The sequence below is a fragment of the Eumetopias jubatus genome, unplaced genomic scaffold, assembly GCF_037043125.1.
Source record: "Eumetopias jubatus isolate StellerSeaLion01/CBP00866 unplaced genomic scaffold, mEumJub1_p1.0 scaffold_16, whole genome shotgun sequence".
In the NCBI taxonomy this organism is placed as follows: domain Eukaryota; kingdom Metazoa; phylum Chordata; class Mammalia; order Carnivora; family Otariidae; genus Eumetopias; species Eumetopias jubatus.
Window position 1 is genome coordinate 93182988 of NW_028274822.1, and position 140931 is coordinate 93323918.

The window sequence follows — 140931 nt, forward strand, 5'->3', positions numbered from 1 at the left end:
ATTCTGGTTCCTGCTCTGTGGGGCTCACTTCCTAGCTTCCTGTTCCGCTGTCTTGAGCCTTCTTTTGTTTCTTCAGTTCTGAAATCTGTGGTTTTCACTTCACAAGTTCTGCCTTCTAATTTCTAAGCTCTTCTTTAAATGTGTAAAATAAATAAAATAAAGTTTAAAGTGTTGTCTTAAGTTCTTCTCAGGTGAAGCACTTTCTGGGATTTTCTTCTATTCTTAGGGTTATTTTATTCTGGAAGGCTTTTGGTCTGTCTTTGCATGAGTGTGCTGAGGATCGCCATGCTGTTTCTTCTTGTTTTGTGCAACGTGGACACGTGGCTTCTGCGGTGGGACAGGTGTGAGTGAAGGTTGTGTCTGTCCTCTGAGCGGCGTGGGGGCTCAGCAGGAGAGAAGGGAGGGGGTGGTCTCCACGGTGAGCCCCCCACTCGCCTAGCGGAGGACTCGCAGGGGCAAGCACACGGGACACCACGCACTGGACACCCCCGCGAAGGCGGGTTCTGAGGGTCCGAAGGGCAAGGCTTGGAGCCCAGGCGCCTTGTACTTTTGGGGAAAAAAGGGCCCAGGTTGAAAGTGATCACTTCAAAGCCCCACAGCGGGGCCAGGCTCCGCGGAGCAGCGATGAGTGATGTCGGCAGGGTGGCCGGCCTCTCCGCTATCAGTTAGTCACTGAAGAAAGATTGCCCTGTCGATTTGAATTAGCACCGATAAGCCACTCAATTTAATTTTAAAATGACTATCAGGCGCATAAAAGAGCAGAAGAAATCACGAACAAGACTTCCCATCCATTTTGTCCCCGAGCAGTCAGCTGTGTGACTTATCAAGGTCGTCAGCTTAATTAGCATTGGCCGTCAGCGGGGAAGCAGTTCGTCTCAATAGGAGGAGGCAGCAGGGGCGCACGGCTGAGTTCAGGCCCCGGCAGCTCTGGGAGGCCCGTGGCCGCCGGCTGCCCGCAGTGTGCAGCCCCTCGCCGCCTCTTCCCCCACCTCTGCCTCAGGCCCGAGCTCTGTGCAGCCCCAGGGCATACCCGGGCATCCGCGCCTGACCGGCGGAGCCACGCGAGAAGGGACGCCGTGGCTCTAAACTCCTGTGCAGTTTTGAGACCCCATTCCTTGGCGGTGGAAACTCAGCTCGCCATGTCAGGGGGCCTCCTGGTCACCCTCCCAGGCCCGAGTTCACGGCCTCGCAGGCGTGACGGACAAGACACCGGCCCACCGGCCCTGGCGGCACCGGACGGGACAGTCCCAGCACAGTGGTGCGTGACTACAGCCCGCAGGGCTGGCGACCCGGGCCGGGATCACACCTTGGCCTTCCCTGACCTCCAGTGAAGAGCGGCACTTCCTCCCGCTGTGAACACACGACACATGCAGTCCTTGCCGCCCCCGTGCTCTCGCAGTCCCCGTCGGCGCCAATCAGCGGACGCGGGGCCGTGGTTCCTGGGGACACGCGGATGAGCTGCCTGCGAGCCTCAGGTCACACTTCTGTTCACTGGTCAATAGATGGCTTTATTTGATGTGTTTCTGTTGGAAGACACCTTATTTAATCGATGCTGTCGACTCAGTACCACAACCCCCGCCAACAGCTGTCATTCTGCCCGAACAAAGCTCGCGTCGCATTTCCTCCGCCGGCACATTGCAGCCTTCGTGGCCTTAGCAGCACACGCTTCCGCTCCACGCTGGGGGCCCCCTTCAACAGTGAACTCACCAACACAAGCCACAGAAATGTGAAAACAGGCACTCCACCGCCCACGAGGACACGCTCACAGGCCCTGCTCAGGCTCAGCGGGCGCGCGGTCGCCACTCCCGGTCCCTCGGCCCTGTGTGCATGCAGGACGCCAGGAGCGCCGGCCACCGCCTGACAGCGACAAAGCAGGCGGGGCCGCAGACACAGAATGGCCAGCAGGGAGGACGGACGGGCAACAAGCCTCAGCTTCATCGGCAGCACGTGGACAGTGATTCTGTCGTCAGTGGAAACCACGGGGCGTTTCGTTCGCGGGAGGTCATGGGAGTCTGGGAGGGGAGAAGCGCCCGTGCATAGAGACCCAAGGTCAGCCCCGTGCAGGTTGAGTCCAACCAGCGCAGGCCGGGTGCTGAGCGCCTGGGCTTCAGGTCCCGCTGTGTCCCTGAGATGCTGTGGGTGCTGAATGCATCACCTCGTGCGTCTCTGAGACGGAGCGTGGCCGCGCCCGGGCTACCGTATAGAAGGACCACAGGCGGGTGGCTGAAGCGGCAAGGTGCTTATCCCGTCCGGAGCCCAGACGTCTGAGATCAGGTGTCAGCGGGCCGGGTCTGAGGCTCTGAGGGAGACTCCATTCCAGGTCCCTTCCAGCTCTGGGGCCTCTGATGTCCTGGGCGCCCCCGGGCCTGTGGATGCGTCCCTCCCGTCTCAGCCTCCATCTTTACTGGGCTTCCTCCCTCTGTGTGTGTCTGTGTCCTAACCTCCCCCTACAAGGACCCCAGTCATTGCGTCAGGACCCACCTGACCCGTGCGCAATCTCGTCTGAACCAATTACGCCTGCAAAGACCCTATTCCCAGCAAGGTCACCTTCTGAGGCTCCAGGTGGACAGGGTCTTGGGGGCACTATTGATCCCAGCACAGGGGGGACCCCCTCACGGGCCTGTCCACGTCCACGGAAGGCATTGCGGAGCGAGCTGTCGCAGTGGCTCACCAGCCTTCCGACCCTCACCCGGTTGCACCTCCACCTGCTGGGGCAGCGCCTGTTGCCCGCCGGCGTTGGGAGGACGTGCTATCCTAGTGGAATGCGCCGTGGCTCCGGGGCTGCCCTTCCCACTGCAGAGAGGAGCCGCTCTGATGGCCTTCCGGCCATTTTGGCAAGTGACCCCGGTCTTGTCCTCGGCTCACTGGACAGGCCATTCCCTGTGGGTTCTGGGGAGGGGTACAGGGCGGGCGCTCAGGAGTAGGGGGGAGGGCGGGGAGCTGCCGGGAGTCTGTGTCCGCCAGGATTCCTCGGGCTCGGGACCTTGTGGGGAGAGGGTCAAGCCAGTGTGGGTCAGGCGCGAGTCCTGCTTCCCAAGGACAGTTTCTGACTTTGGCGGTGAGCCCTGCTCAAGCCTGCGGGAGGCTCCCAGGAAGAAAGGGGAGCAGGCTCCAGAGCCGTCTCCACATTAATCGTTTTGAGAGCTGTCTTAGTGTGGCCCCTGCAAACTCGCTCCATGCCCCCAGGGCGCCCACCGTGGGAGCCGTCCCTCTGATTTGAGCTTGAGCTCTTCGTCACCTGCGGGGCACGTGGGGTAAATGCAGGGACTGCCAGGTTCCCCTGAGGCCGGTCAGGTTGGAGCTGACCGCGGGACCCCACTCCCTCCAGGGCTGTGCTCCGGGCCCTGGGGCTGCCCCAGCCGCTGTGTGAGAAGCTGCGTGAGAACCAGGCGCAGGTCCCGAGCAATCTTCAGGCTCATGTCACACATGAAGTTCTGTGTAACGTCCGATGGGCCAGCCATCTCAGGGGTCCTTCTCTGGGCTCCGGTGGGGGTGGGGATGGTGGGGGAGGCCCTACCAGCTGGGGGGCTCCATCTGCCTTTGGGACCCCTGCTGAGACGTGCTTCTGGAGCCGGTGAGCAGGGGAGGCCAGGCAAGGCCCCGCGGGGCGTGTGGGCAGGACCCACCCGCAGCTGGCAGGACTGCGGTCGAGCGTGTTTGACAATCGGGTGAGTAGGAACTCCAGCTGGGGTCCTTCTGGGGCAGGGGCTGCGGACACCAGGTCTCACCCGCTGAACACCGCCTGCACATCCTTCTGGGGTGTGGCCGGGGTGAGGGCTCAGCCCTGAAATCTGCCTGTGCCCGGAGCGCCCCAGAGGCCAGATCCACATGCCCCCGCCCCTCCCTGTGCCTGTGGCTGGGTCAGGGACCCCGGCACGGGGTGGGTGCCAGGGGGCCTGCAAGGAGGCTTCAGAGGCCAGCCCTGCTCCCCTACCCAGCTCCCCCTTCCCTCTCCCCAAGCCCCACCCCAACCCCACTCCCCGACCCGCTCCTTGCCCTACTCCCCCGTCCCCTTCCCCCTCCCCCACCTGCCCCGCGCCCTACCCAGCTCCCTCCAACCTGCCCCGCTCCCCTCTCCTTGGCCCCACAGGCCCCACTCCCCCCAACCTGCTCCGCTGCCGTGCTCCTCCTCCCCCAGCGCCCTCCCCTCCACTCCCTTGCCCTGCTCCACACTCCCCCCAACCTGCTCCCTGGCCCACTCCCCTGCCCTCCTCTTGGGGACCCCACCCCTGGGCCAGATCCCCGCTTCCCACAGGGTACACTCGCCCCACGGGTTTCAACCATAAATGAAGATTCATTGGAGCAATGAAATTTTTATTAGACAAAATTAAGTTCTGATGCACATTATCTCTGTCAAGAGCAGAGGAAACGAAAGACCTCTGTGCGCTCCCTGCCTCTCATCAGAAGCATCTGCATGTTTACAGCCCCGCCCAAAGCCCCGGCTGCTTATTAAGTTTGGTTACCAATGAACCGTTTTAAACAAACAACATGGATTTTTCTGAATTCGTGGCAGGGCCAATTTACAATTGAATTAGTGGAAGAAGAGGGCCTGCTATTAAGTTTTATTAAATTCTATTTGCTTGTATCTTTGCCATTTGAACATGACAGTTGTTTAGAAAGAAAGAAAACCATCCCTGGCAGCCAGGCAGGGTGGAGCCGATCTGAGTACGAGCCTCTGGACCTGCCCCAGGGAAAGTGCGTGCCTGCAGCCAAGTCACTTCCGTCCTGTGAGCTTCTGCTTCCCCACCTGTAAAATGGGCACAGAGGTTCTCAGCACTACCAGGCTTATCTCAAGGAGGACGTGGGATTGCAGTTTTAAACATATTTCTCCCCTCTTTCTCCTTCTTCCCAGAATGCTCACCAGCACTTACCCAGGCAGGTGGGGAGAGGAGTTTGCATGGCTGGAGACCTTCTTCGCTCTGAAAAGAACCACCTGTGTCACTGGGCCCGGAAGATACTGTGTGTGGGGGGGGGGGCTGGGACAACGTAAACAGAGGGGTGCCGGTGTCCAGCAGCAGCTCTCTGTAAAGCGCGCCCTGGCTTGTGGTGCCGACCACTCCCACTGACGAGCATTTCCACCGTGGACCATTGCCAGCCACCAGCCTGCCATCCGGCGCACACCCTCACTTCCTCCCTGGGACGGACCATGGCTAGAGCGCAGGCGGTAATGACGTGATAATAAATAGCAAGTGGTGAGTTTTGACTATTTGTTACCTTTGTTTTCAGTGTAATTTTTAATTGTAGGTTCATATAATTTACTTTTTAGTAATGCTGTATTTCACAACTGGTTCACAAAATTCCTGAAAACGTAAAAATTGACCCTTGCAAGTGGGTCGTCTGTGCGGGGAAGTCCGTCTGCTCTGAGACGGGCCCTGGCTGCTAGCTTGCAGTGGGCAGACCCTTTCCTGCCTCCCTTCCCTGGCTGAGCCGGGCTGGGAAGCTGGGGGTCTCCGATGGCAGGGACGCTCCCCCTGCTCCTTCTGTAGCTCCAGCCCCTCAAGTGGCCGTGGCTCCTGGGGTCCCTTCAGCTGCTGGAAGGTGAGTCCCTGGGATGCCCCAGTGCCCCCCTCAAAGCCTGGGCACTTCCATCACGCGATCCATCCCTTGCATTCAAGGCCCTGTTTGATGGATGGGACCCTTCCTGGCGCAGTGGGGTGGCCTCAACCACAGACCCATGTTTCAAAAGCAGACAAAGAAGAAGAGTTACTGTGCTTTAAGGCCAAGGAAGCAAGAACAGGAGGTCAGAGGGTTTCAGGGGCTGGGTTCACTTAAGGACAGCCCATGGATGGATGGCGGTGGGGGCCCAGGGGAGTGTGTGTCACCATGAGTTAGAACAGACAGGGATCTGCACCACTGGGGACACCAGCCCGCCACGGCCAGGGCCACGCCACGTGGTGACCGCAGAACTGCACAGGACCGTGTCCACAGCGCCTCCACCTGGCAGGAGCTGCAGCGGCGTGGGGCCGGGGCTCTCGGGATTGAGTTGTGCCCCGGGGTTCCTAGGCGGTTCTTCGGGGTAAGGGCTAGGAGAGCGACGTGACCCACCCCTCATGAAGAGGGCGGCTTTGTCCCTGCTTATGGCAGACAGAGGGCCTCCGCCTCGCACCGGGACCTGATAGACAGCAGGCTCTCGGAAGGTGTCGCCTTCCGCGAGGATGGGAGCTTGGTCCAGACGCCTCCGTTGTCCCTGAGGCTGTAGGGCTACAACCAGCGGCTTCCGTGGGACTGTCAGTTTGCCTAATGAACCATAGCACCGTGAATTTTATCATTTGAGTGGCGACGCGTCCCATTTTAAACCATGGGCAGCCCACTTTGCGTGTCGAACTCTGCGACGTGTCTCACCTTCACTTGGAAACTTCTGGAGGTGTGTGTACTCGGGCCTTTGGCGAGAGGTGGACTCTGGCCAGCCGTTTGTCTCCACTATGGTCTTAAAATTTGGGGAAGATCTGAAATAGAGAGGGCTTTGGGGGCCTTGGGTTGGAGCTGGTGGAATTCTCTGGGGAGAAGCTGGGGCCGGTCAGGGCTTCCACAGCAACAGGGACTGGGGCCCAGGACGGAGCAGGGGAGGAGGGGGTGGTGGGGTGGGTGCCCAGGGGGCAGGGCGCTGGGGGAGGACCACGTGCCCAGGGGCCTGGGATGGGGGACAGTGAGGTGCAGACTCACTGCGTCTCTCCGGGGCCAGAGAACAGTGACTGCACGACCCACGTGCCCCTCTGACCCCTCCGACCCCGAGGGTCGGTCAGAGCCCCCATCTTCCCCAGAGACTGACCCTAAGAGAGGGCAAACAGCTGCTGTCTCAGGGCTGAGACCCCCAGCACTCCCAGAACGGCCCTCCTCTTCAGAAGGAGACACGGTGGGGGCAAGGGCTGTGATGCTTTCCCTGGACCGGCCCTCCCTGGAAGGTGGGCTGCCCGGGCCCAGCACAAGGACAAGAGGTAAGTCCCACGTGCCCACGGCATGAAGCCCTGTTGTCCAGAAAGCCTGCCAGCCGGCGCCACACAACTCAACGAGAATGGGAAGTCACAGATGGGGCCACGGTTCCTGCCCCTGGGAGACCCCTGAAGGGCGTCGGGAACCCGCCCTGGGAGGACTGGGCGGTTGGGTTTGCAGGCGTTGGCATCCGTCTGGGTGAGCCAGGCCAGCCCCGGGGTCCTGTCACGAGAGCCCAGGCCTTCCACCCAGAGTTAGGGAGCAGCTGGGTGCATACAGGTGCAGCCAGAATGGGGGTGCTGGTCTATCAGGGAGGGGCCGGCGCTGGGGTGCACCTGGTGCTGGGTGTAGCCGGGCACTGAGTCTGATGGGGGATGGGAACAGGTGGGACTGGTTCCGGCTTCCCTCCCGGGGCCCTGCAATGTTCCCTGCAATCGTTGAGCACCGTCCTGCCCAGAGACGGCCTCTTGGAGCCCCTGGGACAGCCCCGTGGGGCACGTGCGGCCTCTCAGCGCCTGCCCTGGAGCAACAAGGCTGCGCCGGACAATATAGGAACAGATAGGTGTGGCCGTGTGCCAATAAAACTTTATTTATAAAAACAGGCGCAGGGCCGTGGGTCATCGTTGGTTGGCCCCTGCTTCAGAGCAATGAGAGAAGGCGCCTGGCCCCAGGCGAGATGCTAGAACAGGGGTCCCGACCCTGGACGACCCGGCAGCTGGGACTCCGGTGGATGAGCCGCACTCTGTCCCATTTGATCCGCCCTGTGCTGGATGCAAGCAGCACAGTCTTCTTGTCTCCCCTGCCTGGGGCGTCGTCGGGTCCACTATGGCCATGTCTCCTGTCTCCCCCTCTCCCCAGCCTCGGGGAGGGTGCTGCTCTGCGTTCTGGGTTTTGCCTTAGATGTGGCCAGAAGACGGAAGAGGCCCAGTTCTGCCTGGTGCGGACGGGAGCTCGGCCGCCCTCTGAGTTCATGGGGGTCATTCTGCGAGGAGGGGATGGACAGGGGGCTTCAGCACATGCAGACGTGGCCGTCCCGGCGGCCTGGACAGGAATACCGTAGAAAAGGCACGTGATTTGGAGGTGGAGCTGGCTTCAGGGTCTGTGCTCCTGGTGGGGTGGCCGGTCCCTGGCCTCTGCCTCCGGAGTGCACAGGGAGGCCCCTGCTATCTCAGGGACATGGCCTGTGAGCAGCCCAGACGAGGTCCTGGCTGGGGGTGGCGCAGGGCACGGCCAGGGCCCTTTGGGGTCCAGTGGCGCGGTAGGCAGGGAGGGGCCTGAGTCCTGGCACCCGGCCCAGCGGGTGAGCCCGACACCTTCCCCAGGTCCTCAGGGTCTGCGTCAGGGAAGGGGTGTGGGGTGGGCCTGGGGTCAGTGCCGCCCGTGCTTGATCCAGTTTCTGATGGTCCACTTCTGCCCCGAACACCTCTGCACCACCAGCCGCAGCCCGAAGTTGGCGTCTTTGGACATTTCCACCTCCAGGCACCTGCCGGTGTCCCGGCTCACGATGGGACCACTCTGTGGGGAGGGGGACCAGGTCAGCATGGACGCCCAGGGCTCCCGCCCTGACAGCAGCTCGCGGTGAGGCTGATGACAAGCCCCATGCAGGTCACTGCTCGGCCACCCGAGACTCAGGGACAGCCTGTCCCCTGCTGGCCTCCGGCCCCTCCTGTCCTCGGTCCTCAGGCATCTCCACCCTATCAGCCATGTCACCTGCCTGCCTTGCTCCTGGGGTCTGAGGAGTGACTGACACAATGGAGACAGTGCCCCTAAGATGAAGGGCTCCCCCGGGTGCCTCCCAACTCCTGTCATATCTGGTTTGCCCATCAGTCACCCCTGCAGGCCCCTGGTCCCCCAGACATCAAGGACCCTGGCCCAAGCCTGAGGACCCCAGGACTGTATACTGTATGTCCCCAATCTTCTCCAAACAGATCCTTCTTGCTGTCCCGCCCCCAACCCTGGCCTCCTGGGACCTCTGACCCTTACTGGCTGTGCCTGAAACCATGACCCCTCATTCCTGCAGCCTCTTCTGCAACGAGAAGCCCCCCCCGGCCCCAGTGCTGAGGGCAGGGTCACCTGACGGTGTTTACTTGTCACGGGTCTGCTCTTTGGGACCGAGGGCAGAGAACGTGTGGGGAGGAAGTTGGGGGCGGAGACAGGGATGTCTCCCGGAAGACGCCCGCTGCCCACGGCGGGGAGAGGGGGCGCTGGAAGCAGCTCCCCGGGCCTCAGGGTCCCAAGAGCCTTGCAACGGAGTACATGGGCAGAGAGTTCTGCAGAAGCAGGTCAGACCCACCGAGTCCTCGCCCCAGAACCCAGCAGTGCGACCTCAGGGTTTGTGCAGCCGTGACTGGACAGGATGAGGTCACACTGGAGCAGGTGACTCTCGGTCCATGTTGGCGTCCCCGCCAGGGGAGAGATTTGGAGACAGAGACGGGGACAGCAGGTGGCGGGAGGAGGAACAGGGCCTAGAGAGGCAGGAAGGACCCCCCAGAGCCCGCGGCAGGAGCACCGCCTGCAGACAGCTGGTTTCAGACTTCCCGCTCCACGAGGACAATGAGAGCCTGCATGTCTGTGGTCATTCGCTGCAGGAGCCCTGGGAGACCGCGGGGACTTAGGACACAGGTGGGTCTTAGGGAGAGGGCTTGGGGGCTGCTCAGGGCTGGAGGGAGATGGGGTTCCAGGCAAGGTCACGAGAGGACGTGTCCTTGGCTAACCTGGGTAGACCCACAGGAAGCCACACCATGGAGGATGAGCTGGTGGGGAGGCAACCTCCAGACGCCCAGAGAAGGGTGTGCGGTATGCGGATGGATGCGGTGCGGGGGAGCCGAGGGAGGACAGAGGGCAGGAGGGGCTGTGGAGAGGGCCACCCGGAGGAAGGCCAGCTGGACCCTGCTCACAGGCCCAGAACAAGCGGGGGCTGGGAGGCGCTGGAAGCCCCCTTCCCTGGGCGCTGGCTGCAGCCTGGGGATCCGCGTGCTGCCGTTCTCACCCAGGCTGCTCCCACCAGCACGGGGGCCGCCTGTGACTCCCCAGGCCGAAGGTCTGTTCTCGGGGCTGGAACTTCTAACCCAGCGTCCGAGCAGCCCCAGGGCCCGGGGCAGGGGCTGGTTTCGGCAGAGCTCGGCCAGCCGCCGCGGCGAGGCCGTCTGGGTGCTGGTCACCCCCGTCCCCTCCATCTACACCCCCTCCCCAGGAGGCCTGAGGACGCGGAGTGTGGGGGCAGTCACAGTGCTGTGACCAGACCAGCGGGTCCCCCCACGGGCTGGCCCGGGGACCCCGGGGGCCCAGCAGCCCCGCTGACCTGGGTGAAGTCCCACAGCCGCTGCGCGGGCCGGGCCACGTCTTCACACTTCTTCAGGGCGGGTGCGCGGGTCCTGCCCTCATCCACCAGACACTTGGAGTCGGGCAGGAAGGCGGTGGAGCCCAGGGGGCCCAGCTGCAGCAGCCCCTCTGTGCTGTACCTCACCAGCTGAGAGGGGGCCGTGGACGGGTGTCAGGGAACTGAGGGTGGGCACCGCCCGGCCCCGCCAGCCCACGCACCAGAGCTTCCTAGGGAGGGCCAGGCCTGGGGGGAGGGGGGCGCACAGAGAGCCCACCTGGGGATGCCCTCCAGACCGCCCCACGCCCGTGGCCCCGCTCCTTCCCCCAAGAACCCCAGCAGGACCGCCTTAGACTCCTTCCCACAACTCTGCCCCCACCCCAGCTCCTGGAGCCTGGCCTCTCGGCCCAGAGCAGCAGAATCTCACACGCCCCTAGGGTGCCCCATCTGCCCTCGAACAACCACAAGGTGAACAGCTATTTCCACATGGAGAGCAACCCCAAGTTCACGCATGCCTTGATCCTACTTCACGTTGTTGCTCATGACCAGCCCTATGGAGTTCCTGCCATTCCCAGCTGTGTGGCTTTGGGCAAGTCACGCTACCTCTCTGTGCCCAGGATGCTCATCTGTAAGCAGGTGGTCCTGAGAGCACCTCCCTGGCGGTGAGGATCCAGGGGACACGATACAGAAGTGCTTAAAAGTAGCACAGACTCCATAAAAAAGCAGGTGTCAGGTGTCACTGTACTCTCTCCTCTCTGTGCCCCGCCCTCCCTTCCCCTCCTGTCCGAGCGCGTGCACACACGCTGCCCGAGTGCACCGGCAGCTCCCAGTGGAAGGCTGGGTTTTCCCACACAACCCTCCCACCCTGCTCGCTCCGGGACAGTGACCTGCACCCCCTGTGAAGGGTGAGGGTCTACAATCGCCCCTGGATCTCCCTGGGGAGCGTGGGAGCATCACGGACACGCCGCTGACCTCTGGGGCTGGGCGTACACGCTCGTGGTCCCTCTGGTTCTCCTGGGATGCCTGCCCTCAGAACTGGGCAGCCTGGGGAGAGGCCCCGTGGGGAGGGGGAGAGGCCCTCCTGAGCTGGTGGCCAGCACAAGCCCAGACTGCACACGTGTGAGCCACATCTAGAGAGGTCTTTCAGGCCACGTGGTTTGTGGCGTCTCTTCTCATGCTGCAGGACTGGGGGAAACCTCAGTTGCCTGGTCCCTCCCGTGGCTGCTCGCTGGGTATGTTCAGAGAACCCAGCAGGACGCGGCCCCTCACAGGGGGTGCCAGCCAGAGAATTGTCCACGGAGTGTGACAAGCCCAGGAGACTGAATTTCCTCCTGGAGGCCACTAAGACTCTGTCTCTCAATGGGAGGCCCAGCAGGGGTCTGGAGACAAGGCTTGCGGGAGGTGTGGGGGGGGGCAGCCACATCCTCTGCTCCAGCGTCACAGGCTCGGCCCTCACGCCCGCCATGCACCGCCGGGCAGGCCGTGTGGACTCGGCAGCTTCTCAGTGCCCAGGGTTGGGACGGGTCCCTGCGGGTTTCCACTGGATGGGCCTCTGTGAGTGAGGTTCAGACCCAGAGAGTGCTTAGAGGGGAGCCGAGGGTAATTTGGGGAAAGCACTCTGTGGGGCTGAATTTAAATGACCCCAACACTCATTAAGAAGTGTTGCCTTTATCAGCAGGGGAGTCACTGGGACCAGAGTCCTACCCCGAGCTCTCTGAAAACACACCTGTCCCTGCACCATCTGGTTCCATGGGCCTGGGGTCTAGACATCGGTACAGACATTTTTAAAGCCCCCAACACTGAGGAGCAGCTCAACCAGTAGGAACCAGTGCTAACCCTTCTTCTAGGTAACACTTCTAGGTTCTGTCCACACGGTGGCAAATGCTTTCCCACATGATCCACTTTGGTCCACACGACAGCCCTGACAGGTACCATTATCGTGACATCTGATGGATGGGGACTGAGGCAAGCAACGTGACGTGAGCTGCCCAGGGCCTGTTTGGCACCAGAAGCCCTGCTCTTAGTCCACTGGGGGTGGGGGTCTCCCCGAGGGTCCCCACGCCAGCCCTGAGAGCCCGCTCACAGCCTGCGCACCGCTACCTGGGAGGACATGCCGTGGCAAGGATAGAGGATCGCGCGGTCATCGTCCTCTGCTCCCTGGTCCAGGCAGTAGCCGCTGGCTTTGCTGTTTCTCACCTACAACCAGAAACCGGAGGAGAAACCCCATTGTTGGGGGGTCCCTGAGGCCAGGGCAAGGCCAGCCCATCCCCACTCAGGGGCAGAGGGGCCTGCTGGGCAGCGGGCGCCTCGGGAAGGCGTCAGCTGCAGGAATGGCTAGGCCAGCCAGGACTCTCCACCCCGGGCACCCCTTCGAGCCTTGCGCTGAGCGCTAGCCCAGGGCCACGGGCACGCCTTCCTTCCACACGGGAACAGCTGGAGCGCCGAGGGGAGGGAGGCCGCCCCCGCCACCAGCACAGACCAGGGTGACAGTGGTCGTGCACGTGAGGGCTGGGCAGACATGCGAGTCTCCGTGCAGCTGATGTACCTGCCTGTGCGTGTTGTTTGCACTTACACGCATGCATGGCGGCTTCCGAACACGACTGCGTTTATGCGAGTGCGTTAGTGCGTCCGTCTCAGGGGTTGGGTGCACCTGCCCACCTGACAGTTGGTCCTGACGACGGTGTCTGTGCGTCTCCGTGTGCACAGGCAGGCACCTTTGGCTTGTGTGCATGAGTGAGGCTCTATCAGTCGCTCTCTGCGTGTACACGAGCAAAACTGTGCAAACGTATACTTTCAAGTCTGTGTGCGCTTGTCCTTATGTGTACAGACCCACGTACTCATATGGATCCTCGTGTGTGCGTGTGAATATATGTGCACGTTCGTGCGTGTATTTGTGCACACGTGTGTGCACGTGTCTCTGCATCTACTAGCGTGCGTTTCTGCATGCACGTAGGCGGGTGAGTCTGTGCTCCTCGTCTACTCGGCGCCAGGCACGTGCGAACGTGCCCGCGCACGCTGCCGGCTGAGCCCGTGAGCGCGCACGTGGGGACGGGTGAGGGTGCGGGCTGGGGGGGCCCTCCCGGCGGAGGCGGTACCTCTCCGTACGTGAGGGTGTCGTTGTAGGTCCTCATCTCCGGGTATACGTTCTCCAGGTACCACTTGAAGCTGCGGCATTTCAGCCGCTGGCGCAGGGCCAGCCGCTCGGACACGTCCCCGAAGTCCACCCCTGGGTTCTGCGAGCGGGGAAGCGAGGCCGGAAGGGAGCTGGCGTTGCTGAGTCCCCACGACCCAGGTCTCTGCCCAAGGTGGGGGAGCCTCAGGACCCGGGCGCAGCCCCACCCCCCAGGGCGTGGCTAGGGGCGGCCTCCTCGGCTTCCTGTCCCCCCAGACCCTTGGAGGCCTGGGTAGCTGTTCTGGATGGGAAGGGCCTGCTTCTCCAGCCAGCCTGCTCTGCCCCAGGCTGGACGGACGGCCCCTGACTGTGGGCTGGCTGTCCATACCCTGCACACTCCAAACAAAAGACCTGCCCTTGGCCCCCGCCCCTGGGAGGTGACCTCTAAGCCCTTGGAACATCCCGCCTGATTAGAGTGTTGTTTACCTGGGATCTGGGCTGGACAGTCTAGGCTGCAGGGTGATGTCTGGGGGGCTTGGGGCCGTGGTGGGGTATCTGCTCGACTTCTGCAGGGGCTAGAGACTAAGGTCAGCCCTGTGGGAGGCTGGCCATGTGTGCGTGGATGAGCCCCCAGGAGAAACTGAGGCTCGGGGGGGTGTGCCTGGTCAGCAGTGTCACATGGCATCACCGTGAGAGGTGATGATCACGCTGCTCATTGGGCACAGTGACTCTTTTTGGGGTGCTGTCTTTGGAACTAGGTAGTGTCAATGGTTGTACGGCTCTGCGGGTTTGCTCAGCCCCGGGGACGGCACACTTTAGAAAGGCCGAAGAGGTAGACTTTCTATCATGTGTATTGACCACAAAACCCAAGCAGACCCCACGCATGTCCTGTGGGCTGGCGGGCAGTGAGCTGGGGCTGTCTGTCTGACTCCTGGGAGTCTGTATCCCTCACTGCAAGAACCCGTAACCCTGAGCACAACAGCTTTGCTGAGTTCTGGGTCCTTCTAGCCCAACACTGAACCTGAGGGTGGCCTTGGGGCCCCTGATGCTGCAGCGGGCACCAAGCTCTGTGGGTGTGAGCGGGTTTGAGCAAGTGCCTTCCCCTGGCCAGGGGGCCTGTGGCTCCACCATCGGCCGCGGAAGGTATGCTGCCCTTGGGAGCCCCTCTCCCTCATCCGCGTGGTGGGCATGGCCACAGAGAAGCTCCTCCCAGCCTTCACACATGGGTGTGCAGGGCCCCTAGAGGTCCCTGAGAATGAGATGTGAGGGGGCATCTGCCAGGCTCTGGCTTGGACCTGGTGACCGCTCACAGACGCAGCCTGCAGGCCCATGAGGACAGTGCCCGGGTTCCCTTTCCAGTAGCAATGGGAACGTTTCTGGAATCCGTTCCCTTGGTGGACAATGAGGCTTTGTGAAAGACAGTGAGCCCTCCTTCTGTCTCTGATAAACGTGTGTGCGTGTGCTTCCGTGGCATTCCTCATCAGCTGGAAACTGCTGTGTGAGGAGCCCGTGGGGAAGGAGGGGGGCTTGAGCGGCCCCTGCTCCCTCCTCAGAGGGGTCCTGTGAGCCAGCGGCCCAGCCTGGCACTTGGGCAGCGTCACCCAAATGCTGGGCATGCCCTGCCAGGGTTTAGGAGGTGCAGAGAGAAATGCACGTAACAGACATGAGTGCTGTTTCTGTAACTTCTGTATGTGTTTGAAGCTCTCTATGTTGACAGGTGAGCACGTGGACGGGGCACACACATGTGCACAGGGTCTGACAGAATATCGAGCGCTTACTGTGAGCTGACGTAAAAATCATTTCCAGGATGGCTGCAGCCGGGGCCTGGAGCCTCGCACCCCCTGTGGCGGGGGAAGCAGCATGTGAGTGAGGGCTGGTTCTGGAGCAGGGGCTGGGAGGGGGGGAACCTGGCAGCCTCGACAGCGTCCCACGTAAGGGGCCGCCTCTCTCTGCCCTCATTATTGTTCTGGAGGCCGGGGAGCGAGTCTTCTAAGTTCCCAAGAAAAGCCAGAATATGGGCTATTTAGGGGAAATTAGTTGATCACAAAGTAAACAAAAAACACAAACAGCAACCCCTAACTAGGCTGTGGTTTGGTCAAAAATGCATGGACTAAAACCAAAGACTCAGGGAGCACCCAGGTGTCCGTGGCGGGTGGAGCGGTAAACCAACTGCGGCCATCCACACCCTGGAACGTGAGCTGGCCACGGAAAGGAAGAAGCATTGATACCCCACTACAACGTGGACGGACCTTGAGAACATGATGCTCAGCGAAGGAGCCAGACACAATGGGGGAAACACTGCAGGATTCCATTTATGGGAAGCGTCCAGAACAGGCTGGTGGTTGCTGAGGGCTGGGGGCAGGCGAACGGGAGTTAGCCGCTCATTGGGCACAGCGACTCTTTTTGGGGTGCTGTCTTTGGAACTAGGTAGTGTCAGTGGTTGTACGGCTCTGTGGGTTTGCTCAGCGCCGGGGACGGCACACTTTAGAAAGGCCGAAGAGGTAGACTTTCTATCATGTGTATCGACCACAAAACCCAAGCTGACCCCACGCATGTCCTGTGGGCTGGCAGGCAGTGAGCTGGGGCTGCCCCGCGCCCCAAACCGGCCGCGTGGTGGGCGCGCTGCTTTGCCAACACATTTCTGGGTGCGTTTCTAGGTGGGGGGGGTCGGCACAATGCGCAGCGAGTGGGGAAGAGCTGACCCTCACTTCATCGACAGCGCCTTTGGTGGATGGGAAAACACACCAACGGGGGGCACCTAATTGGCTGGGCCCGCTTTCGGGGAGCCCTGTCCCAGACTAGCCCCACTCGGGACAGGGGCAGGTGCAGGGGTGGCCCCAGGCTGCCCGGGGGTGCACCTGCGCCCTGGCCAGGCTGACCTGGCCCTCCCCGCCTCGGCCCCGACCCCGCCCCACCCCAGCCCCGCCCTCTCCCCCCCCCCCGTCCCGGCGCCCCGCCCCCCGTCCTCACCCCGCCCTCTCCCCCTCCCCTTTCTCGGCCCCACCAACCCCGGCACCGCCCCCCCCTCCCCGTCCTCATCCCGCCCCCTTCCGTCTCGGCCCCGCCCCGCCCCTGCTGGCCCCCACTTACGGTCATGGGGATGTTCCAGGCCATGTACACATGGGACTTGAAGCTGTCCATCCACACCTCAGCTGCCCGCAGGGCGTTGCGCTTGGCATAGTAGTCGATGTCGTTGTTGTAGGGCTTCTTGGTACGCTCGATGTGGGCCACGCGGGAGCAGGGGAGCACCTCCATGCTGCCGCCGCACTGCCACACCTGGGGGCACCGAGGCTGCTGGGTGGCCCGCGCCCCTGTCCACAGCTTCCAGAGGGCGCCGGCCTGGGGCTTGTTCCAGGGAAGAGGGCCCCACAGGAGCCGTGGCCTCGGGCTACGTGGTGCCGCCCCTTTGGGTTTCTTACCAAATTTCATCCCCCACCCCACCCCAGAGCCTGGCCCCGGGGACTTACACACCAGCAGCTGCCCCCAGCGGACACAGACCTGCGATCCAATTTGAAAAGAGCACGCCAGCCCCACCACACACCTTCGTCCAGCACTTGCCTTACCACACAAACCCTGCTTCGAGCACCCCAAACACACGCTCTTGGGCTAAAGAGGCGTCTTAGAGCTGCGTCCTCGAAAACCCCGAAGACCCTCGCCCACGATCCCCTCTGAGGCCTGCCCTGGTCTGTCTTGTCTCAGTGCACAGCCTGACCATCCTGACACCCTTCTGGGACTGCCATTCCTCACTACAGAGCCTCATCGTCCTTCGGAGATGACAGCAGATCTCTGCCTCCTCCCTCATCCGACTGCGCCTTCGGGAAGCAGAGGAGGGAGCGGGAATCTCACAGCCGAGGATCGGGGGCCCCTCCGGACACCACCCACAGCCGGAACAAGTCATGTCTGGGCAGGTCGGACGTCCCGCGTTGGGGGCGGGGGGAGAGGCTGTGGGTTCCTCGTGGTCTGGCCTCAATTCCCAGAACGCAGCGGCCACCGTCTCCCGCTGCCGGGCTCCCAGCCCGCCCTGGACCGCCCGTGTGCAGATGGTGCACAGAGCCCAGGGGCAGCTCCTTCACCATGATGGTGCAGACCCTGCCCCGGGATGAGGGGCGTGGGCTGAAGTTTGCTTCTCCGTGCTGAGCACTGAGTGGCCTGCCCTGGGTCCTGCTCCCAGAGCCTGGCGCCGGGATGACGCCGGCGGGGGCCTCTGTGCAGCTAGCCCGGGGCGGGGCGGGTGTGGGGGGGAGACTTCCACCACTTCTGTTCACAAGACTCCGGCCGGACTGCCAGGAGGCTGGGAACGCAGGTGCACACGTGGTGCGCCAGGAATCTTCCAGAAGGCAAACACAGAGCGCACCTCGAGTGGGGGGCCTGCAGCCGCCACCAGGGGGTCTCTGGAGGGGCCGCCACGCCTCAGCTGCTGTCCCTGCCCGCCGGCCCTGAGCCCCCAGGGCTCCCCGCTCTCACTGCCCCCTCTCCCTCTGCCCTCCCCACGGCCCCAGGGCCTGTGCACCTGCTCTTCCCTCTGGGGGAACACCCTGCCCTGATCTCTGCGCCAGGCAGCCCACAAGCCTTTGCTCACATGCCACCCCTTTGTGGAGCCCTCCTCACCCTCCCTTCTGAAGCTGCGGCCCCTGGGCCTCCTCGCTGTGCTGGTCCGTCCATGCCACCAACGCGTGAGCTCCAGGACCACCGCCTGGCCCGCCGCACTCAGAACACAGCCCGCACACGCCGGTGCCCAGGAAACAGTTGTTCGATGAATGAATGAACTCCCTCTTAGGAATTTGTTAGCAGCTGCTAGCCCCGCGCTGCCCCACAGGACTTCCCACAGGACCTGGGCGGCCAATATGGTGGCCACGTGCCCTTGAAATGTGGCTGGCGTGGCCTAGCAGCTGGCGTCTTTATTAGACGTTAATTAATTTGGAATTGATGTATGAAGCTGCGTGTGTCTAGTGTAGCCACAGGACAGGATGGCTAGAAAGGCCGGATCTGGCTCAGTGGCTTCAAGCTTTAGTCACGTGAGGACAGCCCGTGGCTTCGTGGGGGAGTTCAGGACCCCTTCAGATCCCTGCCCCTTTCTGGGTTAAACTGGCCGCGGAGGGAGGGAAGGGTGCCGTGTGGCAGGGCACCGCGTGGCCCCGAGCCAGGACAGAGTGCACAGGAAGTGAACAGCTGAGCCAGCCCGGGGGTTCTGGGCATCGCCGCACGGGTAACTTCTGTGTGGGGCAGGAATGAGGCACGTGGAGGTGATGGTGCCACGGCTCCAGAGCCTGGCTCAAGTCGCATCACAGACCCCATGTTCCCGCCCCCCCGCGGCTACAGGTGGCCGTGCCAGACCGTTCTGCCCAGTGAGATGAAAGCAGACGTCTCAGCGTGGGGCTTTCAGGAAAGCTACGATTACGGACACGAGGTCCGGCGGGGTGGCAGCCATCTTGTGGCCATGAGGCAACACAGGGTCTGTACCCTAAGGACCGCCGATGGAAAGTTAGGGCCTACCAGCCGTATGCTTTGTGAGAGGCCTGGATCCCCATCTGGTCCAGCCTCCCGTAGTGGGTTTTCCATAACGGAGTTCTGAACAGAGGAAGCTAGACTAGGAAGTGGTGCTGGGACCTGCAGTGGCGGTTAACTGCGTTCTTGTTACCAAGGCACCGAGCGGTCACGAGACGGGCCCAAGGTCACACCGCGGCTTCATGGGGGGAGGGGCAGGGAGCCAGAACTATTGTGGGACCCCCCAAAGCTGCCTCTTCACCCAGAGTTGGGGAGCAGAGTCACAGGGCCTGAATGTGGCTGTCACACCCAGAAGGTGCATCTCCACCACTAATCATCTCAATCAGCTTGGTTAATTGGCACCCAAACAGAAACAGCAAACATGAAGGCGAGGACCAGGTGTCAGTCTGCGGGCAGCTGCTGAGGGAGGAAGCTCGGGGGCAGGGGACGCCCTGGGCCCCCCCAGAGCAGAGCTCCTCAGACGTCGGAGCCAGGGTCTGAAGGTGGGTTCCAGAGCTGTCCTCTGCCCTTGCAGGCGAGACCTACTGCTTAAAAACCCGGGAACTGTGACGGGTCAGTCCAGGTGCCAGGGAGCAGCTTCTCCAGGTCCGACCGCGCTTGCGGCCTCCGCAGGGCAGTGTGAGCCCGCAGGGCTGGGACCGAGTGCCGCAGGGGCCTGGCTGGCGCATCGGGGCACACACCACACCCGAAGAGGGTGCCCTGCCTCTCGCTTGCTTCTCCGTTCTCTCTGCACCCCTGCACGACCAAAATGGCAGTTTGGTGGAGTGCCCGCTGTTCAAAGGCCAGCGCTTCCTGCGCCGGTGCAGGAGAGGGAGAATGGGCGCCACGGCGTGGCTCCGCCCTCGTAGGCAGGGCGCCTGGAGGATGTGCCCTCCATCATCCTTACAGAGCCGCTTTCTGGACTCTGACTTCATTTAATGTGTAGCTCGGCCGCCCCGCAGCCAGGAGCGGGGCACCCGCCCTGAGCTGACCCGAGAAGGGGCACCTCGGCCAAGTGCACAGAGCGGGGCCTCCGGAGAGCTGTCAGAGAGGCTGGGACAGGAGCCCCCAAACGTTGCTGGTCATCAGAATCTTTGGGAGGAATTTAGAATCCTGTGGTCCAGGCCTCACCCCCGATCGACTACATCACGCGCACCCACACTCACACACGCACACTCACCCCTCCCGCCCTGGAGAGTGGACACTCGGGAGCCCAGGGCCCAGCGCAGCGGCCTCCTGGAACAGAGGCAACCCCATGTATCAGCACGGGGAAGCCCGAGTTAGGAGGCCGGGGCCTCCTCAGAGACCCGTGACTCAAGGCCTTCCGAGTTGGCCCCGTGCAGCATCGCTGTGGTCTCAGCAGGGGATGGAGGGGTAGGGGTCCGGACGCCCACTCCCCTGACTCACAGTTGACCCCGTAGGCCTCACCACCTCTCTGGGAAGACCCAGTTGGAAACATTGGTTGCAGGCAACCAGCTCTGGCCAAACTGAGCTCCTGAGCGTTCTGCGGGAGGGGGGTCCACGGGAGGACTGGTCGGTGTCGAAGCTGGAGAGGGGCAGAGCGTGTGCTACAGGTCCTGGGTACTCAGAGCAGCCTGGGCCTGCGAGCAGTGCGGACGGTCAGGGCCCCGGCGCTCCTCCGTCAGATTCTGCATTGTGACCTTGCAGAGAGCGGTGGGGAGGGGACACTGCACGGGCCAAGCTCCCATTCACTTCCCAGCCCCCCTTGGCTTGGGCCACAAAACCAGGCCAGCCCAGCAGCCCTGGAAATGCAGGGACAAGCTGGGCTGTGGGTCCAGGCCGGGGACACCTGTCCTAAGGATTATTCAGGAGGGAAGGCTGCCCCAGCGGGGGTGGGGAGAAGAGGGGGTGGATTCTGGAGCGCTCGGCCGCACGCACATGGCCGTGACGCCACGACAGGCTTGTTCAGAGGGGCCGGTCCTGGGTTCCTGCGTTGCATGGACAGGGCAGGCGGGGTGGGGGGACCATGCTGTGTCTGTAGTTCCACTGTCTGCAGAGAGTCAGGGCTCAGGAGGGAAAATGGGAGCTGGGCCTGGACACTAACCACGTCTTTTAATGTCTGTATCTGATGCTTTGACATCTGGGGCCTCGCTGACCCTGGAGGGGCGGCCCCTCCCGGGGCTAGCAACCCACCCAAGGGGCTCCTTCTGTGTGCAAACCACCCAGCCCCCTCCACCCCTGCCTCCGACCCTGAGCAACCCTGCTGGCTTCCCAAATGTCCTGCATGGCCTGGTGTGCCCCTCCTCTGGGCCCCAGGGAACGAGCTTGGTGGTGGCCGAGCCCTGACCTGCGGGCCCACCACACCTGAATAACAGCAGGGCTGATAGCTGCCTGGGGACCCAACCCGACCTGCAGGGCCTTGGGCCCCGTTCCCTTGGTGGCCACTTCACAGAGGCGCCCCTACTATTACCCTATAGCTGTGGTGGAGGGAGCTCCTGGCCTGGGCAAAATCAGAGTGAGCTCTTTGAGGGTGAGGAAGTCGGCAACCAGGAGCTGTCCACTGGTGTGAACGAGCTCGTCTGCATCCTCCTTATGCGCTCTGGTCCAGCCCACAGAAATCGCACTTGGGAGGAAATGCTGCACAAAGGCCTGGGATTTGCAGGCCGAGGGGGCGTGGGCCTGGTGCCTTCCCAGCCACTGTGGCAGAACAGAAGAAGTTAGGGTTCACCCGCGGCCTGCCCAGAATCCTCCCCTCTTTCTCCCAGGATTTGCAGGTGACACAGCAGGGGCTTTCTGGGACAAAAATAATCCCTTGCTCGGGGACGCATCGTGGTGTGCGCAGATGCCTTCGGCGTCCAAATTCAGGCTGGGTGGAGTGCGTCTCCCTGTGCCCTGACGAGTTCAGGTAGGACAGATTTTCTGAGCATGGCCCTCAGCTCCTGGTGAAAGTTTCACCAGTAGCTGCCTTGACTGAGAGTGTGCCATAAGCCCTCCGAAGGACATGTCCTTCCCCACTTCCTTCCCCCATCCATTCGTTCACCCATCCATTTACCATCCTCCCATCGGCCCATCCATCCATCCATCCATCCATCCATCCACCTGTCCGTCCATCCACCCACCCATCCATCTGCATAGTCCAAACAACCAGCCTGACTATCCAGGCACGGTGCAGAGCTGTACTATGAAGATGAGGCTGTCAAGCGGACAGGTGAGTAAGCTCAGCCTCCTGGCCCAAGCCTCCAGACCAAAGCTGGCAGGGACCAGGCATCCAGCCCCACAGGCATCTCACCTGGTGCAAATCCATCAGGTGCCAAGCCACCATCTTCCTTTTAGCAGTGCGAAATTTCCCCCTCCAACAAACAACCACAGCTTCATAGTCACTCAGGAGAAAACTGTGTGTATGACTTTTACAGACTTTGCATCTGAACCTAATTTAAAAGATTTACAATCTGCTCGGTGCCCCTCCAGCCTGGGCCCGGAGCAGCCACGGGCTGATGTCTCCCCCTTGTCACCCGGACCCCTCGCTCTGCGGGAGCAATCCAGCTCCAGGGGCAGAATGGACTGGGTTTAGTTTTGGAAAGGCAATTCCCATCTCCCGGGGCCCAGCTGGGCTCAATTCATACATTTTTGACAAGAAAACGTCTCTCTGGGACGCTCTGTGTACACACACATATGCGTGCTCTGTTCCCGGTGCCAGACCCCAGAAACTTCCGAGCTGGGCTTTCATTCCAAGCTCCTGCCATTTGTTTCCCTTAACGTGTTGAACACCCTAAACAAACAGAAAGAAAGAAATGGTTTCCTTGCTTCTAAACGAGTGGATCTCAAAGTGTGATCCCTGGACCAGCAGCAGCCTCACCTGGAGCGCTCTGGTCGGCTGCTTTGAGACCTGCTGAATCAGAAACTCTGGGTGGGCTCGGACGGCGGTCTGTAGTTTGACAAGGCCTCCTGGGGATTCTGATGTTTGCGGAGTGTGGGGGCAGCTGTGCTATTGCCTCTCTCCCCTTCATCCACCCTCGGAGCACCGTGGGCGTTGGGCACGATCCTCTTCGGACACTACTTGAGGGTGGGGCTGCATGTTCTTGCATGGTCTGTCCTCAAGCAGGGGTGAGGCTGTGCCTCCTGGGTCATGCCCCCCCCACCCCGGTCCAAGCCCCCTGTTAGCTGGATGAAGTGACAAAGAAGGTATCCAGTCAATACCAGGGATGCGGAGATCTTCCCTGTCTCCCCCGAACACACAGAAACGGTAAGCACATTATTTAAAAGTTAAAAGCATGTGTGGTTCCCCGCCACTCGGAAGGAGCGGGGATGCGCTGGTGTGCGTGGGGATGGAGCTCCGGGGTGCAGGCACCTGAGCCTCACAGACGGCTGGGGGCTGAGTGCAGGGCCCCTGCATGAGGCCTGGGGCTGGGCTGGGCGCCCCGACCGCGAACAGGGTGCAGCCAGACACAGTGAGACAGGAGGAAGCAGAGATGCACGGCACCTGGAACCAGGCGACTCGTGTGACAGCCGGGGGGTCTCAGGGTGAAAGCTAAGCCACTCAGTTTCGAGCCAGGGTCTGGGGGGCCGGCACGTAGTAATCTAAGACTTCCAGCCAAGGACGGGTAAGCGTGAAGACAGGATGCCCGTACAGATGTACTGAAGACATGAGGAAAACCCAACCCCAGACGCGTCAGCCACCAACCCAAGACGGGGTTTGGGAAGGAGAGGGAAAGGCAGAGAGGGACGTGCGCAGACCGTGAGGCCGCCCAGCGAGGAGGGAAGGAGCGAGAACCGCTCACGAGAAAGGGGAGAGTGTGAATCAAAGCACGAAGGTCTAAGAGCAGCCACAGATGAAAAATACAAACAGAACATGCCGTAAATATGAAACATGCGCTCATTAGAACTAAGAACCAAAGCTAAAGAAGGCTCGGGCAGCCTCTGGACACGGCTGAGGAGAGCCCCCATTCACTGGGATGTGGGGCTGAGAAGATCAGCCAGAGCGCGGGGCTGAGCGGGGCCAGGACGGGGCGCGGGAGGCCTGGGCGCGGGGACGTCCCACCAGCTCTGCGGCCGGATGCCCAGGCCATGAGGCCACGTGCCAAGAACCCGGCGTTCTCTGCATTTGTGAAGACATCAGCCTCGGTCGACACCGTCTACCAGGATCCGAGGAGAAGACAGGAGGAAGGCACCGATGCGAGGGGTTGGGGGCCCAGACGGTCCCCCCCCGCGGCCACTGCTGGTGGCGTGCTGACCCCGGCAAGTGACATACAGACGGAGCAGGGGTTGCTTGAATGTTTCCAAAGTCCACGTGAAAAGGGGAAACACAAGACAGCAGCTAAGAAAACCCTACGGTCACAATAGGGAAGGACGCGCTCGCCGACACCACCCGTCCTATGACACGGGAGCGAGGGGACAGCTGTGTGCGCCCCCGCGGCACTCGGGTCGTGAGCAGGTGGCCCTTCCCATCAGCGGGGAAGGACGGGGTATTTGATGAGTGGAGTGAGAAGCCTGGGTCTGCTATTTTGAAACAACAGAAGGAAAGGTCACAACCTTCCTTGGATAAAACATCTGTCCCGCGCGGACTCAAGCCTTTACTGTGGAAAAGGAACTGCAGGTGTCAGAAGGAGCTACGGTCGAGCAGCTGCGCAGATGGGCCTCGCTGAGCGTGACGGCAAAGGCGCTGAGGACCGGGGACACGCGAGCGGACACGGGAAGCCTCTGTGACAGGCCAGCAGCTTAAGTGACAAACGGGACGGCACCTGCATCACACCCCACAGGGCCAGTGTCCCTAAAATCCACCGGAAAACAAGGAACGCCATCAGAAAAAACTGGCAAAGGAAGAAACATACAGTTAACACACGTATGAAAAACGTCCATGCTCATTAGCAGCTGAAAAAACGTAAACTAAGCCAACAAAGACGTTTCCTTTGTGTCTGCCACATTTGCAAAAAAAGTAAAAACATTTATTTAATTAGATCTGTGTGCTATTTAGGCTTGGAAGACTGTCTCCCTCATGTACCACTGGTGAGAATACACACACAGAGACAGACACACAGACACGCAGACACACACATGGACACACACTCACAGAGACAGACAGACACATGGACACACAGACGGACACACAGACACACAGACACACGGACATACGGACACACGGACACAGAAACAGACACACGCAGACAGACACACAGACACATGGACACACAGATGGATACACAGACACACAGACACACAGATGGACATATGGACACAGACACACACAGAGACAGACACACAGACACATGGACACACAGACGGACACACACACTCTCAGAGACGGACACACAGACACACACAGACACAGACACATGCAGACAGGCACACAGACACATGGACACACAGACGGACACACACACTCTCAGAGACAGACACACACACAGACACACAGACAGACACACGGACAGACACACTGGGCAGCGGGGGACCGGAGGGGGATTTGGCAAGAGCTCTCGAGCGCCATGAAAACGCGCATTCCATCTGGCAGCGATCCGGTCTCCAGACGTCCATCCTGGGGAAGCGGCTGAGCCGTGAAGCAGACACAGACACAGGGCCCTGACTTCTGTGCGGCAGGAAGTAGCAGAGCCTGTGGACGGTCTGGAGCGAGCGTGTGAAGCCCAGGCACCCAGGCGGTGTGAGCCCAGCGCTGTCCCCAGCCTGCAGCCACAATGACACCGGCAAGACACAGGACAAAGGCCATGCGCAGGGCCACAGCCCTCGGGGAACGTCTGCCTCCACGGCTCATGGCGAGGCACGCGGACACATCCTGCGGGTGCACGCGCATCCGTGGACAGCGCTCCCCCGTGTGCAAAACGTCTCTGAAAGGACGCGCATTTGGGCACCAACAGAGAATTACTGTGACTTTCATTCCATTCTGCTTTGCTTATCTGTTTTTCTAATAAAAGTCAGTTTTCTGAAGGAAAGAGAAACGGTATTCAGAAATGCCTGCGCAAACACTGCTGGGCACTTAGTGGGTGTCTGTCGTGTTTCAGGCACTGGGAGCTTCCACCTCACCAAATCCCCGCCAGCCCTGGCGTACAGTCCTACCATGTCTCCCCATGACTGTTGGAGAAACTGAGGCTCAGACAGAGACCCAGCTGGCCAGCCAGCAGAGGGGTCTTCTGAAGGGCTTTTCCACAAAGATGTTCAAGTGGAAGGAGGCGCTGCCCCGCCTGGAGGCCTGACCCCTTTCTCGGGGGACCTGGCGGGCAGGTGAGTGGACCATGCCCTGTGGGCTGCAGGGAGCGGGGATGCACCCTCACCGTGTCAGGCAGGCCCACCACTTGCAACTAGAACAAGCCCTTCCTGAAAGCAGCTAGAGCAGGACTTCACTGTCGGCTCCCCATGCTCCCCGGTGCCTGCTGCTCAGAGGAGGGTCTAGGACCGGCCCGAGGCACACCCTGCACCCCTCTGACGTCCAGCAGCAGTGTGGGGCACGGGGTGGCATGGAGTATGGAGCAGCGTGGGCACACCTCCCCTGTGCCCTCCAGGAGTGACCGCACCACTCCTCTGCTCTGGTGAGAGACAGGAGTGCATAGAACTCCCCTTTGGGGCGACGAGGAAAAACCTGCCACCCAGCCCCCAGATGTTTGACACCAATGCACCCCCTCAAAGGACTGGGTCTGAAGGCGCCATGACTGCCCCCAGCGCCATGAGGGTTTTCCTGTAACACCACGGAGAAGCAGTGAGGCTGAAAGTCTGTAACGCCACAGAGAAGCAAACGATGTCTGGCTTGCGTTCTGCAGATGGCTCTGCCAGCTGAGACACATGCCGCTTGGTTTTGTCTTGACCTTTATTAACCTAATGGAGGCGATGGATTCATTTCCCCCTAATGGCCCCTCGGACTCTCTCATTAGGGGAGGAACTGTTGGCATTTCCACAATCACAGAAGTGGAACATGGCCCCAGGACCACAGATTTACTCCTCTAAGGGGGCCGTGCTACGTGGCCACCTGTGCTAAGAACGGATCAGAAACAGCATGGCTGCAAGGCTTGTCTGTGTGGGAAGGCGGCAGAAAGACCACGGGACCGCTCATGGTCTCTGCCATGGGGGCCACACACCTGCCAGGCACACTCTGCCTCAGGGCCTTTGCACATGCCGCCCCTCGGCTGGGCATGCCTTTCCCTGCGGCCGCACGGCTTCACACCTGCTCCAATGTGGTGTTCCTGCCCTGACTCTCCCATCTAAAATGACAACCCCCCATCCCTTCCCTGCCCGTGGTGTTCTACAGGAGCCACAGACAGCGTGCCACACACCGGATGCATTTACCCGAGGTGAGCAGACACCCTGCTGAATCCCCAGCACCTAGGATGGCGTGGGAGACACCAGTAAGAAATTCAACAAACGGATAGCTCGCTCTCCCTGGACGTGTTCCCTGCCCCTCCCCCCAGGCTCGGGTGTCTAGCAGGTCACAGAGAGGCCCTCTCCCTATCAGATGGTTCCTGTATTCATTCTACAAATGCACGCAACACTGACTTACAGGGTTGCCCACGGCAGCCGATGAGGCGGTGCGGCCCGGGCCTTCACAGACTTAGTCCTACGCCAGCAGGGTGGGGAGGGGGAGGCGCCAGCGAGGGGCCATATGGACAGAGCTGCAGGTGGGAGGAACCCGCCGTGGGGCCGAGAGCAGGGGCTGGAAGCAGCAGGGCCGGAAGGGGTCCTGCCAGAGGCGGGCCAGCTGGGCCTGACCGCGGAAGGGGAGGCCGGGCGACTGCGCACGGAGGTGGGCGGGGCATTGGGCGGGGCTGCGGGTCCCGGGAAGGAGTTTGGGCTTCGTTCTCAGGGGCAGGGGAGCCCTGGGGCTCTCTGGGCTTCTGCACGGAGTGGGTAAGGGGGACAGGGCGAGGCCGGGTGGGAGGAGGGGCCGCCACAGACCGCCCCCAGCCATCAGCATCTCCACGGAACAGTGGCAGGTGTCTGCTCTGGGGACAGATGGAGCGCGCCTGGGCACCCTGCCCTCACCCCTCTGCGCCCGTCTCCGGCCCCCGGCGGGAGGGTTTGTGGGGAGACTTGCGGAGGGGGCTGTGGCCCCAGGCGGCTGATGGGCGTGGGTGAGCTGCCCCCAGCGTCCCTGCTGCAGAGGCACCAGGGCCGGCGTGACTCCGGCCCCCGCAGCGGGCCTGCCGGCACCGCATTGCAAGTGGCCGCGTCGCTGGTCCTCCCGGCTGGCTCACCAGGGTCCGTGTTAGCCCCGACCTCTCTTTCCCGTCCCCGCCCCGCATTTTCCCTTCTCCCTCTGTATATATAATCTGCGTCACCTTGTGGGGATGTTCCTGTTTCCTGGCGAGCTACCTTGAACCCAGCAGCAACAGAAGTAGAAAGGAATACATACGAACACACACGTCTACGTGGTTTATATGCGTAAAGAATACATAACACACGTGAAGCGATGCCGTGTGAGCGGGTCCACCGCAAGCGTCTACACTGGCGTCTGCTCACGCGTCTACACCATATTCACATCTGTATCCACATCACGTCGCCTCCCTCCACAAACCGGCCCCGAGCCCCCACCGCCCGCAGCGTCGGCCCCAGAGCCCTCCCCTCACCAGGCAGGACGCTGCGCAGCCCTGTGCCCAGACCCCACTGTGCAAAGTGGAGACAGAGGTGGGACGTTCAGGTCCCACCCATGGCCGCAGCGCCGGGGGGCTGAGCATAGCCAGGCACTGGGGTCTCCTTTTGCTGATGCCCCTCTTCAAACACCCCAGAGGGCTCCTGTCTATGCTAACGCCCACCTCCAATGCCTCGTCGGCCACCCAGCTGAGACCCGACCCCGTCCTTCCTCCACCATCTGAGCACCGAAACCATCAGTGGCTGCTGGCTGTCCATGGGGACGCCTCACCTGTGGGGCTGGGGGAGCTCTGCCACCTTCTGTCTGCCACCCCCCGTGACCTCGCGTTTACCAGGCATCAACCCCACTTCTGGACTCCACAGTGCAGGACGCCCCCTCCCTGTGGTCACTTGCCACATGTGGCCTCTGCTGAGTGCCCCCTTCCCAGCGGGGCATCCCCGTGCCACGGCCCCCCAACACACAGCGCTCCGCCTGTCCTCCAGGAGAGCCCCCCTCATGGGACTCTGCTCCTTTCCCTTTCTCTGACCTGCCAGATTCTCAGGGATGCTGCCTCCGCCCTCCTGCCAAGCTCTGCCCAGCTAGGTCGGGCTCCCAGGGGAGTCGCTGTCCATGCAGGACCTGGTTCCTGGCATCGAGGACCCCTGGTCTTGGGAGAACCACGTCGCACCACTGTGGGGGGCTCGGCCTGCTCCTCCTGCTTCCTCTGGGGATGGGGTTGTCCGCCTCCCCGGCCCCCGTGCGTCCTCACGCCTGATCCCTCTGCCCTGTTTCTCCCTCCCTGTCCTGTCCCCCAAGACAGCTTCTGCCCAACCCTGCGGGCCCCCCTGAAGCCACAGCACAGCCCCTGCCTGGCCTCCTCCCACCACAGGCTGACATTCCCTGCCTGTTCCACTGGGCTGGCCTGACCCCGCTCTGTCCGCCGGGGAGGACCCTGCAGGTGCCTCTGCTCTGAGCCCAGGGGGTCGTCAGGGCCACGCGCAGACCCTCCTGCCCTCGGCCCAGCCGGGCTTGCTTTGGAAGGAGACGGGAGCAGAGAGTTTTCAGGGCTTCCCACTGCCCCTGCATGGACGCCTTACTATGGATGCATCCTCCCCAGCGCTGTCCTCTGCTGTCCTCACCGGGCTCCCACTCCCCCCCCCCCCAGCCCAAGCGTCAGGGGATAGCAGCCCGGCTCCCCGGCCCCCGCGGAATCTGCAGCATGGGCTGACGGCTCCTAGGACCCCTGTGTGCGCACAGACCCGCAGCGGCCTCCCTGGGGGACAGAGGGGGCTCAGGCCCGGAGCACGGCACACACACAGCTCGCCCGTCACAGGAGGATCGGGAACCATTAGTGAAGGATTCGTATTTAATGATCAACACAGTCGAGAAAAGTCAGCATCCTCAAGAATCTGCCAGAATAACCTCCTGATTCCATTTTCAACACATATGACTGAAGGTTGACTCTAAATTTTCTATTTAAAATTAGACCGTGTCAGAGAATTAAATAGAATTGCCAGCAACTCTGAAATCCTTCAGAGAACCTGAGGTTTGGTAGAAGCTCAATGTATCGGATGCACTAGAACCTTCTAAGCACTTGGGGGGGTGGATTTCTGCTGTGATATCAGACATTCAAAGTGCGTAAGCAGGAGAGTAAACACATTATATTTGTAAGTGTCATTTTAAAAGGTTCAAGGGAATTTAATTAACTCAAGGCAGAAATGGAATTGATTGTTGTTTAATGGCATTTAATCTGTTCAACCCGAGTTAATCAAACATTAATCAGAGAAGAAGGGAAGGTGAATGTTCTTACTGGATTAGATTTATAACAATAATAATCGGAGCCCCTAGGTTTAACTTAAAAGCTTGAAGCAAATAGGTTTAGAAATGTGTAACTTCAACAAACTGTGTGGCAACTTTTCAAGACCAGCCTTAAATAATCTCTGTGAAGAAAGGCTCCAGAGCAAAAGCAAGCAAACTCCCCCAGAACCCCACCCCAACCAGAGTGCAGCTGGGCTGCACCACCGAGCCTACTGAGCCCCAGCCAGGCACCCCGGCTCCGCTCCTGGGCGTTTGTGGGGGTGCGCGGGGCTGGTTCCCAGAGTGGGCGGCCTGGGCCAGCAGCATCTGCAGCCTCTGAGAATGTGCTGGAAACGCAGATGCCTGGGCCCTGCCCCCCCCACCGAGCGTAAGTCTCTGGGGTGGAGGCCAGCGGTCTGCGTTTTAAGGAAACCCCTGCAGGACGGAGGTGCAGCCCAAGTCTAAGAACCCAGGCCTGGGCACCTGCCCCTGCCTGCTTATGGCCACCCCGCTGCCTGGAGTCACAGAGTTGCAGACCCGAGAGCGAGTGGGGTTTGCAATGGAACAGACACGCAGCACCGTGTCCCACGCGGCATCGTTTCTCGCACTGACTCCTGGTTCCCACTGGCCAGGAACCAGCAGCGCACGGGCCTGCCCGCCCCACCTCCGTTCTCCGGACAGGTCTGGTGGCCCTGTGCAACACCACTTACCCTCATGCCCAGCTCGATGTTCTCGCCGCCGTACACCTCCATGCCTGGGTCCAGCAGCCCAATGTCCCCAAAGTACTCCCGGTCCACCACGAATGAGCAGCCGATCATGGCGGGGGTCCTGGCGGGGAGCAGAGACAGTGCATGAGCGGATCACAGGTGCATAACCCCGAGCCCTGACCTGCTGTGGGTGCACAGCACAGACCAGGTGGTGGCTGGGAGAGCCCAGGACTCGGCACAGCTGCTTCTCACCTCCAGGACACAGGTGGGCTCCCCTTGGGGTTGTGCTTGTATCCTTCAGAACCTGGGAAAGCACCCAGCACAAGCCAAGTCCAAATGCTAACGGAAGAACATCAGCAGACGACAAAAACCAGCACTCAACTCAGGCGAATTAGTGTAGGGGATTTTAAAGACCTCAGTTTACTTAGAGAGTTGTTTGGTTGTCCTGACCATCATTTCCCAAGCTTGAGTCACTTGCCTTTCTCCTTCAGCATTTTGTCCTGTCTGTAGGCCAGGACTCAGGGCTGCACTGGGCCGTGGCATAGGTTGTGCACTGCTCAACTCTATGGACCTTCACTGACATCAAACTCTTTCTGAATGACACACCTTGAAGTTGTAGAGTGCGCAACCTGTGCAGCTATAGACCACAGACTGCCATCTGTTCTATTATTTCTATAATTATCTGCACCCACACATTTAAAAACCATCAGTAAATCTTGCCTCATCTGCAAAAATTGTATCTGTGAAATCAGGCGTCTGTGTGCTAGTTATATTTTTTCTAGTATGCATTACAGATCTACCAGTGTTGTGAGTCCCTGGGAAGCAGTCTCATGGAGCACCAAGAGTAAATCGGGGCACAATGAGACAGCATCACTGTGCATGGTATCATGCATTCATTCACTCATTCATTCAGTCATGAATTTAGGGAACAGTGAGCGTCTTCTAGGCGGTAAGGATAAGAAGTGAAAGTGTGTCTCTTGCAAGAAGGGGGCACAGTCCAGATGCCGTGAGGAAGCAGGACCTCTAAGCTTTGGTGAAAGATTTTGCCTCAAAACAAAGATGAAGCCCATCTGCTTGTAGGCTGAGGGGCTGGTGTCTTCCAAACCCTGAGAGGAGCCAGCAAAGGCCTCCCTGCGTCCGCAGAGGCCCCGGGGCCGCTCCAGCACCAAGGTGGGGGCCGGACCTGCTCCCTCCTCTGCCAGCTGCTGTTGCAGAGAATACATCCGTTTTCACTAAAACAACGGCAAAAACGGGTCTCCATCACAATTTAAGAGAAGCATTTCTGCTCAGTGAGTGGGAAGTCAGAAGTAAATGCCCTTCGGTCGTCCAAGAATAACAGAGGCATTAAAAAACAATTATCCTTTTATTTGTGCAAAGATTCAATTTGCTCTGTCATTAGATTTTGGCCACAAATGTAACAGTAACGAAATTTTAATGCTGCCTTTGACTTTTCATGGCAAGTGTTTGACGGGTTAAGTTATAACTCACCGACGTACTGCACACACTTCTCTCATTTTCTTCACAGCAACGAAAAGTCTCAGGGTGATCTCTGGTGAATCAAAGTGCCAAATTCCCTGCCAAGTCTATTATAGCTGGTAATGATTATTTTATTATTGCTCAGAGTTCCAAAATAAACTTAAACTCACAAGGTGATGGGGACAGAATCAGCGGCCGCTGAGTTTATTTGCCTGGGAAGTTCTTGCCGTGATTAGAGAACACAGCAAGGCTCGGGCTGCTTTGGCTGAGGGGTCCTCGGGGTCCGGGGAGACGTCGCTGTGGGGCACCTTACATCCAGGCTGTTGTGTGACATGTGCGGCCCACGGCCAGGGGCCCCCCCGAGACTCCTGCCTTGTAAGAGACATGCAGACCCTCACAGACTCACGGACGCACAGATACACGCTCCTGAGCCATGTAACTCTGGAGCCCCACACAGAGGGCGGCTCATAAAATGAAAACCCCAAATGCGCCCTTTGGCCTTCAGGAGTCCGACAAAGGTCAAAGGTGAGCCAGCCTGCTCTCGCATCGTGATGAACAGGTGCTCAGGGGCGCAGCCAGGCACACACTCGGGGACGGCCCCCAGAGGAACGTGCGGCGTGCTAGCACACGGGGTGCGGGGGGCCATTCTGCGCGTATTCCACGTGAGTGTGTGAAGAAACGGTGTGGACGGGACCGGCCCACTTGTAAGGCTCTGAAGCGACCGCCAGGCAGCCAGAAGTACCCCCTGTGCTCAGAGAGGTGGCGAGGGTGGCGAGGGCCTGTGGGCTCTGAGCCACGGGCCCGGTGGCCTTCCCTGTGCTCGGCTCCTCCACCTGCACCCCGAGGGCAAGACGCGGCCTCCCCCGCTCCCGCGGACTGCCGTGCAGGTGGACACAGCGAGTGTCTGCAGCCCGGGAGCCTTGGCCAGGACTGCGCTCCCGACCCTGCTGCGGGCGTTTGCCCCGGGGGCTAAGCTGGTGCATCCATAGGAAGCTGCAGCACAGAGGACGTCAGCTTGGAGGCCATCCGCGCGGAGGCCGGAGTGATTTCAGGGGACGTTGGGACCCAGCCACTGAGCCTGTGGCCGTGGGAACCACCTAGCACCGCGGGAAGCACCTCTCAGAAGACAAGCGAGAAAGTCAGAGTAAACGGTCACTGTTCCTCCACGGGGACCAGAGAAGCATCCTGCGTGCGTGCCTAGAAGTGCATCTGCGTCTGCACACGTACGCGTGTGGGTGCGCATCTGTGTTCATGCGTGCAGGTGTGTGCAGGTGGGAGTGGATCTCTGTGCTGGTCAGCGGGTGCACATGTGCGGCTGTGTGTGTGTGTGTGAGATTCGGGCCCTCCCCCCACGCACTCCTGACTGTGGGAGGGGCAGGGTGCTGGGAGGACCCCCCAGCCAGACCCGAAGGTCTCCCTTCCTGAAGGCTTGTCCTGGGGCCCCGTGCCCGCTGGAAGCCAGCTCACACCCACAGGGCCCTCGCCATCCCCTGGACACATGTGTGAGACTGTGCCGGTCCTGGGGACGGGAGCGCCAGCCCTGCCCGCGGGCTCATGGCCATGGGACGTGCAGCAGGGAGCCCGACACGCAGCTCCTGGGTGCACAAGGCGGCCACCGGGCTGACACACTTCCTCCCGGAAGTCCCAGCCCCATCATTCCCGTCCACTCTTCCCTCCTGCTTGAGCTTCAAGTATAATGAACAGCAAGAAAATTTCCTCAAGTAAATCCTCAAACACCATTCCCTCCCGGCCCGGCTGCCGATGTGCAGGCGAGTCCGTGGGGAGGGCAGCAGCTCTTCCCCCCAGCGATGTGGGTGGGGCAGGGAGAGCTTTAGGAGCGCTTTCCAGGAGAGAGCCCCCCCCCGCCCCGCCCCGCTGGGCTGGAAGCCATTTGTCCAGGCGGGGTGGGTCATACGACCTCCAAGAGCGCCTTCTGCCGGGAGCCGGGCGCAGCAAGGTCTGCCCTGCGGGCAGCGGTGGGAAGCCCTGTCCAGGTGGGGGGCCTGAGGGCGTCCTCCCAGTGAGGGCAAGGAGGAGGCGCAACGGCTTCAAGGGCCGAGGGCTCAGGACTCAGTGCGTGACTCCAGCCCCTCGAGAACCAGGGGAACAGCCCCAGGGACTCACGAGCCCCACCACCATGGCCCTGAGCAAAGCCCCCGTCCCCCACATCTGCCTGGAGGCCCCTGTGACACGGGGCCTCCAGGAGTTAGTGCCAGCTCAAAGCCAGCGTGCAGTACCCCGAAAACCAGTCATGTCTCCTACCTGCACCCTTGCTGGCCCAGCCCAACGGTCCTGAGTCTCACCCGTGTTGTTACATGGACGACAGTTTGTCCCTTTGGCTCCGCAAAGTGCACTGGAAGCCGGGCAGATAGATGCCCCTTGGCCTCCCTGTTCGCACCTGACGGTCGTCTGGGGCGTTTCCATGACTTAGAACTGTGTGGCCGCTGGGAGCCTCCATGTGAGTCTCTGCGTGGACCCAGGCTTCCATGGCTTCCCGGCCCACGGCTGTGGGGACAGCACGCCAGCGGGACGTGGTTGCCCCATTAGGAGAAACCGCCAAACGGTCTCCCAAAGCGGTTTGGCCAGTTCTGCCTCCGGGCTCGTGTGGGAGCTCTGACTGCCCGCGTTCTCCGCAGCGCCCACCCTCGGCCCTCCCAACGGGCCCGGGCGCCTGCTGGTGGTCGCGTGTGCGTTTCCCTCCTGGCAGAGGCCGGGTCTCCATGATGTGCCAGCCCTACCCATCTCCTTCGGTGTCGACTCTGTTTAAAGGCTTCACCTGTGTTTTCTTTGGAGTTTTGGCATCAGGGTTTTCAAAAGCTCTCAGGTGGTGCTAGTGACAAGCAAAGTTTGAGACAAGACACAGTCAGGCCAGAAAATCCTGCTTCCTGTGCAGCTCTGGGCATCCAGAGGTTGCCAAAAATTTCAGGTGCTTCCCCTTGGGGTCTCTGACTCTTAAAACGGGAACCAGTAGGCCCTTGTTTTGCTTTTGCTCCTAATCGAGTGCATCCTGAATGAAGGATTGGGGTTACCTTTCAAGCTGCTACTCTGAGTGAGCCGGGGACCTGCTGGTCTGCTCTGGACATGGGTGGCTCTGCGCCCCGTTTTGACGGCAAAGGCCCCAGAGCCCCAGCTCGTGCTCCCTGCAGCTCTCGGGAGTATCGGGGCCTGTCTCTGAAGACGTGGCCGCCGGGACAGTGCCAGCCCGAGGGGGTTGCTGCCCCGGCTTCTGGGGACTCCCGGTCTTGTTGCTCAGAGCAGCCCTCTGTGCTGACAGTGGTTCTCCTCAAAATCAGCGGGGTGCAGGGCTCGGGCCGAGCCATTGCTCCCCAGCGTCTGCTGCCTTCCGGCTGGATGTCCCCACTGCTCTTTGCCCGCAGGGCTGGTGCTTGGAAGCCCCCGCAAGGCCCTCTGGGGGGAGAGAGCCTTCAAAGGCACAGTGACACACAACCCCTGTGGCTCCCGGGCACAGTGAGCCATTGCAGCGGGATTTTGGCAGGGACACGCCAGTTTGAACAGAGTGGGGGGCAGGCGGCTCCCGGCCCCTGAAATCTCAAGCCCCTGTGGGGGGGCCCCCGGGGTCAGCCAGTCCCACAGGCCCCGTGACTGCACCCCCAGGACCTGGTTAGGAAGCGGATTCCCAGGGCTCCGCAGACGGGGCGGGGCTGCAGACTGGAGCTGATGCTGGACAGGGATCGGCAAGTGGCAGAGGATCTGGGGGCGACAGGGAGCGGTGGTGACTGCCGCCGCTGGAGGCCCACGCCTGTTTAGACGCGGCCCCTTCTCAGCTCGGGCCGATGGCCGCCTTGTCAGAGTGTGGGCCTTCCCACCTCCCAAAAGGTGCGGGATCTGTGTATTTTTAACATGTAAAAATCTGTTTTCATGTTTAGGAACCGATTTAAATAAATACGTGCGTTTGAGGACAGCTGTGGGGTCTTTGTGGGGCTCTCGGTCCCACTGCCCACGCCTGCGGCTCCCGCGGGCGGCCACTCCAGTCTGTGTCTCGCGGCCTGTCTGGCTCTGTCACGCTCCCGCTCTTCTCTCTCTGGTTTCCCGTCCTCCGTCCGTGTTTGCTTCTCTTTCGCTGGCTCCTCCTTGCTGCGCGTGCACCCCCTGCCGTCCCCGCTGCTGCCCGCCCCCCCCCCCCCCCGACTGGTCAGCGGTCCCGCCACACGCCGGCCCCGGCCCCGGCCCCAAGCCCCGCCCCCCACCGGGCGCGCCCCGCCCCCCACCGGGCGCGCCCCGCCCCCCACCGGGCGCGCCCCGCCCCCCACCGGGCCCCTGCGGCGGCCCCGGGCGCGCCCCGCCCCGCCGGCTGCTCACCGGATGGGCGCGGCCTCGTCCCCGCGGTCCAGCCAGTCCTGGGGCGGGATGATGTACATGCACCAGAGGCCCCAGTTGTAGCCGTGGGCCGCACTGGCGTACTGCTGCACCTCAAACGTGTCGTACTTGATGTTGTCGATGGCCGGCAGCACGATGCGCCGGCGGTCCTCCTGGATCCGCGACAGCGCGGGCTCAGCCCTGTGGGGAGGCACACGCCTGTGACGAAGGGCATGGGCGCGGGGACCACCAGCCTGAGCCCCCAGGAGGGGCCCACCGCCCACAGGCGGGGTGAGGTCGGGAGGCCAGCCTGCCGCGGGCAAGGGCATTGGCCCCGGGAGCCCAGGGCGTGTCTGGCCGCAGACCTGCGCCGCCTGGGGCCTCGCCCTCCCCCTCCGGCTCCGGATCCCACTCCCTGCCCCTCCTTCCCTGCTCCTGTGGAAGGTACACTCCCTTACAGGCACTCATTTGAGGACTGGTTATGTGCCACGCCCTGGTCTAACAAACGGGAATACTTCCGTAAACTTAAAAAGAAAATCCATGCCTCAGAGAGCTTATGGTCTGTTGGAAGGACGAGAGAGGCTACTGGGTACTGTTGTGCAGTGTGCAACCTACACAGCAGTATGCAGTGGCCCTGAGGGGGGGGGCAGCCATTAACATATAAGGGAAGGTATGTTAGAAGGTGAGAGGCATCCTGCAGGAAAGAGACCAAGGTAAGGCTGACTTGGGGTTGCAGTTTTAAACAGGGCATCGGTGTAGGTTGCCCTGGGCAACGAGCAGGAGGAGGTGGGGGGCCGGTGGGTGTCAGGGGGATGGGGAGGGTGCGGCCAGCGCTGAGGCCCTGGGATGTGAGCGTGGAGTGAAGTGGGGGCAGCGGACACGGTGGAGCCAGTGAGCGGAGGGACCCGAGGACGCAGGCTCTCGGGTGACCTCTCTGGACATCAGCGTTTGTTGCAGACTGTGCGGCTTCGCCCTTGGACGTGCCCCATTCCCTGCAAGGACGAGACACCACCAGAAGCCTGGCCTCTGAGCTGGAGTTCAGCTGTGGCCATGGGCCGCCTGCTGCCCCGGGGGGACCAGGAGCCTCAGGGGTCAGGAGCCGCGGGGGGGGGGGGAGTCGCGGGGGGGGGCAGAGGGCCGGGGCTTGGGCGGGTCCTCTGGCCCCACCCGGCGACACCTGCCACACGGCCCGTCTGCTTCCCCATCCCGCTGAATGACAGCCTGGTATTTATTTGCCTTTCAGCTTCGCGAGGAGCAGGATTAATTAATTACTGTTCGCAAAGTGCCCAGAGATGGAGAGCCCTCTGTAAATGCCACATCTGCTAATGAGGCAGCATCCCTGTGGGGGCCACTCTGGGAGGGGAGGGCTATTTGCAGATGGATAACTGTGTTTTCGGTTGTGAAAATGAAAGTTACACTCGTTTAAAATTGCATTTGGAGTGACAGACTCGCAGCTCTCCCAGACGGCTTCCAAATGCCCGAGGGAGGAACCGCTACCAAGTGTGGTTGTGCAGTGCGCAGCCCACACAGCCCGGTGGAGTGACCCTGGTGGGGGCAGGCGGTGAGCCGTAATGAAGGATACAAGGTGATACACATTGTGGGAGAAGAAGGGCTGTCTCAGGAGGGTGGCAGAGCGGACAGAAACACGGGCCAGGAGGGGAAGTCGAGCAGAAGAAACTCGCATCTCTGCCAAGCGTGCGGGGACAGAACCAACCCTCGTGAGAAGCGCGTGGTGCTGGGGCGGCTGAGACCCTTCAGGAGAGGGGAAGGAGAAGGCTCCACTAGGAGACGCTGAGCCCCTGCTGGAGCCAGTGGTAGCTGGGGGGAAACCACGACCTTGGAGACCCCGGGGCGCCAGACCCTCGCGGACCGGCTGGGGATGCAGGAACCATGCACAGGGACCGCGCAGACTCAGGAACGCTCCAGGCCACCAGTCCTCAGTTGGAGCCGCCACTCACGACCCCTCGTTTCCCATGGCTGGTATCCCAGGGAATGTCTTACGTTAGGCTTCGCAGCGTTTAAAAATATGCGTTGGGAGATTTGATACAAAAATCGTGAGTTTTAGTTTCTACTGAAATGGGGCAAGCCGCCACCGTGGGCCGACTTCTCTCTGCGGCTCCGCGGGCGGGCGCTGCGGGCTGCCCCTGCAGACCCACCCACTGCAGGTTTGACCTGGATTATGTGGGTGGCCCTAAGGCCAACGATGAAGGACCCCCCCCCCCCAGAAACAGAAGAGGAGAGTCACGGACACTCCGCGGAGAAGCCGGGGGAGGACAGAGGCTGCAGGGCTCCGGCCAAAGCCCAGGGATGCCGTGGACCCCGGAGGCTGGAGGAGACAAGGAAGGACCTCCCCGGGGGCCTCTCGGGGGTGTGGCCCAGCTGACACTGGTGTCCCCTCAGTGGACTTCGGGCCCCAGAAACGAGAGAGTAGTTTCTGTTGTTTAGAGCAGCCGGGTTGGGTGGTCAGAGCCCCGGGACGCTGATACACGGGGTCAACCCTCCCTCTGCCCACAGGCTGCTCCCAGGCACATGCATGTGTCCAAAGTGTCCCCGCAGCTCCCAGGCCACCGCAAACCAGGCTGTCCCCTGGGGGCCCGGTCTGCCATCCCGAGTACTGATCCAACCCCGAGGGCCTGGAGCCAGGCGCCAGTCTCTCACGCAGTCCTGGCAACAGCCCGCACCCCGTGCACACTTCCAGCATCCCACCTGAAGACGAGGAGACGGGCGCAGCTCGCCCTCCCCTGACCGCACCATGCTGGCAAGTGGGATGTCCCCCGCTGTGACCCGCTCCCTTACCTACAGCGTTCCCGCAGGATCGCTGCCCTGCCACGATATATCCCTTGCTCATCTGCACAGGGCACCCCCCATGTGCAGCCATCAGAGAAGTGAAGGGAACAGCTGGCGCTTTCCAGAAAATTCAGAAGCACGTCCTGCTATTCGGTCAAGGCGTCCTTGGACACGGGCTCTGAGGATATCAGCGCACCCTCTGCGTCTGGATGGCGGGGTCTGGACAGAGGCGCCAGGACCAGCCCTGGGTCCGACACTCCCCGGGGACCTGGCCTCCCCCTCGATGGGATAACGTGCTGGGCAACTGACACCATTCTTAAGGCTGGTTCAGAGCTGGAGGAGGCTTCCAGGTGGCCCAGGCTCTATCCTTGGCATGCGCCAGGACCCCGGGGCCCCACGCGGCAGACCCTAGGCCACGCAGACCTGCGCTTCCTGCAGCCCACAGGGGCTGCTGTGGCTGCTGGCCCAAGGCCACACGGAGCATCGGCCTGCAGGGCAAGCACGAGCTTAGGGCTGGAGCCCTAGCCTTCCTGCTGGGGTGCTGGGTGCGGGGTCACAATGCTAGGTCATCCTGCACACCTGCTCCTGAGTCACCGTGTATCCCCGCCACTCCCAGGCCACGTCCCCCTGCAGGCATCTCATTACAGGCTCACTTCGCCCCTGCATGGTGGACGAGAGGGCACCCCAGGACAAGAAACTGCTTCCAACTGGTGCTGGGGGCTTGGGCTGCAAGCAGCGGACCGGGACCCCGTGGCGGCACGTGCCCCACAGCTGTGTGTGTGCCATGGTTGGAGGCCACGCACACACGCTCGCTCTGTGCTGTGACCTGCTGGACACATAACACCCTGCAGTCTGCGCCTCCCGAGCGGCTTCCGGCCCAGGAGCGGGGCGTGAGAAGCCCCAGGCTGGACTCAGATGCCCCGGGCCCCAGGCTCATCTTCTGCTGGCTCCTGCAGGGAGTCCTGGAAGCCAGCCCCACCCCCAGCTCTGCCCCCCGCGCCCCACTCTCACCAGCCCATGCCGAACTCCACGTGGGCGTCGAAGAAGCCGACCACAGGGGCCGTGGCCACTTTCCAGCCCTGCAGCCGTGCCCGGATCAAGCCTTCCCTCCGGTTGTTGCGGACGATCTTCACCAGGCCCGGGTACCGCCTGTTGACGTACTGGTCCAGGCTGGCTTTGAGCTCCACTGCAGGGGACACAGAGACGCCTCAGCATGTCTGCTCCCCAGCAGGGCCCTGAGGTCGCCCCAGGTCGGTGTGGGCCCCGGGCCCATACTCCACAGCTGTTGAAGGGCACCTGCAGCCGGACGTGCTTCAAGGGGTGGGGAGACCATGGGGCGACAAGACCCCGCCCTGTGAGGCTGGCCCTCCAGTCCAGGGGACGACAGACAAAAACCAGCCAAACGGGACTGAGCGGACAGAGACACGTGTCACAAAAACAGAAGACCCCGGGACCGAGTGCCTCCCCTGTGAAGAAGGAAGTCCACACATGGATGCACAGCGAGCACACGTGGTCGGTCCACGCCGTGGGGTATTCAGCCGTCCACCCACTACAACTGAGGACAGATGCGGTGTGATCCCACTTCTCTGAGGCCTCGACAGATGCCACCTTCATAGAGACAGCAGGCGGGGTGAGGGCGCCAGGGGCTGGGGAGCGTCTAGTGGGGGCAGACCTCCAGGTTGGGGGGGTGCAAAGTTCTGGAGACAGACAGGGGGGACGACTGCACAACAGTGTGTGTGCTTCATGCCCCTGAACCGAGCACTGATGTTTTAAATGGCTAATTTTATGTTATGAGAAATTTCAGCTCCATAAATCACTAAAAACTCAGTGAAGGCACAGGTGAAAAACCAGGAGGGACTTGAGAACGCTCCACAGACCGAATGTGCACCCAAACAGGCGCATCTACAGCAGATCAGGGCTGGTGGAGAAGAGGCAGTGGGGTCTCTCCAGGTGGCTGGGCGGGGTGTCCCCCTGCAACCTGCCTACGGAAGCTACCTGTCCCCGGGACCCAGGGACGGCCACCGGTCCTTCCCGGGAACAGCCTCCAGCCCCATCCTGCCCTTTCCAGAGAAGGTGGCCACCCAACCCTCGTTCCTTTCATGGGGTCAGCTCGGGCCCTGCAGTGTAGACATCCAGACCGACCCTGGGTTGGACATGGCACATCCCGCCCTTGAAGGGCTCCAGAGGTGTCCCCCAAATTTCCTCCATTTCCCTCCCTCTTGAGGTGCAGAGGAGAGGCCAGGATGATGAGCCCACAGGACCTCAGTCTGGGGCCCCACCCACGGTGGGTTCAGGCTCCTGGCTCGGCTGGTGCCCAGGCTTTTCTGGGTGACATCTGTAGGAGATGAATTGAGCCCCCAAATTCAATTCCACCCACAGCCTCAGAATGGGACCTTATTTCAAAATAGGGTCTTTGTGGATGTAACCAGTTAAGGATCTTGAGATGAAATCCTCCTGGACTTAGGGTGGGCCTCGTCCAACAACAGGTGTCCGTATAAGAGGAGACATACAGGGGGGAGGCCATGTGAAGACGAGGAAGAGGGGGAGGGAGGCAACCCCAGCTGGAGCACAAAGGACAGCAACAGTCCCCAGAGCCGCGAGAGGCAGGGAGGGCTGTGGCCTGGAACCCCCGGGGTGTGCGGTCCAGCCCACCGACTCCAAGCCTCCAGCCCCCAGCTCCAGCACGCTTGCACTGTCGGGGTGCCCCACTGCCCCACTTACCACTGTCGCTGTTGTCGTCCACCAGGATGACCTCCTTGAGGAGCCGTGAGGGCGTGCGGTTGACCACACTGTGCACGGAGCGCAGGATGACGGAGAGGGCCTCATTGACAAAGATGAAGACCACGGAGATCTGGGGCAGGTCGGCGTCATGGGTCACCTGTCGGCACCTGCAGGAGACATGGTTCGCCGTCAGTGGTCAGTGTGGGGCGTGCCCGCTCAACTGGTTCTAAATCTTGCAACCAGCAGAAGAGCAACAACAAGGCCTTGGGGCGAACGCCCAGATTCAGAGATTGCATCCATCAGAAGCCACAGCCTCGCGTGCTCCGAGCCTCAGCCCGCTGCATCCTTGCTGAAAGTCAGGGAATGGCGGTCATGTCAGGCTGTGGCCTGGTGGTGGGTGGTGGGTGGGGCCCAGCCCTGAGCCCAGCGCCGTCAACACCTGGTTCCATCTGCAGTCGACATGCAGTGGGGGGCTGTGGGGCAGCATCTACAGTGAGCCCTGTACCCCAGGTGTTGCCCCCAAAGTGAAACCCGGGTAGTGGGTGATGGGCTGCAGAAAGGCCTGGACAACGTCAGCTGAAGGCTGTTGCTGGGGATCCGAAGTCTGCAGGGACGGCCTCATCATCAGGGCTGAAGATAACAGCCTCAGCCAAACCTAAGGACTGAGGGGCGCAAGGGGGGGTTGTGCGGTTCTCCCAGGGGTCTCGCTGCAGAGGATGGGCATGGGGGCTGGGCATGGGGGCTGGGTGAGGGGCGAGGGATGTCCGGTTCTTCAGTGTAATTAGATGATGCACGTTGGCTAAGGTGCCTGCAGAAGGCAACGGGCTGTTGGTGTAATAATGTGATTGAATAAATTCACCAGGGGGCAAAGGGAGATAAACAGGAACTTAGCAAATGGTCAAAAATAAGGTGACATAAAAAAGAGGAAAGAAGAGTAAAGGAAATACAAAGATACACGAGGAGGAATCCACGAACGTTTGCTGTCACAATAAACGTAAACACACCAAATCTCTTAAGATGGCAGAGGCCACTGGACTTGGCTAGACACACATGCTCTCACACCCACACGCTCACACCCACGCACTCTCACACACATGTTCACACTCACTCACACGCTCACACTCACACCCATGCTCTCACACCCACACACACCCACGTTCACACTCACTCTCACACACAAGCTCACACTCATTCACACGCTCACACTCATGGTCTCACACCCACGCACTCACACACATGTACACTCACACATGCTCACACTCGTGCTCTCACACCCACACACTCACACATGTTCACACTCACTCGCACGCTCACACTCTCACAATGCTCACACTCGTGCCCTCACACCCACGCACACATCCACGCTCACACCCGCGCACTCTCACACACATGTTCACACTCACTCACACGCTCACACTCACACCCATGCTCTCACACCCACACACACCCACGCACTCACACACGTTCACACTCACTCTCACACACAAGCTCACACTCACTCACACTCTCACACGCTCACACTCATGGTCTCACACCCACACACTCTCACACACATGCACACTCACTCACACATGCTCACACTCATGGTCTCACACCCACGCACTCACACACATGTACACTCACTCATGCTCTCACACCCACACACTCACACATGTTCACACTCACTCGCACGCTCACACTCTCACAATGCTCACACTCGTGCCCTCACACCCACGCACACATCCACGCTCACACCCGCGCACTCTCACACACATGTTCACACTCACTCACACGCTCACACTCACACCCATGCTCTCACACCCACACACACCCACGCACTCACACACGTTCACACTCACTCTCACACACAAGCTCACACTCACTCACACTCTCACACGCTCACACTCATGGTCTCACACCCACACACTCTCACACACATGCACACTCACTCACACATGCTCACACTCATGGTCTCACACCCACGCACTCACACACATGTACACTCACTCATGCTCTCACACCCACACACTCACACATGTTCACACTCACTCGCACGCTCACACTCTCACAATGCTCACACTCGTGCCCTCACACCCACGCACACATCCACGCTCACACCCGCGCACTCTCACACACATGTTCACACTCAGTTGCACGCTCACACTCTCACACATGCTCGCACCCATGCTTTCACACCCACGCGCACACACGTGTTCACACTCACTCACACACATGCTCACACTCGTGGTCTCACACTCACACACCCACACGCTCACACCCACGCACTCTCACACACATGCACACTCGCTCACACTCATACTCTCATACCCACACACTCACACGCTCACACACACGCACTCTCACACAGCCCTGCTCCAAAGGGCCAACTTCCCTCCCATGGAGTGAGTGCAGACGGGCTTTGAACCCGAGCCATCCGCCACGCCCAGGGCCAGGTGCTGCCCTAGCACAGGCAGGGCAGTGCCAGTGAGCCCCCCCATCCCACAGTGTGTTAGGGGCTGCGTGCTATTGTCTCTGGCCTCACGGTGGCGCCCAGGCAAGAACAGTGGACACGGCAGCATGATTTCAGAGGAAGGGATGGAGGCAGGGACAACACAGGGCCATGGGTGGGGACCCTGGGGCCATCTCTAGACCAGGCAGCCAGGGAGGAGCCGTGAGCAACCTGGCAGTGAGTTTAGCCCTGCCCTGCTCAGCTCGGCTGCAGAGCAAACACCACAGACGCGATGGGCTAAGCCACCCAAGTGCGCTCCTCAGTCTGGAGGTGGGGAGTCCAGATGCAGGGGCAGCAGGGCCGGCTCCCCCCAAGTCCTCCCCTTGGTGTGCAGACACTGTCTTCCCACCTTCCCACCGTGTCCTCGGTGGTCGTGCCCTGTGCATGTCTGCACCCTGCTCTGCTCTCTGCGGGGACTCCGTCATAGGGGCCAGGCCCACCCGAGGGACCCCACTCCACCTGTCACCTCTGTAAGGCCACACAGTCACATCCTGAGGTGTGGGGGTCAGGGCTCCCCTGTATGAACCTGGGGGGCGCAGCTCAGCCTGTAACAGACCCAAAGAACAGAGGAACGAGCCATGTGGAGGACGAGGGGACAAAAAGAGCCAGCAGGTGGGGTGCACTAGGCGTGATGAGAAAGGCTGTGCGGGCGAGGCAGGCTGTGGGGGGCAGCGTGCCCCTGCCTCAGTGGACACTCAGCCCCTTTCCACCCTCCACAATGCAGATACACGCGCGGCTGGCCTCCGCCCTACAGCTCTGGCCATGAGTCCCCGGGATTTATTATGGTGTGGAGGAGGCAGCAGCTGGACACGGGCGGCCCGTGCGAGGGGCCTGTTCTCATGACCTTCCACGTGATGTAGACGTTCCTGCCAGGAACCTGCGCTTCACCCTAGGGGTCATGGCAGCCACTCACCTTAGAGACATGCCGCCTTCACCGGATGGAAAATGCTCTTTGTGCAAGCTCAGGCCCCTGCTGGTTCCTGACACAGAGCCCCCAAGCTGCTGGCCACTCTGGGGAGAGCACAAGGCTCCCGGGAAAGCAGGGCAATAGAATTGTCCAGATACACTCTCCATTCTTTGCTCCGCAGGTCCATCAGGCAGGAACAATGTGAGTGGTGCAGGGGACTCACTGGCCGGCCTTGGTGAGAAGTCCAGGGGTGTGTGCCTTCGGGCCTGCTGGGCCGGGGGTTCGCCATGTCGGCAGGACCCAGGGCCTCTTCTGGCTCCACGCCTTCCTCGGGGTAGGCGATGCTCTGGGGAGGGCAGTCCAGTTCCCAGCATAGGTGGGAAAGCACCGTGCGTCTCTTTGGCTCTGATTGGACGGCGCGCCCTGACGTGGACCAATCACGGTGGCCCGAGGAGACGGGGCGCTCTGATTGGCTTACCCGTGGATTATGTCACTTCTTGAGTCTGGGAGTCGGGAGGGGGCTTCACGAGGACCTCGGCCGAGGACAGGCAGCTGGTTGCAGGGAAGGTGGGGGACCCTGACAGCCCGGCCCCGCAGTGGGGACTCTGTCCCCCGCCTTTCCTTCTGTTCTCCTGCAGATAAGAGTATCTGCTGGGCTAATGGTGTGTTCGAGGGTCTCCACGTTGGAGCGGCTTCCCTTGGCTGTGGGTAGAAAGGTGTCGCCCTCCCCCACAAGAGAGCCCGCGAAGGTGACCTTGGGAAACAGGGACTTTGCGGGTGTACCTATGTCCCGGATCTCAAGGTGAAAAACATGCTGGCCTTCGGGGCGGCCCCAAATCCAGCGACAGCTGCCCGTGAGGACAAAGGGCAGAGGGAGGTCAGAGTCAGGGCCGGGTCTGCCGTGGACCTGCGCGAGGCTGGAACCACCCCATCCGAGGGCGGCCCGCCTGCTCACGACTAGGGGTCTTCCGGCACCTGTCCCATCAGACAGATCCGAGAACGGCCGGCGCCGAGGAAATGCCACGTCCAGGGGTGTTTTGGGGCTGAGAGTCCATCCCATTCATCTCTGATGGGGACAACCAGGAACAAGGTGCACTGGGGGGTCGTGGGGGCTGTGCCCCAGTGAGTGTGAAGAGCAGGGGCAGAGGGCCCAGGTCAGATGTGGTCTCTGCTCAAACCCCGGGGGCGGGGACCAAGGAGTGAGCAGGGTGCCATCACAGAGACCTGCGCTGCCTGATGCCCCAGGAGCCACAGAAGGAAACCGTCCGCATGCCGTCCATATGGAACCCACGGGAGAGGCAGGACCCAAACGGGGAGTCCAGAGGGAGCCCGCGTTGGGGGCACCACTCCCTGCACCCAGACAACACGCCCCCGAGTTTCTAACTGACAAAGCAGGCTGGTCTTCCCAGCTCAGCTCTCCACAGCCTGGACACACGTCTTGCTGGGTTAGGTCAGGTCCCTGAATAATTTAAGCCCAATCTATTTCATGAATTTGGTTCTGAGAGCCTGGATTCCGTGCTTGACCCTCTGTGCTGTGGCACTCACCAGATAATCTCTCCATCTTTCCAGCTCTGCTGCAGAAACCACGGTCTAGAAGGGATTCTTCACACAAAGTGATGTTGCTTCTTGAGATTCTTCTCACTTAGTTCTTCCAGCAAGAATAAGTCCCACTTGGGGACTAGAAAATCGACAGGGTCACATCTATTATGGGATCTAGTGCTGTCCAGACGCTTTGTAAAAATAGTGCATCCACTGTGGTCACCACGATTGTAAAACACGGGATAGATGTCTACAGAGCTTGGCAAACACGGACATGTTTAACTCTGGATGTGACAGAGAGCAAGCTGGCTTCAACTCCGTGCCGGGCTGTCCCCTCCCTGAGCCCAGTAACACCCAAATGTGTCTGAGCGCGGCTGGGGGGGGAGGCCTGGGGGGAGCACAGCAGGGGGACAGCCTAGGGGGGTGGGGCATGGCTGTGGGGACAGCCCGGGGGGCACAGCTGTGGGGACACACTGGGGGACAGCCTAGGGGAGCACAGCTGTGGGGACAGCTGGGGGGACACAAACAAAGCGGATGCTGGTTTCTGTGTCTGGGCACTTTTGGAGATGTGGTTTGGGGTGGCTGGAGGCTGGGGTGTTAGTGGCCAGGCCCTTCTGCCTCGTCGCTGTGCCACGCGTGGGGTTGTCCCCAAGCCTGCCTGCGCCGGCAGCCCCAGTTCCATCGCAGGGAGCAGGGAAGGAGGGGAGGTCATGCCCTCCCCACCAGGCACACATTCCCCAGGTCCACGTATGTCCCACTGGCCATGGCTCGGCCCCTGCGAGGGATGCAGGACATGCAGCCTTAATACAGGCTTGAGCCCCGCTGGATTTGGGGTTCACTTAGGGAGGGAGAAAGGGAGAAAAGATGGGAGGGTCTGGGGCGGAAGGGATGGCGCCGCTGCCCAGGACCGCGTCCCCCGTGGGGACAGTGGGCTCCACGCAGGTGGAGGGTGAGCCTCTCCCCCACACAGCATGGGAAGACCAGGATGGCTCGGGGCCTCCTGCACATCTTCATACTGGGTGGCCGGGCATGCGGTGCTCCCTGTGTGAGCCCCACTCATGGTAGAGAGCCCTGGGGACGCCGGTGCCAGTGGGCACATCAACAAGACTCCGCCTGCCCTCGCCGGCCCCTCCCCATGCTTGTCCGCTCACCACGGCTCCCCCTCAAGGCAGCCCAGGCTGAGCCCCTGTCGCAGAGCAGAGACACCGGCCCCCCAAGGACCACCGGCAGCACCCCATGGGCCTGACCGCTGTCCAGGGGCTCGAGCAGGCAGCAGCGAGGGGGCGCGCAGACAGTCCCGGGCTTTGGGCGCCCAGGTCCACAGCCGTGTGGTTCCACAGGCCGACCCCTGCAGGCGTCATACAGACAGGTGTGCTGCTGTGGGAGGTTTAAGTTAGCGCTTCCCAGAGCACAGGGGCCTTTCCCAGACACCCCTTCTGGGCAGGGTGAGGCCATCTTTGTCCACAGCGCTCATCTGCACCTGGCAATCACCCCACCGGGAACGCGTGCAGCTTCTAAGTTGTTGGAATTAGAAACAGTGCAGTGTATAGGGTTCATTTAGGCCCAGCACAAATCTGCATTAAATAACCTCTTTTACTCATAATGCACTCCCCTTCCCCGTTAGACAAAGTGTGTGTTCAACCCAGGGCCGACGGAAAGGGATGTTATCAGGGAAGGCTCACTGCTAACCCGGCCCCACCCCAGGGTGGGGGCCTCGGGTGCTGGGGCGTGGCCGCACGTGGCCGCACGCCACCTGAGCAGGCGGCCCTCCCACCCAGCTCTTTCTGCCGCTGGGCTGTGGCCATTCTCGGGACTGCGCGGCTCGGGGACCCGGCCACCTGCGCTTCCACCCTCCCCGTGGTGGCCATCACGGCCCTCCAGCTCTCCGCGCCCCCTGCCCTGTCTCTCGTTCCAGCTTAAGCCAGTTTGAGATGGATCTTCTGCCACGTGTGACGAAGGGGTCCTGATGCAGCGCCGGCCTTGGAATGCACACTGCCCGAGCTCGCGGTGCGGTGGGAGGACTCTGCCTGCACACGCCGTGAGCTTCTCCCTCAGCAGACGGGTCAACCGCGGAGCCAGCGGGCTTGGCTCAGGCGCTCACGGCCACACGTCTGACCGCCACCCCGTCTCAAGAAGGCTCCGTCCGTGGGAGCTGGGGTTCCCTCAGCAACAGGGCTTCATCCTAACCCTGCCCGCCACCAGGACACAGACAATCCCAGCTCGGGGCCTCGGCTCCGGGGGCGGGGCAGAGAGAGGGCCACCCGCCAACCCGTCAGCTGAATTCTCAGCCAGCCCCCCAGGATCTGAGACGGGTGTCCCCACAATCCTGAGAGGCCAGAGACCAAGCAGACCAAACACCACAAGCTCCTGAGAGGAGCAGACAAGCATCCCTGCCTCTCACAGCTCACAGGGCAGATGGGCAGATGGCCCAGGGCACACGAGGAGGGGTCTGCAGGGCCTTCGGGAAAGCTTCCTCTGTTCTTGAGGACAGACAGGATGCAGGAACGTATTTGTTCAGCCTTTCGAGAATGTGTGAGGGTGTGATACTGGGAGCTGCCGCAGCCATGTTGTGATCATGAGGATGGATGAGGCAGAGCAGAGAACTGGGGAGAGCTGGGGCCCCTGATGCTGTCAGCAACTGCCAGTTGAACGACTCGGGACCCTGACTGCAGCCTGCTGGTTATGTGAGGTCAGGAGTCCCTTCACTGTGCTGTGCAGCCATGTCTAGCTGAGTTGTTGGGGTTTTCATCTGACATTGTTGTCACTGACAGAGAACATCCTCTCTCTTTAGGGGGACCCCACTCCTCCCTGGGGTGTCATCCAGCCCATGTACCTAAACACTGTGATGCACAGTTTCAAATAGGTGCAGTGGCCACCGTGCTTCCCAAAGAGGCTGCAGCAGCAGGCCGCACCCCTGCGCTCCTCGGCTGGGACCCTCCCACCACAGCCACCTCCACCCACAGAGCATGGCGAAGCAAGGCCACGTGCCTCTGAGCAGAGTCATGAAGAGCAGGAAGCCTTTGTTTTGGGGGCCCTGAGGTACCACGGAGGCAATCCGACTGCCACGCAGGGGGTGCTCTGGTGGACAGCTGGAGGTCAGCATCCACACGCGTGACATACCCCAGGCCTGCCACCGGGCTCCCAGCCATTGAGGGCCCCCGACACCACACCCCCAGCTGAGTCCAGAAGGTCCTGCTCAGAGAGGCCACCCCCACACACCCCATCTGAATTCCTGCCTCCGAGTCCATTAACACCGTTAACGATGTAGCGGGGGAATGTGCAGGGCACACAGTGGGTGCTTCCTGCAGACGTGCGGGGTGGACTGCTAGAGGGGGGCTGAGCTTTGTGCAAGAACAGTTCCCGCTCAGACTTCGCGTTCCCCACTGGGAGCCAGAGCAGCAGGAAATCCTCAACCGCAGGGACGTTTCTAAGAGGATTTATAAACCCACAGAGGAGCAGGGGTGGTTACGAGGCTCTTGAAAGCCTCTTCCAAGGTCTCGGTTAGGGCGCATGGCAGGCACGTCCCGGCTGGCCTCACAGGAAACAGGGCCATGGCAGCGACACTAATGGAAATTTATGGGGACGCCCTTTGTGCCGCTGGAGAAATAATCGCAGGATGGAGAGGCGGCACCCCTCCCAGGGCAGCGGCAAGCTCCGCGGCTGACGGCAGGACACACATCTATCTCCTGCCACAGGCGCCAGGTCTGGGGCTCAGCATGGACCCGGAGGCTGCGCCTTCCAAGGGCAGGACGGATGTTTCTGGAAACAGCCGCCCACAGGCTCTTGGAAGCACGTCACCCAGCGAGCATTTCTGCTTCTCTCTGGATGCCTTCCTGATGGTGGCACCTGCCCGCTGTGGGTGACACGCTCCACCCTCGCAGGAACGTCCACAATCACGGATCCTTGATGAGCAAGGCCACACCTCTGCTGGGCCTTCCTGCTGGCCGGACAGCAGAGGAGGCCGAGGCAGGACTCGGGGGCCCAGAGGCAGAGCGCCCCCTCCCCCAGAAAGCAGCACGGAGCTGACACGTGCAGCAAACCCCGAGTCCATCTGTCCATCCAGGCAGCTGGCTGCAAGGCCTCCCAGAAACATTCGCTTGCACATGCATGGGTGCCCACGCACAAACACGTACACGCAACTACATGCACACACACAGCATCTCACAGACCCAGGGACACACTGCAGAGCAGACAGCCAGCAAAGACATCCAGGGCTCGTACTTATTCGAGGTGCCTGCTTGTGGAGCTAAGGGCGCACGTACCCGGATGTGCACAGGCAAAACAGCTCCAGCTCACCTGTCCCCACCTGTCTTCACAGAGACAAGGCCACAGGCCGAGACGCAGCCCGCACCCCTGCTGTGGGGCACAGACTCACCTCGCCGCGTGTTCACGGACGTACAGGCAGGCACTCCTGTACTCAGGCACTCGGACCTCAGAGCCTGGCAGACGTGCCCACAGACCCCCACATGCCGGAACCAGGGCACGGATGTAGGAGACCCCTCCCACACCCCGCCTCACACAGACCAAGCGGGACCGTCTCAGGGGTTGCGACGTCACTGCCCCGAGTGCTGAAGGGCCTGGCCACCGTCTGGCAGCCCGGAGGCCTTCATGCACCCGGTGGAGTGAGCAGGCTGCAGGGGTGGCCCAGACCGCCACGAATCGCTGGGCCATCGGCAGCCTGGGCCTTCAGGGCCCAGGTGCACAATCTCCGGGGCCTGTGACCACCAGCTTCTCCAGACTCTCCCTCCAGCATCCCTGTGGTCACTGACCCACCATGGGCCAGGGTCCAGCTCAGCATGGGCTCTTCTGCTGGCTGTCAGCCCCTGCGGCCCCATGGGGCCTCTGAGGGTGGACACAGCCCTTCCCCCGGCAGGCTCCAGAGCTTGGGGTGAAGTGGCTCTGCCCGCATCCCAACAAATCCCCAGCTGCGAGGGAGCCAGGGGGCAGGCAGGTTCTGCCCTTCCTGTCTGGCTGCAGCAGGCTCGAGCGCCCCCTGCCCAACTTCCCTGGGGACCGCCCCCCCACAGACATCTCCCTCCTGGGGGCACAGACTGAAGGCTCCAGGGCGGGCCAAAGGGTAGGGTGTCGCCTGCTAGAACGCCCGGTCAGGACGCCACTGGGGCTGCAGTTCGGTGCTCCCGGTGAGTAAAGAAACCAGGGGCCTCTCCCTGCACACAAGACGCACCCACCCCGCATGCTTCCGTGATGACACCCCGGTTTCCCATCTCCTCGTCCGAGACACCTGCCTGCTCTGACAGACCCTAAACACAGGAGGCATCAGGAGCTGGGCCCCGGCACAAGGTAACGGACTCCAGTCCTCTCGCACGCCACCCCTTCAATCTGACTTACTGGAGCGGACAGCCAAGCTGTTCGCGGCGCAGACAGTTAATATGCACGAAGACGCTGCAAACATGTAGCCGGGGGGACATTACTGCACATGATGTAGGACAGGCTCGGGCTCAGCCGCTCGTTTTTATGATCCTGTTTAATTTGGATTTGCCAGTCTCCCTTTTATTATCCCGTGCGCCAGTCTTAATAATCAAGATCTATGTTATGTGCTTTGTGGCATAATTAAAGCTACTGCTTAATTAGAAAACCTACCTACCTCCAGACAAAGGGAAATCAATAATGTATCTAATGCGAGAAAGCAAGTGAGAACTTTGGTTTGAGAGTGGACAGAATTGTTGGTCGGGGCAGGCACACATGCACACACATGTGAACACGCATTAACACATACACGTGCACACATGCAGACACACTAACACATGCAGACACGCACACATGCACACGCACACCCACATCCCATGTGTGTTTCTAGTGGCTGCACCTGTCAGAATTCAACACAAGACCATTTCTCATTGGATGGATGGGCTCCATGGGGATTAAGGCCGTTTAGGGAATCAAAATCTGACAGCTTAAGATGGGCATAGACGGAACTTGCATTTATGTATTTATCCAGTTAGTCATCCACAGATATTTGCTGAGGGCCTACTAAGCACCAGGTGTGGCTCCTGAAGCGTGGCCGCACTAAGGCTCCCACAGACACCCGTTGGTGTCGCAAACCGAGAGGTCAGCATTCTGCAATGGCCCACCCCGGTCTTCCTCCTGCGGGCTCGTCACCAACAACTGTGGGACTACCTCCAGCCCAGCTCCTGGTCACAGCAACCCTGACCTGAATCCCCATCCCGGCTCCTGGAAGGCCTCCACTAGTGGTCCTGGGCCAGGGACTGTGCCTGGGCCATCAGGTGGGCTGGAATGGGGCCGCGGGGGTGCAGCAGCTGGCTCCGACTGGCATGTCTCTCCCCGCGTGCTCTCGGACCTGTCCCCCGGCACTCGGAATGGGCACGTTTGGGCTCCCTCCCAACATGGCGGCTGCAGGACAGGTAGACTGCTTCGGTGGCAGCTCACGGGCCAGGGCCACTGCTGGGCTGGGCAGGGTGGAGGCATTGGAAGCCCCACCGCATCACCTCTGCCCTCCTCTATTGGACGACCCGCCACAAAGCCCATCCAATCTAGGGGAGGGACGCAGAGTCCACCCCTTGCGGCAGGGGAGGGGGCAGATTCTAGAAGACAGTCTCCCTTCCATGTTTGGCTTATGTGGAGAAGGTGAGAATCTGGGGGGGAAATGCATCTGACACAGCAGGGCTCAGCAAACTACGGCTCATGGGCCCAAACTGGGTACTTGACCCTTCCTGCCTTGGCTTCCTCATCTGCAAAACGTGGGCACTGTCCATCCTCACAGCGCTGCTATGGGGTCAGTGCTGGTCCACGGGCAGTGCTCTGCAGCACACCGGTCCTAAATATGCCCTGGGGCAACCATTGGGCACCCCACTCGCTGAGCTGCACAGGGCCTGGGTCTCCCCCAGGATGGCTGGGGCCCATGTTCGAAGCCAAGGTCACATAACTAAGCCCCACAACGCCGTCCGCTGGGGGACGGCAGCAAGTCCAGAGAGGCCCAGGAGCCTGGCGGAACAGCAAGGGCTCGGAAGGGCTTCTCTCTGGTTTCTAGTTCGTCATCCTCACACGCACGGGGTGGGGGGCCTGTGCATGTCACACTCATCAAAGCCTCCCCATTTCTTTTTGGGAAAGAAATGGATATAAATAAATATGTAAGAAAATGGAACCCACATTCTCTGTTTCAAGGAGGCGGAGAGCTGTGCCCCTTCCAATCAGTGTCTGTAAATCAGATTTCTATCAATCAAGCCACCTATTGTAAACGGTGGCTCTTTCAAAGTTCGCCCTGACGTCTTCTTCCATAACGTGAGGCTGACAGGAAACTGATCACTCCTGTCGGGTTTTATTTGGGCAGACAGAGCCTTCCTAAAGAGGGAGCCTCTGCCACGCGAGGGAAGGAGGCTGGGTCTCAGTCTCAGAAAGCACTCTGAGGACTCAGGGGTGTGCAGGGATGTGCCAGAGCACGAGAGCCCATTAAGAAGCAAGAAATATAATCCAAATGCTTGAGCAAAAGATTTAAAAATATATGTGTGTGTGTGTGCTAATTTACTAGAGCCCAGAGGACTTTCCATTTATTTATAATTTATTGCAATGTTGGCTTCAGGAACAACTGGATCCAGGTGCTGCTACTATGGCACTGGAAGCTGATTCCTCCCTACCTCCCAGCTCTGCCACACCCTGACTGGGTTTTTCCTTGGGTTCCACGGGTGGGCTGTGGGAACTCTAAGCTTTCCCCTCATAATGGTAAGATGGTGCAGCTCCCAGGTTCCCATTATTGCAGTTTCACCTTGCCTGAAAAGCCTGATTTTTTTCCCCAGTGACCTCAGGTAATTCCAACATGCACTCTGATTGGACTGCACCCAGACCACATGACAGCCTTGAGCCAGGGGCTGTAGCTGGTGGACATAATGCTCTAATTGCCTTAATCCTGAGTCATGTGACCTGCCCTGCAGCTGGAACGGAAAGTTTCCACCGGTTCTCATGTGGGAGCGGGGCGCCCAAAGAAAGAGCACCAGATTTCAGGGAGGCAAACAACAGCATCGATGACACACACTCGCGTCTGTTCTATAAATGCAGCGCTCTGACGCTGGAAGATGCAGCAGGACCGCCAGGAGAGCCCTGCCCCCAGCCCAGGGCTGGCGATGGCTGGACATCGAGAGGCCCAGCGCTCTGAACCCCGTGAGCTTATGGGAGGTGGGTGCCACTCACTTGCCAAGTCAACTACTACCCTGTCCACAGGAAGGGGTTAACACAGCAGGCCTGGCTTGTCCAGAAACACCCTCCCTGCACAGGAAAGGTCTGGCCCTTGCCAGCTCCCAGGAGGTAACTTCTGAGTCCTTGGGACACCGTGCCTGACCACAGTGTCCTTGGTTCCGTGGGGCCTTGGGCCGCGTGGGATGGTCTATACTGCAGTGTGATCTATGCTGGAGCCTGAGCCACAGTGTCAGCCTGACCTCTGGGGGCTGGGGATGAAGGTCGGTTGGCCACCAAAACCCTGGACAGCAGGGCTGAAGTGGGCCCCCTGTTGCCATACTCCACCGGGGTGGTCACTCGCCGTGGCTGGGAGGGTCCCTCCCGCCTGCTCCCCCCGCCCTGCCCTCTGCACTCTTCATGATGTCATTCCATCCTTCAACAAACCCCAGCAGGAGTAAAACTGTGGTGCCCAGAAGCCCAGAGACAAGAACTCAACTCCAGCCACTGAGGGAACCTTATTGAGGTCACCCTCCAAAGGTCAGGGCACACTGGGGAGCGCTCAGAAACTGCCATGCACACCCACACACGTGCACACACGTGCGCACATGTGCACGCACACACCCTTAGAGCATGGAATGGCACGTCCCGAACCTGAGCCGCTCAAGCCCATGTCCATGACTTTGTCACATCTAGACGTCACCTGCATTATTCACTTAGCATGTTTCTTCAAATTGCCCTGTTTATACCCAACCACACTTTTTACTCAGGAAAGGAATCTTTATTCCATCTCACAAAAGGAAAGCCACTTTGATGGTACCCATGAAAATAAAGCAGCGTTCTTTCCTGTGGCTCGTGAGCTCGGGGTCTGCCGGGACAAAGGGGGATTCCTCTGGGATGAAGTCCCAAGTGGAACAGGAGAGGTGGACAGTGGCCTCTCACCGCAGCCCCGTGCTGTCCAGGGAACAAGCCGCACCTACTGTCCATTCCCAAGGCAGAGGGTGAAGGGAACTCCTGGGTAGGCCGCAGGGAGGCGCACTCTGGGCAGGCATGGCTCACTCGGGAGACCTGCCCCAGGGCACCTCACCCCTTGGTCTGGGGGGACAATGCCTGCAGAGCAGCGGGTCTGCAGTGAGTTCCCGCTGCCTGGCCTCCTGGGGCATCCCACCTGCAAGTGTACCCCACCTGTACCGCACCCATGGTGCACCTGCTCAGGCTTCCTCCTCCCGGGCCGGCCCTCCTGCTCCCCTCCCAGGACCGCTTCCCAAACACAGTCTCACACACACTCTAAAAATGCCCCCCTCACCCCCGCCACTGTCCCTGTGGTTTGCTCCAGGGCCGGCCCCGCCCCTCGCCCACGCAGCCACCCGCCCGCCCCCACTGCTGAGGGCCCCTCCAGCACCCAGGGTCCCCACTTCCCCCAGGCTTTCCGTAGGCAGAGCCAGAGAGAGGCGCCCGGCCAAGCTTGCCTTTCCTTTCCAGCCCACGTGCCCGCCTGGAGGGACTTATTCAAGTAATGATGCTGAATATGGCATCTTGTTCACATTTCACCCCCGCCAAGGTACCTAACGAGCTTTCAAACAGGATGCAATGCTTGCAGAGCCGGCTACGAGGCAAGGCCACAGCCGGCGGCAGACTGGGGGCGGGAGGGCCAGGGGTTCGCGATGGATGGCAGACAGCTTTAGGTGGGGGGCGCCATGCGAGCAAGTGAGCCCTGAGGTCCCAGCGCGCTTCACCGGTGTCCTTGTGTGGAGCGGCAGCAAGGCGCAGCCCAGCTCTCGGGCCTGCACACGTCTGCGCGGACAGGACGCCCACGACCCACCGACAGCAGAGACACCAGAGCGGTGCAGGGCGGACCCTCTGTGCCCGGGGTGCCTGCCTGCGCGTCCGTGCTCCTGGAGCCCGCAGCGCGGGGCTGGGCCTGGGGGCCCCTGCGAGGCGCACCGCGTACTCACTTTTTGGGCCTGTAGTCCGGGATGGTCCTGTCCAGGGAGATGCGGTCGCTGAGCTGAGCGTTGTACCCGTATTCCTCGTACTTGCTCTCCGTCTCCCGGCTGTCCTCCCGCAGCGTGGCCGCCATGCCGCCCTGGCCCAGGCCCCCGGGGCCCTCCACCAGGCCGATGGGCTTGGCGAGGCCTAGCGGGAAACGGGAAAGGGGGGCGGTCAGGCAGGCCCCCCCCCCGCCCTCCCCAGCCCAGCCCCAGCCTCCACCACCACCACTTTCTTCCAGACCCAACTCTGGGAACTCAAGGAAAGTCTATTAATTAACATTTGTTTTCAATAAAAATAAGTTCACTTTAAGAACGCGAATTAGTTGCCCACCTGCTCCCTGACCCTTGAGGCTGTTGGTCTTTCTGACGTCATTGCACAGCCACAGTGGGCTACCTGGAGCGTGTGCCCGCAGTCCCCCGGGAGCCCCAGAGCGCCCAACACAGAGGACACCGGTGCCGCAGGGCCCTGCCTCGGCGGGTGGAGAGGGATGGAGCGGACCTGTGAGACCAGGCAGGAGGCACCTGTGCACGCGAGCTCCTAGGGAAGGCCCGGCCTGGGGCCTGTTCTTCTGGAACGTCCCTCTAAGTGGTCACGTGTGCCAGAGAGGCGCGTGGGGACGGCACCCTGGCTCTCTCTGGGACGGGTGACTCTGGGGCATGCTGGTTCCCGGAGTGGGGCCGCAGGGCACCGCAGTCCAACCCTCGGAAAGGCGGGTTGCCCCCAAAGTGCAGACTCCCCGCACGCGGGCAGGGGGCTCTTCTCTGCGCCATCTGCCCCCTTAGGTTTGTTACGGGCATGAAACAAGGAGGCCGCGCACTGAGGGGCGCAAACCGAAATCCAAGCTGTACCGGCCTCACGCCCCGCAAACAAACCCCGCCGACAGCCAGCCCTGCCCCTGACGGCCCCGACCCAGGCCTCCTGGAGCCGATGTCCCGCCCCCGGAAACGCAGGCCCCTTCTCATTTGCCTGCGCTGCTGCCCAGCTTACAGTCCCAGCACAGGAGGGGAGCCCAGGGCGCCTGGACCTCAGAGTTTTCTGGAATATTCCATCTCGAACTGGCAAACCTGTGTTGGTATTTATGTAGGACCGAAGGACACACATTGAATGTAAAATTGAAAAATTGCATGACACATAAATCATTTCCGCTTCTTATTTTAATATTGCAAAAATACATATATAATCATGCTATTTTTAAAGTTTGTGCTGCATTTTCCACTTTGGAAAGTCTGTAAATAGCGGCCTCCCAAAGGCAGATGTGCCCCCAAACCTGAGGGGACAACAGTGGTGCTGATCACCGCTGGGCCCCCCAGGGAGCTCTGCTGCCCAGGGTGGGGGCTTGAGGGGGTGGAGCCCGGGGGTGGGGGTACCCGGAGTGGGGTGGGACCTGGGGTGGGGGCCAGGGTGTGGGGGTAGGAGGGGAGCCCTGGACGGTGGGGGCTGGGAGTGGGGCCTGGAGGTTGGTTGGGGGGCAGTTCCGGAGCAGGTGGGGCCTGAGGGTTGGGGGACCCCGAGGGGCGTGGGTTCGGGGTGGGGCGGACAGCGCTGGAGAAGAGGGAGGACCCAGCTCATGCGGGGTCAGGTCCTGAAAACTCACGGGGCTGCTTCACATCACTTTTTGGCTTGTCAAAGTGAGACACGCCCATGGGAGAACCTCCCGACGGTGCGGAAAGCTAGGGAAAGGCAGAGTTGGGGTGTCCTGGGCAAGCCCCAGTCTGCAGAGGACGGGCTTTTGCAGGCTGTGCCCGCACGCGCGGTAACTTCAGGGTCTGGCTCTGGCTTTGTCGGCCGGGACAGCCTCCGGGGACGTCTGCACGGAGCCTGAGGCTCAGTCCGTCCGCCGGCATCCCTCCACTCTTCCCCGCTGCGCCTTTATTCTCCGTTATTCCGGGTTACCTTTGTGACCTTAGGAGGAACACTTTCAGCTCTATTTCTGGAAGCGTCACTTTAGACAGCGTCTGTCCACTCCCTAGCCGGTTAAAGGAAAAGTTAACATTCTCCCAGGACTTCTGCTCAACGGGGTGTAAGTTTCATTTACATATATATTTTTTCAGTTATAGAGACGTATAAATTTACAGGGATAAGCTAGAGGTCCGCCGTACATCACTGTGCCTAGTTAGCAACACTTAAAATTTTGTCACGAAGGTAGATTGCATGGTGTTCTTACAACAATAAAGATTAAAAAAAATAAGATGTTGAATTACCCCCAGAAGGACAGAAATAGCTACACTGTAGTTTCTACATTGTCAAACGTTGTCAAAGTCACTTAGAACAGCTAATTTTGCTCTACAGCGGCGACCCAGCTCCCCACAGCAGGTCTGGAGGCTGGTTCTGAAATGAGGCGCGAGCCTACCTCCACCACCCACCCTGTTGCTGGCTGTGGGCTGAGCATCAGCGAGCCACGGAGGCCACGCGGCCCAGCCGGACCACGCTGCTCGCCCCTCCACGGAACGGCGAGGCAGCCTCCCTTGCTCTCCCAGACACTATTCATTCCCCAAAATCATGTGCATTTTGGTTGGCTTTAGGCTTGGATCTTGACTTTCTGTGCACTTTTCAGGGTGGAGAGGTAAGGATGATCAGTAACAGTTTTCACGTAGCACGGGCTTCAGACACAGGACCGTGGCCAGCAGCCACACGTCGCCACGCACGGCGACGTCTGGGGCCCCACACAAGAGCTCTGTGTCCAAGCAGGAGCCTCGTGTGGAGCCCGCCTCTGCCTCCAGGGAAGGGTTCTGGGCTGGTCACTTCTGGGCCTTGCCCTGTGCCCTCTGGCCCTGCCTGACCCCTGACCTCTGAGCAGCTGCAGCAGCTCTGAGAGGCTGTTCCTCCGCTGGGGGAGCGGTCGGAGCCCCAGCTCTGTTACAGCTCCGACCATTAAAAACCCATGGATCTGATTCCGCTTTTATGGAGTCGTGCCCATCAGCACCTCCCGGTGGGGCTCGTGGGACTGGCGTCTTCCCTCCTTTCTGGGATGCCCACCGTGGGCTCACGCCTCTTTCACAAAGAGTTCCTTCTAAAGAGGCAGGATTGCTTGGTCCCTGGGTGACAAGGGCAGATGGAACCAGAAGAAACTTGTAAAGACTGAAGGTGGCCTGGCCATTACGGGGCGGGGGGTGTCCACGGCCCGAAGGGCCACTGAACCGATGGCCACACAGCCGCCAAGGCCCCCAGGGTCGACACTGACACCTACAGAACCGGCTTTTGTCTTCATGTCCCCCGAAATCCTGGCTTCCCCAGCTGGGCCTGGTGCCAGGGTGGGGGTGGGGCACAATGTCCCCCAAGTCCTGCCGCCCTCAGGGCTCATCTCTCATTGGTCAGGCCACCAAGTGGGTGACAGGCAGGCTCTGCAGCCTTGTGGGCAGAACCGTGGCAAGCTCTGGTCCTGGGTCCGTGGGACCTGTGGGTGTGGCCTTATCTGGAAATGGGGTCTCTGCAGAGGTCATCCGCTAAGACGAAGTCATCCTGAATTGGGGTGGGGTCCATTTTGGACACAGATGCACATGCAAAGAGAAGTTGGTCACGTGACAACCCAGATAGAGACTGGAGGGACGTGGCCACCAGCCAGGGACCGTGTGGGGCCCCCAGGAGCTGGAGGAAGCCAGAAGCACCCCCCCCCCCCCCCCCCCCCGCCCTGCCGGACTTGGAGTCAGGCTCCAGACTGTAAAGGAATGAATGTCTGTTGTTTCAGCCGCCCGGAGCGCGGTGCTTTGTCCCCGCGGCCCCGAGAAACCAGCCGGCAGACCTGCAGCCAGCAGACTGTGACGACTGGACACACGGATGCCAACCATCCCTCACGTGGGACGGCACTCAGCCCCTCTGGAGGCGGCGCAGCGACGGGTCGGATCACAAAGGCACCGGGGCCTCCAGAACAAGAGGGAGAGCAGCTTTTCCTGTTTGAAACGTTCCACTCCCTCCTGCAGGGGAATCAGAGCCCCAGGCTCTTCCTTCCACCCTTGAATGAGAAGTGATTTTGAGAACAATGGGAAATTTGCATGCATTAGCTCAGCCTTTGAAACATCTGTCCAGCTGACTTCTCTGAAAATTAAACTGAAGCCACACCTCCTTACTTGTTACCCTGGGACTTGGGGGGTGTCACAGGCTGGTCATGACAGCTGGTGGTCATTACACCCCCGACCGCCCATGGCCAGTGGGTCCTGCCCCAGGTGCTTTTATCACCGCATTTTACAGAAGGATCCCTGAGGCTCACCGAGGCTGCACCCCTCCTACCCACGTGCTTTCAACTTCAAATCCCCTCAAGGAGGAATTTTAGAGGGAACCAGTAAAGGTCACCAATTTTCCATTTTGACATTAAGGACATTAATTACAGCTGCTTATTACTTTTAGCACCATTTCACAGTGCTGTGGCAAAGGCAGGAGGGACACGCCCTCGTGGCAGAGTGTTTTAATGGAGGCACCCGGTTTATGAGCACCTGGCTCCGTGTTCATCACGCACCTCCGTAGCAGGTCCCCATGCTCTTGGGGGAGCCCTGGGAGCATGCTGTAGATGACCACGAGAGGCTCTTGGACACTGGCTTGTGGGCCCATGCACCTTGTGGACACTGCCCCTCCAGGCAGGTCAAGGGCCGCCCCGTCCATGTGGCCACCCCTCCCCAGCCCTTGCCCCCCCAAACACCCACAGCCAGCGTGGCGTGAGGAGAGGCCAGCTGACCATGGAGAATGAGTCTGGCCACGTCGCGGTGACATGGAAACTAAGAAGAGAAATTATTACATTTCCTCACTACCTACAGCCCACTGACAAGTCCTTGAAACAGGCAGAGTGACCTTCCTCTAGGCAGTCAACTGCCTCGATGTGGACACTTTGCTAAAGGCCAAAGGTGATCTTAGCCTGACCCCCAGGATCCTGAGTCTACTTTAACATTTAGAAATAACTTCGGAAACTCCCTTTATCTCTGCCCCCCAAGATACATGTCGGCAATCACCCCCCAAGCATACGGCCCACCGATAGACATCTGAAGGGTCTCAGGTTTTATTAGATGGTAATAAACGACCTTTTCCCCACAACAGCTAGCCCCCTCAGGATCCTGGAACCCTTCCTTCCAAATTCCTTAGAGATTGACGCTATCCTTAAGCCCCTCCCAACTTGAAAGTATGTAACGGGCCACTCATGACCCTGGCGTGGCTCTTTCTGCCCACGGGTCCCGTCCCCGGGCTTTAATAAACCAACTTTCTGCACCAAAGTTGCCTCAAGAATTCTTTCTTGGCCGTCGGCTTTGAATCCATCTTTCCTACATCAACAGCACCCAGATTGAATATAAGCCCTGGCTGGGGACATCAGGGGAACCCCTTTTCACATCCAAGAGGGGCCTCATGCCTCTCAAAAAGTGAGCTTCCAGCAGGCATTCCGGAACCTTCTTCAGCTGGGCAGGAAGCCCATGATGCCCAAGCCCCCCGGGATCGTCCAGTGCTGTGTTGCCCTGGACATGGCGTTGCCCTGGGAGAGGGTCAGCAGGGGGTCAGGAGGATGCGCCCATACTCCGTCCTCCAGCTGGAGAAGTCTGCATTTGGCTTTTTGCTTCCACTTGAAATTATTGTCAAACATGTCTCTTCTGTCGTTACGTATCAGACTGAATTCTAATTAGTAATGATCTTCTAAACCACCACGTAATAGCCTGTGGATGGATGCATAAATATTTGCTTCCCACGTCCTGTGTCGTTGTACGTTTATTTGTTGGCTTGTCTGGCCAGCCCCGCCCTGCAGCGGTGTGGTTGTCACTCAAGGTTCCAGCAAACACTTCATCCTGAGGGACACAGTGACGGCCGACAATGGGCATGCGCCCAAGTGGGTTACGTCACCAGCAGAGAGCGCCCCTCCTCTGGTATCTTGAGCGCCCAGACAAGGGGAGTGAGGGCCAGCTTTGCACAAAAGGGTGCCTCGGGCTCAGGTGCGCTCCATCCTGGCGCAGGTGGGCTAAGGCAAAACAGCTCTTGGTGGAGGCTGGGCGGACGGTGGCTCGCCCAGGGGCCCAGTTGGCCCAGGGGTCACGGGGGAGGTGGCAGAGGTGGGCCCCCGGCTATGGAAAGTGAGTTGTCAAGGTCAGGGCACCCACTGCTTCTAGAACATTCTCTGCTCTGGGACTCTTGCTTAGTGAGGTGGGTTTGCTTTCAGAGGCAGGGACCTGACTTTCTGGAGGAGAAGCAGCTTCCTCTCAACACAGGGTCCTTCCCCGTTCATCCTCCTGTGGTGGTGGGAGGGGAGCGTGTACTTCTGCCAAAGTTCTCCTGAAGCCCACAGCCATTTGCTTCTGTGGATAATCATTCGAAGCTCCTTTCACGTGACCTGAGGGAGCATACTTTCTAATTCCGAGAAATAATTTGGAAGCCATCACAGTGAGGAGGTGGCTGTGTCTGAGATCCCGAGAGCTCCTACTCACACGTGGGAACCCGTGGGGCCCGGCCCAGGAGCGGGAGCAGCCTGTCAGGGATGGACTCAGGTGCTGGGCTGAGGGACTGGGGCCATTGCCCAGACACCGTCTCTTGATTTACAAGAACACGGCGCTGTTCCTCGGCACCTGCATCGTGGGGCTGGGGGTGGGTGCTCCCGTGCTCCAGACCTAACCCAGCCTAAGACACCAGATCTTCCAGACTTTCAAGGGAAGGCAGCAAGACAGATTCACCTCTGAATATCAGCAACTATAGCATGGGGTTAACAAAGGGTCTGCCTCTGTCAGCTCGGGTGTGGCAGGCTACAGAAGGCTACATAATGGGTCCCAAAAATGCCCCCGTAAATGGAGCTTTGCAGACGGGATCACCACAAGGACCCTGAGATTCGGAGAGTGTCCGGGGTCATCCAGGAGGGACCTACGCACCATCAGGTGCCCTTAAAGCAGAGGGGACCGTGAGATCTGAAGGCAGAGCCTGGACAGAAGGGACGCCTGGGCCCCCAGAAGCTGGAAGGGGCAGGAAGGATCCACCCTGGAGCCTCCAGAGAGCCAAGCTCTGCCCACACCTCGGTTTTAGTGCAGGGACACCCATTTTGTGCTTCTGACCTCCAGAACTGTAAGAGAATAAGTCCGGGTTGTTTTAAGCCCATCAGCATGCGATGATTTGTCCTGGCAGCCCCAGGACCGGGCAGAGGACCCAGGCAGAGAGCGCGCCGTCAGGGTGTGGAGAGCACAGCAGGGGTGCCAAGGCCTGGCGCAGCCTTTGGGGCTGTGTGTATAACCACTGCCCCACACCGCCTCAGCCCCAGGGCTCCCGACAGCGGTACCGTGGCCCTGTGGGCAGCCAGCAATCCCCCAACGGCTTCCCCAAACCCGGGTGCCAGGAGGGGGCAGGGAGGCAGCACACCCCTGTGTTCCCAGCAACGGAGGAACCCCGGGCAGGTGCAGGGGTGGCTCACAGTGGCCGCCTTCAGGGCTGGGAGGGTAGGTCTGGAGTCGTCCCTGGCCCCACGGAATGGTGGCCCACAACAGCTGTTTCTACGGACGGCCTGGACATTTCAGAGAAGAGCAGCCGACATGGAGGGACCGGGAGGGACTTGGGGCTTAAAGCAAGTCTCAAGGGCACTGCCCAATGAGACAGATTTCATGTGCAAGCCTGAGCTTCCAGCTCCTGTGGAAGGATCCAGCCGCCCGACAGCACGCATGTGCTCTGGCACAGGGCCCTACACAGGTGCAGGTGGTCAGCTCCCTGCCCCCAGCCCGTTTCGCATGGCTGCCTGGAGGCTGAGAGGTTGTGCCCCGGTTTCGATGGATGGGGAGGGAGGTGGGTTGACTAGAAGCCCCAAAAGCTGGAACCTATGAGTGTGGCCTTATTGGGAACAGGGTCTTTGCGGGTGTAACTAAGGTAAGGACTTTGAGATGAGAGCGCCTGGGATTAGGGTCGGTCCTGAATCTGATCACAAGGGTCCTGATAATTTAGAGGGGCTCAGAGAGACACACACAGAGAGGAGAAGCCACATGATGATGGAGTCAGGTGTCTACAAGCCAAGGAACGCCAAGGATTGCCAGGAGCCACGAGAAGCTGGAGAGATGCCCGGAACAGATTCTCCCTCGGAGCCTCCAGGAGGAATCAACCTGCCAATACTGATTTCAGGCTTCTGGCCTCCAGCCTGTGAAAGAATAAATTCCTGTTGTTTGGCCACCAAAAGGCCACCCCTTTTGTGGTCATTTGTTACAGCAGCCAACAGGACACTCCTACGGGGGGGGGGGGGAAGGAGGCGGAGGTTGGAGAGGAGGGGGAATGGGGAGGGGCAGAGGGGGAGGGTGTGGGTGGGCAGGGAGGGGGAATGAGGGAGGGGAGGGGCATGGAGGGAGCAGGGGCGAAGTTCTAGGGGCAGACGCTCTGGGTGTTTGGCCAGCATCTGTTGTCTCGTCCTTTTCATTAGCAGAACCACAGTTCGTTTGGGGTAGAAATGAGTTCAGCTAAAATGCTCCCCTCCCTGGGCTGAACTTGCGGCCAGGGGTGGCATGGGACCAAACTCTGATCAATAAGATGTAAGTGGAATTTGCTGGGTGGAATCTCTGGGAAATGTGTCTAAAAGGCACGGTCTCAGCTGGTGTATGTGGGTTTTTTGCCTTTTACCTGTGGTCCTTCCTCCTTTCTCCTGCCTGGAGCTAGGACTCAATGCCCAGGGCCGAGCAGCCACCCTGAGACCATGAGGCCAAATGCTGCACACTAGGAAGGGAGGGGCTAGAACCAAACGGGGTTGGGTCCTCGAGGCCCCACGGCTATCAGGCCGTGGGCGTCGGGCGGCCACGAGACCCTGAATTCCATCCCCCAGAGACACGAAGGAGTGAGCCCTGCAGCAGAGGGACCAGCTGCCAGGGCTGGCCGTCCCGGGGCCCCTTACAGCCCCCTCCCAGAAGAGTCACGTCACACCTGCAGCCCACGCCTTCCAGCCAGAGTACCGGGCACACATGGGCGGCTGCAAGAGTTTTCAGCGCGGGAGGAAGCGCGGGAGGAGGTGTGGCGTTCAAGCTCCCAGCTTCCTTGAGTCACAGATTCCATCTGTCACAGGGACTTCAGCCGGTGTTCCGGGAGGAGGCAGCCCCATGCAGACACTGGTCACAGGCACAGCTGCGGAGAAGGGGTGGAGCCGAGGGCCGCGGGAGGCGGGGGTGCCCTCAGCATCCAGCTCCCCACGCCTGGCGGGCCAGGCCAGCCGACGGACCACCGGCCACCCTGGCATCAGCCAGAATCTTAGATTTGAATCAACACCACCAATTGCTAAAAAGCAATAAATATCCGACAAGACGGGGAAAAAGTTTACAAGGACAGACGCGAAGAAAGACGGGAAGCTGAGATGAGTGCTTTCTCGGAGTGGGGGTGGGTGTTGTCCTGAATACCGCGAACTCCACACCTCAAGGGGGGTGAAGTCAGGGGCCGCAGCCTTGGACGGGGTGGGAGGGCCCGCTCACAGCCCCAGGAGCCCGGAAGGACAGACGCAAAACTCCTGTCCACGGTGGGTCCAACGAGGCCAAGGACTGACCTTCCCTGACAGCGCCCACAGCCGCCCCATACGCCGGGGCCCCACGCAGAGACAGAGAGGACCGGCTGCCCACGCTGCCCTCACCAGCGGTCTTCCGCTCCCCAGGTCGCCCAGCAGGCAGGACTCCGAGGCTCACGGTGGACAGACTGCCGGTCACCTGCCAGGGCTCCAGGCCATGCCCTCCCGCCACCGTCCCGGGGAGAGTGGGGTGGAAACAGCAGTGAGCAGAGCGCCTCACCAGCTCCCGGCTCCTCTCTTGCTTTGCTCTATAAAAATGTAGGCCAGTCTAACACGCCTGCTATTAATTTTGATGATTGCAAAGTGGAAGTAAAAGCAGGCCCCATGTGGCTTTGTGGGCGACGGCTCCGCCCCGGGTCCCGCGTACCCACTCTCCCCACGCGCCGCGGCCATTCCAACTCAGACAGGTCTGCTAAGGATCTCTGGGGACCCAAACTGGGGTCGTGTTAATAGCCAAAGAGGGACCGCCCTTCTGGAACCGTGAGTCATGAATATTTTGCAGGACATGGCAACACCTGTAAGATATATTCTCACTGAGACCAGTCGAGTGCTCAATACATCTCCATGCGTAATGTGAATATTTAGGAGGCCAAGGCATGCAAAACAAGGAGGGACTGGAAACATCTGGCAAAATGGATTTCCTGGCTCTCCCTCTCTCTCGGTAAGCGTGTCCTGTAGCCCGCTCCATCCAGCTGCAGCTTGGGTCTCCTGACTGCTGGGGAGTGGGCACAGGGACATTTGGGAGTCCAGTCCCTCAGCGGCCACCTGGCTCCGGGTGTGGCTGCACGGAAGGCGGGAGTGGTCAGCGGCCACCTGGCTCCGGGTGTGGCTGCACGGAAGGTGGGAGTGGTCAGGTCCCCGACCTCTGAAGATAGACGTGCTCTAGCTACGCTGGGCTGAGTTCTCCGCTCAGATCACGACTGCCAAATCTCCCGGGAAGTGCAGGGGGTCATGAACAGGAGGATACCGAGGGCCCGTGCTCTGGGGAAGATGTGGGGATGTAGGGCCGGACCCTGGTAGCTGAAAGTCTGGCTGGCTCTGGCTGGGAGCCCCTTTGGGTGGAGACAGAGGATCCAGCCCCTCCTTCAGCTGGCCTCCTGACCCCCAGGGCGGGGATGCCTGCCTTGCTGGCTGCCCCAGCCCCAGGACCTGCTCCATAGTGGTGCTTACCGAACAGGTGCACTGAGAATTCGTGCATGCATGAATGAATGACCGGAGGGTGCACAACTGTGGGCTCCCAACCTGAAGCACACAGAGCCAGAGCCATGGGTGCTGCCCCCAGAGCACCATCCAGGGGACAGTGACCTTCCAGACAAGGAATGGTGGACACACACAAAGTGTCCCTGTCTCAGCCCGTCCCGGCTGCCCTAGGAAACACACAGACTGGATGCTTACACGCCCTTATTTCTCACAGCCCTGGAGCCTGGGAGTCCACACCAAGGCACCAATGTGCCTCCCGGTCAGAGCCTGTCCCTGGTCTGTCTCCTGGCCTGCTGTTCTTGCTGTGTCCTCAACAGTCTGACCTCGGTGTGCGCGTTCAGAGCGAGAAACGGGATATCTGTCTCTCTTCCTCTTCCTGCGAGGCCACCAATCCCCCCGTGGGGCCCCCTTGAGGACCCCTCTGAGCCTGAGGGGGAGGGTTCCCTGCAGGGAATCTGCAGGGAGGGTTCCCACAGGGGAATCTGGGGCACACACGTTCTGTCGCGTGAGTCCACCTCTGCCCCTGGAACTCATGTCCTTCTCTCGTGCCAGGGGCACGCACTCCACACTCCCCGAGAAGTCAGTCATTCCAGCACCAACTCTGGAGTCTGAAGTCAAAGCCTGTCTCCACATCGGCATCCATACCTCCCCAGACCTGAGCCCACGGGGCAGCAGCATGCCCCTCACGCCTGCTGGGGCAGGCATTTGGGTTTGCTCTGCTTGGTGCCAGAGCCAAGCCCAGAATTCAAACCCCACCTTCACCCACGTCCTAACTGTGGGTAAAATACTTGAGCTTTGTGAGCCTCGGTTTCCCTATCTGAGTTAAGGTGACAGCGCCTCCCTCATGGGACCCACAATCGCCCAGGGACCCCTCTAGCCACAGGGCCTTCAGTGGTGGGCAATCCTGGGCCAGAGGAGCTGCCTGTCTGGGGGTGGGGACAGCTTGAAGAACACCTGATCTAAGCCGGCCCTCGCTGAGTGCCTTCTGACCCCGAAGGCCCCAGGTCAAGGATAGAGAGGCTGGAGCTGGGTGTCTGGCTTCCAGTGGCTGGCAGGACCCTCAGGAGAGAGGAGATGGGGAAGGTCTAGAATCTGGCCACATGTTTCTGCAGGACCCAAACACCTAGCTGTCTTTTCTCCTCATCTGAGTTTCTGCAGCCCCGGGAAGGAGAACATGCCCCACACCCCTGTTCTCAGGGGCAGCTAGGGCTTCTTGCAGCCCTGGGCAGTGCCTACGGTTCCATGTCTCTGCTCCCAGTGGGGACACCCTTCTGCCAGGGCCACACTGGACATGAGGCTCTAAGACCCACACTTGTGCCTGACAGGCTATTTGTCAGCATATGGGAGCATCTGGGCCCAACTTGCCTTCCTGGCCTTCTGTCCTCCAGCCATTCAAGATACTTGCTTCCCTTTCTCAATGTTTGGCCTTTCTCACTGTGCAGAATCTCCCACATCCATCCACCCACCCACTCATCCACCCATCCATCCACCCATCCAACCATCATCCATCCACCCATCCATCCACCCATCCAACCATCATCCATCCATCCATCCATCCACCCATCCATCCACCCATCCACCCATCCACCCATCCAACCATCATCCATCCATCCATCCATCCACCCATCCATCCATCCACCCACTCATCCAACCATCCAACCATCATCCATCCACCCATCCATCCACCCATCCAACCATCATCCATCCATCCATCCATCCAACCATCCAACCATCATCCATCCACCCATCCATCCACCCATCCAACCATCATCCATCCATCCATCCATCCACCCATCCAACCATCCATCCATCCACCCACTCATCCAACCATCCAACCATCATCCATCCACCCATCCATCCACCCATCCAACCATCATCCATCCATCCATCCATCCACCCATCCACCCATCCATCCATCCACCCATCCAACCATCATCCATCCATCCATCCATCCACCCATCCACCCATCCATCCATCCACCCACTCATCCAACCATCCAACCATCATCCATCCACCCATCCATCTGTCCATTCATCCATCCATCTACCCACCCACCCACTCATCCATCCATCCAACCATCCAACCATCATCCATCCAACCATTCATCCACGCATCTACCCACCCATCCATCCATGCACCCAACTACCCACTCACCCACCCATCCACTCATCCACTCATCTACCTACCTACCAACTCATCCATCCATTCCTCCAACCATCCATTCATCTACCCATCCATCCATCCATCTACCCACCCACCCATCCATCCATCCACTCAAACATCCTTCCACCCATCCAATGAACAAATATTTATTAAGAAACTGTTATGTGCCAGGCATCATGCTATCCATCTATCCAAATACCACCCAATTTCAACTATTTTTCTTCCTTCATCTTTGCTCACATTGCTGAGGACCAACTATGTGTCAGGCACGTTGCTAAACACTTTGTATGCATTATCTTTTCTTTTCTTTTTTTTTTAGATTTTATTTATTTGAGAGAGAGCGAGAGCACAAGCAGGGGGAGGAGTGAGGGGAGGGAGAAGCAGACTCCCCGCTGAGCAGGGAGCCTGACGTGGGACTCAGTCCTAGGACCCTGAGATCATGACCTGAGCTGAAAGCAGATGATTAACTGACTGAGCCACCCAGGGACCCCATTCATATGCAATATCTTATCTAATCTCCTCAAAAATCCTACTGTGGAAGGATAATCATTCTGCCCATTTCACTGACATGGAAACCAAGGCTCAGAGAGAAGTGACCTGCTCAAGGCCACCCAGTTGGGGTTTGGACCCAGAGCCCCCTAACTCCTTGCGCAGCTCAAACACCTCCCCTTCCGTGAAGTACCCCCTGACCGTCCCCATCAACACAGTCGTCCATCTTGTGCTCCTCTGAATTTGCATTACTGGTAACTCGCTGCCTTCCACCTGGCTGCAAACTCTCAGAGGAAGGCACCACGCTCTGAGCCAGCTTTCTGTGAAAGAAGTGTGAATTGGATTAAGCCACTCCCTGATGTCCCTCCCCAACTTGCCAAGGAAGCCTGGGTGCCATGCGTTTTTGGCAGGGTGGGCTGCATCAGGAGAGCATCTACAGGGTTGGTCCGGTGGAGTTGGCTGGGAAGATGGGTGCACTGGGGGTGAGCAGGCTGAGTCACGTCAGCCACTCATCCTACTAAGTGGAGACCACAAGCCGGGCAGTGCTCCAAGGGCTTACCCCTTGCTCACTTCTGGCCATAACACCAGGAGACGAATGTGGCGGTAACCCACCTTGCAGGTGAGGAAACTCGAACAAGGAAGAAACCCGATCAAGGCTACGAGAGGAGGCCTGGCTCCGCAACCCGTGTTCTAACCACAACAGTCTCCTCCTACCAATTAAGATAAGCTTGTTTGCTTCCGTGTCCACTGCTAAGTGCTCAAGCACGCAGACTATTAACAGGCATTTTCCACAATCTGCTCGAAATGGTGTGAAAATAGTCCCTGCAGAAGCCAGGCCGTTTCTCTGAAATAAAATCAAGGCTTGCTGGTTTCAGACCCGGGCTACACGCAGAGCCAATCTGACCGCACTATTCTGTTAAAAATAAAAATAGTCCTTTTTCTTGCTGTAAAAGGCAGGAGTTATAATACACGACACTGATCTACGCTGATGTCTCCACCCGTCTCTGGGGAGGTGCACAGGGCAGGGGCCCTGGAGCCAGACGTGTCTGGATTCAAATCCCACCTCCGCCAGCGCCTCACCTGCGCGGGCCCAGGTGATGGGGAGATCATCTCCTTCCCAGGTTGCTGTGGGGGCAGTGTAGTCAGGGCCCCGGGCACTTAGCCCGGCATCCCACTTGGCTGTTGTGAACACCAGGTGTGCAGGAAGGTGCCCAGGACAGAGGTCCAACCAACAGCCCGGTCCCGGGGTCTCCCTCAGAAACGTGGAGGCTGGGAGGGGCCAGGTGTGGGGAGGGGGCCAACCCTTCCCCTGAGAAGGTTCCTCAGCAGGCCCACCCCATCTGGGGAGCCTGCTGCGTCTTTCCCCAGCCTCCGCACCTGTCTCCCCAGCAAACACCTGGATGGAACCGCCCTGGGTGGGGGGTGGAGGCAGGAGACCAGGTCCTCCCCAGATGTGGGGGGGGGGGCAAGGCAGGCCCAGCAGCACCCGCTCCCTGTCTTACGCCCACCCCCAAGCCCCCTCCCCCACCGACCACCCATCTCCATCTTGCAGACCAGGCCGGCCTCCGGCCTCCCAGTGACCCCATCTCCCAGCAGGCACTTTGTAACGCCCCCTATTCTAAGACGAAGCTCGCTGATTGAATACAACCGAACACACACTTGCTCTTTAAACATCCGTTTAAGGCTGTAGCCGTAAAAAAAAAAAAAAAAAAAAAAGGCTGTAGCCGTGCCTTAGAAGGAGAAGGAGGGAGGGGTGGTGTGTGCCAGCACCCCCAGCTGATGACCTCGCTTCCTGCCTCCCTGAGGAAACAGAAGAATCGGAAGAGAACCCCAGAGTCCCTGTCCCATCTGCTGCCCCAGAACCGGCCTCTGACGCTGGGGTCTCACCCCTGTCCCATACTCAGGGGTGTGCTCCTTCCCCCGCACCTGTGCCCCTCCCGTCTCAGAAGTACCCCCCTGCGGCCTTGCTTCAGTCGGCCGTGCTGACCTGCGCCTCCCCCATTCTCAGCGAGCGGGTGCCCCCCCGGGGACACTGGACACTGTGGGGAGGGGGGTGCCACGGGCATCGCGGGTGGAGGCCAGGGGTGCCGTTGGCCACTCTGCACCACGCACACGGCGGCCCGAGCTGGGAGACGGCCCAGACGGGAAACCATCCAGCCGATGCCTCCCTCCCCGCAGAGCAGCTCACTTGCTGGGTCTAACTTCTCCCCGCCTGCCCCCCCGCTCTGCCGACCTCATCGGGCCACCTGCACCCTGCGAGCGGGCGGCAGGACTGTAGAGGACTGACCTCACAGAAGGAGAGACCAGGAGTGTGTGCACATGGAGGAAAGGCCGTCCCATAAGCTGGGAAGAGTGTTCCCACCAAAACCCAGCCCTGCCAGCACCTTGATCCTGGTCTTCCAGCCTCCAGAGCCGTGAGACAATGAACTTCTGCTGTGCACGCCACCTGGTCCGTGGCGGTCTGTGACAGCAGCCTGAGCGGACACCCACGGCTCCCCGATGGGTCTCCAGCACAGACTCCCCCAACCAGCTTTCTAGCCATGCTGCCAACACACTGGGCCCATGCTGCCCCAGGACCTTCGCACCTGCTAGGCCTGGAGCGTTTCCTGCCACCCCTGCATGTCCTGCCCTCACTTCCATCTTCACTTACAAGTCGGTCTCTCCCCAAGGCCTTGTCTGGGCACCGAGCACAGATGACGGTGCCTCCTGCTGACGCTGTCCTTCCCCGCCTTAGTTTGCTCCTTAGTGTTTGTCAGCATCGAGGAGTCCGTATAGTTCGCTTAATGGGGTCAGCGGACAAACAGGCTCCAGAGCCTGGGAACGTGCTCAGTCACACGGTGAAGAGAATCAGCTGACCTGGGGCTGGGGGGGGTGGCCCCGGATTATCTGGGGGGCCGATGTAGTCACAGGGGCCAGTCAGCGTGGAAGAGGGAGGCCGAGGAGGCCCAGGCTGCTGGCCCACAGATGGAGGAAGGGCCCTGGCCCAGGAAGCAGGTGCCTCGACGCTGGGAATCCTCCCCTGCCCCTGCCCAAGGAGCCAGCCCTGGGGACATCCCGATTTGGGCGCAGAGAGAACTGCGGTGGACACCAGAACTCAGGGAATTCGTGTGCGCTGTGTTGAGCCACTGAGTTTGTGCTAACTGGTTACAGCAAGAGGAGATGAAATCGGTTTATCTTTCTGCCTCCCGTCCCTCCTCACCGGACGTGGGAACCGCAAGGCTGGGGTTCTGCACGGCCCTTCAGTGCTGGGCGTTGGGGCCTCTGGCTCCGCCTGGAACACGCTGGAGGGGTCGGCACAGAGATCGCCCATGGGGGCCTCAGCAGGAGACGAAGTGAAGGCCTCCGCGAGTCTGGGGCCACAGGCGAGCCACCCTGAGGGTCACCGGCGCCTCTGCACTGCCCCAGGGGGCCTGGGGACATGCTCGTGACTGACCCTTCCCTCCATCTTGGGCAAAAACCTCATGATCTTCCCAGGAACGCTCTGAAGATGTATTCTTGGAAGTTTGAGTTTAACACCATGAAAGATACTATTTGCGTTTACACGACACACGGGGACCAGGCCTGCATTGGCGCTGTGGACACATGGCACCCCAGCCTGCTGACCTCCGAATGCCCTGTGGCCCGCTGTGTGAGACCAGCACCCCACGCGTCCAGAGCAGGCCGGGCCAACCTGTCCTCCCGTGTGTCACTCTCGGGCGGACACCAGGCTGGGGGGCGCAGGTCAATGTCTCCACTGTGACCCCCGGGGCCCTTGCGGGCAGTGGAGGACCCGGCCTGCTGGAGAGATGGTGTCTACCGGGACTGTCCGTGCCCCTGACTCCTGGACCGCCGTCCCGCAGAGACACTTCTGTGAATGTGAGCGGCGGACACGGCAAGGGCCACACACAAACATCTAAGGTGCACCGCGGTTTGGGGAAGCCGGCCTTCAGATTCCTTCCCTCTTTCCCTCTTTTAATAAACCCGGCAGCTCACAAACCCGGCATGACCACAGCCCCAGGCGACCGGTCCAGACAAGGCAGCCCACCCCCACACTCGACCCCGTGCTTGGCACCCCCCATGTCCCTGCCTCCCGCCACCAGTCAGGCCCTGCAGCCAGGCCCCACTTCTGCCCCATGGACCTCTGCTCCATGAGGACCCGCTGCTGGCCTGACACCTTGCACACCACACTGTCTCCCTGGCACAGGGCCAGGCCCTGGGCTGGCATTTTAAGGAATGAAGGTACTTAGCTTATTTACTGAAGAATAAAACGCCAACTGCTGAGGCCTCTGAGCCTTCTGGGGAGACCCCCGTGGCAGGTGCACATCAGACCCGACCTGACCCAGGGGCCAGGCAGGTGGGCCTGGGAGGCGGGGCTGCTGGGGGCCCCCTGGCCCCTTCTCTGCAGTCTTTTGGGTCCAGCCCCTGATACGGGGACCTCGGGCTCCCGGGACACACGTCTGACGTGGATTGATGTGAGAAAACCCTCCCGCATGTGGGCTGTGCAAGAACTCTCGCGACGACAGCCGCTTCGGCAGACGCCCGGGCACCACCTAGACCTCTGGGGCAGGTCCCGGCTCGACACGGTCGCCCGGCTCCCACAAGGCGACGTAGCCCACAGGCAGCCCAGGCGGTCGCAGGGCGGGCTGCCCGCTGCTGACATGTTGTCCAGCTGCCCACCTGCATAGACGCCACCCCCCACAGCTCCAATCACAATGGCATGAGGGCCCTTGGGGCAGGTGCGTCTCCAAGGGAGGGGTTCCCCGGCTCCCAGCAGTGGTCTGGGGACACCGAACCCGCCCAGCAGACCCGCGAGGCCACAGGGAGGAGGCATTTATCAAGTCTGGGCCCCAGCGTCTACCTCCTGGATTTCTTCTGGGAACTCATCTCTTCCCCATGCTCAGTGTCCTGCGGTTTAGACAGGATTGACCCAGTTCCAGGGATGAAACAAAGCTGATGCCCAGAGGAGGGGGAGACACAGAGGGCCAGGCTGCTTGTTCAAGCCTCACCTGAAGCCTGACAGCCACTGGATCCTGCAGGCCCAGGTGCTTCCCAGGCCACATTCACACTGGCAACGCCTTTACTATTACTAAAGTGCCCTCACACTAAAAACCTCCCCCCATGCGTTCCGGCCACCGGCCATGACTCCGGGGAGGCCACCCTCGTGGTCGGCTGCTCAGCACCCCGGATCTGGTCCTCCCCCTTCCCTGCCCTGGGATCCGCGTCCCTGCAGACTTCTCAGTCACCTCATTCAACAGTGTCCTTCACGTTGACACACATTTTAAATGAAATGCATTTGCTTCTTAAACAAGTGATTTATCACCACCCCAAATAGGAAGCCTGCATCGTTTGTCCAAAACATCAGTCAGTAGAGAAGAAACACAGCACAGGGCTATGGAAGCGCCACCTGCCGCGGGTCCTGAGCCGGGAAGGGCCCATGCGCATCTGAAAGGGGGACCGGCGAGGTTAGTCTTCTTGGTACCATCAGAAAGGGGACGGAGGACAGCCGGGCGACGGCTCCTCACGACGGCGCCCGGACAGCGTGGGATTAATCATCGTGCCTGAAACTGTCCCTCGCCAGCTGTGCTCCCCAGCGTGAGCCCCACGGGGCAGGCACCGGCACCCCAATCACTTACGTATCCTGACTTGGCATCAGGAGCATAGCAGGTGCTCACGAAACACATGGAGAAATGAGATCTTGCCTTCATTCGAGGAGGGGGAGACCCCCAGCTGGGAGAGGTTGGGTCTGTGAGAGCGAACGCCAGGGCAGGAAGGGCCTGTGGCCTCACACGTGGGCAGAGGGGAGTTTGCCTGCTGGAGAGACCACCCCTCCGCCTCCCCCCTTCTCTACACATGTCCCGAGGCCCCAGCATGTGCGGCACACGTCACGGATGGTCCAGGAGGGGTCTGCAGTGGCCTGTGGGTGTGAGAGCCACCTCCGGAAGACCAACTGCTGTCAGACACGTGATGTGGGGCCATGCGGAGATCATGCATGGCTGACCCCAGCCGGTCACCGTGCAGAGTGGTGGGGAGACTGTCTCGGTCCTGGCCATGCCGCACGGAGTTCCAGTAAGGGAAATACCAAGTCACGAGGTAGCTCCAAGTACCCTCTCACCTCTCGCTCAGCACCTGGCCGCCTTCCCTTCGGGCGGAAGCAGAACCGTGGTCCTAAGATGTGGATCCCACCCTGGAATGTCTCCGTGGGACACCGGATAGGGAAACATTTAGAGACTTGTTTTTGTCGAGTTCCTAGCCAACGAAGGATAAACTGTCCTTTCAGAAAGTAGGGCCTTTGAAATATGCAGATTGCGGAGCTGAATTGTAAATGCAATCACTTAGCCCCGCACCTCCCAAGCCCGGGATCACCGCCTGCATGAATTATTCCTAGAAGTGCGGCTGCGGATTTGCAGACGCGTGTCTCCGCATGGAGCCAGGCCTGGTGAGGTCCACTTGCCACCCTGAGAGCCAAGAGAGGTGTTCATCACGGGGTGGAGCATCCCTGCACCTCCTTCTCCCAAACACAAGGGGCCAGGTCCGCGGGAGCTAAGCCCTGTGCCCGGGAAGTGGCCTCGGCCGCCCTGACTCATCCGTGGTTGGACGGGGCCTGCAGGCCGAGAAGCAGAGGCAAAGAGGAGGGAGAAAAGCAAAACCAAATGCTCTCCACCCGCTCAGAGTGAGGGAGGCTGCGCCCAGTGCTGGGCACGTGGCAGCCGGAGGGGAATGGAAAGGGCAGTTCCCACCAAACGGCATGCAGCCCTGCCCTGGCGTCGGCGAGAGGCTGGGCTCCAGGAGGACGCGCTAGTTTCTCACTTGCGGTAGCAAATCAACACGGTGCAGGAGAGACGCAAGGGATGCGGACCCAGAGGCAAAAGGCCAGCCAAGTACCCGCCGCTGCCGTGGTGAAGACAGACCTGCCAGGACCCTCGAGGACTCGCAGACACACCATGCTGTCCTTCCAGCCGCGGCCCGCTGAGACCAGCGTGCAGGAGAGGGAGGCTCACAAAGCAGATTCGGGGGGATGAGGACCGGTGAGCTCAAGCTCGAGAGGCCCCCGGACCCAGCGGGAAGCCAGCGGTGGGACTAAAACCAGCGAACAGGAAAGCTCTCTGGTGGAACGCACACTCCCGAACACATGGAATATCTTGGAGCATTTCCCACATGGACCTGCTTCTGTGCACAGAAAAGCCCGGAACCTCTCTCCAGAAACCAGCACCTTCTCCACACGCGGGGCTCCAGGGGAAGGTGCGCTGGGCAGGCGCCCCCCGGGGGCGAGGAGTGTCTGGCGGCCCCAGGCATCCTTGGGCGCTCTCAGACCCCAGCCACCCTCTTCCACAGGCTCTCAGGGTCTGATATACCCCTCCTTTTATGATGCAAACAGTATGCACCGGGGGCGTGAGACCCCCTCGCTGTCCTCACGCGGCTTCTGCTCCCAGCCCGCCGTGCACCGTTCACAGCGTGCGGACCATATCTGGACAGCCTCCTGGATTCCGCTTCTCAGCCGTGATGCCTGCCAATCGGTAAAGCACACACCACAGTGGGAGACGGCAGGACATCAACACGCATTGTCTGCAGCAAATGTTGGGTCAGAATCCGGCATCTCTGCCTCACCTCTCTGCAGCTCAACCAGGGTTTCATTATGAAAACTCAGCACGCTCAGATTGTCGGTAGGATTTGGGCCTCCTGCTCAGAAATCGGGGACCCTGCTGCCGTGGACACACACCCCTTAGAGCCTGACCACCTCCTCCCCCGCCCCTCCAGGGACAAGTGGCCGCTCGGGACACAGTCTGCCACAGATCGGGCTTCCCGAGGAGGAGCCACAGTCTTGGAAGGGGCCACACGCCGGACAGGATTTTTGGCAAAAGAAGGACACAGGGTTGAATAACGCTGACTCCCACCATGAGAAGCGTTCCCTTTCATCTCGATCTCCTGATCTCTGCAAGGGGAGAGTCTGGGTTTCCTGCCAATATATCCCTACAGGTGCCTTTCCCTCGAGAGTCTCCCTTTGGACAAAGAGAGAGCGGCCTTGGGCTCAGAGCCCCGGGGCGACCGCAGCGCCCAGCTGGACTTGAACAGAACCCACATCTTGTCTTCACCACTCTGGTCACCTCCTGCTTGTGGGTGTGGGTGCTGATTTGCAGCTCTCTTTTTAAATAAATTCACTGTAAGCAAAAGCAATGAATTGTTCAGAGAAAGATCCACTCACTTGGTCATTCAGCCAATATTTACGGAGCGCTAATAATATGCACGGTACGGCCCAGGACCCTGGGTGTTAGGGCTGCGCACAAAGCAGACGAACCCCCACCCTCAGATGAATCACAGGGCGGGCGTTGAGCACAAATACGGGAAAGATGGCCCAGTCACACCCGGATTTCGGAAGCTCGAGAGGGAGCAGAGCTGGAATCACCTCTGTCCCAGGGGAGGGCGAGTGGCTGGCGGGGGCTGCCCGCACCCTGGGAGACCTAGGCCCCACTGGACCCTCTGTTATTTCAACTTGACCGTTGGACAACTGTAGAAATGCAGATCGTCTGTGAAGTAAATGCTGCCTTTAGCCACGGCCGCCCCTCACTCACTCCACAGCCTCCGGAAGCCATGCTGTCCCATGGGCTCTGGGCTTTGCTGTCCGTACACCGGACCCAGGCTTTGCCCTCCGACGGCACGGGTTTGGGCAGGGGTCGGTCGAGGTAGCGGGGTTAACGTGAGTGCGCTCTGAATTTTAGAAAGTACCTCCCTCTACAGCGGCCAGCCACCCACAACGGAAACCTCACCATCCACGGCCACGTGCCGTTCAGACCCGCGGCCCCTAAAGAACGGGTCTGCAAGGACGAAAGGAGCAGAGGTGGCCAGGTGGCGGCCAGGTTCTCCTCTGCAGGGAGGAGACCGCGTCCTGGCCGCGTGTGAGCCCAGTTAGCAGGTGACGCCGCACCCGTGTAACGCCCGCCAGCACAGGGGCAGAACCACGGAGCCACATGCCTTGCCTGGCCGTGGCTTAGCTCTGAAAGAGAGGCGAACGCAGAGTTCTCGGCCGCCCTCCCCCCAGGACTGGCTGCGTTCCTAAGGGCGGAGGGCTTGCAGACCAGGCCGCCCAATGGGGACGCTTCCCTCCCCGTTCTTCTCACAGAGCTAGCGGCTCTCAAATCTGCGTTCACGAGACGCCCTGCGCCAGCCACACACACACACACACACACACACAGACAGACAGACAGACGAGACCATGGAGGCTGTACTTTATGTGCGACTTAACATATTCAGAAGGATGATTTCTGGCTATAAACATTTTTTTCTTGCCTTGAGCACCGAATTTAGAAGCAAACTCTCATGTACATACAGGATGTGACTATATCGCATTTCCTTAAAGAGTATCTTCTCCCAGGTCCTGTGACTCTGGATCTACACACACCGTTCGCTAGGTCTTTGCTGAGGTCAGTCAGGCGTTGCAGAGAAAGGGCACTGGACTGGCCTAGGAGAGGGTGTGCGAAGAGCGTCCTGCTTCCGGACAGCCCTGCCTCCCCCCAGCTCCTGTAAGCCAGGAGAGACCCTTCCAGGAAGCGCTCAAGGCCGAGGAAATATCAGTGACGTTTCCCTTCATTTGGATGTCTTCCCTCCTTTCCGCACTTGGCGGAGACCCCGGGGATTTTTTCTCAGCCGGACAGGCGGTCATGGGACGCGCTCCTGCCCTTCAGCGCCCTGCCACACGGAAGCCTGCACTGGGCTGGAGGGCTCAGCACTGCTTTCAAACGGCTCCTTGTGAACGAATGTCCACTCACTCCTGTCCCGTCCCTCCTTAGGGACCAACCCGCGGTGCGGGAGAGACTGGCTCTCGCTGTTTCCAGGAGCAAACACGAATGACTCCTGGGTGGGACAGGGTGCTGGGTACACGGCCTAGAAGTGGGGAGCAGGACCCTCATCCGAGAGGAGCAGGGAGGAGGGAGGGAGGGAGAGACAGACAGAGGCCGAGACACAGAGAGAGACAGAGAGACAGGGACATACAGAGAGACAAAGGAGAGGAATGGGGCAGAGAGACAGGGACACACTTGGAAAAAAAGGTGGGTGAAGGAAGGGGAGAGGCCGGCTGGGCAAGGGGCTGACACTGTTTCTCCTGAAACCCTTCCCCACGCCCTGCTAGTGTCGGGACAGTGCGTCAGAGGTCCTGGCCTGCTCTGCCACCAAGGAGCCTGGCTCCCTCTCACCTGGAAGGGTGAGGTGAGTTGCAGCTCAAGGCGCTGAGCCGGCCATCAGGATGTTACACCATCCGGTGTGCTGCCGATGTTTTTGTATAACCCTCCGATTCTTCCCATAAAACAGACATAACACCCTGGCAAATACACTTCAATAAAGCTAGGTGCTATTACCGGGGCACACGGCTTCCAAGAGACGAATCACCCGGCCAAGTGACAGTTGGACTAAACTTTTCTCCCCTCGTGGCTTCGGCTGCACAGGACAGATCAGAAAAGCCACAGAGCTCACTCAGGAAAGGCGCGTCTGGAGGGGACAGGAGCTCGGTGGGGGCGAGGGGCGCCTGGGGAGTCAGACGGTGCTCTGCTCCCTCCCAGACAGGGAGTAAGGCTGTGGACAGTGCCCACATCCACGGTGTCACCACGCCTCTGGGTCTCAAGCTGCTGCTTCCTCCCACAGGAAGCCCCAAGGAGACCCCCATACTGGCAGGGAGCATGCAGACCCCCCACACACACAGTGCAGTCCAGCTCCCAGACACCTCCGCCCAGAGCCTGTTACCGATGCTTCCTTCCTGAGGAGCTTTGCTGGGGCTGCCAATGCAGAAACCAGAATAGCACAGAACAGAAGGAAAAAGCCCACTAATGAGGTAAACACACAAACTTTTCTCCTTCCTCCTTGTACCTCGGCACAGAGAGAGCCCAGGAAGCAGCAGGCAGTTTATTCCGTCTGCTGCATCCCAAAGTGGAAAAATACCCATTCCTCCCAGCTGCAGCCACCAGCCCTGACCCTTGCGAGGGACCCACACCTTCGGGGAAGAAACAAGGAGCCCATCCGCAGGAGCCGGGCTTGCTGTGGAAACTCCCGAGGAGCCCGTGGGCTCCCATGCACCATAGCCCAGGTCCCTCTGTGGGGTTAACACCTGCCAAGCCCGTGCTGGACCCCTGACTCAATCTGTCCAGGAGTCACCAGCTCCTGGCCTCGCACTCATCCCACAGCAACACTTTCTGGAGGGAGCCCTGAGCATCCCCAGGACGGGAGGCTGAACAGGCCGAGGGGCCCCAGAGAGGCACCTTTCCCCACCAGCACTCAAGACACCACATCAGCAACCTCTGAAGGGCAGCACTGCCCTCCCTCTGTCTCCACATCTTCCAGGAGAGAGAGGAGTGACTCCAGGAGAAGACCCCCACCCCCCACAGCTCCTAGAAAAGCAGAATGTGCCCCCTCACTCTTGGACCTGGGCACTGCCTGATCTTAAAACAAGTCCTAGACCCTCTTGAGAAGTTCTTTCAAGTTCTTTCAGGGAATAAGTCGGAGACATTGCATGTGTGGTTGGGGGGTTGGTTCTCAAGTGTCCACCGGGGACGTGAACGAACGAGTGGTCATCCAGGACAATGCTCTCTGTTAAAAGGACCCCTTCTCTTTCTTATCTGCCTCCTACCCTCTCCACCCGAAGTAACACCGAAGGAGTTTGATCCCAGCCCCTGTTGGCCATCAGGCCCTGGGGTCCGCCAGGGTTCCGTGTCCCGAGCGCTGTGTGCCAGCCCCCTGTCCAGCCCCTTTGTTCCCCGCGGGACGCTGCCTCCGCTCACCATTCAGCTGGTTGTAGACCACCTCCTCCAGGTGGTCCAGGCGCTGCAGGATGGCGTCGCGGTCCACCAGCGCGCCCACCCTGGCGTGCCGGCTCCGCACCCGGCGGTCGGCGCTGCGCACGATCTGCACCAGCCCCTCGGAGCGGTCCTGCAGGCGGCAGTACACGGAGAAGAGGATGATGCCCACGAACACCAGGATGTTGACCGTCAGCAAAGTTTTGATCTTCCTGGCCACCGCCATGAACGCGGCTGAAAGCTGGGGGCTGCCTCACCCGCGGGGCATCCCCGTGGGCCCAGCGGCCGCAGGAGCCTCCGCCCGGCCCGCCGCTTCGGGGACCATGAGCCAGCCCGGCTGACCGCGGGGCCGCGGGGGCTGCGGGCGGGGTGGGGGAAGGGCGCGGGCGGGGGTGGGGCCCGGGGGCTGCGGCAGGGGGGCTGCGGGCGGGGCCCGGGGGCTGTAGCCTGGGGAGCTTGGGGCCGGGGGGCTGAGGGCTGGGGGCTGCGGGCTGGGGGCCGAGGGCTGCGGGCTGAGCGCTCCGCCGCCCGCGCCCGGGAGCTGTCCCTTCAGCACCACCCGCGCCCGCTCAGCGCGCTCGGCCGCCGCCGCCCGGGGTCCCCGCGCGCAGGGGCTGCCCGGGGCCGCGCGCGCAGGGGGCAGCCGGCATCCTCCGCAGAGGGGTGCGGCCCCGTCCCGGGGGGCGGCGGGCGGGCCTGCGGGCGGGAGAGGCGAGGGAGGCGCGGGCCGGGCGGGCGCTCCGGCGGCCGTGCGGCTCCTGCCCGCCCCGCAGCCACGGCGCCGGTGCGGAGTGACGCGGCCGCCCAGCTCATCAGCATGCACGCGGGGCCTCCGCGCCCGCCCCCCGCCGGGACCCGCCCCCGCCCCCCTCGCGGGGCGCAGGGTCCGGGGAGAGCTCCGACTGCCCCGAGCCCGGCAGGCCTGGCGGGAGGGGCCGGGCGGGGCGGGGCGGGGCGGGGCGGGGCCGCGCGCTCTGGAGACCCAGACCAAGGGCATCAGGGCGGACGCGGTGGGGGCGGGGGCTGCCGCGCGGACCCTCCTTGCCATGCCCCCTCCCCCGGCTCCGAATAAACCCGAAACTTGACCCGAGGAAGCGGGGCCTTGGGGAGTGCCTGGTCAAGGCCGCGTTGTCTGCATTAATGGGCCTGGGGTGGGAGGGTGCCTTTGTGGGGAGGAGGGCGGACAGCAGGATCAGAGCCATCTCCGTGGTCTCCCTATTTACTTACGCCAAACTCAATCAACTCCCGGCTTTCTCCCCCCCGCCCCACACCCCCCACTCCCCTGCACCCCCACCCCCCCGCACCACCTCAGTCCCCAGCATGCCTGCGGTGGAGCTGAGAGGGAAGAAGAGCTGAGTTCAAAGACGGGTGGACAGGGAGCCTGGGATTCAACGGGACCTAGAGGTCCCACCAGACTGAACCTGGCAACCCACCGGGACAGGAAGAAGGCTCAGACCCCTGGGCGTCAGGTCCTCCAGGTCACGGTGCTCGGACCTCAGGGGAGAACATACCTGGTTGCCCCCCCCCCCGCCCGCCCGGCCATGGATCTAGCCCCACACAGGCATTTACAGATGAGGCAGCTGGGTCATGACGGGGAAAGATCTCCACAAGCCCCACAGAGTGGTTGCGGTGAGCACCCCCAGGCAGGGCTTTCTGTCTGTCTGCTTCTCGCTGGATTCCGGTGCTTGAAACAGCACTTGACACTTAGTTGGTGCTTGGTAAATATTTGTTGAATAAATAAATGATAGAACATTTATTAAGAGCTAACTTTGTACTGGGTCCCCAATATACAGAGATGAATATGACAAGGACCTTGGGCTTCAGGGAGCTCTGGCTACATACGTGTGTGCCCTTATGCCTGTGTGTGTGTGCATTTGTGTGTTTGTATGTGTGTTTGTGTTTGTCTTGTATCTGTGTGTCGGGGGACATTAGGGTCTTCTGGCTCTTGGTCCACTATTCTCTTCTCCAACACACATTTTGTGACCTCAGGCAGGCCAGCCTCCCCAGCTTGGATGTTTTGTGCCTCCTGGTGGGTTCTGGTGAAAGCAAAAATACCCATTTCTCCTCGTCCTCATCAAAACTGTCTCTTTTTTCTCGGGACTTTTGTCTCAAGAAAGTCAGAGGACCACCAGCAGGAAGGAGCCAGCCGCTGGGCCTCATGGCCAGCTATTTCCAGAGTGTTTACCATGTGAAGCACTTGTTCTGAGAGGAGCCTGGGAATTCTGTTTTTACTCATCAGGAGAGTCTTATGATGCAGCTAGTTTGATAAACACTGGTCTGTTTTTGATAAATAGCCAATCCCATGTCCCTTCTTAGGAAATACTGTATTCTTCTGTTTATAGAATGCCAGGTTGTAAGATGCTTCCCAATTTTACAAGGATAGCTTTGAGAATAATAATACAAAAAGCCAACACTCACACAGCTCAGTAAGATGTAGCCAGGCACCATTCTGGGTCCTTATGGCTGTTAATGGATTAAGACTGACAGCAACCACATTACCATATAAGCTGGTATTGTCTAATTCTACAACAGTGGAAACTGAGTCACCAAGAGGGTCAGTGCCATGCCCAAAGTCACATTGATGGCAAAGCCTGGATCCGGGATTCAAGCCCAGACAATTTAGCTCCAGAATCAGATTTATTAGCTACGGTTGCTCAAGAAAAAAATCAAACACTTTTCATTATATGCTTATTGAAAGTAATTTTAAAGTGGTTTTGCAGGAGAAAACATTATTTCGCTCATGTAAATACATTGTACTGTATCCTGAAATTTAGCAGGAAACAATACATCCAAACTATGCATCAGTGTTTGGCTAAATATTTCATTCCAGATGCAAGCACATTGAAAATGTGGGGTACCCTGCAGGGAGGGAATGCATCTGATAGTCCAGCAAACCAGTTTTACTTGATTTTCAACCACACCGGTGTTTGAGAATGCACACCTGCTCAGGACACACACACCCCTCCCACCCCAACAAAACTCCACACCGCCCCCCACCCCGGGGACCTCAGGTAGACAGTCAGCCCTTCAGAAGCCCCAGCATGTCCAAGGTCTAGAGTGCCCCTTTGTGGGTGTAGGACAAGGTTTCTGGGGTTGCAGGTGTCCTGTGGGAACGTATCAGTGGGTCCTGAGGGAGTCGCTGTGTTGGCACGGGTGACGGGAAGATGGGGCAGGGGAATGTAGAGATGCCAGTTAAGGGAAATGCCAGGCTCTTTAATGTTAAAGAAGTCCCACTCTGCTGGAAGTCTGGCCTTCAGACCACACTCAGGTCTGAAGAGAATTTCCTCTGAGTTGGGCCACAAGTTGGGCCCCAAACTGGACCACAAGCTGAAATTTGGCAGAACCTAAAGTGGTTCCCTCCTACCTCATGGAAAGCAAGGCATTTCTTTTTCCCAGGTCAGCCCATGCATGTGACACATCATGTTTACTGCTTAGCACATCAGTCAGGATAAGCTGGGTTATGCTGCAGTAACAAGCAACTCTCAGGTCTCAGACGCTTGAACGATGCGAGGCCATTTCTCACCCATGCCCCATATCCCTGACCAGTCGCTCTGGAACCAGCTTTCAGAGAGCAGCGCCAGTGTCCCCATGGCTGTGCCAAAGGGAGAGGAGAGCCTAGGGGGGCCTCGTACTGGCCATTAAGTGCCCAGCCTAGAAGTGATCCCTGCTATTTCCACTCATAACTTACTGGTCAGTAAAATGTCACGTGAACCTCCCCTACACCAACAGTGGGGGTGGGAAATGAAATTCTACCATGTACCTTGGTGAAAAGCACTCATGAGCCACATAGCATCCCTCCAGATGATCAGGATTTTACTCCAAATTCACCCCAACTCCCAGATACCAGGCTACCCAGAGTAGCCAATGCATGATCATCGTTAAATCAGAATTTAATGCAACCATCATATAGCAGAGAATCCTAAAGCAAGCAATGACTGCGATGAATCTTGGTTTAGACCCAATCATTTTTTTTTGATGCTTTGCTAAAAATTGATTGGGTTTTTTTTAATTTCCTTTTTTTATTTAAATTCAATTAATCAACATATAGTGTATTATTAGTTTCAGAGGTAGGGGTCAGTGATTCATCAGTCTTATACAATACCCAGTGATCATTACATCACATGCCCTTCTTAATGCACATCACCCAGTTACCCCATCCCCCCACCCACCTCCCCTCCAGCAACCCTCAGTTTGTTTCCTAGATTTAAGAGTCTCTTATGGTTTGTCTCCCTCTCTGATTTTGTCTTGTTTTATTTTTCCCTCCTTTCCTCTATGATCCTGTTTTGATTCTTCGATTTCACATGAATGAAATCATATGATAATTGTCTCTCTCTGATTGACTTATTTTGCTTAGCATAATACCTCTAGTTCCATCCACATCGTTGCAAATGGCAAGATTTCATTTTTTGATAGCTGCATAATATTCCATTGTGTATATATACCACATCTTTATCCATTCATCTGTTGATGGACATCTTGGCTCTTTCCACAGTTTGGCTATTGTGGACATTGCTGCTGTAAACACCAGGGTGCACGTACCCCTTCGGGTCCCTACATTTGTATCTTTGTGGTAAATACCCAGTAGTGCAATTGCTGGATCGAATGGTAGCTCTATTTTCAACTTTTTGAGGAACCTCCATACTGTTTTCCAGAGTGGCTGCACCAGCTTGCATTCCCACCAACAGTGTAGGAGGGTTCCCCTTTCTCCATGTCCTTGCCAGCATCCTGACTTGTTCATTTTAGCCATTCTGACTGGTATGAGGTGGTATCTCATTGTGGTTTTGATTTGAATTTCCCTGATGGCTAATGTTGTTGAACATTTTTTCATGTGTCTGTTAGCCATTTGTATGTCTTCTTTGGAGAAGTGTCTGTTCATGTCTTCGGCTCATTTCTTGACTGGATTATTTATTTTTGGGTGTTGAGTTTGAGAAGATCTTTATAGATCTTGGATACCAGCCTTTTATCTGATAGGTCATTTGCAAATATCCTCTCCCATTCTGTCGGTTGTCTTTTGGTTTTGTCAACTGTTTCCTTTGCTCTGCAAAAGCTTTTTACTTTGATGAAACCCCAATAGTTCATTTTTGCTTTTGTTTCCCTTGCTTTTAGAGACGTGTCTTGAAAGAAGTTGCTGCAGCCGAGGTGGAAGAGGTTGCTGCCTATGTTCTCCTCAAGGATTTTGATGGATTCCTGTCTCACATTTAGCTCTTTCATCCATTTTGAGTCTATTTTTGTGTGTGGTGTAAGGAAATGGTCCAGTTTCATTCTTCTGCATGTGGCTGTCCAATTATCCCAACACCATTTGTTGAAGAGATTGTCTTTTTTCCATTGGACCTTCTTTCCTGCTTTGTCGAAGATTAGTTGACCATAGAGCTGAGGGTCCATTTCTGGGCTCTCCATTCTGTTCCATTGATCTATGGGTCTGTTTTTGTGCCAGTACCACACCGTCTTGATGATCACAGTTTTGTAATATAGCTGGAAGTCCAGAATTGTGATGGATGTGATGGAAAACCAGTTTTGGTTTTCTTTTTCAACATTCCTCTGGCTATCCAGGGTCTTTTCTGGTTCCACACAAATTTTAGGATTATTTGTTCCATTTCTTTGAAAAAAGTTGATGGTATTGTGATAAGGATTGCATTGAATGTGTAGATTGCTCTAGGCAGCATAGACATTTTCACAATATTTGTTCTTCCAATCCATGAGCATGGAACGTTTTTCCATTTCTTTGTGTCTTCCTCAATTCCTTTCATGGGTATTCTGTAGTTTTCTGAGTACAGATCCTTTTCCTCTTTGGTTTATTCCTAGGTATCTTATGGTTTTTGGTGCAGTTGTAAATGGGATCAACTCCTTATTTCTCTTTCTTCTGTCTCATTGTTGGTGTATAGGAATGCAACTGATTTCTGTGCATTGATTTTATATGCTGCCACTTTACTGAATTCCTGTGTGAGTTCTAGCAGTTTTGGGGTGGAGTCTCTTGGGGTTTCCACATAGAGGATCCTGTCATCTGCAATTGATGAAGTTGTGTCTCGAGCCTCTGCTTCACGTTCCTGAACCAGGAACAGAAAGTCGACCTCCCACATAGCTAAAATTTGTCCTCCTGGAGGTTCCCTGTTGGAGGCCTCATGAGGCATGGTCAGAGGCTGTGCCGGCCATGTCCTCACTCAGTAATTGACCTCCAGAAACCCATCGGCAGCTTGGACTCATTCTGAAGACAAAGTGGGGTGCTAATGATACCCAGAATCCCGACTTTGATCCTATCTGCCCTGACTCTGACTTAGGCCACCAGTCTGACCTTAAGCAGCTCCACAGAGTCAACAGAGATGTTTGTGGAATCTATTCATTAGCCAAGGACACCCCCTCACCGATGCCCCCGTGTGACAGCTTGTGAGCCCACAGACAATTACCTCTACAGACGGGCACTTCAGTCCTCAGGCAGGTGATGCAGGTTCGCCAAGCACTGAAGATCGGGGGGTGGGGGGCAAGGAGAGTCCAAGTCTGCAGGCCAAGCCACCAACTGCCTTCTCCAGGCAGGTTCCAGTGAGTCAAGGGAAGGAGACGTAGTGCTGGGATGAGAATGTCCTCGTGGGAGGGGGGCAGGGGGTGAGTGTGCATGTGGGTGAGAGGGGTGTGTGTAACTGTGTGAGAGGGGTGTGCATATGTGTGTGAGAGGGGTATGTGAGGGGTGTGTTGTGTGTGTGTGAGGGGGTGTGTATGTGCACGTGTATCTACGTGTATGCATGTGTGTGAGGGGTATGTGTGTGAGGGGGTGTGCGTGTGTGTGCACGTGTGCGTGTGAGGGGGTGTGCATGTGTGTGTGGAGGGGTGTGCGTGTGTGCATGAGTGTGTGCGTGTGTGAGGGGTGCACATATCTGCATGTGTGTGTACGTGCATGGGGAGGGTGCCTCAGAGACTTTAAGTGATCCCCCAGGCACAGGGCAGGTCGGCTGCACGGCCGGGACTGAATGCAGGCAGTGAGACCCCGGGTCCAAGTTCCTGCGTCCAGGTTCTGCTGGTTGGAAGCAAACGTGGGCATCCCCAGCGTGGGCTCTCCGTAATGGGGGACCAGGCTGCCACCTTCACCTCAGCTGGTGGGCGTGCATCCCGGTGCCTTGACTGCTGGGACGGGGTGAGGAAGGTGGGGGCCCCGCCCCGTGTCAGAGGCCCCGGGGGGGCAGCTGGGATGGAAGGTCTTTGTGCAGGGTTCCTGCTGCTGGCAGGCCAGGGAGTGATGTGACCTTGGGTGTGGGCGTTATCAAAGAGCACCCGCATCTCTGAAGGAGAAGCAGAGCATCAGGGACATGAAATCACCGGCGTCGGCAGAGAGATCTTTGATTTCCACTCTGCTAGAGGGAGAATTAGCTCAAAGCTCACAGAGAACATTTCGGCCACAAAAAGGCCGCTACTGGCCGCTCTTCCCTTTGTCAGAGGAAAAAATAGTCATCAAAATGGTTTTCATTTCCAGGACTCAGGCCTGCCTCCCTCGTGTGTGTCCCTTGAAAGGTTTCTGATGACCCAGCAGCCTGGAAGATCCATCATGTTTCCGGGACCGTGGTTCCCCGTGGGTTCACTGCTCAGTCTTCGTGAGGTCCTGCCCCAGCAGACCGAGACCCCGTGCCTTCGGGGCAGCAAAACCAGCATGTGGGGCAGCCCCGCTCCTGCGTGAGCTCCAGGCATTGGGCCCGCAGCACCCCGGGGCCCCCAGGACGGAACACGCCCAGGTGAGCACGTGGACGGTGGCCTCGCACCACAGAACGCCTGGCCTGTATCTTTACCAGCAGACAGGCAATGCCTGAGCGCCGGGCGGGCTCCTTCTCCCAGGGCTCTGGCCCCACATCAGTGCCATGGCTGGCTACCGCTGAGGGATGTGGCCTCAGGCCATCCGCACAGTAAGACCTGTTTTTCAGCTTTATTGGGTATAACTGACAAAAATTGTAGATACTTAAGATGCATGACGTGACAATTTGATACTTCGTGAACCCATCACTGAAGTTAAGGTGCTTCTCACATGGTTACCGTTCTGCGTGCATGGTGAGAATAATTCAAGTCCCCAGACCTTCTCCACCTTCCAGCGGGAAGAGCAAGTGCCCACCCCCCAGCCCTCCAGCCCCCGGCCTCCCTTGCCCCCCAGCCCCTGGCCACGGCCACGCTTCTCGGCTTCTGGGAGCTTGGCCTTTTCAGATTGCACATGCGAGGTCATGCGCATCTGGTCTGTCTGGGTCTGGCTTATTCCACGGAGCATAACATCTTCAAATCGACCCGTGTTGTGGCAGAGGACAGCATTTCCTCCTTTGTTAAAGAAGAAAGGGAATGATATTCTGCCGTGTACACGCACACCCCCCACTCCGCCGTGTACGCGTACACCCCGCACTCCGCCGTGTATGCGCACACCCCCGCACTCCGCCGTGTACGCGCACACCCCCCACTCCTCCGGGTACGCGTACACCCCCTCCACTCCGCCGTGTACGCGCACATCCCCCCCACTCCGCCGTGTACGCGCACACCCCCAACTCCGCCGGGTACGCGCACACACCCCCACTCTGCCGGGTACGCGCACACACCCCCACTCTGCCGGGTACGCGCACACACCCCCTACACACACACATTCTCTGTGATATGATTTTGTTTCTTTAACTAAAGAGGAACACACAGAAACCCATCTGGAAGGACAAGTGTATGGTGGATCACACAGCGATCCCAGGGGAGTGGGGCTGGGGGACAGCGGGTGTCCGTTTGCAGGAACCACCCCTCGCTCAGCCTCACTCCTGGGTCCAGGCTCCGGCTGGCACCGGCCGGGCCCATCAGATCTGCATTACCCTGGAGGCTGCGGCTCGCTTTCAGACAACCCTGACCGAGCTATGGGGTCTGGTCAGAGCAAACCCAAGATTTTTGCTTGAGTGACAGGACAGAGGGATTTTAGGGGCTGAGCTGTGACCATGGAGCTATTGGCCATAAGGTCAGTGTTACCAAATCAACAGTGATTAAAAACGTGTCTTTTTTTTTAAAGATTTTATTTATTTATTTGACAGAGAGAGACAGCGAGAGCAGGAACACAAGCAGGGGGAGTGGGGGAGGGAGAAGCAGGCTTCCCGCGGAGCAGGGAGCCCGATGTGGGGCTCGATCCCAGGACCCTGGGACCATGACCTGAGCCGAAGGCAGACGCTTAACGACTGAGCCACCCAGGCGCCCTAAAAATGTGTCTTGAAACAGAAACGCACATTGAGCAAAATTATGTATCCATTAAATTGATGAAAATTGATGTGACCAGAAGCTAATAGGAATCTAATCCTGTTTTTCTCCTAGGAGCAACGATTTAGTATCCACTAAGTATTTGTAGTGACTTTATAGAGTATCACTACTGAGAATAAAGATACTACCCTCCCCACACACACGCAGAGGCAGACTGTGGGGACATCATTTAAGCCCCTGGATCCAGCTATGCCTGAGGCTGGATCCATCACACAATCCCCACTACATAAATCAATACATTTCCTGTTTGGGTTAAGCTTGTATGGGCTGGGTCTCTGCTGCTTGCCAACAGAATCGTCCTTAATAGCGCAAAACCCCACTGGCCGTGGTCCCAGGAAGTGGCTTCTTTGTTCTAAGGTGTGGTCCCCTCTGGAGTCACAAAAGGACCTTGACTTCCCAAGGACTCTTCTGAAGCTGGTGGCAGGAAAGTTCAGCTGTCAGGGAGGCTGGGGAATCGTGAGCGGCAGGAGTGGGGCTCCAGACACAGGCCACCCCCACCTGCAGCGGATGTTCCTCTCCAACCCGGCTTTCTCGTCGAACTCCCCAAAGACAGGGCACAAAGCAAAGCCACCACACAGACGATTTACGACAGTCGTTGGTAGAGTGTGCCTGCTGACAAGGCGCCCCCACCACCACCTTTCCATTTTATTTAGTACGAAGGAGCAAGCTGTTCCCAAACCACATTTACACATTCCTCATAACTCAGACGTTGTGGAGCGCCTTCCCGGATGGGCGGCTCCAGGCAGGTGCTGTCACTGCCCTGCTCCCAGCTCTCCTCTCCTGCAGGGACGGTTGGCCCCCCGAGAGCGGGGTGGGGAGACCCCATCCAGAGTGCTCTGTGGGGCATCCCAGCCCCCACTGGGGGCCCCAAGAGCGTGTGCATGCAGGAATGAGGGCACGAGCAAAGGAAGGGTGCAGCCCTGGGCTCCTCCAGGCTCATCTCGGCCTGACGCAGAAAGCATTTGTGCCTGGATGTCTGGAAGAAAACCCCGTCTTCACCCTTGCCTGCTGGGGGGTCTCTGATCTGAGGGACCGCTGCCCAGTTCTTAGACAACTCGCTCCTCACTGCGTATGTCCCAGCGCAGATGTCATGGCCCCCCAGGGCGCACACGCCCCGTCCAAGGCACCGAGGCCCCTGCCCATGATGGCGCTCATCACCCAAGAGCAGGCACCTGGGGGCTCCCGTGTTTCGCTTCTGTGCTCTGCCTCCAGTTCTGACACGGCCTCCCAAGGGCAGGGATGAGGGCAGGGAGGGGCCTGTGCGTGTCTTCCGTGGAGAATCCAGTGGGCAAGGATGCGCACCGCCCTGTGCTGAGTGCAGGCTCACGGCAGAGACCAGACCCCAGCAAGGTCCCCGCAGCAGCTGGGGACTTCGTTCTGAGGATGGGGCTTACCTCTGGGAAGTGGCTCATCCCTGGCTGGAGTTCTGGGGTGTCTGCAAACACAGAGCCAGAAAGGAGGGGCCGGTACTGGCTGGGTGTGCTCCTGAAAGACAAGGTGAGCCCCAGCTGGCCTACTAAGGTCTTACTAAAGACCTCAGTTATAGGCTGAGTTAGCCGAGACGGGCGTGCCAGGAAGACGGCAGAGGGGGCGGGCGGGCAGCGGCCATGCTCCAAGCTCTGGAAGATACCTGGCCTCCTGCGCTGTCCCAACTCCACGAATTCATTTTTAGGGGAAATCCATGCTCTTTTGTGCTGGCAAAGAAGACATTTCTGCAGCTCTTCCCTCCCCTCACCCAATGGATGGGGTTTGTTTTGGTGCTGCCGAGACCTCACCTGCTCCCCGTCACCCACAGCCCACACACCTGCACACACACGTTCCTGCTCCCGGTGCACCCAGGATGCCTCAGGCGACGGCCCCTGGACCTACCAACGTGAGTCCCATGTCCCAGACTCCGCAGAAAGTGAAGGGCGCCATGGCATGCCTCGGTCAGAGCGGGGCCCCTCCAGGCCAACCGTGAACAGGTTCCTGTCGCTAAATAAAGGCAATAGATGGCTGGCTTCCTGGTTGCCCTGAGCGGCTCTGGATCTCTACACTTGTCTGCAGGCGGGGGGTCCCAAGGAGGTGGGGAAACGGAGGGAAACAGGGGCAGGGACCCAGGGTGACTTCTGCGGCTCGCACACACCATGAGCCTCCTCGATGTGTCCCCCCGGACGGCACAGGGGCACCACCTGCACGCCATTTTAAACAAACCTTTGAGAATAACCTGTAACAACCTCATTTTCAAAAATAAATCCGTGCCGGCGTCAAGGCCTTCTGGGGCCGGAAGTGTGGGCCATTCAAATCCTGTGAGCTCCCGCCTGGGCCTTTGCCAACCCTCACGACTGTATAATTTAATCTAATTGATCAATTAAATCCGAATAATTTTTAAACAAGCTGCAATAACAGTTATATAATTTCAGCACTACATATAATTTTCTTAACGACTTTACCAAGGGAAATTGCTCACTGGGATTTGCCGTGTGCCTTGTGGAAACCGCCATCTCCCCGGAGGCCCGCGGGGCTTCGGAAGCAGCCCGTCCTCAGCGCTCACGGACCAGGGCAGAGGTCGTGACCCCCCAGGGTGGAGGCAGCTTCCGGTTGGTCTGATTCAGTGGCCCCTCCGGGTCACCGACCTCGTGGGGATCTTGCGCTTCTTCCCATCTGCTCTGGGAGGGACGGATGTGACGGCTGGTGCCCGGGCTGCGCTGGACCCCAGAGGCCCACAGGAAGCATTTCCATTTGCTCACTGGTGGCTGGTCAGTTTTGGACTCTTCTGAGCTCACAGTGCAGCTGCGGTCAGTCGTCGGCTCTGCTCCCTGCATGTCTGGGGCCTCAGCTCTCCTGCAGCGGGTGCTCGCCGACAGCGAGGGAGGTGTGGAAATGCACAAGTGCGGCTCCCAGCTCTGTTGGCACCGAGGCTGCTCCTGCGTCGGGGGTCCTGCGTCCGAGCGGGGGAACCACAGTGTGCCAGGCTGAGACCCGGGTGCAGGGGCCAGCGATCTACCCAAAGCAGGCTCTGATCCAGAAGAACGTGAGCAGGAACGGGGTGTACTGGGAAGACATGAGTGAGATAGACGGGGGCGTAAAGAACCAAGCTTGGACAAGAGCCGGAAGCATCCTTGATGTGAGTTGGGGAGGCAACGGGGATGGAGGGACAGTGGCTTCAGGCTGTCCCTTCCGGTAGAAGGAGAATCGCCTGTTTCAGTCTCCAGGTACTCTGCACATGAGCCAGATCCTAAGAAGAAAGAGGCTGGTTGGCTTCTCTTTGGAGGGCAGGAAACTGTCTGAGCAGCCCCTCCAAGACCTCACACACTGGGAAGCAATGGCCCCAAAAGAGAAGAGGGTGTAACATTGCGTGTCAGCTACACCTCATTGAAAACAGAGAGGGAGACAGAGACAGAGAGACAGACAGAGACAGAGAGACAGAGAGAGAAGGAGGGGGACAGAGAGACACAGAGAGACAGAGACAGGGTGCTGCAGTCCCCAGAAGCAGAGGAATGGGTGTCATTGCACAGATGACAAAGCCCCGTGTGGAGCCGTGGTCGTCAGCGGCCCAGACCCCCTCACCTCCTGTGTCGCACACACATGTGTTCCCAGGTGAGCGCACAGTGGGGCCGCCGTAGCACGCAAGACGGAAGCACGGAAGACGCCTGTGTGCACGGAGGGGAGCGAAGCCCCATCGGGTGCCTCCTGCCCAGTCCCCAGCTGTGTCTGGAGGCACCTGCCTGGGAGGGCCCCGTGGCCCCGTGCTGGGGGAAGACAGCCCGAGCCCCCACGTCATGCGTCTGCTGGGCTGCCCTAGCCAGCGCCGCACGTGGGGCGGCTGGTACGCAAGCCTGTGTGCCCTCCCCGTGCTGGAGGCTGGACGTCTGAGGCCCGGGCTCCTTCTGAGGCTGGGGGGAAAACCCCCCCCACTAGCTGGCAATCCTCCATGTTTTTTGGCCTATAGCAGCAAAGGAGATGCCGCCCCGATTTGTGCACTGTCTTTACGCAGCCTTCTCCCCATATATATGTGTCTGTGATCAAATCTCCCCTTTTCATAAGGACACAGTCGATGGATTTGGGCCCACTCCCATTTTCACGTGACTACGTCAGCAAGGACCCTGAGTAAGGTCACATTCTGAGGTAGTGGGGGATTGGGATGTCAACGTATGAATTTGGGGGACATGGTGTGACCCATAATAACCAGTTAAGAGCTTGTGACGTTGGGGAGATCACGTAAGCTCTCCTGAGTCTCTTTCTTATCTGAGGAACAGCGAGTGCTATTCCAGCTTAGGCCTTTGGGGGATTTCAGGAATAAACACCTCTAAAGGAGCACAATCGGGTCTGGCCCAATGGAGGAATTCAGTACCTACAGGCCGGCACGGTCATCAGTCAGATCGAGGACCAGCCCCCAGCTCCCAGCTAGCTGTCCGGCATGCCCAGATAACCCCCAGCACCTCTGGGCTCTACCTCTCTCCCCTGTCCCTCTGGTCACCTGGTGGCCAAGGCCGAGGGAGGTGGCATCGCTCCCAGCCAGGCCCACAGGGGAAGAGGGCCTTTCCCGGGCTCTGTCTCCTCATTATCCTTTCAAGGGCCTGGGGACTCTCAGAACACCTCGTGGTGAAATTCCCAAGATTTCTCCTTAAACGCAGCCACAGTCTTCCATTAATTCTCCGTAAGTGTAAATGTTCCCACAGGCTGCAATTATGGGCTTCTGTGGAGCTGAGCTTTCCCAAACAAGCTCCATTTTAATTTGAATATCAAACACTTTGCACAGCAGGCTGCTGTACTCCCCACCCAGCCAGGGAGAGCTGGGTGCCCTCGAACCCCGGGGCCCGGGAAGCCCAGGCCTTGGAGATGGAGGGCAAACAGGGCGGGAGGGAGGTGGAGCCCTGGTAGAGACCTTGACCCACCTTCCTGGATGGGGGCGGAGGCTACGGGTCTCGCTCCCAAGGCCCCTCGGACTTTGTTCTGTCCATCCTACACTGCAACTTCACTTCAAAGAAGCTTCAACTATTTCCGGTAGATCTGTTTTCTTTACCCCACCAACACTTTGTTCAAAAATTTGAGTTATTTGCTAATTTTGCAGATCAGACTATTTTTTTTTAAGTAGGCTCCATGGCCAGCACAGAGCTCAACACGGGGCTCGAACTCACTCCCCTGAGATCAAGACCTGAGCTGAGATCAAGAGCTGGACGCTCAACCAACTGAGCCACCAGGCGCCCAGATTATTTCACATTTAAAAGGATTTGCGATGTCTCTAGAAGCATGGAGAAATATGGCCACAGATTGCTCCTGTGTCCTCATGGAAAGTGGAGGGTCTTGGGCAAGTACCGCTCCCTTCGGAAGGATGTGCACAATACAGTCTGCTGTCTGGCCCACATCAGGCATTTATTTTACCTCCCTGGCCTCTGCACTTTTAAGTTTAGAATCACTTTTATAGATCCCTGACTCCTCTTCAAGTATTCTGTGCCAGGAACAAAGAACAACCACCATCATCACTAATCACCACCATCACCATCATCACCACCATCATCCTCATCATCATCACCACCACCATCACCACCACCACCATCATCACCACCATCACCATCACCACCATCACCACCATCACCATCATCACCATCATCATCACCATCATCATCACCATCACCATCATCATCATCATCACCACCATCATCATCACCATCATCACCATCATCATCACCATCATCATCACCACCATCATCACCATCATCACCATCACCATCATCATCACCATCATCACTACCACCATCATCATCATCACCATCACCACCATCACCACCATCACCATCATCACCATCATCATCACATCATCACCATCACCATCATCACCTCCATCACTGCACCTACACGTATGTACATACACACACAGAATTTCTCTCTCTTTCTTCAAATTCATTTCTTTAACTCTGACCTGTATGGAAGATCTCACTGCATCCAAGTGTTGTTGACCTCTACAAGTACAAGTGAGTGCAACCGGGTCAGAGATGGTGAAAGTGGCAGTGAGTGGAGGTGGGGTTAGAACCCTGTGTTAAGAATGCCCACCTTGCACAGACCTGAAGATGTGTTGGTGAAATGAGCTCATGCAGTGCAACCCTGCCTCAGCTCGCTGTGGAAGGGTGCTCATGCCAGTTGTTCCTACGACAGCTGTCTCTTACTTGGCTGGGCCAGCATCCATTTCTCCTCCTCATACAACTGTTCTCCAAGATTTCTTTGAGGAGCCACCTTCTAAAACTATTGATTGGTGTGAGGGAGCCCTCACTCCCAGATTCAGAAATGGTCCATGACTCATGTGGCCAGTTAGCATATCCCATGCCTCCGGGGTCCAAGGATTGTTTTGGAGTTGGACACATAGCCCAAGACAAAACAAGAAACTCAATTCTTTGACTTCTGTTTTGTGGAAGACTGGCAAATGGTGCTCTTTTCCCATGAGGCTTGCACACCTGGTGGGATACAGGTGAGGCGTTGATGGGAGTCACCTTCACTGGCAGCTGAGGCCCAGCTGAGAATGAAGAGCTCAGCAGAGAGAGGACAGAGGGAGGGACCCTAGGAAGCATGTGAACCCCTGAACCCAGTTGTGCCTGAATCCAGCTTCGTGACCAATGAATCTGCTCTTTTTGCCATTTTTAGTTGGGTTTCTGTTAGTTATAATCGAAATAGTCTTGACATATTCATATTCATTTCCTTTCCTGGAAGATGTTTCTGGAAATGTCCCAGCCCTGCCTGGCCTCTGCAGGGCTCAGAGGTCACTATATCCTCTCAGCTTCAATTTCCTTCTCCAAGAAATGTTAGGTAAGTGCACCTACCTCCGTGAGGTAACACTGTCGACCAAGCCACCTCCTCAGCACCAGTGGGCAGTGGACACTCCGGGTGCGGTTCTGCCCTGCCCCCACCCCACCAGCTCTATGCCGCATCCTCTGGTTGGGGTTCCTGGGCACCGTGATGAGCATGTTCACCCTACCCCGGTGCCCATCTCACTCACAGCCACGACCCTCTGCCAAGGCACCTGTTCCTTGCAAGTTAAGGCCAGACCTCCTTACACAGCCTAGGGGCAGGCACGAGGGGTGTGCCCATGGAACCGTCCCGGCCCCTGTGCCCCAGGGAGTCATACAAAGACCCAAGGCTCCTGCACCATAGCCATGGCTGAGCGAGTCCTGCAGACTCCTGCAGACTCCTGAGGGTGTGGGTGTGGTGAGACATCTGTGCCCCATTCCACCTCCTGCCCCTTCTGCCAGGGAGCCTGACCACTCTCTTCCCTCAGCTCAAGTGACCAAGATACCCTCTCCAGATGGCTTTGGCTTTTCCTGTTGCATCGGAAGTGCTGGTGTCAGGTCCCTCACTCAGAAGCTCTGTGATCTTGACAAGTGTCAGATTTTCTCATCTGCAAAATGGGCATGAAAATCTAAGGGTGAAAATATGAGAGAGAGAGAATTTGGCCTGCTTCCCATAGTCCACACACACTGGCCACGTCCAGTGCTCTGACACACACGTGTGCAGAACAAGGGCCTCCACTCAGATCTCCTTTCAGGTCTAGATCGCCCCAGTGGTCAACAGGGCAGAGGGTGCAGTGATTTCACAGGTAAAACTTCCGAAGACTGACCAACCAGCAGACCCTGCAAATAATTAGAAACAGGAGGGCAAGAGCCCGAATGTTCTGCCTTTCTGTGCAGGGCTCTTCTTGCCACCCCATAACCCAGACCCCCAGACCCCTAGCTGCCTGCCATGCCCGAGCCCCCAGGCCAAGGACCGTGGGTCCCCATCTCTCCCTGATCCTGCAGGGACGCCTGCACAGCTGTGCCCTCTTTCCTTCGTCCTCCGTCCACACTTCTCCCCGAGGCCCCAGCACTACACTCTCGTCTCCTGCCACGAGAGACGCTGGAGGGGATCGGGGGCATTGATTGAACAAGTGCCGCACGTTCCTTCCCAAACCGTTTGTCAAGTGGGTGAATGTAAATCTCCTCTCTTCCTGTCAGTATTCCCATGCGCAGCATTTCCCGTGCTGTGGGTCCAAATGCTTCATTCCCGGCCTCCCCCCACCCCCAGTGCAGGAGGGAACAAGGAGGTGAGGCGGGAAGAGAAAAAACAAATAAATGGGGGAAGAATGTGAGTCTAAAGCAGGTTGGGGGCTTCGGAGCCCGTGTTCCCCTCTTCCACGCCAACCACCCCTGGAGGAGGAGGCAGGATTTCGGCAACCAGAGTTAAATCTGGCTTCCCCTGAGAGAGACGGTCTTCCTCTGGGTCTGTGGCCCTGCTGACAAGCTGTGATTAGACAGTAATCCTGAATGGGATCAGGAAGCAGCCCAGGCTCAGGTGCTAAGCTTGCCGGCCCTCTCCAGCCGGCCGGGAACGTCCCGGATGGCACACACGGACTACTCCAACACCGCTCTCGGAAGTATGTGACCTATTAGCTCACCGGTGGGATGGCTTCCCTTTGTCCCGTCTTGACTGTCTCCTTGAAAGCGTGATCAGGTGTTCCCAGAACCTGCTGCTCGCTCCTACCAACCTAATAAGCCGCCCAGGTGTGCAGTGCTGCATGATTAGGGCTGTGTGGTGAGGAATGCGGGGCCCAGCCAGCTCACGTCCAGGGTGGAGGAGGGGCAGGGCTTGTGGTCCAGCTCTGAGCATCAGCCCAGCATCTGGCAAGAAGCAAACCCATGACGTGTGCAGGTCAGCTGCAGAGCTAGGCAGAGCCCACCTCCTCCCCTCTTGCACCTGGACACACAGCTGGACTACATTTCCCAGACTCCCCAGCTGCAGGGTATAGCCATGTGACCGAGTTCTGACCAGTGGCACGGGAGCAGAAATGACGGGCCTCCCTTCCAGGCTCAGACCTGATCCCCGTTCTGTCCCGGCGCTGTCCCCAGTGCCGGCTGAGTGGAGAGGATCTCGGGGCTTTTGGAGGAGGGACAGAGCCGCGGGACTCAGAGGGCCCTGGGTCGAGCCTGCTCCTGCCAGCCAGCCCCTGATGACCTACATTGAATAGTGGCATGAGATTTTAATGCTGAAAGTAAACATTTTTTTTTTTTTTGTATTAAGCCTCTGAGATTTGCATAGCTGTATCTACCCCCGAGCGGGCCTATTTTGCATTTGTTGATATAATGCCCTAAGTCAATATCTGGTGGTTGGTCAGGACTTTATCTGTGGCAAATAACAGAAAACCCAATGTGAAGGGGTCTGAGCAGAATAAACGGGATTTATTAGCTCCTGTCAGTGGGAATGAGGGGCAGGCGGGGTCCAGGCACGGCTTGATCAGGGCTCCAAAGTGGCCCAGGGAGCGAGGGTCTGTCTCGGTGCAGCCCTCCAGGCTGGCTCTGAGTCAGCCAAGCTCCCGACCGTGGGGGCCAAGGGGGCACCTGGCCACGCCCAGTCGGGGCTGTCACCGGAGCTCTCCTTGTGCCCGGAGGGGTCGCACGTCCGGGGGGACATGAGCCCCCACTGGCCCGGCTGAGGCACACCGACCCCTCAGCTCAGAGTCACAGGGCGGGGGAGGGGCAGAGCAGCAGCCGAAGGACTCAGTCACTGGACAGTCGTGGGGGCACCGCTGCTGGTTCCCGGGGGCCAGGGGACACAGACACGGTGGGAGGGATATGCAAGAATTTGGGATATGGGGTGCGCGCAGGGCACACTCCCCTTTTGGGAAACGCCGGCGGCCTCCACGTGCACAGTCACCCACACCAGCTGACCCAGCGTGGCCTGTGTCTGCCCTGAGATTTCTGTTCCATCTGGGGGGACGGGGGACGAGAGCGAGGTGGGCCAGTGACGGGCACTGGGAGCAGGTCCGTGGCAGGGCCCACTGCAGGGGGCCGCTAAGAGCTGGGACATCAGACACGGGAGGCGGAGGCCCCGCTCTGCGGCGTCCCGGAGCCCCTCCTGCCCTGGACGCTTCCGGCACAGCCCTCCTCTGTCGGCTGGTTCGTGGCTTCTCCAGCCCTTGGGGCCAACGGCCCAGGAACGCTACAGGCTGGTTCCACAGAGAGCATTTCTCCTCTGCTGTGATCAAGCTGCGGATTTATCTCGTCATGTTGGTTTGCGACCCCACGCGACACAGACACGTGCTGGGGAACAGACCCCCGAGGGTGTGCGGGGCGAGGCCCGTCCTGAAGGAGCCCCTGAAGTCTGGCCTGCCCCCTCCTCCCTGACGCGCCCTGAACCTACTCCCAATCAGAAATCTCACTGGCGACACCCCCAACGCAGACCGCCAGCACTGTCAGCCTCACGTGAATTCTCTCAATCTTACAGAAACGTAGCTTTGGAAACGGTGGCTAGTTTCAGGGCCTCTAACGCACAGTTACTATGTGAAAATAGAGTCGCGTCCCGTGGTCTGGTCTCCCCACATATCTAAATGCAGACGGAGCCCCCCGCCCTCCCTTCTGGGCCCCCTGGAGCCACCGCTGCCCAACGCTCAGGGCCCCGCATGGCCCGCCCGCCCGCCGGCCGCAACCTCACCGCCTTCAAGCAGGGGGAGGATGCCTGGCACGAGCACCTGCCCGCGCCCCTACTTCATGCTCGCAGGCAGACAGAAATGCTGGTGACTGGAGTCTCTGTCCCTTCCCTCCTTTTGTCAGACTCTTGGGGAAACATTTGGAGTCAAGGAAGGAGAGGAGCAGGAACCTCCCAGCCGCCGTGGAGAGTGACTCACACAGCTTCCGCCTGGCAGGGAATGTGCCAGCTCCCGAGGGAGCCCGCGTAGCCCCACCATCTGGAACATTCTGACTCCGAGCCACTGGTGTTTACTTTCTAAAACTTTGCATTCCTAGGGCCTGAGATTGGGAGCAACTGTGTGTGGAAAACATGCACTTCCTTTCATATGTTGCTGTGACACATGACAGCTTGCCTTCAGTCTTTTAAAAAACACAAACCAAAAAAAGAAGGAAAGAAAGAAGAGCCTTTGCCAAGTGCTTTCCTCCTGGAGGAGAGACCCTGGGGATGCTGGAAGAATTGTTGGTCCTGAACGCTGGAGACAGCTGCCGGCAGGCGAGCTTCGAGGGGCCTGGTTGGCACGCAGGATGGTCACAGGTGAGCACCATCAGAGGGGTCACATCACACTGGTGGCCGGCAAGAAGCCCTCACAAATCTGCCGGGGCTGCTCTGATGTGTGGGGCCCGGGGAGCGGCAGCAGAGGGCGAGGCCCTGGGGGTTGTGAGTGGGGACAGTGGGCTCCCTGGCCCCACATCTGTCCAGGCTCTTGGTGGTAAATGGTTGTAACCCACCTAGAACTCGCTCAACTCATGAAATCTGACTTTGGGGAATGGCGGGTGAGCCTCCAGATGGGTCTCGCCAAGCCCCGCCCTCCAACTCACACCTTGACTTTTCTTGTCTCCCTGGCTTCCTCCATGCCAAGCCCCCCAGACCCACACTCCATAAGGCTTGGTCCCTGTGGCTGTGCCTCCTCCAAACTGCCCCCTCTGTCCCCCACCTGGCGACAGAACCCAAGGGTCCATGGCTTCCGGGTGAAGACTACATTCTCCAGCCTGCCTTGCAGCAAGGTATGACCATGTGACACAGCCTGGCCAATCAGCTGTGACGGAGGTGATGCCCTGATGGCCGGATCAGATGTCCTCCCTTCCCTGGTGGGAAGCCATCCTTAGGAACACACAGGTGCGGACGGAGAAGACACATGCAGCAACAGAAGCTGGTCGTTGCGGGACAGACCTCCCCCACCATCAGAGATCTTGCTCAAGCCATGGCTGGCCTGGGACATGTCCCACCTGGACGCAGATGAGCCAAAGAACAGTCCCCTTAGCGTCCGTCACCCCTAGGTCTGTGTCTCTTACAAAGTTTATAGAAATGTAATCCTGTGACTACTTGCTCAGTGTCTTTCCTTCCTGCTGGACTGGAAGGCCAGGCAGGCCCCCCAAAACCCGAAGGTACACCCCACCCACCATCACCGTATCTCCAGAGACCGGTGTTTGTTGAATGAATGAAGGAGGTTTACACGGGCAGACAGCCCACTCGGACGCTGGTGAAACAGACTGGCTCTCTGTGATTCCCTCCGTGGGGCGTGGTCCCAAAGCAAGGGATTCACCCCCAAATTGCAGCAATCATCAGAATCGAGTGAACTGTATCAGAACTGTACCAGATACATGGTCATTTTTAATTCATCCCGAATTGCCCCTATGGAGGAGCCAGGAAGCTCAGCTTCAAGGGAGGATTCATCAGATAGGACATCTCCTGTGTCACCTATAGGACAAAGCAGTTCAATTGTTTCCATTGTCTGTGAGTTTTTATTATCCCAGCTATTGGTCTTCTCTTTTAATGAAGCCCATAATTAAGCGACCAGGGTGCTTGCCTAGCCTTAATGAACACACTCGCAGGCCTGGCTCAGCCAGGGAGCCCCAGAGACCAGGAAAGAGAATCACCATCTCCTTGCCGCTCCTGACCTCTGCTGGTCCTTGGCTGGCAGAGGGATGAAGGTGGAGGAAGCCCCAGGCTGCCCTGGGGACACTGTCATCAGGGGGCATTGGGAAGGCGTAGAACCATCTGGAAGGAGTAGAAACATCCGGAAGGCGTGGAACCATCTGGAAGGCGTAGAACTGGGTGGCAGAGGCAGGAGCAGGCTCCTCCTGCCCCTGGTGTCCAGCGAGTGGAGGCCGGCCGCAGCCTCCAGACCCAGGTCACAGGAGTGACCGTCTCCCAGCTCGGGGATCTTGTCTTCCCCTTGTTTGCGGTGACTCCTCAGTCCCATGTCTGACCTTTCCCTTGTGTAAGAAATGCTTGCTCCTTTGCCCGACGAGAAAGCAGGGAGCGTCCCTCTGCCATGACAACAGCCAGCTTTCCTCTGGGGCGTGGCTCCAGGCCTCAGTGTCCCCTTCTCTGCTCCAGGGTGGGGCCTGGGACCATCCCGCCTCCCGGCCCAGTGACGGCCAGGACGGGACCTGACCCAGCCAGGCAAGGTCAGGTGTGATCCTAGGGCAGCGGAGGCAGCCGCTATCGAGAGAGAGGCTCCTGGAGAGAGCCCGCCTGCGAGGGAGCCAACCCAAGACAGGCCCGGGCTGAGAGCTGAAGAGACAAGACTTGACAGCATAACCCAGCGCCTGGAGAGAGCCGAGCCTGAAGCGCTGGCTGTCTGAATTGTCAGTGACGTGAGCCCTTTTGGGTCGGACCCAGTCTGAGCTGAGCTGCTCTCAGTTGTGATAGAAACACGGTTCACTGTGGTTCACTGAAGGTTCACTCACTCGGGTGGAGAGGTCCATTCAGAGGAGCAGGCTCCGGTTCCGGAAGCTGAGCAGGCAGAGATGATGCTGCAGGTGTGGGTCCCGCACAGTCCCGTGGAACTGCTGGGCTACTGGTCCAGATCGCGAGGAGGCCCCTCACACACACCCACGCCCAGCCAGTGGCCCCAAACTGTGGTGCCGTGCTCGTTTGGAAGGACGACGAGGGAATGCCCTCCAGCTTCCCAGCGTGCCGGGCCTGAGTTCAGGGCCGAGGTGGGGAGCCTGCCCCTCGGGCTGGTGGGGATGCCTCCAGCTGCGCCCTGAGCCTGCATGCTGAGCGGGATGCCTCCCCTTGCCTGCTCTCTCCACATCTTCTCATTCCAGTCTCTTAAAGCAGGTCGTCTGTGCGAATTGCTAAAAAGTTTCCATGTCTGAAACATGGGCCCAGAGGTGACAGTTCTCCCAGAACAGCCCCCACCTGTACCCACACAGGCCTCCATCCTGGAGGTCCTAGGTTCCACACACCTGCACCACATCCTCCCAACAAGGTGCCTTGAGCGCACACCGCCTGAAGGCCGCCCTGTCCTACCCACCCCTGGGCCTCTTAGCCTGCAAACTTACTCCCTTCACAACCAGAAGCCAGGAGCGATTCCTTCTGCGCAGAGGTGGCCTACCCCGAGCTGGCCTGTTCTGTCCACCTGCACAGAAATCTTCATTATTGCAAACGGGACGGTCCCCTCGGGCAGACATCCTGTCGCACAATGTGCAGGTGAAGGCAGCCACAGTGACAAAGGAGGGCAGGACATTTGGCCGGATCACCCCGGGGACAGCTCCAGCAGAGCCACCAAGTCTAGACCGAGGACACCCCCTGAGAGTGCCCCACCGCACCCCACGTTCTCTACTCACTCCCCCACGTTCCACGCGGAGGATCCCTGCAGTAAGAGCTGGTGCATCAATTTAAGATGCTTCTGCAAATTGCAAGGCAAATACATGATTACTCCCCTCCTCGAATTATAGGTAATTACACCTGGACTAAGCGTAATAATTATAGACGAAGTGTTGTTGATGCAACTGTCAGGTACGATGTTTACTCAGCAAAGCCTGCCCTGCCTCCGAGGATGAAGAGGCACGTTGGAGCTGCGGAAGAGAACAATAAGATTGCATCCGAAATATTTCTGTCCCCTGCCTCTGCAGGAGAGAGAACGGGCGGTGACACCTTCTCTCTATTCGGAAGGGCTGGCTGGTCCGCCTGCTGAGGCTGCTTCCTGACAGGTGTGCTGTGGGACGGGCACCTCAGGGCAGCACCGTGCCCGGGGGGGTGGGGGGGTGGGCCTTTGGGTCCCAAGCTGGCCGCTCTTTCCACCACCGCCCCCCCAACAGCGGACAGCGCTGCTTGGCGTCCCCCACTGTGCCCCAGGGCAGGGAGTCTCCCACCCACCGGCCTGACCTGATGCTGGCTCTGCTCCTGGGGAGCCGCGTGTCCCTGGGGTGCTGTGGCTCACACATCGCTGTCCCAGTTTCCTCTTTGGTAAAATGGGTTCAGTAACGCCACCTTCCTCGTGGGGCTTTGTGAGGGTTAAATAAACAGGTAGTTAGTACCTGCGTGGGAGATGTGCAGGGCAGTGAAGCTCTTCTGTATAATGCTGTCATGGTGGAGACACTCCTTTGTCCAAACCCACAGAACGCACAGCTCAGGGCAGAGCCTAATCGTTAGTAACAATGTGTTAACGTGGGGCTATCAGTTGTAACAAATGTACCACCCTAATGTGAGATGTTAATAACAGGAGAACCTGTTGGTGGGGGGCACACGTGGGAACTCTGTACCTTCTGCTCAATTTTCTGTAATCCTAAAACTGCTCTAAAAAAACAACGATTAATTCTTAAAATAAACCCAAAAATGTGATTCTCATTTACTCACTGCAGTCCCTCCCACACCGGTCTCCTCACTTTACGTCTCACGGCCCCTCCCCACCTGGCCCCTCTCAGTGGGTAGCTTGGTTCCATGCTCTGTCCTATGGTGGCTTCTCCCCGATGTGTGTGGGCCAGCGAAGCGAAAGGGGACATCTCCTAGGGATTTCTGGGAAAGTTTTTTTTTTCTGGTGTAAGGGTTGCCTCTTCTTCCTGTTTTGAATGTAGATGTAACGCTTGGAGGGACAGCAGCCATTCTGTACCCACGAGGTCAAAAAGACATACAGTCAGGATGACAGGGCAGGAAGTGAATCTGAGGTCTCAGGGACATCCTCAAGCAGTTGTTTGAACCTTATGCTGCCTATTTGCTCTCCTTTGCTTAACCAGCTATAGTCAGGTTTTTGTTGGATGCAGTTGAACATAATCCCAAATGATGTGTACTGCCTTTGGCACTAGCCCCCTCAGGTCAACACAGCATGGTACACAGGGAGATGACCTTGTGCCCACGCCTTGGCCTCAGTGTCCCAGCCCCTGATCAGCAGCCAGGTCAGTGCCAAAGAACTCCCATGACGTAGGCTTTCAACCAAGTGAGTAATCAAGACTCAACGGAAGAAAAAGATAGCCTTTCTACAGTGGGAGTCCTCCAGAACGCTGGGGCATGAGGCAGTACCAGAGCAGGTCTTCAGGACAGGTGTTAGCCCCTGTGAGAAGGGAAGGAGCCACTCATTCCAGCTTGACCTGGAAAGTACCCCGCTCAGCCTGGAGCTGCTTGGCCACCACCCCTGGGTCATCCAAGAAGGCCCAAGACAGAGCTGGTGAGTGGGTCTGTGCCCGAGAGAAGTGCAGATGCTGGTGGCCTGGGCACCAGGGTGGGATGCAGAGATGAGAGCAATCCTTCTGTGGACACCAAGTCTGTGTGGATGGCCTTCCCCAGCCAATCAGATGGCCAGAGTCAGGGGCCTCTCTGATTGGCCGGGCCCAGTGACACCTGTGGGTCCCCTGGGCTGCAGGACTAGAAGGGGGACAGAAGCGGCTCCTCACCCCAAACTGAGGTGCTGTTTCCCAGAGGGGTGCTGTGGGGCTTTGGTCTTGTCACCCTGGCCCCTCGCGACTTGAGCCCAGCCCGAGGCACTCCGAGCACAGTGGGCCACGCGGGCCTGGGGCCGCGGTCTGCCCTGCCCCGAGCACACCTGCGCAGCAGTACGTGCGCAGCCAGCCGGTGGGCCACCGGTGCGGGCGACCGGGCCACGTGTGCGGTGCAGCCCCTCCGGGGGAGGCAGCAGCTGCCGCCAAACCCAAGAAAACCGGAAACCTCTTAAATATTTACTGCTGACATCCCGCGGAGACAGAAAAAAATGAAAACATACCCAGTGACCCACGTTCCACCTGTTGTATCTGGTACAACCTCTGTTTTCCAGGCAAACAAATAAGAGCGGGCCTAGCCCTCGTCAAATGCATCCCAAACAGAGCTGGGCTGAGCCTGGCCAGGCCATCCTCTGGAGGGGCTCCAGCCCCAGACCTCGAGCCCCAAGAGCAGTTCTGGCTGAAGAGGAATTTGCAAATGAATCTAGGGAGGCTCCAGGAAATCTCCCGCGGCTGCTTTCCCCTTTGCGGGCAGGAAGGGAATTCCCAGCTTATGTGAGCCTTTCCCAGAAAATGAGGAGGGAGGTCTCCCAACCCCCCTGACCAAGCCAGCGCCACCTGGATGGTAACGTGGACAAGGTGGCGAAACCACACAGCTTTCTAGATGATAAGCCCAAACTCTGGATGAAACACTTTCCCTGTCTGGACCATCTGAATGCTCTCGGAAACAGAAACCCAACTGAAAGCAGCTAAAATGATGAGGCATTGATGATCCCTCACCCGTAACTGTGAAAGCAGGCTGGCTGAAGGGTGTGCTGAGGGGGGCTGGGGAGCATTTCTCCAGGGACCCTGCGGCCCATCCCTGGGTGTCACAGTGAGAAAGCCTTAGGGAGCCCCTCCTTTCCTCCTGTCCCTTCTAGAGAGTGCAGACAGCCGCCCAGCAGCCCCTGGCAGGCTCTGCCCTAGTCCCATCAGGCAGGCAGGGTGGCCTGCTGGGTCGGGGCTCCCCGGTCATCAGCACGGCTGACCGTGGTGCAGGGTTGGCTGCGCCGGACTGAGAATCACCAGGGGGCTGGGAAGGGCCTCCCTCCCTGAGCACATGGCTGCTGCCTGAAGCCTGAACAAACTTGGGGGTTGGATAGCCCTGGGGAAGTTTGCCTGGCAACCAATAGCGTCAGCCACCTTTCCACCTGCTGCCATCCTCTTGGCTGGACGCGGTCTCAAAGGTGCAAGGGCAGGAGGGAAAGGCCCCGGGCAAGTCTAGGGTGCCCCAGGGACTGCATCAGGAGGGCGGGTGGCTACTCCTGAGAATACCATCCTGGGCACCCAGGGCCCAAGCCCGTGTAGCCTGGCGCTGTCACTCATCACTGTCCCAAACAGCAGAATCTGCACAAGCTGCCTGAGGCCGATCCCTGGGGATGGCTCCTGTCTTCCCTGGATGCAGGTCCACCCAAGTCCCACCCTCTGCAGCCAAGAAGAATGAGGCCTGGCCCAGGGCCCCATCCAAGGAGGGAGGGGCATCTTGCTTGTTTACTCTGATCTGCCTAGGTTATGTGAAGGTGCGGTGAGAGAAGTTTCCCTCAGTAGATACCTGCTGGACTGGTGCACACGCATGCACACCAAACACGCACACTTGTACGCACAAACACGCATGCACATGCACACACACATGCATCACATACGCGCACACACCAAACATGCATATTGTACACATGCACATGTATATCACACACGTGCACACATACGCATATCCACATACACACACATCGCACACACGCTCATATACACATGCATGCGCCCACACTCATACACATATGCACACGTACACCACACACATGCACACATACCAAACATGTATACTCATACGCACATACACACGCATGTGCGCACGCACACAGTACACATGCCACCCAACATTTAGATCCAGCCTCACAAAAGAAGAAGCTAATTTATGTTTCCAATTATAAATATAATTACATTTCTGAATCCATTACCATGACTATTCTCAAACGCATGACTCGCTGTGTGGCAAACAGAGATGAGATTCATGATTGCAGATTGAGCCAGTGCTGAGAATTTTAATTTTTATTTTACTTGAAATTCAACACCAAATAATAACAGTGCCGCTTGGATGGAACACATTTCCACATTCAATTAAAAGAGAAGCGATCATTCTTAGCGGGACCCCTGGGGCAGTGGGTTTACAGTGTGCACAGTTGAGCCGCAGGGAAGGAGGAGCTCCTCAGGGGCCAGCCCCTCGGGGAGAAATCTTTGAGAATGGAAAGGGGTGGTTGTCAGGAACGGCACACGGGCACGCAGCCCCAGGGGTCTGACCTGTGTCAGGCCCACGGTAGAGTAGGGGGTCAGGACACGTTTCTGGGCTCAGGCGTGACCACCAGCACCCAGGGGAGGTTGGGAGAGGAGTTGACTGGTGGCACCTGGGCTTTCAACGCCACCCCATTGGCCACAGGAACACAGACTGGCTTTGAACACGCCTCTAGAGCATTACCCCCAGTAGGAAGTCAGGACCACGTTCTGTGGCTTGTAGACTCGTGGCCACTGGCCATGAGGGCACACCCTCTGTGGGGCAGGGGGTATGGAGTGGCTGGCTTGCAAGCCTGTGTGCTTCTCCCCTCTGCCCACCCAGAGCCTGCCTCCCTCACTGCCCACTGCCCCCTTTCTCTGGGCTGCCAGACTGCCCTAGGGCTTTGCAGGGACAGCCCCTCCGTGCACGCAGACGGAGCAGGGCAGGGCCGTGTGCATGAAGCAGCCAGCCCCGCCCTGGGAAAGACAGCAGGACATGTGCTGTCCGGGAGGCTGGGACTGCGTGCACACAGGCATCTCCCTGCCGGCTCTGTAGACGCAGCCCTCATCTCCCCCCGCTGCCCCCCAGGACTCCGGCCTCCTCCGGCCTCTACCTCTGTGCCGCTAATCTTATGTTTTAACCTGACATGGCCCTGGTGCCCAGTGTTGCATCAAAACCAGCATAAATCTTGCTGCAAAGGTACTTTTAGATGCGAGTAACATTTTTAAATCGTGGTAAAATATACACAATGTAAAATTTTACCATCTGAACCATTTAAGTACAGTTCAGGGGTATCAAGCACATTCACACCATTGTCAGCCGCCACCAGCGTCCGCCTCCAGAACTTTCTCATCTTCCCAAGCTGACGCTCTGTCCCACCAAACACGGACCCCAGCGTCTGGCACCCACCACCTGCTCCGTCTCTAGGACCCCGACTGCTCTGGGGCCCTCGGGTTAGTGGGATCACGCAGTGTCTGGTTATGACCGGCTCATTTCCCTCAGCATCGAGTCCTCGAGGCTCATCCATGTTGTGGCAGGTGTCGGACGTTCCTTCCTTCTGAGGCTGAATGGTAGTCCGTTGTGTGTACGCCCCACGTTCTGTTCATCCTTCGTCTGTCCACGGGGTGCAAACATGAACCATCTGAGCATCTTCTCATGCCCCAGTTGTTCACTGTACGTCTTCTTTGGAGAAACGTCTATTCAAGTCCCTTGTCCATTTTTGAATCAAATCGTTTGGGGTTTTCTGTTGTTGTTAGGTTTTAGGAATTCTTTCTATATTCCGGATTTGAATCCCTTATCGGATGCGTGATTGGCAAATATTCCCTCCCACTCTGTGGGCTGCCTTTTCACTCTCTTGATGGCGTCCTCCGGCGCACGGAAGGGTTTTGTCTTTGCTAAGTCCAGGTTGTCTGTTCTTTTCTGTTGGTTGGTACCATAGCAAATCCAATGTCATGAAGCTTTTCCCCTGTGTTTTCTTCTCAGGGGTTTGGTTTATAGTTCTAAGTCTCACATTTAAGTCTTTGATCTATTTGGGGTTAATTTTTGTATATGATGTGTGGCAAGGGCCCAGCTTCTCTCTTTCGCATGTGGATACCCAGCTGCGTGGCGCGCCTTGCGGAGAAGACCGTCCCTCCCCTGTGGAATGGTACCGGCATCCTTGTCAAACACATCTGACCATGTTTGAGGATTTATTTCTGGGCTCTCTGTTCTAGTCCATTGGCCTTTGTGTTTGTCTGTAGGCACCGTTTAGATTACGTAGCTTTGTAGTAAGTTCTGAAATCAGGAAGTGTGAGACCCCCAGCTTTGTTCGTCTTTTTCAAAAAGAGGTTTTTGTTTTGTTTTGTTTTTGGCTATTCAGGGTCCATTGAGATTCCATAGGAATGGCAGGACAGAGTTTCTATTTCTGGAGGGAAAAGTGACTAACATTTAACTTGGTAGACTTCGAGTAAAGCAGATTAGCCTCCAGAATGTGGGTGGGCCTCGCCTGATCAGTTGAAGGCTGAAAGAGGGGAAAAAAGACTGAGGTCCCCAGGAGGGAATTGTGCCTACAGACTCAGGACGCAGCATCAACTCTCCCCCGGGTCTCCGTCCTGCCTCCGTCCCTGCAGATCTGAGACTGGCACCTCTGCAGCTGTGCACACACGTCCCCTGGTCCTGTTTCTCTGGCAGACCTCGACGGATGCACCCGTGGACCCAACCACGGATGAGGTGTGCAGTGTGTGCTAGGAGCACCAGGAGGCTGTTGGAGGGTTTGCTGTGGGGAGACCTGAGGTCCCCAGCGCCTGCTCTGGCTGCTTCCTGGGGGGGGGGAGAGAGGGAGGGAGGTGAGGGAGGGGGAGGGGGAGGGAGGGAAGGAGGGGAGGGAGGGAGGGGGAGAGGGAGAGGAGGGAGGAGGGAAGGAGGAGAAGGGGCGGAGGGAGGGGGGAGGTGAGGAAAGGGGAAGGGGAGAAGGAGGGAGGTGAGGGAGGGGGAGAGGGGGAGGGAGGGAAGGAGGGGAGGGGAGGAGGGAGGGGGAGAGGGGGAAGGAGGGGGAGGGGAGGAAGGAGGGGGGAGGGGGAAGGAGGGAAGGAGGGGGAGGTCAAGAAGGAAGGACGCACCAGCTGAGCTTGCCGTCTTGCCAGGAGGCGAGAGCATGCAGCGCAGCGAGGACATCTGGGTGTCACTGAGGGGGTCGGGCACCCGGGGTGTCAACAAGGCCTTCACAGCTGCGACCTCGCTTCGGGGCTGACGACCAGACGGTGGGTGGTGCCGGCGAATCCACAGCCGTCTGCTCTCTGTCCTCCGTCTCTCGTCTGGTGTCCTGGGTCACCGGTGCTCTGTTGGGGTGAAACTCAGCCCCCACCGCTGCCGGCCATGCCCTGGAGGCGGCTGACGGTGGGACCAGCCGCGTGCAGTGGCCTCCCCATCTCCCACATCCACACAACCGCTCCCTGGGGGGGGGGCGACAGCCCCAGGTGTGCAGGGCATCCCCACGTCCCACCGACCGCCCGGAGGCCCCGTCCAGCCTTCCAGGCCCTCCTGGCAGCTGGGCTGCAACCCCACGAGACCCCAAGCCAGGGCCCCTGCCGAGCCTCTCCTGAGTTCCCAGCCCAAACACTGTGTGAGTGCGGAATCGTCCATTGTGCAGGCTGCCAGGTTGGGGTGCTTGCTACCCTTGGTGTGCTCACCACCCTCAGTGAAAATGTCTCCTCGGTCGGGGGGCCCTGGAGCATGGTGGCCTGTGGCCCCCGTTTCACACTCTGGGTGACGAGACTCCCCTTTTTTATCTGTGGTCTGTCATGGGCTGGACGGTGACCCCTCAAAATTCATCAGTTGCAGTCCTAGCCCCCACGCCTCAGGGTGACCGGATTTGGAAACAGGGACCTTGCAGATGTAGTTAGTTCCGATGAGGTCCTAATCTGACTGCGTCCTTATTGAGAGGGACATCTGGACACAGAGATACAGGGAGAAGGCCCTGTGACCATGAGGGACACCTTGGATGGCTGGCCACCACCAGGTGCCAGGTGGGGCAGGAAGGACCTCCCCCCGGAGTGCAGGTGCCGTGGGGACACCTGGACTTCAGGCTGCCGGCCTCCAGAACCGTAGGAGAGTACGTGCCTGTGGGTTAAGCGCCCGACGCCGTGGGCCCCGTCACTGCAGCCCCCGGCACGAGCAGGTGGTACAATTAGGTCTTTAGAGGATGCTCATCACGGTGTTATTGCTAATGTGGTAGATGGTATGACTGTTACAGGTATTTGCTGGTGCTGCGGGTGAGGCTGATGCTGGTGGCCACAGACATGGTCCCACTCGGGACAAAGGTGTGAGTGGAAGCTTCCGGAGCCCGGGAGTGGCAGAGCCCATGCCCATCCCTGTGCTGCTCCCGGTGGCCCGGTCAGGACTTGCTGCTCAGCCTGTGTCCAGGAGGGTAAGCCAGGGTGGACCTGTGTTGGAATAACCTGTTCTTGTTGGAAGCCACTGATGTGGGGGGCAGCTCCCTGCGGGGACGCCTGACCTCGGTGACCCCATGACAGTAAGACATCGGCTAACCAGGGGCACCCGTTCCAACAAGGGAACACTGTCAGGTCGTTAAAATCAGGTGGAGAGAACAGGACGACCCGGACACGTAGCATTTTGTAGACTAAGGAGCACAGCTCTTCAGGAAGCCGAACGGGTCGGCCGCCCGCGGGGCTGCAGCCTGCAGGCCGCACGCCTGTTTCACAGCATTTCTCCCACAAACATGATTTCCTAACACGATCAGGGAAAAGTGTGCTCGACTTCTTTGCACATCCAAACACAACGGAAAACGGAAGTGTCACGAGGGGTGCGGCTTCACACACAAGCCTTCACTGAGCCCCCAGCCCCCACCCGAAACTGCCCCCTCGTGCGCGTGCGCACTCCCCGCCCGTCTCAGCAAAGGCGGCGGTCGGGACAGATGAAGCTCATCTTTCTTTCTAGGCAATGTATTTAAGAGCCTCCTAAAATCTACTAACTTCCAGGCTGAAAATCATTAAAATCAAATGAGTTTCCCCAGCGATAAAACCCGAGATCATCCCTCAGCCTGGGAGAGGGTGGACCTGAGTGGCGGTCCCCCTCCTGCAGGAGGCCGAGCGATGGTGGGGCTGGAGCTGCCCCTGTTCTCTGGAGCCCGGTGCTGTGTCCAGAGCCCGTGGAGGATGCGCCCAGGGCCCCCAAACACCTGAGTTCCCTCCGGCGGATCCTTGCCTCACCGAGCTTCCCGCGCGTGCACAGGCCAGACCGCTCCCCGTGCAGCGGGGTCCCCGAGTCCTCCTGCGTGGCGGGGGCTCTCCATGGCTACCTACAGAGGGCAAAGTGCATGCACCACATGACCACAGCCCAACGCCTCCACGCTCCCAATGCTCACCGTGCACCCACAGGCCTCGCAAGGTGGCCTCCCTGCTTCGGCTCCTTTTCATCCACCCTCGGGGACTCAGCCGGCTTCTGCAAATCACGCTTTGTTACAAGTTACCCCCAAAACTCAGCAGTTGTCAACAAGTGTCCCTCAGCTCACAGCAGCGCCAACGTGGGCCGACCGGGTGAACAGCGCTCAGGGCGCCATGCCTCGCTCGCATCAGAGTAACTAATCGGCTGTCTGTTATCTGCGGTTTAATCCTCAGCAAAGGGGTCTGGTGCCACCCGTGCCCCTTCCTTCCTCCTTCCCCGGGGAGGGGCAGTCAGCGAATGACCTGTGTGTCTCCCACCACCAGCCCGGCCCGTGTCTCTTGGTTCTCGGCCTCCACCCCTCCCCGCCCCCCCCCCCCCCCGCTCTGGTTGTGAATTTGTGCAAAGCAGAGACAGGCGTCCTGGTCCTGTCTGAGAGTGGCCGCTGGTTCTTCCAGACGCCGTGGGCTCCGCACCAAGACCCTGTGCCCGGGGGCTGGGTACTGAATGACGTGGAGAAATTATATGCGCTCCAAGAGATGAATTGGCGGTAATTACTCACTGTAATAACTCTGGAGCAACACCCTCCAAATGATTCTTGCCATTTTGATACTAAAATAAACGATTTTACAGAGAAAGACTGGTGAGTTAGCGAAGTCCTGAACATGCTCATAAATATTTCATCTCCAGAGAAGCAAATGCTCAGGATCTTTGTATTTTTCTCTCCTTCCGGCTGAGGCCTCGCAACAAGGCGGCCGGGGCCACGGAGAGACGGGAGGGTGGGCGACGGGTCTCCCAGGGAATCTCTGCAGGAGATGCTGAGTGGGCCCCCCAGGCCAGCAGCATGGGCAACACTGTGAATAACGGCCGTTGCTTTTAGCTGGGCTCATCACCGCGCAGAACAGAACCCAGGTTTTGTAAGAAGCGGCAGCATCTGAAATACGCACCTGTCGTCCCCAAGCATGGCTGCCCTCAAAAGAGCAAGGCCCGGATGACACCGGGGGCGGGGGGCAGCACGTCTGTCCCGGGTCCTGGGGGCGGGAGTAAGGAATCCCTCGCATCACAGCAGAGACAAGCAAGTGACTGGAAACATGCCCAATCCGTCACGTCCAGGGTCCCCCCAGCACGCGCCCGGGGAGACCACGAGAGACGGAGTCACCGCGCAGAGGACACGGCAGGGGAAGAATCGAATACCAGGACTGATGCAAGTTCTAATATGTTTTTCACAACAAAACAATCATAATATGAATTCAACGACAAGAAACGCGTGAGGCAAGGTGATAAAACAATGAAATGATCTGAGGGGAGGTGGGCAGATGGAAGGAGACAAATCAGCCCCGCGATGGGTCTAATCAATGGCCCAGTGCGGAGGGAGGCAGTGACGCCACGGAAGAGGGAGGTCTTCCGAATTCATGCCCTACTCTCTTTGTGACCAGCCCGGCCGTTATTACAGGACTGACAGGGGAGTCCTGCAGAATAACGGGAAACAAGCAAGATAGAAAAATACGACTTCGCATCTTTACCGCCTGTGCCTGAGCACAGCTTTCCAGACCTTTCCTCACGCAGATCAGTGCGTGTTTGGATATACACACATTTTTGCCCCAAGGGAGGCCATGCTGCACATTTTGTCTGTTACCTGCTTTTATCAGTCGGTGGTTTTCATCTTCCCGTATCACTGCGTTTTGCCTCATTTCACCCCCAGACCATGTCCACGTTTCCCGAGCCGCCCTGGGGTCGCCCCACACTGCTGCCCATTGAAACCGTATCCGGGGCCCCAGGCGCATCGGGGGTCAAGCCCCTGGAGGGTCCTCTGACCAGGTGGGGCCCCCATCTGACCAGTGTGGCCACAAGGGGTCGGGCCTGTCGTGTGCAGACTCCCGCCTCCCCCGCGTGTCTGGGAGCCACGGCCGCACCGAAGGCCTCACGTGCTCAGGGGTTCATGCATCGGACACCGTCGGGGGCGGCTCCCAGTGACGGCCGGGGGACGGGGAGCACCCTGGACTCAGGCGGTGACAGTCTGATCTCTCCATTTGCCTTTGTCAAGGTCACACCCACAAGGGGATCTTTGTGGCCTCGTTGTCTGAACCATTCTCCAAACTGTTTTAACAGCACTTTATAATCCTCGCCTCGAGCCCTAATTCCGTTAGCGTGGGCTGGATTGTATTTTTCTAATTCTATCATTTCTATCTGTATATCCGCCACTGAACGTCAAGTTCTTGCCACAGAAGGGAGACTTGAGAGAACAGAGCAAAACACAGATGGACAGGACGAGAGAGAAGCTAACCAACGCCCCACAGAACCGAACGTCACTGTGGTAAAGGGGACACGTTAAATGGGGACCACGTCAAACTCAGGACCCAGCCAACAAAGCCAGAGGAGGAAGGAGTCGGGCAGAAGGAGCGGATTAAGGGAGGGAAGACCGGGTTTCTCCTTTTCCAGGTGCTCAGCAGCCCCCAAGCTCTCCTCACCCCGGCGATGGCTCCGGGGGCGCCACCACATGGGCATCGTCGACTAACCAGTTGGTCCCTGGGCACGAATCCAGTCTGCAGCCTTGAATCCCAAGGCCTTTCCCTCCTGCCAGCCCGTCCCGAGGCCCCCGCCACTGGGGCCGTGTGGTAGGAAAGGGGCAGAGACCAAACATAGAGATTCCTTATTGTGTCACAACCAGGTGTTCGCATCTTATAGCCATATCTGAAATGAAGCCAAGCATTCTAAAACCTTTTACTGTTCTTCATAAACTTTTTAAAACGACATTTAGAGAGATCTTTCAAGAAATGATAGTTGACAGAAAGATGTTTGTGTTTCAAAATGCCTTTCATCCTTTCTCATCTGAAGTTCGGGCAGATGGGATGGGGCTCTTCTGCTGAAACACTCCTCAGCTCGGCCACGGCCACACTCTGGGCATCCACCTGCATGCACCTGCCCACCTGGCTCACCTGCCCACCTGCACACCTGCCTGACTGCCTGCCCACCTGCACGCACTTGCACACCTGCCCACCTGCTCACCTGCCCACCTGAGCACACCTGCGCACCTGCCCACCTGCCCACTTGCACACCTGCTCACCTGCATAACTGTCCGCCGTCTGCCTACCTGCCCACCTGCACGTACCTGTACACCTGCTCACCTGCCCACCCTCACACACCTGCCCACCTGCACGCACTTGCACACCACCAGCCTGCCAACCTGTGCACACGTGCACACCTGCCCACCTGTGTGCACCTGCACACCTGCTCACCTGCCTACCTGCGCCCTGCACACCTGTGCACCTGCAAACCTGCCCACCTGCCCACCTGTGTGCACCTGCCCACCTGCTCACCTACATACCTGTCCGTCTGCCTGCCCATCTGCCCACCTGCATGCACCTGCACACCTGCTCACCTGCCCACCCACGCACACCTGCCCATCTGCACACACCTGCACACCTGTCCACCTGCACACCTGCCCACCTGCGTGCACCTGCACACCTCACCCGCCCACCTGCCCACCTGTGCACCTGCACACCTGCCCACCTGCCCATCTGTGCACCTGCAGGCCATCACCAAGTGTGAACAGCAGACGTTCTGGGAAAGGCGCCTGCGATGGGTTCCTGCGTTTCTATCTGCAGACTTTTCCGATTACATTGTGATGAGAGTGCTTTCTTTGGCAAAAACCACAGAGTACTTTCCTCCAAAGGCAGGAATGTGCCGGGAGCTGAACAGTTGTTAACGCCAGGCCAGAAACCGTGTAAAGGTGTTCATGCTGTTCTGCATCCCCCTCCCAACCCTAACCCAAACACTAACCCTAACCCTAACCGCTGTTCCCTTGGTCTGCCTCTGGACGGATTCACCCCAATCCAGGGATCACCCTCCACAGATGGGGTGTCGGAGGCCGGCTGCCCTTGGGGTACTGGCCAAGTGATCTGGGGGCTCCACTGACCTCTGCCTGGATGGCAGGCGAGATGTGAGGCCCATCAGCGAGGCTGCAAACGCCCTGCAGGGGGACTGGGCCTAGGAGAGGGGAGGTGAACTCAAGGTCTCAGCCACCACACGCACGGGCCCCAATCTGGGGAGGGAGGTCAGGGTGACAACAGCGCTCCCGCTGTCCCCAGACATGGAGCTCGACACCCCCGGGGCAGGTGGGGTCTCCTCACGCTCAGCCCTGGAGCTGGGGGCTGCACGGCGATTTGGACCTTTTACTCCTGGTGAGAGCCCATGTGTCCGTGTGTCCTTTCTCCTCCTCCCTCTGTCCTCCGGCCCCATGGCTGCCCCTGCGCTCAAGAGGGGCGGGGTCGCGCACCCCCAGTGGGGAGGAGTCACAACCCTCCGCCCCGCGGGAGAAGGTGGCAGCGCCCCTTGCGGGTCAGCAGGGCATTTATAAACAAACCCTCAGCAGTCGGGCTTCCTACAACCACGGGAGGGAAAGGCGCAGGCGCGGACTGCCTCGAAGCGTCCTTCCGGAAGTCCAAGGACATGGCTGGAAAGGGCAGCCAGGAGCATCAATCCCCCCGCCCCCCGCCAGGGCCCCTGGGCAGTAGGCCCGCTCAGGTTTGCGTGAGAAATGGGCTGCAGGTTTGCACCGGTTCGCGCAGCCCCAGCTCTGCCGGCCGCGGCCCGCCGTTGAAGCGCTTCCACGGGCCCCTGCCCTGTGCCCCTGGGGGCCAGCCGCCACCCGAGCTAATTGCTTCCAACGGCTGTGTGAGAACAATTGTCAATCCGGAAACGGCTCTCTGTCCACAAGTTGAGATTTGATTACTTTTTTATCACTAAATTAAATTCCTTCTCTTGCTTGTTTCCTTACATTAAATCTCTTTAAATCTTAATAGACTGCAGCTTCTCCCACAGCTCAGGCCACTGATAAGGGGTGTGGGGCTCTAGGAGCCCACAGCCAGGAGACCTGGAGGGGGGCAGGTGAGGGAGGGAAAAAGGAGAGATGCATGGGCCCTGGGAGGCTGGGAGGCTGAGGGGCAGAGAGGTTCCTCATACCCAGACGAGTCTTGGGTCTCAGAACACAAGCTAGGGCACCACAGAAACAGCCAGGGGCCCTAGCAGGGCTCTTGCCCGCCTGCCCCCGGCTTCCCATACACCTGCCCTCACCTGGCCTCGCCTGGCCTCGCCGGCCCTCATCCAGCATCGCCTGGCCTCGCCTGGCCTCGCCTGGCCACCTCGGGCCACACCGTCAGGCAGCCCAGCTCCCCTCCAGCGCACTCAGGCGCCACCTTGCAGTGGGATGCCCCCCGGGGTCGTCTGGCGTCCCCTCAAGTGTAGCCGGGTGTGGGGCATCGGAGCTCATGTGGAAGCCCATCTGGAGATTTGAAGCGTTCACTCTGACAAGCGACAGGGGTCGGGGCTTACTCTCAGTGCTTGCCTACTGAATTTTCTTGAAAACCAAGCGTAGGACTTGCTCGCGGTACCTCGGCGCTCACGCCCGCCCTGTGAAACCAGGCATCCGCGTTCTTGCCCCGAGACCTCGCACATCTGGGAGCGCGTCGGCAACAAAGCTGCAGCAGCCTCGGGAGACGGCCCGCGGGGGCCGAGCTGCCAGAAGAGGAGACCCCGCATCTCAGCCTCTTCCTGCTGGGGTGGCACGCACACCTCCTGCAGCTGAGGCCTCCACGTCCCACGGGGACTGGGCCACGGGGGGCATCCGCCTGGGCACCAGTGCAGAGAGACCCGCGCCATCCCCCCGTGACACACTGTCTGCGCTGGCCCCACAGCCCGCCCAACCTCGGGGCAGGAGGAGCCCAGAGGCCGGATCCAGACTGGCTCCCAGAAGCCGTGCGAGGCACGCTGGCCAAGTGCAGAGGGCACCACGCAGTCGCACTACGGTGGCCTGAGCGTGCCGCCAAGTTCACACGTTGATCCCCAACTGCCAAGGTGCTGGGGCCCCGGGGAGGGGTGAGGTCATGAGGGTGGGGCTGCCTGAGGGAGAGCTCCCTTCCCCCGGCCAGGGAGCCGCAGAGAAGACACCGTCCGTCCTGAGCCAGGACGCAACCCTCACTGGAGGCCACACCCGTAGGTGCCCAGCTCTGGTCTCCAGGACCGGCTTCTGGAAATACCTGTTGTTCAAGCCCCTGGGCTGTGGGGTTTGCTGGGGCGGCCTGAGCCGACGTGGACAGGTGAGCACCTGAAGGTCTCAGGTGACAGATAGGGGCCATCGGGACAGGGCCGGGCTCCGGGTGCTCAACACCCAGCAGGAGCCGCTGAAAGGAATCCGTGTGTCGGGACCCAGGCACAGGACGGAGGACGCCCGGGCCCTGGGGCCTCCCGTGCAGGACCCTGGAGGCGCTTGAGCAGAGCAGGTAAACCCGCATGCGTCCGCGAGGCTGACCTCCACGAGGGGCCCTGGGCAGCGAACCACAGAGGGCGTGACAGCCGCGGACGCCGGGGGATTGGACCGTTGTTGGCACCGGTCTTGGGTCACAGAAGCGCTGTCCTCCCCCTCAGCGGCCTCGCTGGGGCTGAACGTACCTGGGAAGAAAGGCGTGGCTCGGCATGTTTAAAATGAAAAAATGGGTAAATAAATAAAGCCCGTATTTCATCAATAGTTCTCGACCTGCTGGAAGGCCTACGTGCCCCTGGGAACAACCACGTGTGTTTGTGGGCCCCTTCCGCGTCCAGCTGCGCCCTTAGGGCAGGACAGTGTCTTACTCACGGCTGCGGGTCCAGCGTCGAGCGCTGTCCCTCCCATGGGGGGCTCCTTAGAGACGCTTGCTGAGGTGAAGCGCTGGGTCAGACACAGCAGGGACTTTCTGAGCAGCAGGCTGGCCGGCCAGGTGCAGAGCTCCAAGCCCGAGACACGAAGGTGTGGCTGGCACGATTCATTTCCCAGAGATGCTGCAAGAAATCACGGCACGCTGGGGGCCTTGGAATGGAAGGAAGGTGTTTTCTCAGTTCTGGGGCCATGAGTCTGAGACCCAGGCCGGGCCACGCTGCCTCCAGAGCCTCCAGGGGAGGGTCCTTCCTGCCTCCCCCCACCTCTGGGGGCTCCAGGTGTCCTGGGCTTGTGGCCACGTCCCTCCCATTTCTGCCCGTGTCCTCACACAGTTTCTCCCCTGCACGTCTGTGTCTCTCTAAGGACACCAGTTGTTCGATTTAGGGTCCACCTGGGTAACCTGGGATGACCTCATCTCACGATCTTCTGCAAAGACCTTATCTCCAAATAAGGCCACATCCACAGGTACTCAGGGCTAGGGCTCCGACGTACTTTTTGGGGGACACAGTTCAACCCACTGCATCGACCCTCCGTTTGGCATGGCTGCTCTTGAGCTCAGGGAACTCACGGGGATGCAGAGGGCCACAGGGCCACCTGTGTTGTGGACAGGACAGGAAGACCTGCAGTTGGCAGGGAGGAGATGCCTGCCCCAGCCCCACCCACAGCGGATCGTGACTAGCTGGGCGGCGGAGCGCCCCACGTCCAGCATCCAAGCACACGTGAGTCGACGCACAAAGAAGCAGGAACAGTGGAGAAAGACTTGTCCCCGGGCAGCGTGGCTGCCGCCGGTGTCCACGGGCCCTGGGGCCGAGGCGCCTGCGCGAGGCGGCTGCTGATGTGGGGGCTGACACCAACGTTACAGGTGCCAGCAGGAGGGGCGCGGTCACCCAGCAACTCTGAATCCCAGCCCCAGGTCATTTCCTGCAGCAACTCCCGCCTCGGGACCCCAATACCCAAGGATCCAGCTGAACTGTGGGAAAGCGACCAGCAGGCCTCAGAAATAAAGGAGGGCCAACTTCTCTGTGAGCTCAGACGTCCAAGCTTTCCTCTCCCCGGGGCCCCGCGTCCTGTGGGCGGGCGGGCGGGTGGGCTTGCACACTTGACACGGGTGCAAGACGTCCAGGCACACGGCTTTGGCTTGTGACTTTGGGGCCCCGGCCCCACGGGCGGGTAGGAAGCAGTCGAGACAAAGACAAGCGGTAAGTTGTTTTGTTCTCGGAGCAGGTTAGCGGCTGAGGCCCCAGAGTCCAGCCTGTTTGCTCAGGTTGGGGGCAGCAAGGGTGTGTCTCTTGCTTGACCGGAAACCTGTATGGACGCTCCCCGTTAGGTGGCCCGTTGGGGGGTTTATTCTCTCACAGCCCAGAGGCCCGAGGCCCCAGATCCTCCCGAGGCTGCGAGGGAGACTGTCCGGGCCCTGCACGGCTCCTGGTTGATGAGCCAGTCTGTGGCGTTCTGTGGCCGCATCCCGAACACACTCAGACCCAGTACAGGAGGCTTTCTCGGGAAGGGAGGCACGGAGGACCCGACCGTGCCCCCCCAAAGTCCCCCAGAAGGTGACTGCGCTCTGAGAGGGGCCTTTACAGAGGTGGTTAAGGGGTCAGCCATCACCCACTCTGACTACTGTCCTTGACAGATACATATTTTTTCTTTCCTTCTCCCTGGTGTTTTTCCTCGGCGAGTATAGTTCAGCCTCTTCTTCCAACAAAGTAGGTCAGGAACAAAGAGACTCTTCCAGAAGACGGCAAAAGCCTCAGAGTCGGCAAATGTCAGCGACAACCCCAGGCATGCCCACCCCCATGGGGCGCAGCCCCACATGCGGCCAGAGAAGACCCCGGGGGCTGGGTGCCCACCGATGGTCAGGGCCCCGCGCCGCACCACGAGCAGGGATGCAGGGCGCACAGATCCCAGTCTGGAGGCGAGGGACAGCCGTTCAACAATTCACTGAGTGCATGGCGTGTTGAAATCCGTTGGCGGCATGAGTCTGGGGGGGCGGAGGGGGGTGTAAAGCTTCCAGGAGGAGTTGATGTTTGAGCTGCGACTGGGGAGCTGAGCAGGGTTGGGTCCATGATGCGGGATGGGGGACGCTGAGGGCCCATGAGTCTGAAGGAACCCGCCCCGCCCCCCATGACGGTGCAGGAAGACAGCGACCGGAGGGCGCGGGGCCACACTGGGGGCAGCGGGGGATGGAGAGGCAGGAGGCGACCCCTCCGAAGTGAGCACCGCGAGGTGTCAGAGACATGGCCGTCCCTGCCCGTGGAGGTGGCGTGAGGCCCGCTACACGTGGGGCAGCCGGCGCAGGGCCGTGGCCTCGGGACCCTGATGGAGCAGGAGAAAGGAGGGAAACACATCGGCGATGGAGTGGGGTGTCCAGGATCCGTGAACGGTGCCGTCGGTGGGAGAAAACATGGCATTTCCTGTGGTGACCACGGCCCTCCTTCTGGCAAATAGAACTCCGACTTTGTCCAGGATGGGGGAGGGCAGCGGGCAGCCCCGCAGCACAGAGTGAGAACTCTGCCTGGCCATGATCAGGGGCCGTGAGAGGAGCCCCAGCAGAACATCTCCCAGGGGACCTCACGTGGGAGATGGACACAGCCTCCGCCTGACCCTGATAGTGCGGTCGGTACAGAGCTAGCCCACAGCTCAGAGATGTGGAGTGCAGAGCTAGCCTGGGACGGGGCATGGGGTGCGAGCTAGCCGGGGATGGGGGATGGGGAATGGGGTGCAGGGCGAGCCCTCTTGCACAGTGAACCCTTCAGCCCACAGACCGGGAACATCCACCCACATACAAGGGCAGCCCGCGCTCCAAACTAGGCCAATGGCAAAGCACTTTTTCTCCAAAGGCAGCTTGGATGTATCATGCATACTGTATTGATTGTAGGAAATGCTCCTCCCTCTTGTGGATCTGCTGGGGTACTTGGGCTGAGGAATTTGTGATTTTTATAACACTCATTAAATCCTTACCTTTCACTTTCATGGTCCCCTGGGACTTGTCTCTATTCAGACAGTTTTCTCAGGCTTTCTCTTCAAGAAAGCCAGTCCCTCTACCTGAACTCCAACCTTGTCCCAAACCAAGCCTGTGCACCCCTGTACCCCCGCCCACCCACACCCCCTCCCAGGTAGCACCGACCATAACCAACCTGCAAACAGGGGCGATAGGAGATTGGGTGGCCCTGCACCTCCTCACAGGACACAGGGGACCCAGCTGCCCTGGCAGGAGAGGGACGACCTTGGATCAGGACAGCGAGGAGGGAGCCTCCTCCCCCGAAGGGTCCAACCACCGCACTACCAGTGGGGGTGCCTTGCCAACATGATGAATTCACAGAAGGGCTATTCCCACAGGAAGCCAGCTGCTGATGGAGCTGGGGAGCTCTGCCCACACCCACGTGCCAACATCCCAACACGGCGGGAGGCTTCGGAGAGGACAGACCGGGGCTCAAGGCCACCCCTGAGCACAGCCACCAGCTCCACCCACCACCTTCATCCCATACAAACCATCACCCCCTAACACAGGGCCACCTCATCTGCCCACAGCTCCGCCTGCGTGCACAAGAAAGGCGAGCGTCCCCAGGGTCACCCGGGACATCAGTCTGGCTTGCTCTCGGCGTTCCCAGATAGAGATGAACATCCAGCCCCAAATGTCTCGAATGCATCTGTTATTATCAGAGGGGCTTTGCTACCTCCGCAAGCCACCGTCTCCCGTCTCTGTACGAACATTTTCCCTCCTGCTGAGCTGACTGGTCTCTGGGGACCGGCCCCCAGCGTGCTCTCTTCATCCCCAGGAGGACTCCGGCTGAGCCTGTGCTCAGCCCAGAGCACCAGGCGCTGTGAGGCACAGCCATCTGAGGGAAGCATGCATCCCAGACGCATTTGCCTGCAGCCTGCTTGCCACCCAACAGCTGGTGCATCTAGGCCCACCTGTCAGCAGGTCCTCAGGGGTCAGCCCCGGCACGGGGCTCCCAGCTCCTGGCCTGTGCTGACAAAGCCTCCAGAGGGGTTTAGGGTTATCCAGCAGTCCATCCCACGCCAGGCCAGGACATCTGCCCGAGTGAGGGCCCAGGGATGCTGGCCTGGCTCCAACACACAGCAGGGAGAGTGCCCGATCCGAGGGCCCTTGCTGCCACAGACGCCTCCCAGGGCTTCTCGTCCGAATGTTCAGACAGCCTGATGGTAAATGGGTCCGAATCCATCCTTAATGCATGTGACCTTGAACAAGTGTGGGTGGGGAAACTGAGGCAGAGCAGGGCCCTCGGTGGCCCCTCACAGAAGCCGTCTTCCTGAGGTCAGCTCGAGAGCTGGACCCAACGCCCACAGCAGCAACATGTCTATGGCGGTGTCCTCCGCCCGGCCGTGGGGGCCCGGGGTCGCCCCGCCCAGACACTGCCTGTTCCCCTTCGGGGCTCACTCTCTTGGGCCCTGTGGTCCTGGCCCTGACCTATCCCTGAGCCACGTGACTGGGGGGCTGGCCACATGCCCCCACGGGAAGCCAGCCCTGCTGGACTGGGTCCCCATGGCTGACGCCCAGGGCTGGGCCAGTGGGATTTCCCAGGAAACGTGGGACAGACCGCGGCGGCCTGACCGACTGGGGATGGCCTCACAGATGCACAACCTGGGGGCGGTGGGGGCCTCAAAACACAGATGGTCTCCAACTTACAGTCATTCAACTTGTGACTTTTCAACTTTATGATGGTGCAAAAGTGATCCACGTCCAGTGGGAACTGTACCGGAATGTTGAATTCGGATCTGGTCCCAGGCGCGCGGTCTGCAGCCCGGCCCCCTGCCCCCGCCCCGGGAATGCTGGGCCCACCCACACGGTCAGCAGGGTCCATAGTGATACCCCAACAGGAGGATCTGGTCCCAGGCGCGCGGTCTGCAGCCCGGCCCCCTGCCCCCGCCCGCACGGTCAGCAGGGTCCATAGTGATACCCCAACAGGAGGATCTGGTCCCAGGCGCGCGGTCTGCAGCCCGGCCCCCTGCCCCCGCCCCGGGAATGCTGGGCCCGCCCGCACGGTCAGCAGGGTCCATAGTGATACCCCAACAGGAGGATCTGGTCCCAGGCGCGCGGTCTGCAGCCCGGCCCCCTGCCCCCGCCCCGGGAATGCTGGGCCCGCCCGCACGGTCAGCAGGGTCCATAGTGATACCCCAACAGACATTCCGCTTGTCGCTTCCAGCACAGTGTCCAACAGGTGACGGGAGCTGGTCCACTTTATTAGAAACTAGGCTTGTGTCATGAGTCTGCCCAACGGCAGGCGAACATCCGTGCTCCTGCCCGGTGTGTCTACGGCGGGCCAGCCCAGCAGCGATGTCCCGGAGGTTATGTGTGTCAGATGCGTTTCCAACTCACGGTGGGTTTATCAGGATGGAACCCCGTCCTGAGTCGAGGGAGGCTGTGTGCCGGAAAGTTCTGGGGCGCCTCTCCCCTCGAGAGGCAGGGCTGGCCGGCTCTTCCAGCAGACGAAGGGCACAGGGAGGCCAGTGGCCCCTCTGGTGGCCCCTCTGGCACCGTGGCTTCGGGGACTGCTCCCAGCCCAGGCCTGAACCATCGCCCTGCAGGCTGCAAACACCAGATGCTGCCCCCACAGAGGTTCGCCGTCCCCCGGGACACGCTAATCCCTGCCCACAGAAGTGCGGTAACTTGGCCGAGGCCGGCAAGCGGTCATGAAGGAGCAGAGGCGGGGCAGGAAGGGCCCAGGAGGAGTCGGCGGCTGTGGGCACCAGGCACTCCGCCCTGGAGGTGAGCCCTGCCCCGTGGTCTCTGCCAACCCTGCCCGGCGCCCCGGAGGCCTGAGAAGGGGGCGCGCTGAAGGCTGCTGGCTTCTCTCAAGAGAGGCCGGTTCCCCTTGTTGAGGCGAAAATAACTGAAAATCACAACAGACTGGAGAAAGAGGGGGTCCCAGGTCCCCTGCTCAGCCCTGCCCCTCCCCGTGAGTCCCCCACCCCCAGCACAACGTCACATACGGGAACGGCAGCCCCTGGACGTGGAGAAAACGCACGACAGATTTCTTTCCCAAAAGCTCAGGAGAGACCATCAGAGCAGCCAAAGGACATGGTCAGAGGCTCCCGGCACCAGTTCTGCTCCCGAGAAATCCTCCTTCTTAACCGGCTCCTTAACGTCTTTATTCCCTGGATTTTACCTTTTGTTATTTCAAAGTGAAACACATTATCCAAATAAGCCCCCTTTTCAATGAAAGAGAAAAGAAAGTGGCATCAATTTCAATGTAAGGATGTAAATTTAGGGTGAAGAAAACCCACCAGCTGTGGCCAGAGGGGAGCCCCCCACGGGCATGCCCCCGCCGAAATCACAGTGGAGGGGTGCAGGTTGTCACCAGACCATGGCGTCCACGTCCTGAGTGCAAGGGCCAGGCAGGGACGGTATTGCCAAAGCCTGCTGGCTCAGCTGTGCCCGTAGGGGCTCGGCTGTCGGAGTCACTCCCACCTGGGCTGGGCTGCAGGTGGCACGACCTTGAGCAGCAGAGCAGAGGTCAAGGCCCAGGGCTGCTGCGTGCTGTCCACTCGGAGAGTCGCCTGGGGGCCCCAGCTCCCCCAGCTGGTGTCCAAGGCAGCAGAATCCCTAGGGCTTTGCCACCGCCCCTACTCGCAGGCTGCAAGAGGAGGGGGCACAGGAGGAACTCGACCCCACCCAGAACCACTGGGCTTGAGCTAGGCCACACCTAGCTGGGGGGAGGCGGGGACGTCTGTGCCTACCCCGCTGGCCAGGCGCCCCGCTGAAGTCAGAGGACGGGAGAGGAGTATTGGAGACCCTGCCCCACAGCCATGTCTGGAAATGGAGCCGTCCCTGTTCATGACGCAGAACGCAAGCTCACACCATGTGTTGGTCTGTCCTGTAACACCATAGACTGGGGGTGGGGGGGGGCTCATAGACAGACACTGATTTCTCACAGTTCTGGAGGACAGACAGTCCAAGATCGGGGGCCAGCATGGTCACGGTCTGGAGAAGGCCCTCTTCCACGCTCCCAGCCAGGACCTCTCGCTGTGACCTTTTAAAAGGGTGCCAGTCCCGTGCACAGGGCCCTCACCCTCAAGGCCTCGTCACCTCCCCAAGACCCCACCTCCAAATGCCATCACCCCTGGACATTTGGATTCAATGTATGACTTTGGGTGGGCACAAACGTTCAGACCACCACAGGCCGACTCTGAAGGAGATCTCTGCACGTGTGGGCAGGAAGGTGCTTGAAGACCCAGAGAGCGAACCCACAGAAGTGTAACGTGTGTCCTCTCCAAGCCCAGCCAGACCCCCAGCAGGCCGGGATCCAGCCCCTTCCAGCCCCCAAGTCCTCGGATGCCATTCGGGTGACAACCCTTTCTGCACCCTTTCTCATGCCCAGCCCCGTAACTGAGGGAGCCCTGTCTTTTCCCAGGCAGCCCTTCCCCACCAAGAAGACAAGTTCTTCTAGGTGAATTAGCTAATTGCTATTTACTGGGTGGAAAACATGAAATTCAGACCACAGACTACTCTGTTTCCCTGTCTTTGACAAAGCTCTCCCCGTGTGGCGGGCTGGGCTCCACGGGTAGCCTGATGCTAAGCCCAGGTGCATCCAGGGGACAGTGGGCTTCTTGTGCCTGGCTCTGCTCCCTGCCTGCCCAGTGTCCCCCGATTGGTAGCCCCAGTTCCCTGGGTCCAGGCCAGTCTTACCCCGAGGCTCAGGGCGGCCCCTCAATCCAGGCCAGGCCAATCAAAATCACAGTGTTGATTCGGAGATGGACAGGACCGCCGTCCAGGCCCCTTGCAGATGTCCCGGAGCTCTCGGGGAGACTACGGGAACAAGGAGCTCCTTCTGCTGAGCTGTAACCTCATGGGATGTCTGTCTGGGGGGCTGGGAGCCAACCGCACCCCCCCCTTCAAAGTTCTCTGGAGAAGGAAACCATCCTAGGAAAAGAGCGGCAGATCCTGATGTCATGGACGTGCCTGGAACCCATCGTGGGGAAGCCCAGGCTTCAGTGACCTGCGCCAACAAGGTGAGCTCTTACTGCCTTTTTCCTAAGCTAGTCTGAGTTGTACTCCTGCCCCTTGTGGATCACAGAAGCGCTGTGCGCTCGGACGGCCCAGTGTCAGGTGCACGGCCACGGACGGGCACCGGAGCGCCGGCCCTGGCAGGCCCGGCCCCCTCCTGCCCCAGGGGTCAGGTGCACCCAGATGCTCTCAGCCTGCCAGCGCTCTCGGGGCCACAAACCCGCCGACGGCCTAGGCCCCAAAGTGCGGCGCTGGGGCTCCACGGCTCAGCCGGCAGGACCGTCCCGCTGCCGACGGCACAAGTGAAACGAGGGTGGACCCAGGCAGTGCGGAGGGCGGGCCTCAGCCGGGTGAGCAGGAGGGTGCCGCCTGCCGTTCCTGGGCGCCGGTCCGCAACCCGTGAGTTCGGGAGATGGGCTGCGCTCACCTCCCGGGGAGAGCACGTGCGGCAGGAGACGTGCCACGCATGCTTCCAGGCTGGGAGCAGGAGAGCTGGACAAGCCTACCCCGCAAACCGCCCCCCTGCTCCCACGCACATGGATTCCACCGTCCTGGAATGCCGGACACGCGCGTGCATGATCGGCATCCCCAAGGGTTTGCGGGACCCCTGCCACACCCACCAGCTCCCCTGTCCGTAGACCGCCACCTCAGGATGGTGCGGGCTCAGGGAAAGTGCCGAGGAGGAGGGGTCATGTGGTGACAGGTGGTGTCCTGGGGGGGCAGCAGGTGCCCCTTGACATGAGCAAGGGCCACAGAGAGGTGGGCAGCTCTTAGGTATGCATGGGCACATCGGGTTCTCTCCTAACCCAGATTCCAGAATTAGGTCACGGGTCCCCCTGAGGTGCCCCAAACACACAGGCGGGCATGCATGTGCACGTGCACCGGCGAGCACACGCGTGTGTACATGTGTGCACACACTTATACACGTGTGCGTGCACATCACATACACACCTACACACAGCACAGCAAATCAAGTGAATTCTCCGGTGAAAAAATCCACTTAAAGATAATCTGCTGCCTACACGAGGGAAGAGGGCGGCAACTCTAAAACAGCAGCTCTGATTACAAACAAAACAAAAGCGGCGCCCACAGTCCTCTGCCTCCAGGTCAGGTTAGGGCGCCCAGCTCTGTGGGAGGCTGGTGTGGACGAGGCTCTCAGCTCTGCTGGGAAGACCGCTGGCCAGGACCTGGGCTTTGCTGGCTGGCTTTGTCAGCCCAAGGTCGGGGGACATCTGGCCAGAGGTCGGGGGGAGGTCGGGGGGCATCAGGCTGGAGGCCGGGGGACATTAGGCTGGAGGCCAGGTGGCATCAGGCTGGAGGTTGGGTGGAGGTCAGGGGGCATCAGGTGGAGGTCAGGGGGCATCAGGCTGGAGGTTGGGTGGAGGTCGGGGGGGCATCAGGTGGAGGTCGGGGGACATTAGGCTGGAGGCCAGGTGGCATCAGGCTGGAGGTTGGGTGGAGGTCAGGGGGCATCAGGCGGAGGTCGGGGGGCATCAGGCTGGAGGTTGGGTGGAGGTCGGGGGGGCATCAGGTGGAGGTCGGGGGACATTAGGCTGGAGGCCAGGTGGCATCAGGCTGGAGGTTGGGTGGAGGTCAGGGGGCATCAGGCGGAGGTCGGGGGGCATCAGGCTGGAGGTTGGGTGGAGGTCGGGGGGGCATCAGGTGGAGGTCGGGGGACATTAGGCTGGAGGCCGGGGGGCATCAGGCTGGAGGTTGGGTGGAGGTCAGGGGGGCATCAGGCGGAGGTTGGGGGGCATCAGGCTGGAGGTCTGGGGGGCATCATGCTGGAGGCCAGGTGGCATCAGGCTGGAGGTTGGGTGGAGGTCAGGGGGCATCAGGCGGAGGTCGGGGGGCATCAGGCTGGAGGTTGGGTGGAGGTCGGGGGGGCATCAGGTGGAGGTCGGGGGACATTAGGCTGGAGGCCGGGGGGCAACAGGCTGGAGGTTGGATGGAGGTCAGGGGGCCATCAGGCAGAGGTTGGGGGGCATCAGGCTGGAAGTCGGGGGGCATCAGGCTGGAGGTTGGGTGGAGGTCAGGGGGGCATCAGGCGGAGGTCGGGGGTCGTTGGGCCGATCACATGTGTGCTGCCCAGTAGGGCTGCATAGTAAATATTTCAGGGAGAAATCAGAGGTGTCCCAAAGATACTCTGGCACACACACCAGGACCCCAGGGATTTCTGACCCTGAGGCCATGGCCCCTGGGCTGGGTGCTGGACGCCAGACCCTCTGCCTTCAAGGGCCTTCAGCCGAAGCCCGTGGCATAAGGGCCGGCTGCCCGGGGCCTCCAGTGTCCGGCACCGGGAGTGAGGAGCCTGGGGCAGGCATCCCCCGCTGGGCCCCGGTTTCTCGTCCAGACAAGGAGGACTTTTGGAGGGCGGTGCTGGATGCATCCCAGCGTGGACTTGGAGACACAGACCCGGGACCCGGGGGCACAGGGGCAGCACCCCCCACCCTAACGGAGAGGGCGGGTCTGGATGTTGTTTGGTGACTTGACACGGATGCGGACCGCGCAGGCCACGCCCCAAGCACTCATCCTATGGCGACTTGTCTGATGCTTCCAACAGCCCTGCCCTCAGAGGCCACTCCCAGCCCGTGCTGAGATACGGGCCCTGGTGCATGGGAAGGCCGGTCATTGACCCAAAACGGGGGACGGGCTTGAACCCAGACAGTGTGACCCAGGTCTGGAAAAAGGGCCGGGAGCTCAGAAGAGAAAAAGAAACAGACAAAGACAGGGAGAGACAGACAGGGAGACAGAGACAGAGATACAGAGACACAGAGACACAGAGACCGGGAGAGACAGAGATATAGAGACAGAGAGACAGAGACAGAGAGACAGGGAGAGACAGAGACGGAGAGAGAGAAACTGGCCAGAGACGGAGAGAGCGTGGCAGGCAGGGCTGACCCTGAAGAGCGCAGGCTTCCTTAGGAGGCGGCCCTCCCGCTGCCCTCCAGGTGCCCTTCATAGCTGTCGACCCCACGTGTCCGCCTGGAGGAAGGCCAGCGCCCCAGCCCCGCCGGCCCTGACCTCGCGGCACCTCCAAGGCTGGAGGCTGGTCCAGGCTGCAGGGCGCTGCTGCCATCTAGTGGGCACACAGGGTCCCACAGGGCTCAGGGGGCGCCCGCCCGGCCCCCCTGGACACCCTCCCTGTCTGTGGGTCGGCTCACCCCTCACCTCCCACAGTCCACGGCCAAAACAATGAGTGGCCACAATAACTGCCACTCCCTGGACGAGGGGCTGCTTCTCTGCGCCCGTCCCGTGCCTGGGGCCCCGCGCACCCCTCCCATCCAGGCTCAGGCTCGTGCCTGGCCCTCACCTCAATAGCTTCAAGCAGCACTGGTCAGGTGTTTCCAGACTGCCCTCAGTCTGTCTGGGTCACTCTGATGCTTTCTTGGGATTCTCTGGGGGTGTGGGTTTGGGGAGATCCTACCGAAGCGAAGCACCTTCTCATCGGGACACCTTGGGTGCATGCTGCCAAAGTGACCTTGACCCCAGGGCTAAGGCTCCTCCTCTGTCCTTCAGGAGTGACTCAGTCGGTCCACCACACCCAAGAGGAGGGGGCCTTCACCAGGCCCATGACTCCTGCTGGGCCTCCAAAGAGCTGCAGTGAGCTACAGCTCTCCCCGCAGCAGGTGCGTCACCCGCACAAGGAGCGTGGCTCTCCCCACAGCAGGAGCAGCACCTGGAAAAGCCACAGCTTGGGCTGAACATGGTTCTGCCTCATCCACTGAAGACCCAAGTAAGAACAGGAGCAGAGCAGGTGGGAAGGGCAGGCTTCTGGGTTCTGGTGAGGACCTGAGCAGGAACCCACCTGGGCCTGGGGGCTGGGAATGTTTTGGACAGCTCTCGGAACCAGAGAGGAATCCATGCATCCCAGCCTGGGGACACCACTCCTACCGGCCTTGCCCACACTTGGCTCAACCCATGGAACGGCCCCCACACCCAGCACGGGTGAGGGTCTCAACCCCCCATCTCCAGGCCAGGGCACACACACCCTGGGTGAAGAGCAAAGCCGAGCCCCCGTGGGTCTGGGGTCAGAACTCAGTCTCCTAGGTGGTCAGTGAATCCTGAAGCCTGTGGCGGTGGGCTTCTAGCACCTGCAGCCCACCCTTCCCATGTCCCACCCCCCAAAAATAGAAGTCTCTGTGAAAGGCACGAGCCATTGGGCCTGGTAGGGTTGAGTGCTCCTCCCAGGCTGAGGGTCCACTGAGGCTGAGGGTCCTCCCAGCCCTAGGAGCAACGTCCCCTCTGTCCGCTAGGTGTCATGCTTGGCCGCGCTGTGTGCCGGTACCCTGGGAGCAGGAACCCCGTAGAAGGGAACGTGGAGGGACCCAACCACTGGCCTGGAGCTGGATGACGGGACAGGCCCTGCGTCCACCGGCACGCGCCCTACGCCGTCGCCGAGCTCTTACCGCGTCAGGCCAGCTGCTTAGCCAAGCCGATGCCCCGTGGGCTGCCCCCCGTGAAGAGAGTGGTTAGACTGGAGCCCATGGAACGCCCCGACCCCGCACACCCCTGGCACGGGGGAGAGTCTCCCCACTCGTCTTCAGGCCAGGCCTGCCCGGGGCCCGGGTGCTCGGGACTCAGTCTCCCAGGCAGCCAGGCTTCTGTGATTTCGGACCCACCGTGGGCTGCACTCCTGACAAGCTCCGGGTGGTGCTCCCGGCCCCAGGATGCCCAGCAGAAGCCCTGAGCAGGTGGACAGGGCATCCTCTAGCCACGTCTGACGTCCCCCAGCATGAGTGGTGACCTGAGTAGGGACCGAGTCCTCCGGGTCCTAGGAGCTGCAGGCCCCAGCTCCCTCTGTTAATTGTTCAGGACCGGACGTGAAAACTTGGTGCCCTGCGGGGCACTGCTCCAGGACGCGGACTGTGGGCCCACTGGGTGCCCACTGGCCCAGGTGCTGAGGCCAGGAACTGGGCCCCACACTCTGAGTTTGCCAACCTGCAGGCCTGTCTGGAAGCCCCCGGAGGAGAAAGGACAGAGGTGGGTGCTCGGGGGCCGCCCCGGGGGACAGAGGAGGCTGGAGGCCAGCAGATGTGTCTGGGTGCTACGGGCGAGAGACCCAGTAATCAGCCCACAACGCATCCGATGTGCACCAGACCGTGGCTCCCCGGCGTGGTAAGCGCAGCCTCCCTCGGGCGGCCCCTGAAGGCCTGCTCCGCCCCCTGCCAGCCTGGTGCGGGCTCCAGGAGAGCCCTCGGGCTTGCGGGGGGGGGGGGGCAGACGACCCACCATGACCCCTCACGACCCACAGCCTCCGACAGCACAGAAAAACTAGTTTAGAATAATGAGCCCTTGACCTGCATTTCTGAAACAACGTGAAAGGAATACATTGCCAGGGTGCCTGGCCGGCTGTCAGGGGAGCGTGGGACTCTTGATCTCAGGGTCGTGAGCTCAGGCCCCACACTGGGTGTAGAGACGACTTAAATGATAATAATAAAATTTAAAATATAAGTTCGAGGGGCGCCTGGGTGGCTCAGTCGTGAAGCGTCTGCCTTCGGCTCAGGTCATGGTCCCAGGGTCCTGGGATCGAGCCCCGCATCGGGCTCCCTGCTCCGCGGGAAGCCTGCTTCTCCCTCTGCCCCTCCCCCTGCTTGTGTTCCCTCTCTCACACACGAATAAATAAATAAAATCTTTAAAAATAAATAAATAGAATAAAATATAAGTTAGAGTTCCAAGTAGAATGGATATACATTTTAAAAGTCCAAGACTTTTTCACCCCAACGCCCTCCGCACCCCAGTCCCCGTGAGCCCTGGTCCCCGCTCTGCAGGACGATCAGGAAAGACGGCCTGCACGGGGAGTCCCTCTCTCCACAGCCCCCGGGAGCACCGCAGGGCGCCGGCCCCACCAGCCCTGACCTGTGTGGTCTCCCGCGGGCTGGGCCACTGAGCACTTGCCGCACGGGGCAGAAACGTTCTAGCAGGACACAGTCCAGCTTCAGTGTGCCCGCAGGGCTGGCCCTTCTGGGGCTCTGAGGGAGACTCTGCCCGGGGCCCCTCCCAGCCCTACCCGCCCCGCCCTTCCCTGCCCCCAGAGGCTCCCAGGCCCTCCCAGCCCCTCCCTGGCCCGGGTGCTGCCCCATCTTTGGGGTCCCTCCCCTCTCTGCCTCCATTGCCGCGTCGCCTCCTCCCCATGTGTCTGTATCTGTGGGTCTCTTCTGGTTTTTTTTTTTTTTTGAGATTTATTTATTTATTTGTCAGAGACAGCGAGCACAAGCAGGGGGAGCGGCAGAGGGAGAAGCAGACTCCCAGCTGAGCAAGGAGTTGGATGCCAGGCTCGATCCCAGGACCCTGGGACCATGACCTGAGCTGAAGGCAGACGCTTAACTGACTGAGCCACCCAGGTGCCCCGTGGGTCTCTTATAATCACCCAGTCATTGGATCAGGGCCCATCCCACTGCACTATGACCTCATCTTAACTAATTCCATCTGCAAAGACCAGTTTCCAAATAAGACCTGAGATTCCAGGTGCACATGAATTTGGCTGGATGCTATTCAGCCCACTGCAGCAGCCCTGAAAGGGAGAGCCCAACCAGGTCCCCATGGGAAGCCTGCCCTCAGCCTGAGGCTGAACAGGTGTCCTAGAAGAGGAGGAAGGAGAGAAGGCAACAACCGGGGCAATCCTGGAGTGCTGCCTGTAGGAGGCGAGACTGCAGTTGGCCTTCCCCGAGGAAGGGCTGTGTGGGTGGAGAGAGGAGAACCCCTCTCCACGAGGACACCCTGGGGAGATGGCCAAGTGGGAGCCCTGAGATGGGAAGACATGGGCGCGGCCGAGGAAGGGGGTGTCCAGGACAAAGGCTCCGGTACACCCTCCAGGGGCAGCAAGTCAGAGACAGTAAACAGGGAGAGTCCAGCCCAGGAGGCTGGGCACCATGACAGGAAGCTGGCTCCCTTCCGTGGTCCCCATTTCTGCTTGCTGACCCCAGGCAGGAAGAGATGCAGCCTGCAACCCCCGAGCCAGGAAAGGGGCAGGCCGTCGAGGCTCCTGACCCTCCCTGTAGCTTCCCTGCAGCCCCTCGGCCGCCCCCATAGAGCACACACACCCGTGTGCTCCCCACCTGGGCTTTGGCCCCTTCCCAGTCCCACAGCTCCCACGCCCTAGGAGGACACCCAGGGCCCCCAGCCCACCCAGTGTCCCATATTCCTGACAGTCCTCCACCAAGAGGCCCGGATGGACCTGGTGGCTCCCTCTTCCAGCTCTCGAGCACCTTGGATTCGCGCAGGTCCACCTGAGCTTCGACCGGTCATGCCTCGGGCCATGACTCCTTCCCAGGGCCCGCCAACCTTGGGGAGGAGGGAACTACGGCTGGCTGACCTGGTCTTGGGCCCTAACCCAGCAGTCACGGGGTGAGCAAGGCAGCTGGCACGTCCTGACACGGGCGGGGCTACAGAAGGAGACAGAGAGGGAGGGAGACAGGCCCAACAGCGGCAGAAGCCACCCTCTGCGGCCTCCCAGCCTCTCCGTGCGCAGCCTCGGGGGAGGGCCAGGGAGGGAAGCCGGTTCCCTGAGAGCCCTACTGGTGCCGCGCCGCGTGTGAGCGCAGAGTGCCCACGGCCTCCCCTGTGGCCGAGACACAGGACGCCAGCCACTCGGCCTCTGCGTGCCCCCAGCAGCCCCAGCCCTCCCCCGTCCCTTGAGGCCCCAGTAGTTTGGGGGTCACATTACAGCAGAGCAGTGGAGGCAAGACTGGAGCCCTCGCCCAACACTGTCAGGTCCCTCCTTGGGGGAGACGCCCTCGGGCTGCTGGCCGGCCACAGGTCGGTGAGGAAGCCCGGACTCTGGGGATGTGGGGGGGGGGGGCTCTGCGGGGCTGAGGGTGTGAGCGGCCCCCTGGGGCTCCGTCAACGGCTCCCCTCACTGTCCCAGTTCTAAAAGGGGAGGGAGGTGATGCCAATCATGAGGCTCAGACCTACAAAAGGTCGGAAGGGCAGACCAAACCAAAGGCCCGGGAAATGCTCTTGGGGCGTCCAGGCGCTCTGACCCCAGGCTCACCGCCCGGTAACCTGAGCAGAAGCATCGCCAAGTGCGCGCTGGCGGCCCAGCCGAAGATCGGCGGCACATTTGGGTCAGAGATACAGCATTTTGGAGAACCCGCTGGTGACGCGGAGTTTCTGATGAGTCTGTGCATCTCACCACGCCCCCCCACGCCCTGTGCCGGCTTCACACCAGCAGCAGCGAGCGAGCCCGGGGAACTGGGGGGACCCAGACCCAGGTGCCAGCGGCCAGGGGCTCCAATACCATGAGGTGGGGGCGTGCTGTCCCCAGCATTGAATCCCAAGGAAACCTCTGTCCCTTCCTTCATTCATTGGAGGAGGCAGGGACTTTTATGGGTCATTTCGTCGCCGTGGCAACGCCGAGGTCTGAAGCGCTGGGAGAGGCCTGACGAGGCCGTTGTGGCCGCCATGACGGGAAGTGATAGGGACAGCGAATCAATGGGTCTTGACAGGGCTGCGCGGAAGTGGCCGCAGGGAAGGCTCCGGCAGGCGGGGCGGCTCACTCCAGATGGAAAGCTAATGAGGCAGCGCGACTCGCGGGCATCCCTCCGCCCGTCCATCCGACTGCATCTGTCCAGGAACAAGCCTCCTGCGGGGGGACGCGACTGCTGCCCTGGCCCCTCCCAGGACGCCGCCCCAGTGCAACTCCCCGCGTCTCAGGTGGGGCCGTCCTCACCAAGACCCCCAGTCTCCCAGGACCTCACGCGTGATACATCAGGAAAAAGACCACACGTGTTATAAAATCGCTAACAACCCGAGTCCAAGAAGGTCCCCTGTCCTGTTTCGGGGTCACATTATTACCATCCTGTACGCGGTAAGGACAGTAACACGAGTGCGTGCTGACATTGGGCTACGCGCTGGGTGCTAAGCACTGCGGCTGGATAAGCCGACGCAGGGGTGCAGTCACTCTCTGCGACACGGAAGAGGAAATGGGCCCAGAAGGTTAAGTACCTTTCTCAAAGCTGCACAGTCCGTGAGGGCTGAGGGCAGATGGCACCGGCCGCCTGGTTTCTGACTGGCGGGATCCACTCATGGACGTTCGGCTCGTGGTCCAAAGCACTTCGGCCCTGCACTCACTGGTGGCATCCAGCTTCAGGCAGCCTCTGCGAAAGGAGAAGCCGTCACCGGGCTTCCGTGACAGCGCCCCGGAGCACAGAGAGCCTGCCTGCTGCTCATCCTGGCTTGCCCCCCGAACCCCTGGCAGATTCTCTGTTCTCCGTTTGCAGGGCAGCAAATTAGCGTCCCAAACAGAGCAAGAGGGAGGAGGCCGCCCCGCAGGTCTTGAGGCCGAGCGCAGGAGCCGCCAACTTTCTGCGGGGCTCTGGAGGTGGCGGCCCTCGGGTGGGGCAGGGGGCTTTGCCCTGGGTTCCTGGACAGAGGGCTGCCCGAGGCCCCTGGCCGAGCGGACTCCCCAGGACGGGGGCGAGGGGCATGTGCTTCCGGCCTGGTCCTCTCCTACCACGATGAAGCCGTGATGAGCGTCCCCAGCAGATCTGGGGAGATCCACGCCCCGCTGTGGGCAGGCTCCACGTCCCTTCATGAACACTTGGGCAATTTCTGGCAGTCGCGAGCGAGAGCACAGGACGGGAGAGCCCCACCATGCTCCTGTGGACTGTCGGTTAGGAGCCTAATAACTTTTCATCAAACATCAGATACTATTTCTCTTTGTATCTAGTCCTGAAGGTCGTCCATCTTTTCTTCCTCCCCAAGTGTCCCTACTAAAGACACATTTTTAATTGGATGACTAGAGCCCTTCTCTCTCTATGGCCCCTCCGGGTGGCCTCCCCACATGGCCTCCCCACGTGGCCTCGCCACAGTCTGGGCAGCTGAATTCCTTACATGCCAATTCAGGGCTCCCAAGGGGGTGCCCACAGAAGCTACCAGAACTTCTGAGCTGGCACGGGGGAGAGGCCACCGGCAGAAGAGCCTGGGCCACGGGAGGCTGAAGGTGCCAGGCCCCAGGGCCCCAGACGTACCTCAAGCACTCCCCACCACCCCTCCCCTGGACTCCCATGTTTTCTAGACCTGCCCAGGCTGCGGCTGGAACACGACCCGGGGCCCAGAGTGGCCGGTTCTGTTTAGGGTTGAGCACACCCAGACACCAGCCCTGGCCAGGGGCTCCTCTCCTGGACACGGACAAGAAGAAGGAAACTGATGGGCCCAGGGAGGGGTGCGCAGCCAGATCTCCTAAGCAATCCCTCATCGTCCCGGTTCTGGCTAAACCCTAAGTGGGAGGGTGGGTTAGACCATCTCGGGAGCTCGGGTCGGGCAGCTGGGGTCCCCCTTCCTGAGCCTCTCCTCTGGGGCAGAGAAAGGTGACCCCACAGAGCTCTGCAGGCTCCATGAGCGAGCAGTCCTGGTGAGCACGCACGCAGTGTCCACAGGAATGGCCCACGCGCCCAACCCTGCCTACTCCCGTGCACTGCGGTACACAGGCATGCACACACCCCCAGTGGGCCCATACACAGAGAAGGAGGTGTCAAAGCACTCAGTCATGCGGATGCTGAAGCAGAGGCGGGGAATCATGCCGCACAGGGGACCCCCGGCAGCCCCCACGCACACGCCGGTCCCACCTGCTTGCTGCCCGGGGTCCCTCCTGACACCGCACCCAGAGTCCCCATGAACCACGGGCTCACCCAGCACCATCCGTGGCTCCAGAGGGGTGGGCGCTGCTGCCAGCCCCGAGGCTGGGCAGGGGTGTGTCCGTTCAATGCACGACCGGCCCGGAGGCCCAGGCAGTTCTGGACGGGGACGCTGGAGCTGTTGGCAGAAGGGTAAGCACAATGGCTGCCCACCCTCTGCATGTGGAACTCGGCGGGATGGCGCGGGGCCCACAGGAGTCTGCACGGCCTCTGGGTGAGCATTGCCTGGCTCTGACCCTCGCTGCGTGACCGTGGGTGGGCCACTTACCCTCTCTGTGCCTGTGTCCCATGCATAAAATGGGGGTAATAACACACGTACGTCTCAGGGACAGTGCGTGCCTCCCTCTCAGAACGTGGCCTGTGTCCTCACCACTGCCCCGGAAGGACAGACCAAGGACAAAAAGCCATGTGGACAGTCCATGGGGCTAAAGGACCCCCCAGAAAAGGCCTTGGAGAGACCCTCCCTGGCTGGAGCACAGGCAAAAGGGCCGGTGGCGCCGTTAGGGGTAATCAAAGCGCGTGATCCACAGCCACACGGGAGAGGGGGCGGTGGCCTTGGCCAGGAGCAGCCTCCAGGCCTCAGGCTCTGTGTCCCCTTCACACCTAATGAGATTCCCTTGTAACGAGAGAAAGGCTGCTACTTTGTATCGGGGCATCTTCCTCTGCAGGGTTGAGCTCCCGAGAGGGGAGAGCCAGACAGGCGGCTGGAGGGAAGGAGCCGGCATTGATGGACTCCAGAGTCAGATCCCGACAGGCT

At 59.7% G+C, this 140931-nt stretch overlaps 1 protein-coding gene and 1 long non-coding RNA gene across 8 annotated transcripts; one reads left to right on the top strand and one right to left on the bottom strand.

Annotated features, from left to right (window-relative positions):
- Nucleotides 1-7644: 7644 nt before the first annotated feature.
- On the bottom strand, nucleotides 7645-82544 carry GALNT9 (polypeptide N-acetylgalactosaminyltransferase 9). Its single transcript, XM_028095946.2, has 11 exons — nucleotides 82304-82544; nucleotides 57211-57391; nucleotides 42177-42343; nucleotides 40467-40641; nucleotides 36672-36869; nucleotides 30879-30996; nucleotides 16452-16637; nucleotides 13345-13482; nucleotides 12350-12445; nucleotides 10232-10399; nucleotides 7645-8445 (listed from the first exon to the last, which is right to left on the bottom strand). The coding sequence occupies exons 1-11, from the start codon at nucleotides 82542-82544 to the stop codon at nucleotides 8299-8301; spliced, it is 1815 nt and encodes a 604-aa protein (XP_027951747.1). The 3' UTR covers nucleotides 7645-8298.
- Nucleotides 9119-24761, top strand: LOC114202649 (uncharacterized). 7 transcript variants are annotated; one of them, XR_015767043.1, is made up of 4 exons: nucleotides 9119-9552; nucleotides 13402-13554; nucleotides 15168-15223; nucleotides 17061-24761. It is a non-coding gene; the product is annotated as an uncharacterized LOC114202649 (long non-coding RNA). The 7 variants fall into 7 exon arrangements; XR_015767042.1 differs by lacking the exon at nucleotides 9119-9552 and having other exon boundaries at nucleotides 13382-13554; XR_015767044.1 differs by lacking the exons at nucleotides 9119-9552; nucleotides 13402-13554 and having other exon boundaries at nucleotides 13571-15223; nucleotides 17061-19348; nucleotides 21572-24761.
- Nucleotides 82545-140931: the final 58387 nt, after the last annotated feature.

Coding starts and splice junctions, on each gene's coding strand:
- GALNT9 (XM_028095946.2), bottom strand. CDS start 82,544: ATGGCGGTGGCCAGGAAGATCAAAACTTTGCTGACGGTCAACATCCTG. Junction 40,642..42,176: donor GGACGACAACAGCGACAGTG/GTAAGTGGGGCA, acceptor TGTCCCCTGCAG/TGGAGCTCAAAGCCAGCCTG. Junction 13,483..16,451: donor CCTGGAACATCCCCATGACC/GTAAGTGGGGGC, acceptor CCCCGCTCGCAG/AACCCAGGGGTGGACTTCGG.